Raw genomic sequence first — 144,179 nt, forward strand, 5'->3', positions numbered from 1 at the left:
TCATGATTTGAAAATAGCGGCTATAGTCTTTGCATTAAAGATCTGGAGACACTACCTGTATGGTGAAGTGTGCGAGATATACACCAACCATAAGAGTTTGAAGTATATCTTCCAATAGAGGGATTTAAACTTAAGGCAGAGGAGATGGATAGAGCTTTTGAAGGACTATGATTGTACCATCTAGTATCATCCTGGGAAGGCAATGTAGTAGCTGATGCTCTGGGCAGAAAATCTTCTGGCAGCTTAGCGCACATATCAATGAAGAGGAGACCGTTGATTCAAAAAATACATGAGTTGATGGATCAAAGTCTGATCTTGGATATTTCAGATGAGGGGGTATTATTGGCCCATTTTTCAGTAAAATCAGACCTGCGAGACAGAATCAGAGTTTCCCAGCACAGGGACTCACAATTGATGAAGATTATAAAAAGAGTACAGCAGGGTGAAGGTTGTGAATTTGGATTTACTAATGTTGGCGCTCTTATGCAAGGTTCCAGGATATGTGTGCCTGACTTGGACAACCTTAGGAATGACATCATACAAGAAGCACACTATACACTCTACAATGTCCACCCAGGCTCCACCAAGATGTACCATGATATGAAGGATAGCTACTGGTGGAATAGCATGAAGAAGGACATAGCAGACTTTGTGTCCAAGTGCTTGACTTGTTAGAAAGTGAAGTTTGAACACCAGAGGTCGTCAGGAAAGCTGCAAGAGCTCCCTATCCTGAAATGGAAGTGAGAAATGATCACAATGGATTTTGTAACTGGGTTGCCTCGTGCCACGCAAGGATATGATTCGATATGGATAATTGTAAATCATCTAACTAAATCAGCTCATTTCTTACCTGTGCGAACCACCTATCCTGTTGCACAATACGCCAAGCTCTATGTTCAAGAAATAGTCTGATTGCATGGAGTTCCTGCTTCCATAATATTTGACAGAGGACCCCAGTTCACTTCTTAGTTTTGGAGAAAACTACAGGAGGTACTTGGCACACAGTTAAACTTTAGTACTGCCTTCCACCCTCAGATAGATGGGCAGTCCCAAAGGACAATTCAGATACTGGAAGATATGCTTCATATGTGTGTCCTGGATTTTGGAGGTTAATGGGATGATCAGCTACCCCTGATAGAGTTTGCCTATAATAACAATTATCATTCCAGTATCAGGATGGCACCCTATGAGGTGCTGTATGGCAGAAAGTGTAGGTCTCCTCTGTGTTGGATGGAAATGCGAGAAGCAAAGGTGCATGATGTGGACCTAGTGCAATACACTTCTGACATGGTTCCTTTAATCAGGGAACGATTGAGAACGGCTTTCAGTAGGCAGAAGAGTTATGCTGATCCCAGACGAAGGGATGTAGAGTTTGCAGTAAGCGATTACATATTCCTAAAGGTTTCTCCGATGAAGGGAGTTATGAGATTTGGCACCTTGATATATTAGACCTTTTGAGGTTACTGACAGAGTCGGAGCAGTTGCCTATCGGTTGGAGTTACCACCTAGCTTTTCTCACGTTCACCCAGTGTTTCACATCTCCATTCTCAGGAAATACATACCTAATCCTTCCCATGTGCTGCAACTAGATACAGTAGAGTTGAATGAAGACTTGACATTTGAGGAGCAGCTAGTAGCCATAGTGGACTACCAAGTGAGGCAATTGAGATCAAAACAGATCCCTATGGTTAAGGTTTTATGGAGGAGCCAGTCAGTAGAAGAGTGCACCTGGGAGTCAGAGCGGGACATGCGTAGCAAGTATCCTTATCTGTTTAATATGTAATTCTGTTTCTTTTATTCTGCCTTGTGTAAAATTCGAGGACGAATTTTCTGTAAGGGGGGAAGAATGTAACACCCCTAATTTTTAAAAGACTTATTTTATGTATAAATATTAATATTTTATTTTATTAAAATTTAGAGAATTTATTTGAAATTTTTTGAATTTTACAAATCGGGTTTGATTTTTCAAAGTCAATAAATTTTGTTAATTTTTAAAAATTAATTTAAAGATCACATAGCAAAACTAAAAATATATTTGAATTCTACAAATTTTTTTGAGTTTTCTAAAATTTTTTCTGAATTTTTGAGCCTTGTTTTTTATTCTAAGGCAGAGTAAAAATTCAATTTCAGGTATCCTGAATCGAATTGAACCCAATCGAATCGATCCCTTCTTCTTCCTTTTTCCGTCTCCCTTTCTCTTCCCAATACCATTTTTCCCTTCCCGTTTTCGCGCCGGCCACCGCCTCTCCACCCCTCCCTGCATCGCCAGCGTCCTTCCCCGCGCCTCCCTCGCTGCCAGTTAGCCTCCAGGTCGCCGGAAAATCACGCCAAAAGCCTCCTCTGAGCGGGCACGACTTCCCAATTTCCTGGGCTAATTCCGATCGATCCGGCCGCCGATTGGGCTGGGTCTTGTCCTAAAACTCATATACACCTCGAGATCTTTTCATAGACACTAAGAACATAAAAATCCATAGAGCGGTTTGTCCAATTTTTGCTTAGGAAGTTTTAGCCAATTTTGATTTTTGGGCTAGATTTCTGGCAAACCGTGAACTCCACGAAAAAATCCGAGAGCACTGAAGTGCTCCCCTCAACGAGAGCTTCGCGGCAGTACCCATTTTAAAATTTTCTGATACCATTTTCCAGTGGGTCTCATGGAACTTTACAGTGTTTTTCTGAGCACTAAATAAGTTTAGAAAATTTCATAAAAATTTTGTACTAACCCCCGTGTCATGGGTTTCGCGTAGGTACATTCGATTCATGGAAATTCAACTGTCGATAGGGTCTGCATTTTCAGGCTGGGCAGATAAGCAGCTGAAGCTACTTCAGAATCAGGTCGAGATTATAGGCTACCCTACCATTTTCAGACGTCTCGGATATGTTTTTGGTATCAGAATTGGCGTAGGTAAGCCCGAACCCTGAGTTTCCTTAATTATTTAGTTTCGGGTTTAGATTAAAAATCCATAAAATATTCGTGGGTAGTTAGAAAATTATATTTCCTTTTGTATTAGCTTAGTAGTATTGCTAAGTACTGCGGGGCAAAGTTTTAGAATTTTTAGAGCTCATTTGGGCAGTTTTTGAAGAAGGGTTAATTGTAGGGACTAAATTGTAATTTTTTAAATTGTGGTTGTTGACTATTTGGGTGGGCCCAGGAGGGGCCATGTGATGTGATTGAGATATGGTTCTGTGACTTGTGAATATAGAAGTGTATTTATAGCCCTTTTGCAGGTTGAGTAGGTTCTAGGTATAGGGAGAACTCTGTTGGATTTTTGGTACGACTTAGGATGTTTTTAGTTCTTTTTAAACTTATATTGAGTTAATTATATTAAATAATTGTAATGAAATTATCAGGTGAGCCGGGACAGCCTTCCTCCTCCGCCCAGCCACCACAGTGACCTCGATTCACATCTGTGAGTAAAATATTGATTTTAATTATAATTTCAATATTATTATATATTCAGACATGTCCATGCATCACTTATAAATATATATCTATGTAGCTAAACACTAGGCAAATTTTATATTGCATTCTTAATTGATAAAATACTATGGATGTTGTTTTATGATAATTTAGAGCAGTGTGCGTGCGTGGGCATTCGTGTGTTGTGTGGTATTGGATATGGAAAGGACGGGTAGACACGGCTGGAGCTTAACTCACTGGGACCCAATCCTTTTATGGCTAAGTCGAGGTAGGCACGACTCGAGAGGATTTCGCTGACCCCAAATTTAGTTTATTAAGCGAAAGTGCAGCTTGAAATGTACTCACTGGCAGAGGTTGGATTAAGAGAGCTGTGTAGGGGATCAGCTCTCATATATGTACTGTTTGAATATTATATGGGTACGTGAGTGCTCCAAATTATCCTTTTTACTGTTATGATGTGATTTGTATGAAAATTATGAAGGTGTTGTATTCCACTCTTTATGATGCATTAGTTTAGATAGCTATAGAAATTGTGCTTAAAATAAGTATTTTATTCTCTGAGTCGAACGCTCACTCCTGTTCACCTTATTTTTTAAAGATACAAGAGATTTCTTGTTGAGTCGAACGCTCACTGTTATGATGTGATTTGTATGAAAATTATGAAGGTGTTGTATTCCACTCTTTAGGATGCATTAGTTTAGATAGCTATAGAAATTGTGCTTAAAATTAGTAATTTATTCTCTGAGTCGAACGTTCACTCCTGTTCACCTTATTTTTGAAGGATACAGGAGATTTCTTGTTGAGTTATAACCTGCCTCTCTCCTTCGCAGGTTTTCTATTAATATCTATTATGTTTTGTATAATTTTACTAACTCTTAGAATTTCGCATGTGTTAAAAGTACTTCATTTGATTTGGGTCTATATTATAATTGTCACATTGAATCTGTAAACCTATTAAATGCATGCATGATTGGATTAGATGAGGGAGCTGAGGTCCCATTTGATTTATGACATTATGAGTATGTGGAGGGTGAATTAAGCTCCCAAAATTGTTATATATATTATGCTTACAGGTCGGGTGAGTCAAAAACTCCCCATTGTATGGTCCATATTATGGCCGGACTTTATCCAGTTGAATTCTCGAATTTGGGCTTAAATGGGTCTTATGATTGGGTTAAGAAATAGTTAGGCTTATTACGGATCTCGGGGACTTTAGGCTAGCCCATAACATTATTTTTATTTAGCTTATTTGAGTTATAAAATTATATTTTTTTAAATTCAAGTTGTTAAAATATTTATTAATGAAAAAAATAAAAATATCTTTCACATTCAATTTATAATTTAATTATATATTATTTAAATAATGTGAAAATATTTTCAAAATACTATCTTTTTTATATAAATATTAAATAAAATTAAAAGAAATTAATTTTTTGGTGTTTGATCTTTATTCTTAAAATTGTGAAGTTTTAAATTTAAATTGTAATAAGAGCCAAATAAATTAAAAAAAATAAAATAAAAAATTCAAACAAAATTAAACATATATTTCAAATGATAATAATGATATAGAAACTTCATATATTAGACCACATTAGATAAGTTACTGTTATAATTCAATAACTTAGCATTAAAAAATATAAAAATTAAAGAAAAAATGGTGTAACAACTGTGCCAATTTCATAAAAAATTGAAATGGACAATTATTTTCTCTCTTTGATGCTCACCAGGCTGCACCAACATTCGCTCACACAGCTTTAATCTAATGGTCAATATTGTCCGACAACCACGTGAATCAACCATGAGAAGGGAAGGGAAGCCCTGAGCCATGGAAGTGTAGTGTGCCAACACAACACTCACAACAATCAATTTAGAATCATACATTCTTTTTAAAAGAAGATTAAAAGTTTTTAAAACAATTTTGAATTTAAAATAAAAGGTAAAAAAGCGATTAACTACCAAGTTCATAAAAAAAAAATTGAAATAATTGAATAGCTTCTTTAAAATATGGTTGAATCAATATTCGGTCCAATTAAAATAAAACCTTTTTCTTAAATCGAAATTGATTTAAACGAATTGATTGAGTAATTCATACACTAATTAATCTAGTCAGATTTAAAGCGAGTCGGTCACTTTATTGCAATTATAGAATCTTATTATTATTATTATTATTATTATTATTTTACTTTATAAGTCCAAATAAGATTTTCAACTTTTCAAATAAATTCAAATTGATACTCTGCATTTACGTCTAGATAAGTTCAGACTTTAATAAAATGTTTTTTAATAATAAAATAAAATTTTTCTATAATTTTCAATATTAAAATTATTTATTTATTTATTTTTAATTAAAAAATAAAATTTCCAGAACAGGAAAACATTTTAAACAAAACCCAGAAACATGAAATGCATACACTCAAAATTCAACAAAACCCAACATGAAATCCATAAACTCAAAATTCATCAAAACATGCCCAAGAAAGATTGCTGCCACATAGGAGATGTAGGACGTTGGTTCCGGCGGCCATCGACTGCCTTTCCATAGAAATGACGCATCACATCCTACATCCTCCATCTCCACGCCTCCATCCATGAACCCACCTAAATAAGCTCCATCGCCCCTTTTTCGGCACTAATACCCATATTTGCCTTCTCCCACAATCTCGCCGTCGACCGTTCACCACTCAAAAATTTGGCCTATCTTTTTCGATGAAAAGGCTGGCAACATGGACAGGCGCCCGTTTGAACCGGTTTCGATTCCAATGGGGACCCGAAAGCCAGGTTTAAGCTCTTGAATAGTTTACACTGGAAAATATTTTGCTTAAATGCTTTAATCAAGCAAATGGGAGTTGGGAATATGGGTTGGTTATCAGATTTTAGGGTTTTTTTTATTTTTTAAATAATAATTAATTTTTAATATTTTATAATTATAAAATTAATATTTATTATGGAAAAAAATCATATTTTATATTTTTAGTCAAAAATTAAATTTATTTAAGAATTTGGACAAAAATTCAAAATTGCCTTCTTTGAACCTTGGGCAAAACATATGCTTATAATGGTGGAGATTATAAGCGGGTCAGATTACTATTAATACTTGGGATTTAGTTATAATTACTAATCGTTTAAATATTTTAAAGTAGTATTAAAATAAAATCTTCAAGTAAATTAGAGAATTTTCTGCTAATAAATAGTTATTTATAACATTAAAGACCGAAAAATAATTAAATAATTTTCATTTCAATAATCGTCAATATTTTTGTCCAACTATTTTAATTTTTATGTTTAAATTTTAATTAAATCAAAATGCAATAACAAATAAAAAATTATAAATTAATAAATAATTAACCAATAATAAAAATAAAGCTTATTCATTAAGCTAACAAAAAATCAAATTTCTTCCTTTCAAATATCTTATACAGTTGGACAATAACATTTTAAAGATATTTTAGAAATTAATAAAATATTGATGCCATTTTAATAATATTTTGGAAATTAAGCTATCAAAGAAATTGCTTAAAATAGATGGTAATAGAATAATTGTTTAGATAATTAATGTTTTCATTTTTTTTTAAATGTGATTAGTTAGCTTGATTTATGTGAAATTTGTTTTTTTTAATTTCATTAATTGAAAAAATTTTACTTAATTCAATATAAATTTAAGGTAAATTATATATTTAATAGATGAATCTTATCGTCTTACCGTATATTGTATATTTTAAATTTATAATAAATTAAATTTAAATAAGAAAAATTATTTTACTGTAGGGAAAGAATGGAATTCAAAATTTAAAAATTAGTTATTAGTTCAAAAAAAATAATACAATCGTCCAAAAAATGAGAATATAAGATCACATTTGACCATCTTTTTCAGTGTATTCTATATAAACAAAATGGTTTTCCCATTCCTGTAACTTTAGCAAACTATATGCATTAACACCGTACTTACAATTAATTATTTGTAGTTCTTAATCATTTATTTTATCTATAAAGAAAAGATGCAAATTTATATGTCGCATCTCCTTTAATGGCGATGACTATTGGGAGACTGTACTTGCATCAATAAACATGCATCCTCATGTTAACTAGGTTTAGTGGCCCCCCCAACACAGTTCAGCTGATTCACAGCCTCTTCCATAATTGTTTGCCTGTTGGTCATTGCATGCTGCAGGGTGCAGGGGGCTGCAGCCAGGAGTTGTGTCCCTTTCCACAGCTGCATTGGTGATCCCTGCTGCATTTGCTTCTCTTGCCAGAATGTGCATACCAAGACCGCCAAGCAAATAAATGTCAACTTCTTGGAGATCGCAGCCATTTTTCGACAATGTAATTCTTGTGAAATTTTAGCTCTTCGTTTACTGGATATGTCAATGTTGATATCGGTGAAACTCATTGGATGCAATTTATATCTGAATTTTAATTATTATAATAAGATATTTTTCATATTCGCTTCACGTTTACAAGAAAATAGACTAACGTTAATAGACTTTGAATTTACTATTAATATTTTTCCATTTTGAAATTTTCCACTAAAATTTTATGTGGCTGAAAAATTACATAAAAACAACTCAAATATTTATATAATCAAATTAAAATTATGTCGTAGTAAGACAAGGTAGGATGTATATGTGATCATTGAATGCGTGAACCAGCGTTCAGTGTGCAGTCTCCAAGCTTGGTGCATCTGCAGAATTGCAATAAGGATCAAATTATTCATTGCAGAAGATTACGAGGACAATAAAGAATGTGCTTTGTGGAATTAGCAAGAGTTAAACAGTTAAAAATTAAATTGGTCATTTTTATAGTACGAGTTAAAATTGTAATTGTAAAATTTTGGAAGGTGCAGTTTTTCTTTTTTTTTTTTTAGTCATCCCTACCTTTAATAATATAATATAGACTTGCTGAGAGCTTTGCTAGAGGCTTAACAGCATATTCAAGATGTTAGTTCTTCCTCGTAATTTATAGAGAAGAGTTACCATGCACACAAGTGGTATTCCTATAATTGCTACAGAACCCTGAATTTTAGGTGGTCCATCATTCTGCTGCCGGTTGCCTCCATGAGGAGATGGGAGAACTTAAAAGAAAACGAAATGACGTATGGCAGGAAAAACGAATTTTAAAGAAGTGCCATAATAGATATACCAGCATGAATTCAAATAAAGATCGATCTTGACTCGATGCAGCGTGGACGAATCTTGCAGCAATCAGAAATCCAAATGGGGGATAGAGCCAATGTATCCATCCACCAAATGGGCAAGTTTGATTGCAATAAGCAGAGTAGACAACTACACTCAGTGACAATAGCATGGTTACCGTCACTATAGGAATACAGAAGACAGGGACCATATCTGTTCTGGTCCATCTGGAAACAAAATCAAACAGGCTGCTTCAACCTCAAAGACCACCATCGACCAGTTTTCAGCTTCATTTGAAGGCATCATTCCCATAACAATGCAAGAATATCACTAGTTAGACATGTATGATTTGTTTTCTTGATTGATCCGTCCAATCAACAACAGTCAATCAAGTAAATCCAAAATTGATTCTAATAACAAAAGAAATTGAGATGATATGGCAGGACAGGATAAACGAAAAAGCACTGGCCGTTGTTTTATCCTGATAAAATGCGTCTATGATCCAACCATGTGTTAGTGTATGTCCACCGTCGTGAATGGTTTAGTTGCAAGTATGATCACTTAATATATATATATATATATATATTGTAATTAATAAAGACTGTTTTATTTTTATTGTTCAATTTAATTTTAATAAATAATAATTAATAAAGATAAAGTTCATGAGACTTGTATATATAGTAGTAGAAATTAAAATATTGTTATAATTATAAAATTTCAACTGCATTATAGCATTGTTCAAAAAATGTTCTTAGTTAATGTTATATCGAGAGTGAATATTGATATAACTGTTCACATCAGTACACACTACATTCTTTCCTTTATGAAATGAAGCAACAATTCTCTAAGCTGAGGTATATGAGATATCTAGAACCAATGTGTAGGTGCTTGTAGTGACAAGTTCACTAAATTGACCTGCGCGAGAATTTTATATAGAAGTTTATCTGTGTCTATGGAAAGACTCGCATAATAGTCATGTAAGTAATCTTTAGACTTAAGATATTAAGTTATCTTATATAAAAATTACTATATTTTGATACTGCTCACATGTCATTTTATATAAGAATAATAAATATGACAGCTGTCGGATATAGTAAAAACTATATGGAGATATTTAATTGTCAAGATAGAATTCATCACCCTAGGTAATTAGAGAAAAATATTTCAATTGCTCTTGGCTAGTATGAATTGTTAAATCTTTGCATAAAGTAAAATAAGATTGAAATCTTATTTAATTAATCATTCATACTGAGATAATAAAAATGATTTATACATAACAGATACATTTTATGCATAAATGTATAAATTGGAATATTATGAAGGGATATTAATTAGACTGATAGATTGATCATAAAAAGGTTAATTAAATCACTTTGATAAGTTCTAATAATTGGATGGTCATTACACATTGATAGATGTCAATACTGATCTACAAATATAATTAATCAATTATGAATTGATAATAAAATTAAAGAGTTAATTTTATTTAATTATATTTATTGCCAACATATTAAGAATCTAATGAGTTATACACATAAAGATTATAAGTGAAAAATTAAATTGGATTATCAAGTTGGACTTGATAAAAATAAAATAAAATAATTTTAGAGACTTATGGACTAAAGCATAAATTTTATTTAGACTGCTTAATATCCTAATAATTAAGTGTAGACTTAATTTAAAGTTTTAAGAATTATAGAAATTAGTTATGTGAATTTTAATTCCTATAAGAGTCAATTTATAATTAATAAATTTAAATGATTAAATTTATAATTATGAAAAGTTACTCTCTTTAAGGAAGTTTGTCTTCCACTCTCATTTAAAAGAGCTTCCTTTTAGAGCTAGCACTCATAAATTCAAATTCTCTAAAATAAGTTTTGAAAAATTTTCTCACAACCAGTCTGTGTGGATATCATCAGAGGTTAGACATATGGATGGCTGGTGGTTTGCTGCAACCTAGCTCGGTGATTTGCTGCAAACCGGTCCTATGGTTAGTAAATTCCTAAATTAATTAGAGGTAATTTGCTAAATAATAAAAATTAAAAAATTCCACCATTCCATAACATTAATTAAAGTTGGTTTTGGATTTAATTTTCTGCTCAAATAATTTGTGAATTAATGCTCCAAACACAATGTTGAGACAATTTTCGCAGTGAAGCAGCATAAAAAGAGAGAAATGCAGAAGTGACAGGACAAAAAGGAATGAGACCAGTTGCATCTTGGGTAAGAGGCTGTTAAAAACTAAATTGATACAATTGCTTGCATTTAGCATGCGGTCCTTAATTAATTCCTTAAAATTTTTATCACAACATTCCAACAAAGAGACAAAAGGGTAATGCTAAGCTTTATATTGCGATATCCCAAGTTGAATAAAATTTTCTATTATCATTAACGGAAATCCTATGCAACCCTGGCGGCTGGCCTCGGTGGTGAAGAGCTTAAAAAAAATGATTGGACAGAATATGTATATAGGAATGAACATAATAAAAATGAGTTGAATTTTCAACATGTCCAATTTTCCTCTTTTCCGACTCTTTATGTTCTCTGTTTTACATATTGCTTGATTGGTATGCATTATTAAGAAGAAAAAAAAAAGCCACTTTGGGAATTCATGAAGAATACCCTGGTGTGAAGTTGGGACTCAAGCACCAGCATACTCCTCATTGCTCGCCAAGCGCCAAGAAATATATTCATATTGATCAGATAGTAATTTTTCAACCACGTGAAATTTCAATAGAAGAATTAAAAACATGGGAACATTATTAATCAATATTCATCCGTAATAGTAAATAATTCTTCAAAATAATCAAATTAATTTTAATCAAACAAGAGCGATTTATCAAACATATTAATCATTATGTGAAATTTATCAAAGCCTCATGAGTCCAGTTAAAGTCTAGAAAAATAAAAAGTACACTGACATTTCAACAAACACATTGAAATCACGAGACTATAGAGCACAAGAAGTTTCAAGGAAAAACGTCAAATTAGGAAATATACAAGGGCCAAGAATATCTAGTCACAAATTTTTAAAGATTGGAATTTGTCCATGATTGAGGGAATATTTGACTATGTGTAGATGAGAAAATTGATGAAGCAGCAACCAATTTTTCCATCACAGAAAAGAGTGAAGGGGATGATGATATGGACCACTGGTGAGACTTTGACCCAAAATAGAACTTCTTGGAATATTTAACCAGAGTCTATCGTCCACGCGGGATGACCAATTGGCATAGCCTCCCTAGCGTAGGCTGCAAAAGCATTTGTTTTAGATTCCATCCATTGCATTGATAGTGAAATATTTGATGGTACTTGGAAGGGAGTTGACAAGTAGCTCGTGCTTTGATTGCATGGAAGGCGATGGCCAATGAAGGTTTTATCCGCTAATTTTGTGTGATTTTGTCCAAGGTCGTGGCTCCAAAAGCACGATTAGTGCGTGTTCGAAGAGTTCAAGTTGTTTCGATTTTGATATATTAGCTACTTTCGACGCTACAATTAATGATGGGTGAATATTATATCCATCTTATTTAGTGGCGGTGGTGATGGAATTTCCTCACCGTATTATGTTGATCCTATATTCTACACAATTCTCTCGCACAATTAATCAAGTGAATATTTTTATTTACTATAATTTTAAGTTAAAACATTAAAATCACTTAGATATTATTAAGTCAAAAGTTTAATTAATTATTTAAATTTTATATTTATAAATTAATATTTGATTATCAGTTTTTTTTTAATTAAATACAAGTTAATATAATAATTACCATTCACACCATTACAAATCAAATGAGATTTGTTAATTTTTAGATTGTTGTTTTTCTTCTTCTCAAAATTCAACTCACTTTCAAAATTTCTATAAATATTCCTGGAGTCCTTAATAATATTTTTTTAATATTACAATTTAAATTATTGCATTTCATACACCGACGAAAATTTTATCAATTATCTATCTATAACTCAAGGTAAAAAGAGTAAATTTGTATTCAGGGTTACCTACGCTATTTCTGTAACAACTCAAAAAAAAAAAAAAATCAGAAAATTAGCAGCTTCCCCTTAAAACTCTCCCTCCCGTCACTCTCATTCCCTCTCCCTTTTTCTTCCGGCCGGCAAGCCTCCAGCCACCATGGCCGGCCGGCGAGGCGTCCCCCCACCCTGGGCGACGCCGGCGACCCTCCAGCGACGGCCAGAACCACCAGAAACGGCGGCAAGAGAGGGAGAAGAGAGAGAAAACGCGCGCACAGTGGGCAGCGGCTTTCCGGCTCGATTTCGGCTTCATTTGACGTCCGATCGAGGCAATTTAAGTAGCGTTGGAAAGCTTGTTCCGAGAGCTTTCTTTTGATACCAATTTTGCAGCAAATGGAGGTCGGATGAGTGAGATATGGAGGAGAGAAGTTTCGGGTTTTTCAAGCTTTTTTGTCAGATCTAGGACGATCCGACCGTTGGATCGACGATCCGAGACCACCTATGGACTGAGGAAGAGGGGAGGAACATGATAGTATGATCAGATCCGGCAAATGTCGCCGGTGACCAGTGGCCGGCCACCGTGCGCGGTGGTTCCGGTGGTGGCTCCGGTAGGCTTTGGAGATGATTCAACTTCCAGAGGCTTCCTCATAAATTTTTGGAATTTTTGAGACACAGATAAACTTTGGGTAAGACTATTTTCATTATTTCTCTGTCTGTAGAGCATAAATACAGTGTTTCTTAAATAGGAAAAATTGGAGAAAAATTCTAAGAAAAATATATGATGAAAGTAAAATTATTTGGAGATATTCTATGGTGTTTGTTGAATTTTTGAGTGATTGTAGAATATTTTTGAAAAATATAGATAGATTTTAATTAGATTTTTAGCATATGGGCATATAAGATTATTTGAAATTATGATATTTAAATTCTATATGATTGGTTGAAGCTTGAGGATGGAGGTTTAAATATGTGAATATTGAATTAGGTTGAATTAAGAATATGTTAGCTGTTGGAAACTTATGAAATTGAGTAATATTCTTGAATAAAATATTCATGGGTGATTAGAAAATTTCAATTCATTTTGCAATAGCCTTATAATATTATTAAGGACCGCGGGGCAAAATTTTAGAATTTTTAGAGCTTGTTTGAGTGGATTTTTACAAAATGTCAATTATAGGGACTAAAACGTAATTTTTAAGGTTTTGAGTATTGCTTAGGTTGGAGGGCAAAGGAGGGGCCATATAATGATGATGAGCTATGAGTTGAATTTAGAAGTGTTATTTAAGCCTTTTTGCAGGTTGGGTAGGTCCCAAGTATAGGGAAAACTCTGCCGGATTTCCGGCATAAATTAGGCTGTCTGTTGCCTCTTTAGAATTTTATTTTGACTTAGTACTAATAAATTTATAATTTAATTATTAGGTGATCGATGTCAGCTATTTTCCTGCATCCAGCAGCCACAATAGTCATCAGTGTACTGTGAGTAAAATATTAATTTTAATTGTAATTTCGATATTATTATATGTTCAAGCATGCCCATGCATCACTTATATGTATATATCTATGTAGTTAAACACTAGGCACGTTTTATGTTGCATTCACAATTGTTAAAGTGCTATGAATATTGTTGTGGTAATTTGGAGCAGTGTGCGTGCGTTGGCGTTCGTGTGATGTGGTGTTGACTATGGATAAGACGGGTAGACACGGCTTGAGATCATAGCTGGGACCCGGTCCTTCGGGGTAAACACAGCTTGAGTTCTTCGCTGGGACCCCGATTTGGTTATTTAAGTGGAAGTCCGAGCTGAGTTCTTCGCTGGCACAGGTTGGATTAAGAGAGCTGTATAGGGGATCAGCTCCCATATATGTATTGTTTGATATTATCGGGTGTGTGAGTGCTCCAAATTACCTTTTTTCTGTTATGATGCGAAAATATTGCCGAGATTGCATTTCACTCCACAGGGTGCATTAGCTTTAGATAGTTATAGAGATTATGATTGAAATTAATATTTTACTCTCTAAGTCGAACGCTCACTCCTGTTCACCTATTTTTCCAAAGCTGTGAGGAGTTCTTTTCTGAGCAACCTGTTTTCTTCCTTGCAGGTTTAACGTCAGTTATTTAATTGTTTTAATATTTTTTTCTAAATTTGAAATCTAGAACTCCGCATGTGACAGTAATAGTGTGGACCTTGTTAGAAATCGTGTTAATTTAAAATTTTGAGATTAATAAATGAAGATTTGTATGGTATTTAAACAATTTGTAAGTGATGGTAACAGGGTTGAGCGAGGCTCCTCTGACTTCAGTTTTTTATGGTTATCGGGTTGGGTTGACCCGAATAAAAATATTTTATTTTATTTTATTTTACATGTTGGGCCTAAGTTTTTTTGGGGCCTTGGTTATGGATTTGAGAGCAGTAAGGCTTACTACGAGCTTCGGAGGCTTTATGCCGGCCCAGGTCCTAGTGCCGGTCCGGCCCATAGGTTGGGTCGTGACAAAGTTGGTATCAGAGCCTAGGCTCTAGATTCATGAGAAATAATGTAATTGGGAGTGTAAAAAAGAATCTTGTTAAGATGTTACATGCGGAGTATAGGATTCTGTTTGTCTTTTTCTGTAATTCTTTGTTTACAGATTCTGCATTATATCTCTGGAAATATAAAAGTACCTCAGTTTGTGTCTTGATTTTCGTGGAGTACATAGAAATGTGTAATAGAGTTAGTAGACATGTGAGGTCCATCATGAGGATACGTACTCCAAGAAATGCTATGTTTCTGTCTGTATAGGTTTAAATGGTGTGCCCATTTTGTGACAGGTACGACTACATAAAGGTGAGTCTTGAAAGTACAGTTGCCCTAGATAAGGATGAGGATACCACTGCTGGCAGTCATCAGTGGATGACCTAGTCAGAATAAGTTTATGATAATAGAAAATTCAAGAGATATAGGAAATTGGGAGACCTAGTCTGTCAGGACGTATCGTAGTAACTATACAATATTCTCGATGTCTGCTCAGAAGTCGCAGACACAAAGACCAACATGAGATTATTGTGTAGAGCTGCGTGCATCCCCGTGGTGCTCCATAATGAGGGTGTTTGCGGATGACCTCTATTTTGGTACAGTTATGCTAGAACAAAGTTTTATATCTGCAGAGGAGTTGGGAACTCCTGGTTAGGGATCTAGAGCTAGAATATCGAAAGGTCACAGTTGCAAGGTAGCTAGAGTCAGTGACTTAGTTACCCTAGTAAGAGCTAGAGTTACATCAAGAGTTGCCATCAGACTAAAGGTTTCGGATTAGTTGCAAAGTAAAGGTGACACCTATAGAGTGAGATTATCTAATATTCAGTATGGAATTTTGGATAGTTTTTTTGATCTGACGCTTTGCTTAGAGCTTAGTGAGAATAGTACACCTTGTGTGTATTAGTAAGGTGTAAAGTACAAACCCTACTACCTAGAGAAGGACGGAACGATGAATTGATGATTTACAGACCTATGATATGATAAGAGAGTCATTAATTTGACATGGTTTTGGCAAGGTGCTAAATGTAGTACCATTGTTGCAGTAAGTTAGGGTATAATCCTATCTTTTTAGAAGGGATTGAAGGTTATTACTGATAATGATGACTTATGGAATAGTATCCCAGATGGGACTGTAGAGTGTAGAGAGTAGTTGGCTCGGGTATCCTGGAGAGGATACAAGTTCCATTATAGGAATCATCTATAATTAGATCACAATGGATGTAAATCCTTTGAATTGGATGACGGGTTTGGGTGCCTGGAATCTTAAGTTTTGGCTAATTGAGTAAACATGGAAAATAATAATAATAATAATAATAATAATAATAATAATAATAATAATAATAAATAAATAAATAAAATTACTGCAGAATCAGTTCTCGAGGTATTAAGGGTATTATGTAAGCTAAAGGATAAAAATAGAAATCATACGATAAAGGTATGACTGCAGTTTCCTGAGTTCCTTTCTAACTTCATATTATTCAAAACAATAGTATAATCTAATTATAATAATGTAAAGAGTAATAAATTAGCAAAGATAAATCATAGAAGGCCAATGAATAAAGAAAGTGTAGAATGAAAGTTTGGACAATTGATTGCAGATGCAATATAATCTAAATGCCAGTGGAAGTACTAGCTAGAGTGGTCAAAGGACCAAATCTGAGTAGCACAGATATATGATAACGCGATAGAGACTCTGAAAGATATAGTTAGCAAGTACAGCTATCATGTTAGGAAGAAGAATGGAACCAGGGATAGAATAGTCAAGTTCTATTTTGGGTAAGTTTGAATGTAACACCCCTCACCCGACTACAGTGTAGCCGAGCAAGGCGTGCTACAATCGGTGCCGGAGCACCCTAACTTATCTTACTTTAATTTTTTTTAATAATTTTGAATTCGTCTAATTTAATATCAATTATTTTTTTTACGAAGAAACCAGTGAAATTTTCCCTATTTTATTATCATTTGGTGTATTTCAATATTCACCTATTTGAAATTCAAAAATATTTTAAAATAAAAATCTCATCCATGCTAATCATAATTATCTCATCAATCATTCTCATAATTTTCTCATATTTCAAATCTCATCCATACATTTCAATTTCATAATCATTTCTATACATTTCCATTCATACGCAATTCATATGTAAACATTTTCAAATTACATAAGCAAAATTTTCAAATTTCCTTAATTTACAAAATTTACAAAATAATTACAAAATTTCATAATTTACATGATATATAAATTAATTACATATGAAAAAGCTAATTAATTAATTTACATCGCATTCCTATTAATTACCTGTTCATAATCTACATTATAATACAATATCTAGCATTTTATACAAAATACAAAATATGATCTATATGGGCCCTATTTACATGCATTGCTGAGGAGGTGACAAACTTTGACACTCTGCAGATCAAAACTCCCAAAATTCTCAGTCAAACGTCCATTGGGTTCTAGCTTCAGTACCTGCGCGAATAAAACAATTCCATCGCGCTAAACATTGCTGCTTAGTGGTGCAATAATATAACAAGGAAATAATATACAAATAAAGATAGAAATAAAACATAATTCAAATAATTAAGATTTATTTATACTTCACATGCAGTTTCTAAAATTTAATATGTTTTATCCTAATTTAGTATTATTTGAAAGTGTTTATTTCGCCAATGTACAGTAATAATGTACAAAGAAAAATGATCTGAAAATAATAAATTTATGCTTATATTATCATGTAAGTCACATTTGCAATATTTATGTGTGTTATAATTTTCTTTGCTAATCTTTTAGCATTTCCTCAATACTTTCTAGGTTGTCTCAGATTATTTCATAATAAGTAAATTTTGATATCGGTCCAGTTCATTTCGATTCTTTCTAATAAATAACTATTCTAATTTATTTTAGGATATCTTACTCATTTATTTAATTTCTAATATTTTTTTATTACTAATATTCTTAACTTATTTTAATAAATTTCACTGCCCAAGTAACCTATAACAGGCTGACTAAACTGGATAACGGGTCGTTGGCACTGGACACCGCGGTGCCTCGGGCCGTCATACCATGGGACGCAGAACGTCAACCACGTATGCAGTCAGTATGGCTAAAAAGCCATTATAATACATAATCGGGCATAAAAGCCATGAATACGGGCATAAAAGCCATGAATACGGGCATAAAGCCTTTCGCAGTACTGCTAAAACAATACCCTATTGGCATGCCAAACTATCCAATCTGACACACATGTCTAGGCAATACAAGGGCACATAATATCATTAAATATTAATATATTGTGTTTTATGACTTCATTATTTCATGGTAAATTTCATAATTTGTACATTCATCATAATATTCATACATTCCTTACATCATTCATATTGATCACAATTCACAACAACGGTGTTCATATACCATTGTACTCAAAACATTCTTCCTTTCTCTTATAAAGAGAACTAATTTTTCATTCATATTTTCATGTGATTCATTTATTCATTACAATATTTATATGAATTCATAACTCATACAAGGTGTTATTATCTTATTTGTAATGGAAACATAAATCCTAATGTAAACCTCATCCCATTTATACTCAACAATCCATCTAGGTTAATGTCATTTCATATTCAAGTGGTATTACTTATGTTTTATTAGACTTACTAGTAATGGAAATAAATCTTAACTATATACTCACATAACTTAAATGTTCATTAAGCCATTTAGGTGAATTACTATTTCTATTCCAAGTAATCCATGAATGTTTCATGGATTCCAAATTTCATACTTTAATTTCCTCTACCAATTTAGTTATTATACTTTGTGTCTTTGTATTACTATTCATATTACTATTCACTCAAATTATTGACTTTTTAATACATAATAAATTTATTGAACCTAAGTTCACCAAGATACCACATTTTGCATTTTATTTTTGTTGGTATTGATTTCTAATACCATTTCAAAGCTTACCTTATGTTATTCAAAATTTTCATATTTCATGCCCTAGGTTTACTGTTCCATTTGTCATTTTTGCAGTGGGAATTTGGCAAAATGATCAACATGAAAGTTGTTCCTTATTTTGTCTAGTTGAATTTCCTTTTTTGAATCACTCCATTTGGAGTTTTGTAGCTCAAGTTATGGCCTAAAAACCATAACTGGCCGGATTGGGCAGAACCCAAAATTCTGGGTAAACTTGTTTCTGCCAGATTTGGTAACTCAAGTTTGGTTGGTAATTTGACTAGGTTATGGTCATAATTTGGGTCAGGTTTCTTCATGAAAGTTGTTGGTCTATATCTCAAATTATTGCTGGTAAAATTTCAGGTCAATTGGACCTTGATACATTGAGTTATGGCCAAATGACCAAATACTGTTCATTTGGTCATTTTGCCCAGGCAGATTGCAGGTCACCCAGATTAGGGCAAACTTTGGTCAAGTTGGTTTGGTTTTCTGGGCATGGTTTCTTTACCAAAGTTGTGCCATTATGTGTCTAGTTTCACCTCCAATTGGCCTTATACCAATTGGAGTCACACAACCTCAGTTATAGGTCAAACAATTCCCTGAACTTATAGGTCCAAATTTCCTGCATAAGAGAAGCACTCCCAATTTTCAATTTCACCCAACTTCCAAACTTCAATTCACATTTATAACACTTCTAATAGTCAATAATCAACCTCAACATCATCAAATTCAAGTCACAACACAAAATTCCATATTTGAGCAAACCCTAAATCAACTTGCACTAATTTTAAATTCAAAGAGAATTTCTAGCACTAACCTTATTCCTTAGCTTCACTCAACTTCAATTCAACCTTCTAATCAATCAAAAACTTGAAGCTCCTTCTTGGTCCACCTTGGCTGAAATTCCTCTTGCCCCAAACTCATTTTTTTTTTTTTTTTTCTTGAGTGCTTTCTACTAATTAGGCTTTAGTTTAGGGTGGGCTATAATTTTTCCAAGAAAAAATTTGGTTGAGACTTAGGGTTTCAGGCTTTGGATTTTGGGTTTTTAATAGAGAATTTTAGAGAAGAAGAGAAGAAGGCAAGTGACGGGAAGAAGAAGGGAAAAATGCAGATTTTTGTTCAATAATTAACCTATATAATAATTAAATATTTAATGGCAATATGGTAAATAAGTAGAATGGCAAATTTGAAATTATTTTGAAGTTTATAATCATTATAATTTGACTTTTCAATAATTATTTTTAGTTTTCATAATTTCAATTAATTAAATTAATTTAGCTTCATTAAATTAATAATCATCATTTTGGGTCAATATTGGACCCTTAAATTTAATTGACCAAATTTTGCTCTTACCGAGTTGTCGGTTTATCTTTCTTTCTTTTTTCTTTTACTCATTTTTAATTTAATTTTCATCAATATTTATTCCTATTTTATGTCATAATAATTATTTACTTAATTGGACAAGTTGGTCAAAAATCATCTCTGAAGATGAAATGACTAAAATGCCCTCCGTTTGGCTTAAAAGACTAAAATTGTCTGTACCGATTGAAAAATTTTTCTAAATATTTTCTTGGCATTCTAATGCTATAGAAACCTCAATGACCCTTCTCTGGAGTCCCAAAAATTATTTTATGAATTTTCTCCTGGGGCTAGGGCTCCTAGTTGTGAGAACCGCAACTTCCCACTGGGTTACCGATCGCTGGGGCACCGGCTCATTTAACTTGGTTGTATTTTATTTCTAAAATTTTTCCTAAATTTTTCTTATTAATATTTGAGTTAATTATAGTTCCTTACTTTAGTTTAAACATTTTTCTGGACGTTCTAGCTGTCCGGACCGACACCGGTCACCGGAACAGTAGAATGTACGTAATTGCTACAGTGAGGGTGTTACAACAAAGGAAATAAACGGAAGGACAACCTGAAGAGCGCATAATAAAATGAGCAAAGATAAGATATGGGGTAGGCTAAGTGTTATTCTTGGCAAGGTGAATGACAAGGATGGAAAACCCAAAATGGGACCACATTAGTGAGAATAGTGATGGAAGTATGGAACACAATAATAATGAGTAAATGCTAGAAGGTGTGCGATGGTATTGCGGACTATCTAATTAGGTAGAGAAAGAGAAGTTAGTAACCAGTAAGTTGAATAAAAGTCAATCTAAGGGATCAAATATGTATGATGAGAGGAAAAGAATGATAGATAATGACACAGAGGCTTTAGGTTAGACTTTTGAGATAGTGATAAGGTAGTTAGAGGTTCATTACGAATGTCAGGCAAACATTTTTAGTGCGACCAATAGAATCACTTTGCAGTGAAGAAATAACGACAGAACAACAGTAGGGGTAGAACGAGAAGTGACAAGTATGGGTGGTTATAAATCACTAGAAAGTTCAAGGATCAAATTAATGACCATAGATGAGGGTGGAATTAGTGCTAGAAGAATCTATTAGTGAGAGAAATTTTCAGGATTCAACAAAAGTTAAGGGCATAATATAAATGATGATAGATATGCATCATAGGTCGAGTATAAGTAGAGTCAATAAATTATAAAATATTATGTCAGGAAGGACAATGGTACGGTAAAGGGTTCATGCAGATGATACCTTATAGGTAGAGCATAATTGTGCTAGGAGATGATGAAATTTGGAGAGAAAGACCAAGAAATATAGGTGAAACGTTATAATATGACGATCGGGCGTAGTTGAATATAAGAGGATATTTTTCTTTCTTTTCAAGTTTAGCTTGTGCTTTTGGTTCTAGAAGATTATATAAGGAACAGAGACTGAGTCAAGAAGACCTAGTTATTTAAGAGTTTGGTAGGCACCAATTCATACACAATTTCCTGATATGAGAATGACTGTGAGTACGTACCTAGTGTTAAGTATGAAAGGATGATTAGAATAGTGACAGGAGTCAAATGGAGTTAGCTACCAAGGCTTGCAACCGTTTTAAACTATGAGCTGGAGGAAATACTAATTGTGAATGAGTTTTAATAGATGAAATTATTGCTAATGGGTAATTTGAGGTTGAAGTTTGGAAAGTTATGGGCAGCATATGTGATTATATTAAGGAGAATAAACACATGAAGTATCTTGTTTAGAATTAAGGCATGACATACATTTCCCACAGCTGTGTTAGTTCAGATGGAACTTATAGTTTCTGAAGCTCCTATCCATCCGGGATGAGCAATTTCCTACTAAGACTGGTAGGGAATAATAATGTTCTGATAGGTAAGTTGAGAAAAGGAGATACAAAAAGAAATTTCTATGGGTAATTATAAGTGTTACATAAGGTGAAGGATGTGCTGGTAGGAGTAAATCGTAATGTTAAAATTTTCGAAGTAATGAAACTAGTAATCGAGATAGGACTAAGAAATAAAAAGAAAGTTAAAGTTGATGATGGGATGGACATCCTTGAAGGAAAAAGAATAAGAATGAGAGAAAACTAAGATTAAGGAATAAGTATAGCATGTTGAAAAGATATCAAAGATAGCAGAAATAGGAAAAGAAAGTGGATAAGATCCAAAGGATAAGAAAAGAGCTTAATAGATTTAGTTACGGTGGTGAGAATAAGAAGGAATAAGCCTGCTAGTGACACACCAAGAGATATTTGAAACAAGTTATTATGAGATGATAGATTAAAGGAGTAGTGGAGCCTCGACTTAAGTGCCAATGTGTCAGAAGTAGGCCACTTACTAAGAAGTTTTAGGAAGAAGTCTAGATATTTCCATTCCAGATAAGGAGTGGGAAACGATAAAGTTGGATTAACTGGGTTGTCAGGGAATACAAATACAATTGTCCTATAAGGAGAGAGACCCAGTTTGCTTTCCAAAGTTGATAAAGGGTACACTTAGCCCTTGAAGGGAACTCTACCTAACTAGTTATATAAGATGGATAGAGGTTGGTCTAAGTACCTTAGTAATGACACAAAAGAGATAAAAAAAATTAAAAAAAAAAAATTTTTGAAGTATCATGGGAGTGAGAAGATTTATAGGTATTGACCACTGAGGTCATAAGAAGAGTGAAGATCTCGAACAAAATGCTTAGATTAGGTGCTACAGGAAAGCTACTCATAGGATGCCTTAAGATAAGGAACATAAGTCATGTTTTGGGGAAACAGAGATTATTGAAACATAGGAATGAGGACTGAAGTCACCAAGAGACACGTTAGGGCGTAATAAAAGTGAGGTAAATGACAAAGTTAATTAAAGTTATCAGAGATCAAGTCGAGAGTAATAGAGTTATAATGAATACCTGAGATGTCAGAAGAATGGTCAGTGAATAGCTAAGAGATAAGAGCATCTCTAGAAAGAGATGATGATAAAGAGGATACTATAGTAGAATCAGAGAGCGGTAGAATTTCATACATAATATACGAAGAGTTTGAAGAATAAATGTTTTACCAATCTCTGCATAGCTGGAGGAGTAATGATTGCACTTGTTTTAATAATCTTTTTTTCCTTATCTCTTGTTTATTCGAAAATTCGAGGACGAATTTTTCTTAAGGGGGGAAGAATGTAACAACTCAAAAAAAAAAATTAGAAAATTAGCAACCCCCCCCCCCCCCCTTAAAACTCTCCCTCCCGTCACTCTCATTCCCTCTCCCTTTTTGTTCTAGCCGGCAAGGCATCCCCCCCACTCTGGGCGACGCCGGCGACCCTCCAACGATGGCCAGAACCACCAGAAATGGCGGCAAGAGAGGGAGAAGAGAGAGAAAACGCGTGCATAGTGGGCAGCGGCTTTCCGGCTCGATTCCGGCTTCATCCGACATCCGATCGAGGCGATTCAGGTGGCGTTGGAAAGCTTGTTCCGAGAGCTTTCTTTTGATACCAATTTTGCAGCAAATGGAGGTCAGATGAGTGAGATATGGAGGAGAGAGATTTTGGGTTTTTCAAGCTTTTTCGTCAGATCTAGGACGATCCGACCATTGGATCGACGATCCGAGACCACCTATGGACTGAGGAAGAGGTGAGGAACATGATGGTATGATCAGATCCGGCAAATGTCGCCGGCGACCAGTGGCCGGCCACCGTGCGCGGTGGTTCCGGTGGTGGCTCCAGTAGGCTTTGGAGATGATTCAACTTCCAGAGGCTTCCTCATAAATTTTTGAAATTTTTGAGACATAGATAAACTTCGGGTAAGACTATTTTCATTATTTCTCTGTCTGTAGAGCATAAATACAGTGTTTCTTAAACAGGAAAAATTGGAGAAAAATTCTAAGAAAAATATATGATAAAAGTAAAATTATTTGGAGATATTCTATGATGTTTGTTGAATTTTTGAGTGATTGTAGAATATTTTTGAAAAATATAGATGGATTTTAATTAGATTTTTAGCATGTGGGCATATAAGATTATTTAAAATTATGATATTTAAATTCTATATGATTGGTTGAAGCTTGAGGATGGAGGTTTAAATATGTGAATATTGAATTGGATTGAATTAAGAATATGTTAGCTATTGGAAACTTATGAAATTGAGTAATATTCTTGAATAAAATATTCATGGGTGTTTAGAAAATTTCAATTCATTTTGCAATAGCCTTATAATATTATTAAGGACCGCGGGGCAAAATTTTAGAATTTTTAGAGCTTGTTTGAGTGGATTTTTACAAAATGTCAATTATAGGGACTAAAACGTAATTTTTAAGGTTTTGAGTATTGCTTAGGTTGGAGGGCCTAGGAGGGGCCATATAATGATGATGAGCTATGAGTTGAATTTAGAAGTGTTATTTGAGCCTTTTTGCAGGTTGGGTAGGTCCCAGGTATAGGGGTTTCCTCTGTCAGATTTCCAGCATAAATTAGGCTGTCTGTCGCCTCTTTAAAGTTTTATTTTGACTTAGTACTAATAAATTTATAATTTAATTATTAGGTGATCGATGTCAGCTATTTTCCTGCATCCAGCAGCCACAATAGTCATCGGTGTACTGTGAGTAAAATATTAATTTTAATTGTAATTTCAATATTATTATATGTTCAAGCATGTCCATGCATCACTTATATGTATATATCTATGTAATTAAACACTAGGCACGTTTTATGTTGCATTCACAATTGTTAAAGTGCCATGAATGTTGTTGTGATAATTTAAAGCAGTGTGCATACGTTGGCGTGCGTGTGATATGGTGTTGACTATGGATAGGACGGGTAGACACGGCTTGAGATCTTATTTGGGACCTAGTCCTTCTGGTAGACACGGCTTGAGTTCTTCGCTGGGACCCCGATTTGGTTATTTAAGTCGAAGTCCGAGCTGAGTTCTTCGCTGGGACCCCAATTTGGTTATTTAAGTGGAAGTCCGAGCTGAGTTCTTCGTTGGCACAGGTTGGATTAAGAGAGCTGTATAGGGGATCAGCTCCCATATATGTATTGTTTGACATTATCGGGTGTGTGAGTGCTCTAAGTTACTTTTTTGCTGTTATGATGTGAAAATATTGCCGATGTTGTATTTCACTCCACAGGGTGCATTAGCTTTAGATAGTTATAGAGATTATGATTGAAATTGATATTTTACTCTCTGAGTTGAATGCTCACTCCTGTTCACCTATTTTTTCCAGGCTACAGGAGAAGTTCTTTTACAAAGCAACCTGTTTTCTTCCTTGCAGGTTTAACGTCAGTTATTTAATTGTTTTAATATTTTTTTCTAAATTTGAAATCTAGAACTCCGAATGTGACAGTAACAGCGTAGACCTTGTTAGAAATCGTGTTAATTTAAAATTTTGATATTAATAAATAAAGATTTATATGGTATTTAAATAATTTGTTAGTGATGGTAACAGGGTTGAGCGAGGCTCCTCTGACTTCAGTTTTTTATGGTTATCGGGTTGGGTTGACCCGAATAAAAATATTTTATTTTATTTATTTTTATTTACATGTTGGGCCTAAGTTTTTTGGGGGCCTTGGTTATGGATTTGAGAACAGTAAGGCTTACTACGGGCCTCGGGGGCTTTATACCGGCTCAGGTCCTAGTGCCGGTCCGGCCCATAGGTTGGGTCGTGACAATTTCTGATACTTGGAATGCATCAAGGGTATCTGAAAATAGTAGGAATGACTATAATATTGACATACTTCTGAGGTGAGTCCCAGAACCCGTGCGTTTAGACCAAAATTACAATTATGAGTATTAATAGAATTTCTTAAAACCAAAGTTCTTACACGAAGCCCATAATATAAGGAGTTAAAAAATAGTTTTATTTAACTCAAAAGATGATTTTAAAGACTCAAAATCTCACCAACAAGTTAGTGGGTCTTTAAAATTTTTTAGTGTCAAAAAATTCTCGAATTGGTATCATTTTGAAGCTCTCAAAATGTACAACGTACTGATATACTCAAATTTTTGAGAAAAATTTCAGTTTGGAAAAAATTAGTTTGGAACTAAAAATGAGCTAAAACTTTCGAAACTCGATTTACATAAACCGATAAATGATACTGCGCAAATTTGATATCTATACAATATCCATAAAGAGAAAAGCACTTTGATACAAAGAACATCGGAAATGGTGATCGAAGAAGAAAGTTATGGCCAGAAAAAGAAAAAGAGTGGGGGAGTTCTGCTGTCACTTTTTAAACTTTTGATTTGTTTTTTTTTTTAATTTAAAAGCAAAACTATAAATTGATCTATAAACTTTTTGATCTTCCCAAACAAGTCTAAAAATTCTTTTCAACTAAGTCCAATTTTAATTTAATACATTTAAAATTAAATAATAATAATAATAATAATAATAATAATAATAATAATAAATTTAAAATATCAAAAACATAAAATTATAGAATTTTACAATCAAATAAATTTTAATTAAAAGTTCTAAAATTAAATTTTAAAACTTAAAAAAAATCTCATGAAATATATTTATTTAATAAAATAATATTTAATAGTTTAATTTATAAATTATTTATTTTAAAAAATTTTCCAGGTTATTACAATATTTTTGCTTTTAAGTCTATAAATTTTATGTAATGATTTAGTATAATTCTTTAATGTCACTTGATTTTGATTCTTTTAAATAGCAAAATTTATATTTTAAAATTATATAATAATTACAACCATGTTTATGTAATATTTATATTAATTATAAAAATTATTAACTATAATTTTTAAAAAATGATTAAACCTATAATTATATCAATAAATGTTTTATTAATATATTATTATTGGCCTCCTACTAAAAAATTTTAAACTCTATTGTAAAATAAATATTACTAGATCATAACAATCATAAACATAATGTGAATCATAAACGTAAGATTCAACTATTACTATAATAATGGATCTTGAATAAATAAATTCTCATAGATATAGAAAGTGTATCTGATGTGAAATTTTAATTGAGTCATGGTAATAATTGAGAGAGACCATTTGATTCAATAAATTGATTTCTCACTCTTGACTTTTCTTGATTCTCACACAAAACTCTAGTGATGGAAGACTTTTTTGAGATGATCATAATATCTCTGATTTTATGAAAGAGAATGTGTATGAACTTATGGGTAGAGAGATCAATTATCCTTATACAATTAGAATTAAAATTTACTTTAATTAAAGTAATCCTTGTAAAATTAGAATTTATATTAATTAAAGTAAATATCAATTAATATTAAGCTACATTAAAAAAATTAATTTTGACTCATATGATAATTTTAATTACCGAATAAAATCTTACATCTATCCCTGAATGAAATGATAACCTTAAACTACATATATTAATTAATTAATTTTTTAAATAAAGAAAAAAATTAAATAATAATTCTCCCTAATTAGAAATTATTGCCCATGAAATTCTCATGCTTAATCATTTTCATAAAACTAAAGGTGGCAGGAATTGAAAAAAAAAAAAAGAAAAAGACAAAAGAGGATTATATATATATATATATATATATGATGCTTCCTCATTCATTGAGTTGAGCCGCAAAGGCCATAAATAATTAAATATGAAAATTAATATTCTAGTTTGATTATCACAAAATCATTTTTATAATTATGCCTTAAAAAAATCGTTTTTGTAATTATTTTATCTATTCAAAATCCTCCTCTATCCTTCATATAAAAATAAATAAAATCTATCACTTTTACCTGTAACTATACTAAATAAAATCAGTATTTTTTTTCCTTTTAAAAAACACCAATAGATTGTGTATAAAAATCTGTGCATAAATAACACCATTCCAATTTTGCGAATACATTTAATATCCTTTTAATATCATCATATAAGTAGGTTTTTTAAAAAAAATTTAATTCAAATTTCAAATTCATAAATATTTAAAGTTTGATTTTATATGATCATATATATATAATTTAACTTAATTTTAATTAAATAAAATAATTAAATATATAACAAATATATTTTGGTCATCGATTTACGTGAAACTCACTATAACAATACAATTATTGTACAGAAGTGGAAGGGCACTAATTTCTTGAAACCTGTAATTAATAGTTGTCTAAAAATTTGCAGGCTTATATTTAACATCCATTGCCCTTTTCCACACGCCTTCGTACTTTGATTGACCTTCTCAACGACGTATAATTCATTAGTCATCGCTGGTCCCTTTTCTTCCTATCATTTTGACAATTCTACCCCTCATGGTTTTCCTTCCTCATTAAAAGTACCCCAGAACCCACCGCATTGTTTCCTCTTAAATTACCATTGTCCCCCGTAAAGACCAATTAAAGTGGACAAGATTTGAACTTTTCCATTGAAATGACGCCGTTATCCCTCATCACCTTCCTAATGCTTCGTAATAAAATCTACCTGCTTCCTTCGGACCTTCCTTCACTGTGACCGTTTTACCCCTCGCCTACCTTCCTAGAAGCCCATGTACAGCTCCAAGAAAATGGTCTTGACATTCCTTCCTTACCTGTATCCTAGTTGTCTTCCATGGCCTCTCCATCTCGGAAATACCATCTGCCCACCTATTTATAGACGCACCCATCCATTCATTTCTCATCCTCAGCAAAACCCACATCTCAATTCTCCAATTATATCTCTATTTTTCTCCAACTTCATAGATGGCGTCCTCACAAAACCAAAACCCATCCCCCAACTTCCATGACTACCTGCCTCTTATGGCCCACAAGCTGGGCGGCGATGGCCTAATCGGGGAGCTATGCAATGGGTTCAATCTTCTGATGGATAGTGAAAAGGGTGTGATCACTTTCGACAGTCTGAAAAGAAATTCTGCTCTATTGGGATTGCAAGACTTGAGTGATGATGATTTGAGGTGTATGTTAAAGGAAGGTGATTTTGATTGTGACGGCGCACTCAATCAGATGGAGTTCTGCGTTCTTATGTTTAGATTAAGCCCTGAGTTGATGGAGGAGTCCCGGTTTTTGCTAGAGGAGGCTCTTCTACAGGAGTTGAAGGATTTTTCTTATTGAATCTGTATTATTCTTGGGCTTTGATTTCCCATTTGGATTTTTTTTTGTTTGATATTCTTTTGTTGGATCTAATATTTACTGATGCTATTTAGACTATGAAAAATACAGAAAAAGATGACAAATTTACGCTTCGACTGTGTTTATTCTTTCTTTTTAAATTTCTTGTGGAGTTCTATGATCTGTTCATTTATGAGGAATTAAATCGTGGATTAATCTTATGCTTGTGGCTTGTGCAAGTTCTAATCCAGCAATTCCCCTGGATTAGATGAATGTAAATGTGCTTTCAGTTTAGGTTGTTATAGTCAAAATTCAAAGCAGAAGCAGAGGAAGTAGGTTTGGACTTGTCAAGCCTCCAGCTGAGACAAATGCTTGAGCTTTTTTACTGGTAGTGGCGGTCCATTAAGTACTGAGTTAACTAATATAGTAAGAGAAAGGAAAATTCCATAGCTGCCAGTCACAAACTGAGGTAATATTATTTTCTATTGATCTGCTTGCCAGAAGGATAGGTAGCTGTTGTTGCAGCAGAACTCCGTCAAATGGTTGGCTGTACAACTGTATAATTGAAGAGGAATACTCCTTATTGTTTGGGAATAGGAAATATGTTGTTGTTTCCCTGTCTATTTGTATATGATTGGACAGGAAACTGGAAATGGTGTTGCTCGACACATTCTTGCAAGTTAGGCACTTCGTACTCTGAGAAGCGTTGCTTTTAACTGGAATGTGATGTTTCATTAAATTAACTGAAATAGTTATTGGAACATCTTTATTTAGGGAGGAGCAGGTCTGTCCTATCCATAAATAAGACAGGCCCTGCAAAAATTCAGGGATGGCTACAACAATCAGCAATCACCAATCAGGTGTTGGTATATTGTTTGGCTAAGAAATGAAGATCATCCTGCCAAATTTGGAGGGGTTTGGGGTTTAAACCTTCCCAATATGCATGGTAATTATCCCCGCTGGTGGATTAAAACTGGTACTGTTTCTTTTCCCTGCTTAACATTGATGTATGCGGTGAATGTTAACAACGAAAAAAAAAAAAGAAAAGGAAAGAAAATTTCTTGATTCAGCTGCTTGTATTGTTCAATCCTAACGTTTTTCTCTAGGTAAACAGTATTACTTTTCATTCGATTAATGCTACAACAGTTGAAATGAAATTGGTGATGCTACTTATTTGGGAAGAGAAACATCATTCCTTACGCTAAACACTAAAGATGGTGGATTGTGAGCTGTTCCTTTTGTGCTGATATGGGATACGTGCTTGATCAATAATTTATACATATATTCTGTAATGTCATATTCACAAACAACAGTAACCACTGTGGCAAATTGGTTGACATTACATTTAAAGGGCTTCTAGCAGTGAGATGGTAATTTATTACCGAAGATGATCCAAGCTTGCTCGGAGACAAATCTACCTCGACTAGACCTTTGTCCTTAACGAAGCTAGGTTGTTTAGGTTGAGGAGATGTATTCTCACCATTTGGCATCAAAATTACTGATGCCATGCTTGGCCTATGTATCCTTAAGATGTTGCTCATATGGGAGACTAATATGTCTGATAGGTTGCAAGACAACCTAGGAATGAATCCAGTATGTCTAAAGCTTGCCTTCTTTCCAAAATCTTCATGCCTAAAACATATTAGAACAATTTGTGAAATTTGAAGATGTGAAAAAGGGGTGTAAGAAAGACGAAAATAGAAATAACAGTGAGAGAGAGGTATTCTGCTCTGCCACTATACTTCTCTTTTCATTTATTATTTCTAGCATTAAAATGTAAAGACACCAGATATTACTTAGAACAGGTCATCACTGACATATTCTGGTGCCATATAATCACCGCAAAACAAATGGAAACTTTATTAGTATATGTATTAGTTTAGAGATCCTGACATGAAGTTCTTGCAATTTTTCAACCACTCTGCTCGTGTTTCTTTCAGTTTGATAACCTCCCAAAGTTCTAGCCATGCCGAAAACTGAAATTTTCGGGTTCATGTCATGATCAATTAAAATATTACTTGCTTTGAGATCTCTATGAATCACTCTCACTCTGGAATCCTGAGGAAGATAGAGAAGCCCTCTAGCAATCCTACCGAGAATATTGAAATGCTTTGGCCAACCTAACAGCTCACCTTTTGTTTGATCTGGCAAATTGTGTACTCATATTATTAGTCTGACTTGATACTTTTAACACCCAGAATAATATACAGGATTGTGTTGGGTTGCCATGAATACAATGGATTACATTTTGGCCAACTAAATTTATTAGGTTTTGAAGGATCCAAACCAAAAATGAAAGAATTCAGGCTTTTGTTGGGCATTATTCATAAATCAGCAATCTCTCCAGTCTTTGTGTTGGAGTCCCACAAGAGTGAATCAAATCTAATTGACTTAAATCACTTAATAATCAAATATTGCCTACATTTTTGAAAACTTTACCGAGTCAAATTTCATAAGGTATCAGAGCATCCCATAATCCGAACTCTGAAAATAACTAGACCTTAATCAAAGTCAAAGAATTTCACGCCTTGGATGCAGCAACAAAGTAGCTTAACAAGATTTCGGTGTTGAAATTTGCAAAATAGTATTATTTCATTTTTAAACTCATTGGGTCCTTGTCCAGAGCTCTTTGATAGCCTCTTCACATCAATTTCTTGTCCGTCTACTAAAGGTTCCCTGGAAAATATCAGTTGCAAATTTCTTTTGTTTAGAATTAAATGAGTGGGTATTTGTTGCTATAGTCATTTTATTGTGAACTCGAGAATTTACCTTGTAGAGAGGTCCAAGACCACCTTCTCCTAGTTGGTTCTTCATTGAAAATTCATCAGTGGCTTTAGCTATTGTAACTACATCAAACATTGTAGCTCCTTTTCTTGATTTTGGTTTTCATTTTCGGATCACTTTGCCTGTGATTTTATTTATTTACTGAATTATTTGAGGGAAAAGAAAAAAGGCTTCAATTGAGTTAAAAATCTCCAAGTTGGTTTTCTGTCTTTACTGAATTATTTGAGGGAAAAGAAAAAAGGCTTCAATTGACTTAAAAATCTCCAAGTTCCAATGCATTTAATCCCAGAAGGAGCGTATATATATAATATAAACGGTATAAGCAAATAGAAGGAGATATTCTTAATTCTGAAAACTGCAAGAAAATCAAAATCCATTTACTCATTTAAGGTCAATAAGTCCTTTATTAGACACGGCAAATATAGCAATTTTCATCAATGGTAAAGTCTGGCTTATTAACGTGCATTCCTTAAACGCCCAGTCAAGCTCTTTCCTTGTTTATTAAGGAATCCAGATGCGAAAGATTGGCTTATTTATGAATTAAACTTTGCTGAAAATTCAAGGTTTCAGACCATTTAAACCATTGATTTTGATTGATATAAATCAATTTGACACTAAACTTAACTGCAGTTCAATTTAAAACTAGAATCGTATTAATTTAATTTGAAATAAAAATTGAATATAAATCAATTAAATTTAAATTGATCAAAGTTGATTTTGGATCGAATCAAGAAAAAATCAATTTGATTCAAGCCAAAATATATTTTTAATTTTATTTTTCAAAAATCATTTAATAATATTTTAACCATCTAAATTGAATCGAAATTAAACTGAAATGAAACCTTCAATTCAATCTCGATTAACCGTAATCATTGAACCAAAATTGGCTTAGCCCAAGCCGCCAGCGAAGTCTATTTGGCACAATTTCTTAGATATTTCCAAATTCAAATAATTTCCAAAGTATTAATTAACAAATGGACTCATGAGCCCACACTGATTTAACTATTATAATATTATTAAAAAAATTAATGAAATTTATTTAATTTTTATATATAAAATACTAATATATAGTTTTCACATTTAATGAGTATATTTATGAAGGGGATATTTTTGAGAAATAAAAAGGGACTTATTGAACTGATATATTTGAATTTTTATTATTTGGTGTATTTAATTAATTTTAAATTGATTTTATGACCAGGTAGAGAATCACGAGTTTTAGTATTATATTAGATATTTTCATCTCTCTTATTTTAAATATTTTTTTAAAATTTTTTTATCACACTTTATTTATTATTTTAAAATATATTATTAAATTAAAAAAAAATATTAGTCAAATTATAATTAATTTATTTTAATTTGAATTTATATAAGTAATTAGATTACTTTACACATCAAAATAATTGATCAAATCAATGTTATAATCTAATCATTTATATTCACCCTTTAACTTTTATTTTTTTCGATGTGACTTAATTATTTTTCTAACTTTACCTGTATTTATTATTATTCTTAATGCATTTATATTTTTCTTATCATCTTTTTCACATTTTAAATGTATGATGAGAATATTTTAAAATATTATTAATAAATTTTTTATAAAAAATAAAATTATTTAATTATTTTTTTATTTTTTATGTATAAATTCTAAAAAACAATTAAAATGAGACAAAGTATATATATATAAAATTAGCTACATAATTAGGAAGTTAATTCAGTTTCTCCCTTTCCATCAAGGCATGAACCCTTACACTAAACCAGTTAGGAATTCAACTTAAACAGATGTGCCAAAATTTAGAAACATTTGAAATTAATTGAAACCTAATTACAGCATCATCTCCAATGTTTAATTTAACTTTGAGAATTGGATTAAATTTATTTTTTTATTCATTTAATTTCAATTGACATGTGAAATTTTATTATTTTAAAAATGACAATCACCCCTAAATTAAAATCTATTAATAAATTAAATTCATTTAATTAATAACTATATAGTATGCAATTGAGTTAAATCTCAAAGTAATTTAGTAATTTTCCAGAAGGTTTGTTGACTGTCAATTCGATTGCATACTTGAAACCAAAGATTCCAACCCCATTGACGAGGAGAAATTAATACAGAATCTTTGAATTAGACCCTTAAATTCTAACGTGAAACTCGGTGATTTTTTTCCCTCTCATCACATTATAGACTTTTCGTCATAACTTTTTTTTAGTGAAAATCATTTTAGGATTAAACACCAAAATAATTTTAGGATTCATTATAATTTTTAAAAAAATAAAATGTTAGGTATGGTGGAGACGAATTCTTCAATGAAAATAAAATAAAATTAAAAATATAAAAAAATAAATAAAATCCCAAATTTAATTTCAGCTTTATAAAAAAAAAAAGGAATTTTTTTAGTAAAAAAAATGAGAGATTTGATTACGATTGAGAGATTTTTTTTTTTTTTAATTTTAGGTCCACATTACTAATTAGTATCCACAAAGACTTGGATTCATATTTAGATTCTTGGATTCTGACGTATATCAGAACTTAGTTTTGACTTGCCTTTCTATTGATTAAATATTGTCCAGTGAAGTGAACCCAAGTGAAAGAACTTGATCTTAGCGCGTATAGCCAAGGCTTTAAGTAGCTTCGAAAAAAAAGATACTGTAAAAGTTAACTTGATCATTACAAGGTTCAAATTTCAGTTGAGATGGGTTTAGAATCAAGATATTTTTACATTTTCACTATTCCCAGAGCGATACTCATCGTAGTCATCTTTTCGAATTATACAAGTTCAAATTCTGAAGGTTGCAATCAAAATTGCCCAGCTGGTAGCTGGACAGCTGCACTCATCTACCCATTTGGATTCGCTGGTGGCTGCCATATCCGTCTGAACTGCACCGAGTCAGGAGACATCCTCATCGGAGATTTTAAAGTCCATAGAATAACTAAAGATAGCATCTGGGTCAAAGTTCCTGCCAATTCTAGCTGTCCAATCGAAACAGTAGATAAACTCTATGGCACCAACTTTGCACCAAGTTTGCAAAATCTTCTTTTTCTTGTAAATTGCAGTTATTCTTCTATCTCTAATGCCCGACTTTGAATCCAAAGATGGATCCTTCCACAAAAATAAACATGGGATGCCTGTCAGATGGATACAAAAGGGTGAAAGATCTGTTGAATGACGTCCAGAAAAATAGAACAGATTGTCCGTCCTTTTATTCAAGCATCGTGGTCAAGCAATCACCACCTGTGATTAACATGATTAAATTAGCATGGTGGTTAAATGGAACATGCAAATGTTCCGAAAACGCTAACTGTATTTTCTTGTCTCTCCCCCATGGAAAAACTGGATACCAGTGTCACTGCAACAAAGGGTTCAGAGGAGATGGATTTCGAGAAAGCCTGCCTTGTCAAAGAAGTGATGATGATGATATCAGTCAGTTTAATTTTTCCTTAAATTATCATCTGCAGATTGTATCATCAACACTAATCCTACTTTGATTTTCTTGTTCTTTCATTTTTTTTTTTTTTTGACAAAGAACACTTCACAAAGATACTTGCCATGTCGGTGGTGCTTGCTGGAGTGCTGCTTCTAATCCTGTCCTTGCTGTTGCTGTCATACCTACGGACAAAAATGGGTAATTTTTTTTAACTAGAATCATTTTCTTTCCATATATAACAAAATTAGCTAGTGTAAATTTTCTTTTCCCCCACATGCACTCTTCCCCTTCTTTCTCATGGAGATCAATTTCTTTTGTTGCAGGGATATTTGGAAATAATCATATGAATGTTAAAAATAATGATAGCAGCCATAGCCAAGAGGAAGATTTAGAGCTGCCTCTATTTGACTTGGCTACAATAACTAGTGCGACGAACGGCTTCTCTGCGAACAACAAGATTGGAGAAGGTGGATTTGGACCCGTCTATAAGGTAGAAAAAGAAATTAATCAACAATTGCACAGGCGGATTCCTTTTTTCGGTTCAACAAGCCTCTTGAAAGTTGGAATTGGTTTCCCTTTTATATTGGAACTGTTATGCGAGATACTTTGCAGGGTATATTGGAGGGAGGACAAGAAATAGCTGTGAAGAGACTTTCAAAGAGTTCTAGACGAGGCCTTAAAGAGTTCAAAAATGAAGTCATCTTAATTGCCAAACTTCAACACCGAAACCTGGTGAAGCTTTTAGGATGTTGTATTGAAGGAGATGAAAAGATGTTGATCTATGAATACATGCCCAACAAAAGCTTAGATTCCCTTATTTTTGGTTCCACTCCCTGAACACATACATTACTTTTCTTTTATCTTTTTAAATAATTAATATATATAGTTTCCATTGGTAATTGTGATTCATGGTTGGAAAAAATTGTCAGATCCAAGAAATACCGAGTTACTAGATTGGCCAAACATCATCAATGTAATAGTTTCAGAGCTTATTTATTTACATCAGGGCTCAAGATTAAGAATTATTCGTAGAAATCTTAAAGCTAACAGCATTTTAATAAATTATGAATTGAATCTTAAAATTTCATATTTTGGTATGGCGAGAAGCTTTGGAGGAAATGAAATTGAAAAAAATACAAATAAAGTGGTTGGAACATTGTATGTATGTTTTGTAAAAATTTTACTTTTTGTGGCTTTCTTCTATATACTGCTTCTAATTTTTTCGGTTTTAATTTGTTAATATGGTATTTGATGCAGTGGCTACATATCTCCAGATTATATGTTAGATGGGATTTACTCAATAAAATCTGATGTCTTCAATTTTGATGTTTTTATATTAGAGATAATTAGTGGGAAGCGTAATAGAGGATTCCGCCAAAAACACTACAGCCATGGCCTCAACATTCTTGGTTATGTGTGTGTATATATTTGTATATAATAAATATTCTAAGGATAAAAAAAAAAAAAAAAAAAACGATAGCAATAAATATTATATTGCTCAAATAATGTAAATTAAAGATAATATATAATTAATAGAATGAAGTTTAATTTGTCTCTTATACTTGTTTGAGAGATCTAATTTAGTCCATTTTTAATTTTTTATCTAATTTAATTCATAAATTTTAATTTAAGCTCAAATTAGTCCAAATTTATTATACTCTTCATTTTTTAATATTTAATTATTTTTTATTTTTTAATATTAAAATATTATTTTTATATTATATAATTAATAAAAATATTATTTTTTGTTATTCAATATTATTAATTAAACCGAATTATTTTTATATTTTCATATAATTAATTAAAAATAAAAATTATAATAATTATACTTAATTAAATTGAAAATTAATAAAAATATATTTTTTATTTTCATATAATTAATTAAAATTGAAAGAACTATAATTAATTTTAATTATTTAAATTAGAAAATTTATGTTTATATTTTCATTTTTAATTTAAAATTAGAAAATTATAATTAAATAAAATTAAAAATATAAAAATATTAAATTTTTATTTCCATATTATTAATTAATATTAAAAAATTAAAATTTAAAAAATTAACTAATTATAATTATTCAACAAACATTAAAAATAATTAACAAAAGTAATTACCTTAAAAAATATTAAAAAATAAAAAAATAACTCACGAACCAAAGTGATGAGTAAGTTATACATTCCTTAATTTTGGATGAATTTGGATATAAAATGAAACTTTAAGGTTAAATTGAAGTAAAAATTTAAAATTAATTAAATTGAACGTCTCAAGTAAATTGAAGTTTATTCATATAATTAATATGATATATTTCAATAAATAACACAAGCATAACAATTATTTATCTTATATTGACTTGTCTCACAGCATCTATATATATATATATATTTTAAAATCAAATCCACCCAATTAAAAATACTTTGTCTTCACATTATTTAGGCTTGGATGCTCTATGTGGAAGGAAGATATTGGGAACCAATTGATGGATCAACAGGGGACTCATGCAGTCCATCTGAAGCAGTGCGATTAATTCAAGTTGGCCTGTTGCGCGTTCAACAAAATCCAGAAGACATTCCTAGCATGTCAGACGTGGTTCTGATGCTGGGTGGAGAGGGCACATTGCCTCAGTCTAAGAAGCCTGGCTTTTACATCAAAAGGGTTTTGCTTGATTTTAAATCTTCCTCCAGCAGCAACAAAATGTATTCAGTCAACAAGGGCATCATGACTCCTTTGCAAAACTCCGTAGATGCCACTTCATTTAATGTTCTGTGCTATGAGTACGTAAAATACTTGATAAAAGCCCTTCAAAAACAACATTTTTCTTGATAATGTTCATGGTGTATTTGCTAGCAATTCTCAAGTATCACTTTGTTCAATAGATGAATTAAAATACAATTACTGAGATGAATTAATCCGCAATTACGGGTCCCATCCATCGTTTCATTCGGCAACTAAATTTCAAGCAATGTTAATAAATATTTTTCAATTCAAATTGATTCGATAAGCAAATCCCATTAAATAATGTATTATAAATAAATGTCAAAGTGAAAGAAATCTTCTAATTTTTCTGATAATAGCTCACTGATACGAGGGTTAATTATTAAAATAATGTTAAAAAACGCAAATTGCAAAAAACATTTCTAGAGAAGGCATTTAAACGAGAAAACATCATTTTAAAAGCAATTTCCATGGAATGTTGAGCTTTGTGGCATCATACATGATATTTAATTTTTTTTATTAATACTACTTGAATATTATAAGCGAATCAATAGTAACACTATACTTCATGTAAGGTTTTATTTTTTTTTAACTAATCTCCTATTAAATATCATTAGTTATTACATTATTAATTATTTTTTACTTTCTTAATTCTTACTCTTTTGTTAGAGTTACACTTAATTTTTAATTTTTAACTGTGTATCAAACACTTTCTTAATTTTATACATAATATTTTGAAGGAAGCTCAACATTGCTATGAAAACATCAATCAATCTAGTATTTTCCGAAGTATCTACAATGTTCATTTATTGATTTAACAACTTGAAAAAAATGCTAATTTGATTAGTGTTTTTTAAAATATAAATGTCATTGATAATAGATAACAGTACCACTGAGGTTGCTTTTTAAAATGATATTTTCTTGTTTAAATGCTTATTTTAAAATTTCTTTTAATTAGTTTTTTCTTAACAAACATTACTTCATTAAATAATTTTAAATTCATATTACTTTAATAAATAATTTTTTAATATTATTTTAATAATTAACTAATAATATAAAGTGTGATCTTAAAAGAAAAGAATCGGTTGCTAAAGGGAATTATCCCATATCGCTTTGGAGGAGGCTCCACCTTAGAAAACTGTCACTGTAAAAGACAATTGAAGGCGTTGGCTCAAGCGTGTCTTTCTCGGCCTTTTGGCTAAGATCAATTGTTGTATCTGTTCTTATCAGTTTATATATATATTGTTACGATCCAATATATGAATCAAACCGATACTAGAACCTGGATCAATCTAAATCTCCGAGGCCCGTAGTAAACTTTACTGTTTTCAAACTCATGACAAGACTCACAATTTAGGCCCATCATGCATATAAAAATAATTTAAATTAAAATATTATAATTTTATTTTGGACCAATCTAACCTAACCCAATAATTATCAAAATCTTAAATTAGGGGAGTCCAGCTCAATCCGGTTACATTGTTTACAAATTGTTTAAGTATCATACAAATCTTTATATATTAACCTCGAGAATTTAAATTAACACAATTCCTAACAGGGTCTATACTACAGCTAACACATGCAGAGTTCTAAATTACAAATTTAAGGGATAATAATAAAATTAAGTAATTATTAATAACCTAAGAGAAAAAAAGCAGGTTATTCTGAAAAAGATCTCCTCCTGTAGCCTGGAAAAAATATGGTGAACAGGAGTGAGCGTTCGACTTAAAGAGTAAAATACTAATTTTAACTACAATTTCTATAGCTATCTAAAGCTAATGCATCCTAAGGAGTGGAATGCAACATTATCAAAATTTTCATACAAATCATATGATAACAGTAAAAAGGCAATTTGGAGCACTCACCCATCAAACACTGTTCAAAGAGTACATATATGAGAATTGATCCCCTATACAGCTCTATTAATCCAACTTTTGCCAGCGAGTGTCTCTCAAGCCGGACTTTCGCTTAATAAGCCAAATGTAGGGTCCCAGCGAGTGTCTCTCAAGCCGTGTCTACCTCGACTTATCCATCAAAGACTGGGTACCAGCGAATGTCTCTCAAGCCGTGTCTACCCGTCCTGTCAATATCCAATACCACACCACACGAACGCACACTGCTCCAAATTATCACAAACAATATCCATGACACTTCATCAATTATGAACGCAATATAAAACGTGCCTAGTGTTTAACTACATAGATAAATATTTATAAGTGATGCATAGGCATGCTTGAACATATAATGATATCGAAATTATAATTAAAATTAATATTTTACTCACAGTGCACCAAAGGCTATTGTGGCTGTTGGGTGGACGAAAATAGCTGACCTCAATCACCTAGATAATTATATTATAGATTTATTAGTACTAATTCAAAATAAGACTTTAAAGAAACAACAGACAGCCTAATTCATGCCGGAAATCCAGTAGACTTTTCCCTATACCTAGGACCTACCCACCAGCAAAATGATTCAAATAACACTTCTAAGCTCAACCCATATCTTATTATTATTATATAGCCCCTCCAGGGCCCTCCAAATCAGGCAATAATTACAATATCAGACAACTCAATTATAAGACTTCAAAACTAATATTTTTCAAAAACTATCCAAATTAACTTTAAAAATTCTATGAACTTACCCCGCGGTCCTTAACAATATTATAAGGCTATTGCAAAAGGAATCATAATTTTCTAATCATCCACTAATATTTTATGAATTTTTATTCTAAATCAGTATTAGCCGAAAATGAACAACTTGGAGTTCGGGTTTACCTATGCCAAATCTGATACCTGAAACTCGTCCAGAACATCTGAAAATGCTAAGATTGACTATAATATTGATCACGTTCTGAGACAGGCCGCCGGGCAGTCAGATCTGGCTAAAAATGCAATCCTGACACCAGTGAACTATCTTTGATCCGATTGCATCTAAATTAAGTCCAAAATTTGTTAATAATTATCATAAAATTATTTTAAAATTTTGGAAATCGAAAAAGTTCGAAAATCTCACCAAGCAATCTGGACCATCCGATTATCTCCTTTTTCAAACGGTGTCCGATCAGAGCGGGACCGGTCCTATCTCGAAGATTTCGCCATTCTGAGTCCATCGGTGGCCTCAAATTTCTTATCCGTCGGTCGGATCGGCCGGAAACTGATGAAACCCACATGATTTTTTCTCAACTTTTCCTTGCCGAATCGTCTCTCTCTAGCCACCATTGGAGGTGAGGCTAGTTAGGTCTTGAAGCTTGCTGTGCCAGAAGTTGAACAAGCCCTCCCTTGCTGGAAACAACCATCGGACGACGCCGAAAAGTAGCTGCCTCGCACACGCATCTATCTCCCTCTGTTAGTAGTATGCCCTAGAGCATATCATTTAGTATGTATCTTGTACATGTTTTTATTAATAAAAGGCATTTTCACTTTTCCATTTACATAATATATTTATGCGTAATAGAAAATGTCCATTGATATATTGTTAGAAATTCTATTCTTAAGTTGTTAAGAATATGAGTGACAGTAATTCTAGCACAAAGTATCATAAATAGGTTCACAATCGAGGATACTTCACAATAAGGACATGACTTATCCAGAAAGATTGTAATCATGTTTGTTGGAATGGTGAGTCTCATGCCATATAACAAACATGATAGGTACTTATACATGATAAGTAGGTCAAACCAGTGACATTTATGATAAGCACATGGAGTTTACTCTTGTCAATATATTGTCATAAATCTTATCAATGCATATAATCTTTAGACCTGAGATAGCACAGTTATCTTGTATATAGGTGGTTTGAGTTTGATACTGCTTTCATACTTGTACTGTATATGGGTATATGGGCATGTGTTGGCTCCTACTAGTTATTTATGGAGGTAGGTGTTGATCAAGATGGAATCTGTTCCTCTAAGTAAATAGGGATAAAATCCTATGTTCATTTAATTGTTTTTGATGTTTCAAGTTTCTGGCCAGGACAGATAGATTTATTCAGAAAAGAGTTTCTGATGAGAAAATCTTTTTAATCAAGAACTGAAATTAAAAGAGAACATAATATTCATAGCAAATGGGGTTTGACATAAACCATGACTTCAGCTTGAGTTGGGATTTTGTAACAGAGAGATTCTAGTGCATGGTAACATATAATTATAGGTTCATTTAAGGTAAACCTTATTACTAATTGGGTGGCCATGGCATGCTATGCTAGGTGTTAACCATGGTCTATGAGGTGCATAAAATGATTTAGAGAAATCATTTATGGTAAGAAAGAGTTTTGATGATATTAAGAGTTGATATCATGTCTCATTGCCAATTAGTGATGAGCCTAGTAAGTCACACACATACACAAGTAATCACCAAATTAAATATGATTTAATTAATTAATTAAAGAGTTTAATTGATTAATTAAATAGGTTTGGTTTGCAATTAGATTGTAAAATCCCTAGCATGGCTTGAAACCAAATCTAGGTTAGTGGATGTATAGTATAAGTTAAATTTATATTTAAAGTATTTAAATATGAATTTAATTAATGAGAAATTAATTAATAGAGATTAATTAATTAATTTATATTTGATATAAATTGATTAGAAAAAGAGAAATAATTATTTTGGAATGAGAACTCAAAATTAAGACACAGGGGTATTTTGGTCATTTTACAGGGTAACACGTGGCACCATGAAATGGTGACACATGGCACTACACATAAGCTTGTCATATATCTTTTAATCATGTAAGATGATTAAAGTCAATATTAAATATAGGTTTAACACTTGGCACAATATGATTGGGTCAATTAAACCTAGAGCCAATCAGAATGTGACATGTAACAAGAGTTTTAAGTGGTGACTTAGCTATATAAGAGAAATGATGAAAAGAAAAATACCTAGCTGCTATTTGTTTCATTGGTGCCGCCCCAAAGCACCTCTCCCTTTCATCTTCTTCATCTATCATCAATTCAAAGAGATTTCCGAATAATTTCTTGAATTAAAAATACTAGAAATCGTTTCTAGTGTCCTGTTTACATCTGTAATATCTCAAAAGGCAAAACCTAATTTTCTAATTGATTGGAAAAGCTTTAGAAGCTGTTCACGGGGCTGTCATTGGTGATCTTAGTGTGGACAAGCTAGAGGGATAACATCTGATATCCTAGGCGCATCCTAAAGGTGTCAAACACACTGCAGTGCATCAAACAGGTTAGTGCACTTGTTCTTGATTTAATCTAGGGTTCTAATGAATTAATCTGTTAATTCTAAAATCTTAAATGGCAAATGTAGATTCAAAAATATATTAAAAGAATTTTAATATGCTGTTTATCATTGAAATCAAATAGATAAAAATAAATATTGCATAATGCATGTGACCCTAGAAGAAAAATTTTGAATTTCAATGATTTAAACTTGTATTTTTCATGCTTCTGCTCCTTCACCTTCTCCCTCCTTTTTTGCTGCTATGGTGGTCCTTGCCGGCGTCCATGGTCGCTGGAGGGTGGCCTGTCAGTGCGAGGGGTTGCTGGGGAAGGCAGCTGGAACCTTGGTCGGCGATGATGGTGGTTGGCCAGAGCAAAAAACGGGAGAGAAAATGAAGGAACGGGAAAGAGAAAAGAAATGTAAGGTGGGGGGGCGGGGGTGGGGGGTTCTTTTTGTTTTTTGTGATTAACAAAGGAGGGTGCACTGCAACTGAAATTGCAGTTGTCACATCACCCTCATTTTATATATATATAATACTTTAACATTTAAATTCATTTAAATATAATATTTTATTTAAAATACCTTATCAAATCTCTAATCAAATCAATATTAAGATGTTATTAATGTTTATAATAAACTCTTATTTTATAAATTAATTAAACATAATAATATTATTAATAATAAGAAGAATAATTACATTAAATTTAAAAATATTTAAACATAAAATTATAATAAAAATTCAATATTTCTAAAGATTAAATCCAAAATAATTTTATAATGTATTAAAATGGCTAAAAAAAATTTTAACTGATTAAATACATAAATTATTTATTCTTTAGCTAATAATAACATCAAGCACAACTTAATAAATTGTTTAAATTAATAAAATAATATTAAATTTATAATTTATATTTTTATATAAGAATTCGGATTGTTACATATGTGTGTGTGAGCCATCACCTACGATTAGGACTCTGTTTCGCGAATAATATTTTTTTCAAAAATAATTTTTATATTGTCTAATGTTAATACCATTCAGAAAATTAAGTTAATTAAAAGATATATTCTATAATTACTTGATTTAAAACAAAGTAATTTAAAATAAAATAAAATTATTTTATTATAAAAAATAAGGTGATTTAATAAGATTTTAAATTTTATTTCATATAAGATGATTTAATGAAATTTAAAATTTATTTCATCGAATTTTTATAAAATAATATTTTTTTTAGTCAATTACAAAAAGTTTTATTAACGTGATGAAAAAATAAAAGTTTTTCAATATCTTAAATTACCATATTCTAAATAAGATTTTAAACTTTAATTAAAATAATATATATTAAATATGAAATGATAAATAAATATATCTTATTTAATTTTATTTATAATATTTTTTAACATTATTAAAAAAATATTTTATACATTCTTTTATGTGAAGAAATTTTATTTTTTGTGTTAAGTTAATAAAATTTCCATAACTGACTATTTGACAGAAAAAGTATTATTTTACAAAAATTAAATGAGATGAATTGTAAAATTTCATTAAATCGCCTTATTTTTTGTAACAAAATAATATATACTTTATTTTAAATCAAATAACCATAAAATATATCTAATAAAAAATATTTTTATTGTCAAAAAAAGAAAAATATTTAAGTTATTTTTTGGATTTAATAATTTTATTAAAATGTGAAAATATTTACACATAACATTAATATAATATTACAACTAAATAATGAAAATGTTTAAAAAATATTTTTTATATACAAATTATTTTTTCCAAAATAAATAAAGCCTAAATAATTATATATGCATGATAGAAACAGAAACACATACCATGCAACCAAATAATGAAAAGAAAATATTATTTATATATAACTTATTTCCTACAAAATAAATAGAGCCTAAATTAATTTTTTCATGGGAGGTCCACTACAGTAGCTTGCAAAGCCTAGGTAAAATATTGGGTCCTAACTCGTATAATGATGATAATGGAATTAACAAGTGCTGCTAAATGTTTGATTACGAAACAGCATTCGGTGAGCAAAGAACAAATCAGCGAGGGATAAAATTAGTAAGTCCTTCATCGAGCCTCCAATGAGAAGGTGATTTCATTGGTTGAGTTTGATTCGAGCTTGTCTGATGAAGAATTCGCTTCAGTAGGACCTCTATCCTTAAAGAAACCAGGTTTCTGGGGCTGAGGCAATTCTTTCTCACTACCCAACATCAAAACAACAGATGCCATGCTTGGCCTTTCCTCAGGATGTTGTTGAACGCATAACAGACTAATCTGGATGCATCGTATCACTTCTGACAGATTGCACGACTGTTCTAAGAATGGATCAATCAGTCCTGATGGCTCGCCTTCTTTCCACAATGTCCATGCCTAGAACATATCAGGATTCTTGAGTCAATAATTAGGTACAATTACCAGAAAATGGAAGAAAAAAAAAAAAAAAAGGCAAAAACCCTCGACACTTGCATGTCCAATAAGGTTTAAACCACGGCTTGGATGATAAAATCCTCTGCTTCTTTTTCCACTGATTATCTCTAGCAGCAAGATACCGAAACTAAAGACATCAGATTTTGTAGAGAATAATCCATCACTTGCATATTCTGGTGCCATGTAACCACTATAAAACATGCAAAAAAAAGTGAAAAATTTCAAATTAATGATCAGTCCAATTAATTTAAAAAGTAGAACAAAAAATACTTACTAAGTTCCAACTACTCTGTTTGTGTTTCCTTCAGTCTGGTCTCCTCCAAAAGTTTTAGCCATGCCAAAATCTGAAATTTTGGGGTTCATCTCTTGATCCAGTAAAATATTACTCGCTTTGAGATCTCTATGTACAATTCGCAATCTGGAATCCTGATGAAGATAGAGAAGTCCTCGAGCAATCCCACAAATAATGTTGAAACGCTTGGACCAGTCAAGCAGTTTACCTTTCATTTGATCTGGAAAGTTTCTTGCCTATGTCAGTAATTCTTCAGTTCTTGAAAAAAAAAAAAAAAAAAAACCATTGTGCCACAACCTTCAAATTAAGCACTTATCATTGAGTTACACTAGGCTAACTAATTAAATTGAGGAGGTTTTTAGAGATCCAAACCAAAAATGAAGTTGTCTAGGCTTTTATTGGGCATGTATTCATAAATCAGCATCTTCTCATCCCCTTGAATGCAGCAACCAAGAAGCTTTACGAGATTTCGGTGTTGAAGTTTGGCTATCAGAATTACTTCATTTTTGAACTCTTTCAATCCTTGTCCAGAACTCCTAGATAGCCTCTTCACAGCAATCTCTTGTCCGTCCTCTAGTGTACCCTGAAAACGTATTTATAGGAGAATCGATCGTGATGGAATATTTCAGCAAAATAATGAAAATAAAAGGAAGGGTAAAAATAAATTTAGTAAATTATATTTTATTGGGTTCGATTTATATCTACAAAACTGGCTTTATGAATTTGATAAATTTACCTTGTAAACGGGTCCAAAACCACCTTCTCCTAGCTTGTTATCAATGGAAAATTTGTTGGTCGCATTACTTACTGCAATTAGATCAAACAATGGTAGCTCCAAGTCTTCTGGTTGTTCATCTTGCTCCTGGTCATCATTTTCCTTGTTTTCTGTTTTCTCTGCAATGAAGTATAATCATATAAAAAATTATTAGCACTGAATTGTAAACAGTTTTGCACATCTGTTACAGTAAATATTCCATATCGTAAAAATAAGAGCAAGTTCAGATCACTTGGATGTGCCAAAACAACATCCCAAAACCTCTTAAGTTTGCTCTGCTTCTGCGAATATAGTAGCCGATGATAAGCATCCCAAAACCTATAGCAATGGTAGTTGCAATTATCACTGGTATCTTCACCTTAGCCTCAACCTTCGCCTCTTCAAGAAAAAGCAGAAACTAAAACAGTTACTTAGTGCTAAAACAAACGGAAATGTGCAAAACATAGTTAACTTCTGCGACAAATAGCAAAGAAAATGTAGATTGTGCATCAACCTTTCATCTTGACGCTCAATGCATGAACAGAAACAAAAAAGAAAGCCCATACCTAAATCAGAAGCAGACATACGAATATATAAATCCTGCCCAGACGCAGACAGTCTCATATCAATCAGATCACCAAACCAAATAGCACAGCCGCTGCCGCGTCCTCTAATATCTAAGGTGGTGTATGCCGTACATGAACAGTTTTGTAAACATGTAACTCTGCATTCCTTAAGATTCATACTCCTGTTCACAAATGAATGTGTAGTGTCTGGCAGTTTCAACCCAACAAATTTTACAAATCCCTCTCCATTCTCACATTTTAATAAATTATTTCTTTTACAACCGTCAGACCAGAATGCTGATTTCCAATTTTCTGGCGAAGCTGGAGTGAAACCCTTTAAGCATTGACAAACTGGCGACTCAGTAGGGATGCAATTTCCATAGGGACCACAGAGGCCGTATGCGTCACAGGCATCTCTTGGCACAGATGAATACAGCTTCCAAGTTCGTGTTTCTTCATTCCAAACGTAACGCTGACGCGAATAACCGGTTTGATTCAGAACAATCCTTGAGATTACAGATTTGTTTTTCAGGTTGTACATGTAGTACACCTCGTTTTCATTATCAACAAAACTGAACTCGTAGAGCTGGTTTTCCTTCAAAGATGGCGAACCACTGTTGCCAAGGCCATTCCATGGAGCACTCCGATAATATTTCACGGAGCCCTTCCAGATATATCCCTCAGGATTACCATTTAGCACTATTCCCCAAGTGAAGTCTGCAGGAGAAGGATCATCCGGGTTGTTCCATGCTGATAGGCGGCGATCAAGGCCAGTCTTCAAGTCCCATCCAAGCTTCATCCCTGGAAGTAACGTATCAGATGGATAGTCAAAACTTTGCCACAAATAGTTTCCAGAATTTGTATCTTTTTCATCCCTTAAGACCAGATTCCCAGAATCTAAGAGCCGAACTATTGGATTCTGGGCTACTTTGTTCAAGTTCAACGACCAAACAACACTCTTGTTCCCACTAACAAGTACAAGATTTCCCGTGCTGTTCATCATCAAAATACCAGAAGTATCACTGATTGGATTGCGCCTGTTTGCAACCCAAACAACAGTTGTAGGAATTGCCTTGTACCAAATTCCCAAATATCGGTTGCTGGATTTTCCAGGACTAAAGAAACCAAATTCAAATTTTCCATCTTTCGAAACCAAGGTGCTATTGGTGCCATCAATAATAGAATCAGACAAAGTAATGTTCTCAGTAGCATTTGAGTATTTAGAGAAGAGAAGTAGGAAATTAGCACTGACAAACATAAAACAGAAGGTCTCCATAGGTTTTTGGAAACTGTTGCAGCTAAGAGCGAATGCAGTTAAACGATGGCCATTTAAATAAGCATAAACTTTTAGCTTAAACCATTTGTTATCATGTTTTAATCTTCTATTAAAAAAAAAAATTCTAGGTTAGAATCTTAGGCAGTTCCTTTTACTAATTATTTTAGTTATTCAACCCCATGTTCTTGAAAACTACTGCAAAATAATTGAGCAAAAGTTCTGCCCCATTTATTTTATTTTATTTTTTAAAAAAACATAAATTCATTAATAATATCAAAGCATCACATTTACAAATAATCACATGAACAACAAGACCCACTTTTATATACCAACAGAGTTGATTGATCTTTTAGCAAACAAAAAATAAGAATTGTCTAAAGAAAAATAGTACTAACATAGATAATATTAGATTTTTTTTTTCTTAAAGATAGAATTGACAAAAAATATAGATATTTCAAATAACTAATTGGTAGAAGACTTATATTTACAAATTAAGATTTAAAATCTCAAATCAAATAAATTCTGTAATTCTACTTTTACTTACAAGAAATAATGCCAAATCCTCACAAAAAGAGCAACTTATTTATTATATTTCAACACAAAATAAAATAAAATAATTAAATATAAAATTTAAATATATGAATTAAAATAAAATTTTAGCGACACAATTATTTAAATTGAAAATTAATTTATTAACGAAATTTAAAATTGAGGATCAAATATTACTAAAAAAATCAAGGACTAACTTATAAATTTTGTTATGGCTCATAGAATTCATTGTAATTTACCTAAAAGTATTGTCTTTTCAAGTTTTTGAGTTGAGTGTATCCTCGGGCACGGCAGTGGAATTCTGTGGTCTTATAGCGTAGAAAATGGAGCAAACCTTTACGCGTGTAAATCACAGTCAAGATGTTTTGTGCAGCTGGCAACCCGAGATTGGAAAGGTTGGATGGAGATTGCAATTGTCTTGCTCAACATTAAAACATAGCAAATACTCAATGTAATGACAACACTTCCAACCATCTCAGGCTACAAAAAAAAACTGAATTTCTAGGGTTAATTACTATTGTTAACTTTTTATCATGTGATGATTTCCAATCTAACTATTTCTGAATTCAGAGAAAGTCAATTAATTTTGATAAACGCCAATCTGAACTAAAGTTTTTCCAAGACTTTTTCCAGAAAGCTAAATATCACCTAATCCGCTCATGAGTTTTAATAGAATTTGGAAACATAATTCATTCTATTCTCTCCAGGCAAAGACTCAACCCGTCAACCCCTTACTTGGGTTGTTGATCAAAATTTAAATATTGGGACAAACTGCAAATGACTTAATCCAAACATGAATTGTTAATTGGCCTTTTGGAAATTCTCCTGATTCTAATGTTGATGACAATCTAGCAAAATGGCGTAACGATCGAGCAGCTCGATGGTCTGGGACCGCAAATATGGATTGATTTTGTTGAGATAGATCTGTTTGTTATGGTTACTTCGGCGTAGGCATTTAATAAAAAAGCTTTCGGCCCTTGGTTGCGTCCATGCTTTGTTGGGTTTTCTTCATAAGTGGATAATGCTGTGGGATTTTAGTTTTGTGGGGCTCCGGATGATGAACACATTGATTATTGGGCTTTTTGTTTTTATTAAATGGGCTCTCCGTAAAAATAGTTTAGAGCAATTCGATCATTTCAATTTCTTTTTATTTATGTCATTTTTAATATAATTTAGCCATTTTTATGCCCAATTTGATTTTATTTCAAACAAACTTGAATACAATCAAATTCAATTTTCCCTTGATGATTATAAATACAACTATTTATTCACTTTTATTTATCATTTAATATTTTTTATAATAATTAAGAAAGCAATTGAATTATTTAAATTATAATTAAATATACTTTAATTTAGTTAAATTATTTTTTATCTCACTTAATTAAGAGAGAATAAGGTAATAATAGATTTTAGAAAATTATATAAATAATTATTATATTTAATAGAGACAAAAATAAAATTAAAAAATTAATTAATATTTAATTTTTTAAAATAATAAATAATTTTAAATAAAAATTAAGAACTATAAAAGGTAATATTTATTATTATTATTATTATTATTATTATTATTATTATTATTATTATTATTATTCATTGCAATTAATTAAATTCTATAATTTTTTTTATCTTTAAATAAAATACACACACAAAAAATTTAAAAATTAAATTTAATAAATTAATAAAATCATAATAATTTTATCAGATTATTCGTCTCATATAAACCCCACGATCCGATGTTTAAAACACTGTTATCGAAATTCTAGAAGAATTTTCAAATTGGGTGGTTAATTAGGTATAAAATAATCTCAAGACTCAAATCAACTGCATAGATTTAAAAAAGAAAAATCAAATGTGGAAAGTCAGCACTTCTCTTAGCAAATAATAATAATAGTTGGCTGTCAACCACGTGCGTGGGGCAGGGATTGTCGGTCCCATCACTAATTTATTAGTCATTAATTGAAAAAATTATAGTCCAAATTATTAATATATGCATTGAAAATGGGGCTCACCAATTTCATATAAAATTTATTTATTTTATTGATTTATATAAATTAGATTTAAATAAAAAAGATTGGTTAGTAATAAAATTTTTTAATCAAAGATAATGCAAGAGCTAACAGGTTAATAATTCAAACTCTAACTAACCTTTCTTTTTCTGTTTACAAATTTCTGAAATATCTAAAATGAAATCAATCATGAGTCACTAAATTGGTATGGTAAATTCATCATTGAAATGCTCAACAACATTTTATACATATATTGTTTAAATTTTATTGGGTCAGTTTTGTTATATGATTTTAATTGCATTTACACATTTATATTTTAGATTTAAATTAATTGTATAATTTAATCATATATATATATATATATATATTTCACATTTTTATATTAAAAATGCCATACTTTAAAAAAAAAAAAACTGAGAAAGTCGCGATGAGTTTCATAAAATTTAAGTGGAGACTTTATATTAATTAAAGTTCATTCATGTTCATCTTAATTTGGAAACTTTAAATTCTAATATCATGTTGGAATTATTGGGTTTTGAAGTTTTAAATAATAGGCTATATTCAGAGAATTTTATATATATGCCTTTGAGCTCGCCTAATAAAATTGTGAAAGAATTAATAAATTGACATTATATATATATATATATATATATATATTTGTAAAACTTTAATTTGTCACTATATTGTCTAAAATGTTGTCATTTAAATAATAGTAAAGTTAGTGTGATTGACATTTTAAAACAACTAAGTGATTGTATTTTTTTATAAAATTATATTGTAAAATTTATTAATTTATTCATAAAAAAATAATTAAATTATTTTAACTATTCCAATTTTAAATGTGCCTAATCGTGACACCCACACAAATTTAATGTGTGTATAAATTATAAATATAGGTATAGATATTTTATAGCAATTATTTCTAACAATTTAGAAAATGACTCGTTGATGATATTTTAATAAAAATTATATTGATTATATTTAAGGCATAATATATATATTATATTTTAAATATAATATATAAAATTATTTAAATATAAAATATAGTAATTATTTAAATAAAAAATTTAGATGGGAAAAATTTGTTAATAAAACATAATTTTAAAAACTTAATTGTTTTAATTGAAAGTAAAGTTAACAATACTTCAAATAAAGAGAAAATTTACTCTCAAAATAAAATTTGAGAGGTTAAATTATTTCAAATTAAAGCTAAAAGATTAAGTTATAGGTTATAACAAAAATCCAGAATTAATTTTATAAATTTATTTAATTATAATATATTCTCATAGACATAAAAATAATGTGTTGTATATTCACATACATGTAAGTGATTCTTAAAATGTTAACTATGAACCCTAAATGAATACCAAAGATGACGTGTGTGTTCCAATAGCACTGAATCAACATTTAAATGCGAGGCATTCCTCTTCTTTTTTTTAGATAAAAATATGAGGTTTTTTTTCTTTTTTTTTAGCCTCACTATTTTGAAAATACGTTGATAAATATGAAGTACTTGACATCACGCATATATGGAAACTTTTGGGTGAGGGTTTGTGGACCTCGGCAGATAGCGCATATCTGATTGTTGGGCTTTGTATATTTAGCTAATGAGAAAACAGTCTCCATCAAATTTAATTTACTGGGCTTTAATTTTCCTTGATAGGCTCTGTAGACTTTGTCAAAAATTTTATGCTTTACCAATGTCAGCATTTCAACAGATAACTAAATTTGTTCAATAAAAAAAAAAAAAAGTGCTCCATCCAATATATTTATTACATGGCCCATAAAAATTGAAACATGTCCCATCTCTTTATTTCAGACTGGACAAAAAAGAAAGATGAATTTGACAACTTTGAAAGCTCAGCGGAGGACATCAGGCTCTCGTTATTTATTGCACCTTGTCATAGCATCACATGCAGCCAATAAATTTTCAGTCAGCAATCAACTAGGACTAGGAGAAGAGGCTTCTCAAGTGAAAAAAATAAAAGGGCCGGGGGGGAGTTTTCGGACCTGTTTAGCAAGCAGAATTAAGGAACATAAGACATTATGAATATAAAACTTTAATTTAATTTATTTATTTTTAATTAATTTTCAGATTTAAAATAAAAAATTTTATTCTCTCTAATTTAAAATATTTTATTTTAGAATTTAAAAGTCTAGTTAACAATACGGGCATTTCCACGAGAGGTAAAGCATTAGATTGGTCCAAGCATTTCAAAAAATTTTGTGTGGGATAGCTAAGGGGTTTCTATATTTTCGTGAAGATTTAAGATTCAGAATTATACATGAAGATCTCAAAGTAAGTAATGAATACAAAAATTTCAAATTTTAGTATAGTCAAAACTTTTAGAGTAAACAGAATAATTAAAAATTACTAAGTACTTCAGAAAATCATCGAGAATTTATCATTCACTTTACCATACATTATATTATCCTTTCTATTTGTGATTGTTATGCAGTGCTTGAGATGACAAGTGGAAAAAAAAGCCGTGGATTATATCATCCAAACCATTGCCTTAACCTTGTCGGATATGTAAGTATTGTGAGCTGAACCTTCTTGCTGGTTCTTTGCACGTTGCATTTAACAAAAAGGTTTTGGCATTTGGTTGCGTTCTAGGCTTGGAAATTGCGGAAAGAAGGCAAATTATGGGAATTGGCTGATCCACTTTTAACAGAGGCATGTCGTCTAGCAGAAGTGAAGCGATGCATCGATATTAACCTATTATGTGTGCAGAATCATGCTGAGGACAGGCCAAGCATGACATCTGTGGTTCTAATGTTAGGTAGTGAGACTGGACGGCCGCAGCCCAGAGAACCAGGTTTTTCGAGGACAAAGGTCCACTTGAAGCAGAGTCATTATCTACCAATATTAAATCTCTGAAAAATCAATTTTGAATATGTAATTCTTATCTCTTGACAAAATGGAGATAAGAATAATATGTGAGTATAAACATCAATTTTGTCTTGGTAATTCTTATCTCTGAAAGATCCATTCTCTAAGTTGCTTGGGCAACAAAATATTAATACTTTAAGAGTGTCAGATCCTTTTTTTTTTTTTAGAAAATTATACAGTATGTGCTCAACGAAGATGGATACTCAATCTCAACGTAATCCTAAGAATAACTCAAGATTGAGGGTCTTCGCTCCAACTTACAATTGAGAATATCTCTGATGATCACCTCTTTGAATTTATCTCATTACTAACCTTCATGTTTGTAAAATTTACGAACTTCAAGCAATTTGAGGTAAACTTTTGACAGGGATTTTGCATAAGTAATTTAGGTTCATCAGAGCAAAAAGCAGAGCAATATGGATTTTGTACAAAGAAAATTCTGGACACTGTTATTCTTTGCAATCCCCATTCTGGATATGGTTTTATAATCTTTCTATCTATTGGGAACATATAGTTTTTAGTAAAATTATGTTTTATTATTATCATTCCAATTTTACCATTTGGGTCCATTTGATAAAATTGATTATAATTTTATTCAGTATTGCATTGGTCAAAATTGAAAAGTATATATTTTTATATATTAAGAAAAAAAAAATTAATATACAAACTATATTAATAATAATAATATTATATTTAGTAATGAAAATTATAATTTGTATATTAGTTAGTTAAAAATGATTAATTAAGTACCGAACTTATATTTGTTAATTAATCGAATTCATTACTAGCTAAACCAAACTAATAGTATATATATGAAAAACCAAACAATTTCACCATGTTCAAATAATTAAATTTTATTAATTTAAATTTTTTATTGAATTCTAATTAGGGTTTAATTTCTTATGATTTAAAAAAAAACTCAATATTATTAAGGGTATATTTGGGAAGGGAGGAAAGTGGGAGGGGAAAGAAAATGTGAGGGGAAAATAAATTTATTTTCCATTTCTTTGTTTGGATTGAGTAGAAAATAAAGGGGGAGGGAAAATATTGGAAGGAAAATAACATTATTTTATTTTTTTCTCCTTTCTCTCCAAAATGGAGAGAAAGTAAGAGAAAAATATTTAAAAATACAAAAATATCCCTATACTTAATAGTTTTTTTTTAAATTTAAGGGTAAAATTATAATTTTACTATTCATAAAACAATTTTTCCTCTAATATTTTCCTCTCCCAATCCAAACAAGAGAAAGAAAAATAATTTTTATTTTCATTATATATATATATATATATACAACAATGTCACACCGAACTTAAGAAAATATTGGATTAATATTGACCCGGGGAACCATTGCACGTCAATGAGAAGTCAATCCCTTCTATGCTTGCAAGTTGCAGCCATATTTATATCTTCCTGCTTTGAACATGAAAGCAGAAAAATTAAACTCACTCCCTGATGTACCCTCTTTCTTTCGTGTTTGTGATTGCTAATTTGCTGCTTTTCTTTTCTCAGTTCTCAGATGCAACTGATACACTTGCTTTATCCCAGTCTCTTGCCGATGGCAGTACTTTAGTTTCGAAAGATGGAAGTTTCGAGCTTGGTTTCTTCAGTCTTGGTAGTTCCAGGAACCGTTATTTGGGAATTTGGTACAAAAATATCCCTGTCAAAACCGTTGTTTGGGTTGCGAACCGGAGTAGTCCGATTAACGATACCTTCGGCTTGTTAATGATAAACAACTCCGGCAATCTCACACTACGTAGCAAGAACATGGGTAATGTTGTTTGGTCATCAAACTCGACGAAAGCTGCCCTAAAGAGCCCAGTATTACAGCTACTGGATTCTGGGAATCTGGTGTTAAGAGAAGGAAATGGTGAAAACTCTGGAATCTACATATGGCAGAGTTTTGATTATCCAACTGACACATTGCTACCAGGGATGAAGTTTGGAGTGAACTTAAAGACCGGACTTGATCGGCGTCTTACATCGTGGAAAAGCACGGATGATCCATATCCTGGAGATTTTGTTTGGAAGATGCAACCACATGGTAACCCAGAGTACAACATATTGAAAGGTTCAAAAATCTATTTTCGATCAGCCCCATGGAATGGCATCTCATACAGTGGTAATCCACAGTTAAGGTCTAACAATATTTTTAACTTTTCCTTTGTGAATACCGAGGAGGAGATTTACTACATATACTACCTCGAAAAGAAATCTGTAATTTCAAGGATTGTAATCAACCAAACTAGCTATAGGCGCGAGCGCTACACATGGGATGAAGCCTCTGCGTCTTGGAATCTACATGCATATGTACCAAATGATTATTGCGACTTCTATAACCATTGCGGTCCCTATGGAAATTGCATCGTTGATGCGTCGCCCATTTGTCAATGTTTGAAAGGTTTCGTGCCTAAATCACCAGATCAGTGGAACTCAGGGGCTTTGTCTGATGGCTGCAAGCGCAACAAGTCATTAGGATGCAGCGAGGGCACTGGAGATGGGTTTCTTAAATTCCGTGGATTAAAATTGCCAGACACTACATATTCTTGGGTAAATAAAAGCATGAATCTCGAGGAATGCAGGGCTAAATGCTTACAGAACTGTTCTTGCACGGCGTATACAAGCTTTGATATTCGAGAAGGAGACAGTGGTTGCGCCATTTGGTTTAACGATTTGATTGACATTAGAGAAATTTCCAGTGGTGGACAGGATCTATACGTAAGGATGTCTGCTTCTGAATTAGGTATGTACTCTACTGATCTTGATGTTGCTCCTTAAAGAGTTCGATATTTTTTATTTATTTAATTTTGATTTCACTTTATGAAATTTAGATTTTAAATATTAAATTTAAAATTTACAAATTTAAACTAATAAAATTTTTATTAGGTTAAATTGAAATTTCAAATAAAAGATTAATATTGTTATATCAAATCTTTACTTTTTCTTAGTTTTTATATTTATCTTGTATTTGATTGAAATTCATATTTTTTTTTTTAAAACCACAAGCAAAGCATTAATTTGATCCAAATCTAAATCTATAGATTCAAATCAATAAATCTAAATACAACATAATAATTTAAATTTCACTTGCCTTATGTTTAGAGGGAGAATTTAAAATTTTCTGATAAAAAAAAGGGAGAATTTAAAATTTGACATTTGAATTTGATAAAATTATAAATTTTCTTCAACTTTTTAAAGTCATCAATTTATATTAGACTTATAAAAGTTAAGAACTTCTTGTTTGAGTGTAAATTTAAAATATTTTATAAAATAATATTATTTGAAATCAATAATTTGCATTAAAATCAAATACAAATCCCTTCATTTCAAATTTTAGCATCTAACATAGCATTGAAGAATTTTTATCAAATCTCAATCATATTTGCTTTATTCGGTCAAAATTGATCACTTCAGTGTTACTGCTATTTAACCTGGTTTGCCTTCTTGTATTAAAGCTGACATTCTGGATGTGAAACATGAAGTTGACAAGAAGATACTGGTGATAATCATCCTTGCTATTGCTGTGATTTCTGGGATTGTAGTTGTCATCTACTGCTCCCGCAAGAGCATGTCAAAGTTTATAGGTAAAAGTAAATTATGTATTTTGTTTTCTTACACAAATGATATTGGAATTTATAAAATTATAAAAAATTAAATTACAAGTTAGTCTCTAAAAATTTACAATTTATCCTTCATCTAAATTATCATTAACTCAATCTTCAATTAAAAAAATTAAGTCTCAAAGATTTTTTTTTATTAACAAATCCATCCTTCCATCTAAACTTTATATTTAAATAATTAATATATTTTATACACAACTAATTATGTACATTTATTTATAATATAATATGTTTAAAATATAATAAATATAATTTACCATGAAATATTGTTTACCTGTTGTGTTTTAAATTATTAGAAATGATTGTTCTAAAATACATGTATGATTTACAAACTAAATAAATATATGTGAATATGATAATAGACATTTAAAATTGAAAGGATCGAATAATTATATTATAATTTTCATGATTTGTAGTAAAACTTTACTAGTAAATATTATATTAATTAAATTATAAATAATATAATATTATAAAATTTTTATATGTTTCTTATCACACTAACAGCAATTAATATATTGCTATCAAGAAAAATTATGATAAAATTATTTTAACCATCCTCATTTTATATGTGCCCTCTCACACAGCACTAATTTAATAGGTCTATAATTATAAACATAATTGCAAATATTTAGTCGCAGTTATTTCTAAAAATTTAGGACAAGTCATATAAAAGATATATTTTTTATATATTTATTACATTTAAGACACAATGAATAAATAAATATGTATATATATATTAAATTTTAAATATCATATATATAATTACTTAAACATAATATTTAGTTGGAACAACAAACTTTAAGAATTTAAGTGATTTAATTAAAAATAAAATTAATGGTAATTTGAAAGGAATGACTAATTTTGTTGGTTAAATAAAATCTAAGAGACTAATTAATTTAAATTAAAAATAAATAAATTAAACCGTAAATTTTGACAAATCTTAAGAGTGATTTATAATTTTATTTAATTATAAAATATTCTTATACATATAAAAATAATGCATTATGTATTTTAAATTGTGAACTATCAATTCTAAATAAATGCAAAAGAGGATGAATGTATTACAATAATACGAGGCATTCCTTTTTAGATGAAGATATGAGTTTTTTTTTTTTTTTTTTTTTTTTTTTTTTAAGTTTTAACTATTTTGAAAACAGATTGAGAAATATTAAGTTCTTGACTAGTGACCACACAGATGGAAAATGTTGGGGTAGGTTTATGGACCTGCGGAGAGCACATGCTTGATTGTCGGGCTTTGTATGTTAAGCAGTCTTAGATCAATTTTATTTACTGGGCTTTATTTTTGTATATTAAAGCAAGTCATGTCTCTGTATTTTAGATCAAACAGAAAAGAAAGAAGAAATTGACAACTCTGAAAGCTCAGAGGAAGATATGGAGCTCCCATTATTTGATCTTGTCATCATATCACATGCAACCAATAAATTTTCCGACAGCAATAAACTAGGAGAAGGAGGTTTCGGACCTGTTTACAAGGTAAATTGCCACCTGCAAGCACAATTAATGACCATGAGACCATATATTTCATCTTTAGACACCTGTAATTTTTCCAGGGTACACTAATAGATGGAAAAGAAATTGCTGTGAAGAGGCTGTCAAAGAATTCCGGACAGGGGCTAAAGGAGTTCAAAAATGAAGTTAAATTGATTGTGAAACTTCAGCACCGAAATCTTGTAAAGCTTCTTGGCTGCTGCATTGAAGGAGATGAGAGAATGTTGATTTATGAATACACGCCAAATAAAAGCCTAAACTCCTTCATTTTTGGTAGAGATCCATCAGAACTCGATCATATACATATATTCAGTTTCTTAATTTGTTGTAGAAGTCTACACGTATATTCAGTTTCTTAATTTGTTGTAGAAGTCTACACGTCTAGTTAGAACGTGCATTTGCACTAACATGAAAATGAATCTTGGCAGATCAAACAAGAGGTAAGGCATTAGATTGGTCCAAACGTTTCAAAATTTTGTGTGGAATAGCTAGGGGGCTTCTGTATCTTCATCAAGATTCAAGACTCAGGATTATACATAGAGATCTCAAAGCAAGTAATGTATTACTTGACAAGGACATGAATCCAAAAATTTCAGATTTTGGCATGGCCAAAACTTTTGGGGCAGACCAAACCGAAGGGAACACAAACAGAGTAGTTGGAACTTTGTGAGTACTTCACAAAATCACCGATAATTTATCATTCACTTTACCATGCATTATATTATCCTTTTCACTTATGATTGTTATGCAGTGGTTATATGGCACCAGAATATGCAACTGATGGATTATTCTCAGTGAAATCTGATGTATTTAGCTTTGGAATCCTAATGCTTGAGATAATAAGTGGAAAGAAAAGTCGCGGATTTTATCACCCAAATCATAGTCTAAACCTTGTTGGATATGTAAGTGTTGTGAACTGAAACTTCTTGCTGGCTCTTCCACATCTCATTTAACAATAGGCTTTTGGCATTTGGTTGTGTTCCAGGCTTGGAAATTGTGGAAAGAAGGCAAGTTATTGGAATTGGTTGATCCAGTTTTAAGAGAGGCATGTCATCTATCAGAAGTGAAGCGATGCATCCATATTAGCCTCTTATGTGTGCAACACCATGCAGAGGACAGGCCAAGCATGGCATCTGTGGTTCTAATGTTGGGTAGTGAGATTGCAATGGCGCAGCCCAAAGAACCAGGCTTTTTTAAGGACAAAGGTCCACTTGAAGCAGAGTCATCCTCTACCAATATTGAATCTTCTTCGACCAATGAAATTTCTGTGTCATTGCCGGATGCTCGATAGAGCATGGTGTTCATCAATATACTTTTATACCTTGTATTTCTTTATCGGAGCAGCTGATAAATAAGCGCACATGGGCTTCACAATTTCTGGTTTAACAACACGTAAGTGATTGATCCTAATGTAAGAACTGAATGGAATCTGACCCTTAAAATAATTTCTAATAGTGGAACTTACCATGTAAGACTCCCTTTGGCCTACATCAAGCGTTTAAACATCGATTTTGGCTTGGTAATTCTGATCTTGAAAGATCAATTGTCTTAACTATTGATAAGTTGCTTAGGTAACAAAATATTAATACTTTAGCGTGCCAGATCTTTATTTAAAAAAAAAAAAAGAAAATCAGGATGTGCTTAATGAAGATGGATACTCAATATCTCAACATAATCCTAGAAATAACTCAAGAATGAGGGTCTAAGCTCCATCTTACAAATGAGGATAACTCTAATCACCTATTTGAATTTATCTCATTACTAACTGTTGTCTCAAAATAGTCCAAGAGGGGGTGAATTGAACTTTAACAATTTTTTGGCCCTTGCTTGTAACCTAATGAAAAATTGTGGCTTTGTTCAATTAGATGCTTCTCTATACAAAATGATAGTGATATGTGTTTCAACAATGATTTCCTAAGTTGCTGTTCAAGCCTCAATCAATGTATATGGCAATATCTAACAAAACATGCATCATACAATATACAACTAATTTCTCATGTCACTCAATATATTCTCAAGTTTATCAATTCAATCTATTCAACCAACATTCAATATCATATATAACAGAAAAATTTAAATTGCACAAAAGTAAGGAGGTCCAGGTTAGAGAGATCAAACACAATGATTTTTATAGTGGTTCGGCTTAACTAGCCTACATCCACTCTCTCAAAGAACCCTCTTTGAGTCTTCTCTCCACTATTTGCTCTTTTGAAGGCAAGAGACCAAAAACCCTTTACAACTTTTCAACACCAAGCTTTTACCAAGCTAGCTTGAAACCTTCACAAGTGCTATCATAAGCACTTTCTCTCTCAAGCTTCAATAGGTGCTTGTACAACCTCTCTTAAATGCAAATAAATGTTGTAATGCTCACTCTTACTCAATACGAATCAAACTATAAAGAAGAGATGAGTTGATTTGACAATGGTAGCTCAAAAACTTTAAAGCTCTTGAATGAAAGCAATAAATGAAAAATCAAAGTTGGAGTTCAAATGTAGACTTTCATTAAATGTAAATGAAGTAAAGAAGGTGTATTTATAGTCTCAAATCATTTTAGACCGTTTGAAATCCTTTTGGAACGTTATACACACTGCCCAAGACAAAATGGCCGTTATTTTGTCCTTTTGTGCGAAGTTGAGCAGCTCTGATCAATTAGCAAACTAATGAAATATTGGTAGCAGTCAGTAAACTAACTTTTTTAGCAAACACATTAGCAAACTAAAAATTCTGGCAAACCAGTTAGCAAACTAAGTCAACAGCTGCATGTCTCAACTTGCAATGTAAATGATTTAGACCTTAAAAATGTTCCAATAGTAGTGTCCAAGGTCATGATGAAAAAAAGTAATCAGAAAATAAAATTTCATTTTTGAGCTCTATTTCACTAAATTCTCATCCATTCTTTTCACAAAAGACTTATGACTCAACCTCTAACACTATACCTTTCATACATTTTCTTTGAGTCTTGGCTTCCATAGTCTTGTTCTTTTCTTATTTTGGATTTGTCTTGAAATGCCTTTGAGTATCCTTTCTCATTAGATGCAACTTCAAAGATACTTTAGGAATAAGACAAAGAATCTACACATCACTTGAAAGTTAGGTTAGATAGATTCTCTTTAAGTTTTGTTATCATCAAAATCAATTCTTATTTTGAGCTACACGGGATCAACACTAACCTTCATATTTGTAAAATTTACATACTCCAAGCAATTTGAGGTAAACTTTTGACAGGGATTTTGCATAAGTAATTTAGGTTCATCAAAGCAAAAAGCAGAGCAATATGGATTTTGTGCAAAGACAATTCTGGACACTGTTCTTCTTTGCAATCCCCATTCTGGATATGGTTTTATAATCTTTCTATCTATTGGGAACATATAGTTTTTAGTAAAATTATGTTTTATTATTATCATTCCAATTTTACCATTTAGGTCCATTTGATAAAATTGATTACAACTTTATTCAGTATTGCATTGGTCAAAATTGAAAAGTATATATTTTTATATATTAAGAAAATAAAAAAAAATTAATATATAAACTATATTAATAATAATAATATAATATTTAGCAATGAAAATTATAATTTGTATATTAGTTAGTTAAAAATGATTAATTAAGTACCGAACTTATATTTGTTAATTAGTCGAATTCATTACTAGCTAAACCAAACTAATGGTATATATATGAAAAACCAAACAATTTCTCAATGTTCAAATAATTAAATTTTATTAATTTAATTTTTTTATTGAATTCTAATTAGGGTTTAATTTCTTATGATTTAAAAAAAAAAACTCAATATTATTAAATGATATATTTGTTTTAATATATATATATATATATATATATATATTATTCATCAAGTCTTCGCTGACAGGAACACGACTGTCTTATGACAGAAACATAGTTGTCCGCTTGTCCTCATTCCGAGCACAGGCCTCCGCTGACACCAATGTCTCACCGAACTTAATAAAATATTGTATAAATATTGACCCGGGGAACCATTGCACGTCAATGAGAAGTCAATCCCTCCTGTGCTTGCAAGTTGCAGCCATATTTATATCTTCCCGCTTTGAACATGTAAGCAGAAAAATTAAACTCACTCCCTGATGTACCCTCTTTCTTTCATGTTTGTGATTGCTAATTTACTGCTTTTCTTTTCTCAGTTCTCAGATGCAACTGATACACTTGCTTTATCCCAGTGTCTTGCCGATGGCAGTACTTTAGTCTCGAAAGATGGAAGTTTCGAGCTTGGTTTCTTCAGTCCTGGTAGTTCCAGGAACCGTTATTTGGGAATTTGGTACAAAAATATCCCTGTCAAAACCTTTGTTTGGGTTGCGAACCGGAATAGTCCGATTAACGATACCTTCGGCTTGTTAATGATAAACAACTCCGGCAATCTCACACTACGTAGCAAGAGCATGGGTAATGTTGTTTGGTCATCAAACTCGACGAAAGCTGCCCTAAAGAGCCCAGTATTACAGCTACTGGATTCTGGGAATCTGGTGTTAAGAGAAGGAAATGGTGAAAACTCTGGAATCTACATATGGCAGAGTTTTGATTATCCAACTGACACATTGCTACCAGGGATGAAGTTTGGAGTGAACTTAAAGACCGGACTTGATCGGCGTCTTACATCGTGGAAAAGCACGGATGATCCATCTCCTGGAGATTTTGTTTGGAAGATGCAACCACATGGTAACCCAGAGTACAACATATTGAAAGGTTCAAAAATCTATTTTCGATCAGCCCCATGGAATGGCATCTCATACAGTGGTAATCCACAGTTAAGGTCTAACAATATTTTTAACTTTTCCTTTGTGAATACCGAGGAGGAGATTTACTACATATACTACCTCGAGAAGAAATCTGTAATTTCAAGGATTGTAATCAACCAAACTAGCAATAGGCGCGAGCGCTACACATGGGATGAAGCCTCTGTGTCTTGGAATCTATATGCATATGTGCCAAATGATTATTGCGACTTCTATAACCATTGCGGTCCCTATGGAAATTGCATTGGTGATGCGTCGCCCATTTGTCAATGTTTGAAAGGTTTCGTGCCTAAATCACCAGATCAGTGGAACTCAGGGGCTCTGTCTGATGGCTGCAAGCACAACAAGTCATTAGGATGCAGCAAGGGCACTGGAGATGGGTTTCTTAAATTCCGTGGATTAAAATTGCCAGACACTACATATTCTTGGGTAAATAAAAGCATGAATCTCGAGGAATGCAGAGCTAAATGCTTACAGAACTGTTCTTGCACGGCGTATACAAGCTTTGATATTCGAGAAGGAGACAGTGGTTGCGCCATTTGGTTTTACGATTTGATTGACATTAGAGAAATTCCCGGTGGTGGACAGGATCTATACGTAAGGATGTCTGCTTCTGAATTAGGTATGTACTGTATTGATCTTGATGTTACTCCTTAAAGAGTTCGATATTTTTTATTTATTTAATTTTGATTTCACTTTATGAAATTTAGATTTTAAATATTAAATTTAAAATTTATAAATTTAAACTAATAAAATTTTTATTAGGTTAAATTGAAATTTCAAAATAAAAGATTTGTTATATCAAATCTTTACTTTTTCTTAGTTTTTATATTTATCTTGTATTTGATTGAAATTCATATTTTTTTTTAAACCACAAGCAAAGCATTAATTTGATCCAAATCTAAATCTATAGATTCAAATCAATAAATCTAAATACAACATAATAATTTAAATTTCACTTGCCTTATGTTTGGAGGGAGAATTTAAAATTTAACATTTGAATTTGATAAAATTATAAAGTTTCTTCAACTTTTTCAAGTCATAAATTTATATTAGACTTATAAACGTTAAGAACTTCTTGTTTGAGTGTAAATTTAAAATATTTTATAAAATAGTATTATTTGAAATCAATAATTTGCATTAAAATCAAATACAAATCCATTCATTTCAAATTTTAGCATCTAAACATAGCATTGAAGAATTTTTATCAAATCTCAATCATATTTGCTTTATTTGATCAAAATTGATCACTTCAGTGTTACTGCTATTTAACCTGGTTTGCCTTCTTGTATAAAAGCTGGCATTCATGATGTGAAACATGAAGTTGACAAGAAGATACTGGTGATAATCATCCTTGCTATTGCTGTGATTTCTGGGATTGTAGTTGTCATCTACTGCTCCCGCAAGAGCATGTCAAAGTTTAAAGGTAAAAGTAAATTATGTATTTTGTTTTCTTACACAAATGATATTGGAATTTATAAAATTATAAAAAATTAAATTACAAGTTAGTCTCTAAGATTTATCAAAATTTACAATTTATCCTTCATGTAAATTATCATTAACTCAATCTTCAATTAAAAAAATTAAGTCTCAAAGATTTTTTTTTTTTTATTAACAAAATCCATCCTTCCATCTAAACTTTACATTTAAATAATTAATATATTTTATACACAACTAATTATGTACATTTATTTATAATATAATATGTTTAAAATATAATAAATATAATTTACCATGAAATATTGTTTACCTGTTGTGTTTTAAATTATTAGAAATGATTGTTCTAAAATACATGTATGACTTACAAACTAAATAAATATATGTGAATATGATAATAGACATTTAAAATTAAAAGGATCAAATAATTTTATTATAATTTTCATGATTTGTAGTAAAACTTTACTAGTAAATGTTATATTAATTAAATTATAAATAATATAATATTATAAAATTTTTATATGTTTCTTATCACACTAACAGCAATTAATATATTGCTATCATGAAAAATTATGATAAAATTATTTTAACCATCCTCATTTTATATGTGCCCTCTCACACAGCACTAATTTAATAGGTCTATAATTATAAACATAATTGCAAATATTTAGTCGCAGTTATTTCTAAAAATTTAGGGCAAGTCATATAAAAGATATATTTTTTATATATTTATTACATTTAAGACACAATGAATAAATAAATATGTATATATATATATATATATATATATATATATTAAATTTTAAATATCATATATATAATTACTTAAATATAATATTTAGTTCGAACAACAAACTTTAAGAATTTAAGTGATTTAATTAAAAATAAAATTAATGGTAATTTGAAAGGAATGACTAATTTTGTTGGTTAAATAAAATCTAAGAGACTAATTAATTTAAATTAAAAATAAATAAATTAAACCGTAAATTTTGACAAATCTTAAGAGTGATTTATAATTTTATTTAATTATAAAATATTCTCATACATATAAAAATAATGCATTATGTATTTTAAATTGTGAACTATCAATTCTAAATGAATGCAAAAGAGGATGAATGTATTACAATAATACGAGGCATTCCTTTTTTAGATGAAGATATGAGTGTTTTTTTTTTTTTTTTTTTTAAGTTTTAACTATTTTGAAAACAGATTGAGAAATATTAAATTCATGACTAGTGTTGGGGTAGGTTTATGGACCTGGGGAGAGCACATGCTTGATTGTCGGGCTTTGTATGTTAAGCAGTCTTAGATCAATTTTATTTACTGGGCTTTATTTTTGTTAATAGGCTTCCAGAAAGCCCACATAACGGTTATCGTGTTAATGGGCTTTATTTTTGTATATTAAAGCAAGTCATATCTCTCTCTTTTAGATCAAACAGAAAAGAAAGAAGAAATTGACGAGTCTGAAAGCTCAGAGGAAGATATGGAGCTCCCATTATTTGATCTTGTCATCATATCACATGCAACCAATAAATTTTCAGACAGCAATAAACTAGGAGAAGGAGGTTTCGGACCTGTTTACAAGGTAAATTGCCACCTGCAAGCACAATTAATGACCATGAGACCATATATTTCATCTTTAGACACCTGCAATTTTTCCAGGGTACACTAATAGATGGAAAAGAAATTGCTGTGAAGAGGCTGTCAAAGAATTCCGGACAGGGGGTAAAGGAGTTCAAAAATGAAGTTAAATTGATTGTGAAACTTCAGCACCGAAATCTTGTAAAGCTTCTTGGCTGCTGCATTGAAGGAGATGAGAGAATGTTGATTTATGAATACATGCCAAATAAAAGCCTAAACTCCTTCATTTTTGGTAGAGATCCATCAGAACTCGATCATATACATATATTCAGTTTCTTAGTTTGTTGTAGAAGTCTACACGTCTAGTTAGAACGTGCATTTGCACTAACATGAAAATGAATCTTGGCAGATCAAACAAGAGGCAAGGCATTAGATTGGTCCAAACGTTTCAAAATTTTGTGTGGAATAGCTAGGGGGCTTCTGTATCTTCATCAAGATTCAAGGCTCAGGATTATACACAGAGATCTCAAAGCAAGTAATGTATTACTTGACAAGGATATGAACCCAAAAATTTCAGATTTTGGCATAGCCAAAACTTTTGGAGCAGACCAAACCGAAGGGAACACAAACAGAGTAATTGGAACTTTGTGAGTACTTCACAAAATCACCGATAATTTGTCATTCACTTTACCATGCATTATTCCTTTTCACTTATGATTGTTATGCAGTGGTTATATGGCACCAGAATATGCAACTGATGGATTATTCTCAGTGAAATCTGATGTATTTAGCTTTGGAATCCTAATGCTTGAGATAATAAGTGGAAAGAAAAGTCGTGGATTTTATCACCCAAATCATAGGCTAAACCTCGTCGGACATGTAAGTGTTGTGAACTGAAACTTCTTGCTGGCTCTTCCACATCTCATTTAACAATAGGCTTTTGGCATTTGGTTGTGTTCCAGACTTGGAAATTGTGGAAAGAAGGCAAGTTATTGGAATTGGTTGATCCAGTTTTAAGAGAGGCATGTCATCTATCAGAAGTGAAGCGATGCATCCATATTAGCCTCTTATGTGTGCAACACCATGCAGAGGACAGGCCAAGCATGGCATCTGTGGTTCTAATGTTGGGTAGTGAGATTGCAATGGCGCAGCCCAAAGAACCAGGCTTTTTTAAGGACAAAGGTCCACTTGAAGCAGAGTCATCCTCTACCAATATTGAATCTTCTTCGACCAATGAAATTTCTCTGTCATTGCTGGATGCTCGATAGAGCATCATTTAACTGCGTGCCTCTTAATACTATTGCTGTAATAGAGCATGGTGTTCATCAATATACTTTTATACCTTGTACTTCTTTATCGGAGCAGCTGATAAATAAGCGTACATGGGCTTCACAATTTCTGGTTTAACAACATGTAAGTGATTGCTCCTAATGTAAGAACTGAATGGAATCTGACCCTTAAAAAACTTTCTAATAGTGAAACTTACCATGTCAGACTCCCTTTGGCCTACATCAAGCGTTTAAACATCGATTTTGGCTTGGTAATTCTGATCTTGAAAGATCAATTGTCTAACTATTGATAAGTTGCTTAGGTAACAAAATATTAATGCTTTAGAGTGCTAGATCTTCATTTAAAAAAAAAAAAAGAAAATCAGGATGTGCTTAATGAAGATGGATACTCAATATCTCAACATAATCCTAGAAATAACTCAAGAATGAGGGTCTAAGCTCCATCTTACAAATGAGGATAACTCTAGTCACCTCTTTGAATTTATCTCATTACTAACCTTCATGTTTGTAAAATTTGCAAATTTCAAGAAATTTCAGAGGCAAACTTTTGACAGGGAAGTGATTTAGGTTCTTCACCGTAGGCAGGGCAAAAAGCAGAGCATATGGATTTTGAAAAAAGACAATTCTGGATACTGTTCTTCTATGCAATCTCCGTTCTGGATATGGCTTTATTTTATAATCTAACTTTGGGGGATATACTATAACACCCTGAATTTTTAAATAATTATTTTATATATAAATTATAATATTTGAATGTATTAAATTTTATAGTAATTAATTTGAATTTTTTGGGTTTTCAAAATCGAGTTATTTTTTGAGACAATTAATTTTATTGATTTTTAAAAATTTATTTGAAGACTACGTGGTAAGTTTAAAAATATATTTAAACTCTATAAATTTTTTTGAGTTTTTTTGTAATTTTTTTGAAATTTTTGAGTCTCATTTTGGGTTACAAGACAGAGTAAAAATGAAATTTTGAATCTCTTGAATCGAACCAACCGAATCAAACTGGATCGGATCGAACCGATCGAATCGGACTGGTCTTCTTCCTTTTCCTTTCCCTCCCTCCAGCGTATTGCAGCCCCTCACCCTCTCTCTTCTTTTTCTCTCTCTCCTCCCTCCCCCACCGCCGACTAACCACCTCCCTCGCTCCCCCTCGCGCCAGCGCTCCTCTAGCTGGTTTCCCTAGTCGCTGCCTTTCCATCGTCAGGCCAAAAACGCACGAGGAAGTTTCTTTCTCCTCTGCACGATGCTTCAACTTCTCGGCTCAATTTCGACCTATCCGGCCACCAATTGGACCGGGTCCAGTTTCCTTTGTGTCTTACTCTTGCTTTCCATAGACACCTATTTCATCAATTTTCATTTGGTGGTTTGTGCAAATCAAGCTCAAGAAGTTTTGGCCCATTTCAACTTTTAGATCAAAATTCTCCCAAACCGTGAACCCCATGGGGTTTTCGAGACCACCAGCATGCTCCACTTAGCGAGAGCTTCGCAATAACATCAATTTTGAATTTTTTTGACACCAAAAATTCAGTGGGTTCCATGAACTTCATAGTAATTTTTCAGGTCTTTAATGAGTCTGTTTAATTAAATAAAAATTATATTCTAACTCCTGGTGTTGTAGGCTTCGCGTAAGTGTTCTCATTTTGAGAAAATTTGACTAGCGATCGAGGCTGCATTTTTAGGCCGGACAGGTGGGCTGCCAGATCCACTTCAAAAGTGAGTCAATATTATAGTGCTTTCCACCATTTTCAGATGCCCTAGATGCGTTTCAAGTGTCAAAATTGGCATAGGTAAATCCGAACTCCAAATTGCCTTTTTTGCCTAATGCCGGGTTTAGAATAAAAATTCATAAATTATTCATGAGTAGCCAAAAAATTGTTATTCCTTTTGCAATATATTATAGCATTCTTAAGGACTGTGGGGCATGTTTATAGAATTTTTGAAGTTGGTTTAAATGATTTTTGCAAAATGTTAGTTTTAAGCCTTATAGCTGAATTGTGTAGTTACTTGAGAATTGTATGCAGTTTGGCGGGCCTGAGAAGGGGCCGTATGATGTTATTGTGATATGAACCTACGGCCTTTAGATTTAGAAGTGTTGTTTTAGTTGCTTTGCGAGTTAAATATGTCCGAGGTATAGGAGAAATTTACGATTTCGGCTTAAAATAGAATGTCTTTGACTCTTTAAATCCTTCTTTTGAGTTAATACTGATAAAATTCATGCATATAATTATTTAGGTAATCAGAGTCAACCTTCCTCCTTCGCCTAGCTGCCATAGTGATTTCTGGTTGATATGTGAGTATATATTAATTTTATTTATAATTTCAATATTATTATATATTCAAGGCATACCCATGCATTCACTTATAAATATATGCATATAGTTAATTACTAGGCACGCCTTGTATTGCATATTTATTTGATGAAATTATTGTGGATATCGCCTTAGGGTAATTTGAAGTTTTGTGCATGTCGGCATGCTTGTGGTGTGATTATGGATATGGGTAGGACGGGTAATAGTGGCTGGAGCTTGACTCGCTAGGACCCGATCCTTATATATGGATAAGTCGAGGTGAGTATGGCTTTGAGTTAATCTCGCTCACCCCGCATTTGAATTATTACGAGAAAGTCTGGCTCGAGTTGATCTCGCTGGCAGGTGTTGAAATTAAGAGAGCTGAATAGGGGATCAACTCTCATATATATATGCATTGATGTGATACACGAATGTGTGAGTACTCCAAATTATCTTTTGTGCGAAATATTGTTTGAATTGTTTAGAAACATGTGTGTATCTCGTATTTCATACATAGGAATGTATTAGGCTTAGATAGTTATAGAAATTGTATTTAAAATCAATATCTTACTCTATGAGTCGAATGCTCACCCTTTTTAACTATTTTTCCTCAGGTGACAGGTGGACATTTTGAAAATAACCTGCTTTCTTTCTCGCAAGCTTACCAATAGCAGCTTATTTGTATTTAATTTTTCTTGCTTCATCTTATAGAACTCTGTATGTACTAGTAGTATATTAATCTTATATGGGATTGCAATAACTTAATCTTTTGGGTGTTGTAAACTTGTTATGTGGATGTGCTTGTATGCATGAGATGAGTTTTTCTTTGGATGAGGGAGCCAAGCTTCTATTTGATTATCCATCTGCTTTGAGGATTGTGAGGGTGAGCTGAGCTCCTAGATTTTGATATTTTGTGTTTACTGGTCAAGTGAGCTAATACTTCTCCTTGGATAGTCCAATTTATGGCTGGACTTTATCCATTTATTTTCTTGAAATTGAACTATATTTATAGGCTTTGTGATTAGTCTAGGAATAGTTAAACTTACTACAGTTTCAGAGCCTTATTGGACCCAAGTCCTAGTGTCGATCCGACCTGAATTGAGTCATGACACATACCATTTTCCAAAGATGGTCTGTCTTGTTAATTAGAGAAATGGCCTTTTCTTTCATAAATTTTGCTGTGTTGTTTCTTTTTGTTTTCAAAGAAACTTGCAATAACAAAATTACATGTTGCATTTACAAGTAGATTTACTTGGCTATGGTTCGATACTTACATTGGCGCCCTATCTCGACAATATTGTCCCAAGCATCATCATCAGAATAGTGATTTGATGCATTAATTAGCTGATAATTCTTTATGAAAGTAACGCTCAATGCTAATTTCATGGACTTATAAAACATTATCAGATGGATAATAAAGATGGATAGTGCCATAGCTTGAAAGACATTGTAACACCCCTGTATGCATAGTCCTATACATTCTCATTCTGACCAGTATGTCCGTCCGGACATTAGGATGTCTAGAATTATGTCTGTACCACCTAGAAAAGCACGGAATAAAAATTAATAGTAATTATCTAAAAGTAAAATATAAATAAGAAAAACAAAGCCTAAAAGGTTAAATGAGCCAAGGCCACAACGATGGGTAGCAGACTAAAGTAATCGTGAGGTCAGTCAAAATCCTAATTTATGAGACATTATGACACTACAGGCCTAGGGATAATTGCAAAGTTAGAGAAAATGAGAGAATCATAGAAAAGAATTGAGAATAAGGTCAAATAATTAAATCAAGGTTCATGAAGCAATTTAGTGCTATTGGTAAAATGGATCAGACCAGCAAGGGGCAAATTGGTCAATTCACCCTTAAAGGTAACTTATGGCCTAAATGTCCACTAAAATGTAGAAAATTAAATTTATGAAAATTAGATTTAAAGTGAAGAAGTTATTGAAAGAAAAGAAAAGAAAATGAAAAAATTCAAAAGAAAAGTATTATGACATAATAGGTGACATAAGCATGACACAATAATTATAATTATTAATTATTGAAATTGTGGATAAATACACTCAAATTAAAAGTCAAATAAACAAATTAAAAAGAAAAAAAATTTACTTCTTCTTCTCTTCTTCCTTTTGTCGTGGCTTCCCTATCTCTCCTTTCTCATTTAGTTCCTCCATTAAAGCTTCATTTAAGCTTTCAAAACCCTAAAATTAGCCATAATTGCCCTAACTCTCTTAAGTAAACCTTGTTTTTGAACCTTGGTAAAACTATTGACAACAAAAAGAAGAGGAAAGAAAGGAGATTAGAGGAGGAAATTCAACAAAAAAATGTTAGTGACAAATCTTTCAATTTTCTATATATATTCATGTTTAGGTAATTGAATTAAGTTAGAAATTATTGTAAATGAAACAAAAATGATGTGTTAGGGAATCCTATGAAATTCGACAGCCATGTGGACATGAGGGTAATGTTGTGTTTTAATGCAATTAACCTTATACACAAGTTCAATTAAGTAAGTGAAAATGATTGGTGTACTTTAATTTCATAAATTGAATCACTTGATGTTATTTCTGATTTTAATAATGTTATTTCTGATTTTCTTTTTTTGAAATTTGGGACTATGGTATGTAAATTGAATCAAATGCAATGATGATAAGGCTTATTGAAATGTGTTGACTTGTGTTGAATTGAGTATTATTTGGAGTTGGGTTGGTGAAAAATCTATTGAAAGTGATTTCTTTTTAGGTTTTGAAGAACTATTTTCTTAAAATACAGCCGGCACTCTGCCGAAATTTTTACAAAAATTGCGAAGATTTTATATAAATCAATAATTTAATTTTGATATAAATTCCAATTAAAGGATTTTTAATAATTAAGAAATATGACCCACCATTTTAAATTGAAAGGAAAAGTGTTTAAAATCCCTTGCAGTATGTTTAATGAGTTATCGGTAGGCGAAATACAGTAATTTATTAGATATACTACGGGATCATGTTATACCTTATGGAGGAATAAGGTGTGATAGACATAGTCAAATGGCTCGGTCAAAGAGTCAATCAGCTCAGTTAAATAGCCAATTTGTCAGATGATTCAATTGATTGATTAGATGCTCGACTTAGAAATAATACTACTCATATAGCTTGAATTGATAGGATAACTTGAATTAATTGTTTGGATAAAGGTCCTGCACCTAATTTGAGATATCCTGTTGAGAATCAAGGGATTGCATAATTGAGTGACATTGAGTATCTGGCACCGCAACAGAAGTTCAATAGTTACTCACAATGACTACTAGCGCAACCTATATATCAAATCAATGCTAAACCTCAGGTACACTTTTTTTTTTACTATTGAAATTGTCTATACTCACTCTCAAAACACATATTGCCAACTTGAGTGTCGGCGTGATTGTCCAAGGGCTACTAGCCTGACTCTTCTTTTGGGTAAACATTACATGCGGTCACTCAATCTTATGAGTATTTCATAAATGTCATTAAACTTTAATTTCTTTCATAAAATTCACTGAATTTCAATTTGATTTTATAAAAGTTAGTGTAACTAAAAATTGAAAGTTTCAGTTAACTTTGACTCAACTATTTTCTGAGATAAAATTATTTTATTTTATTAGTTTCTTTAAAAAAAAAATAAGATGCATAAAATGCATCCAGCTATCCCCCGCCATCAAATTTCTATTGTTTTCCTATTTCTTCTCCACTAATAGTCACTAGTTAGGTAATTTTATTTATAAAATAGTTGACAAGTCAGTAAGTTAATCTAAAAACTTTTAATTTTTTGTTATAATAACATTTATGAAATTAAATTGAAAATCAATAAGTTTTATAAAAAAAATTAAAATTTAATAATTTTTATAAAAATACTCATAAAATTGATTGATTACATAAAATAATTACCCCTCTTCTCTTTGTAGGCTTACATTACACACGGATTGATAAGAAGCTCATGGCAGCATCAGATAGCTACCTGGATTGTACCCATCTACACGGCCGCCTCAAAGGATGTGTAAGCGTGATGATTTAGAAGCATCAGCTTGATATATATATAATCTATCTACATGGAAAATTCTTTACTAGAAAAACCCATAAAATAGTTTTGATGGGTAGTTCTCGAGACCTTAAAAAATGCAGTCATTTGGAGAAACTAGCTGACGTGACTTCCTCAACTTGAGGAAGCATGCCAAAGAACGTTGTGGAAGACGTTTTTCATGATATGATCATCCACTTCCATCCAAGAATTTTTCATTAATCAATTCAATGTATATTAATGTCCATCATTTCAGATGGGGATTGGGGACACTAACAAATCCAAAGAGAAAGAAAAGATAAGTCTATTTTCTTGAAATTTCAGTACCAATCTGCTATCGCATGTGTCATTTGTAAATTAACAGAGTGTTTTGACCAGCAGGAGCTTGTTTAAGCATGATGTTTTAGGAGCATCAGCCTGATGTTGCGAGCCTACTTGTGTTTAAAAATTTGGGTTTGAAAATTGAAAATAAATTGCTGGAGGCCAGGCACTGAGAGATTTTTCCTTGGTATGCTACGTGTAGACACAGCAACTATTTTGACTAGCTAAAGCTTATAATATGATATAAGCATGAGATATCAAAAGCATCAGCTTGATGTAGCTCGGATTCTTTAATATGGTTGGTTCATAGATAGTTCTATCCATAACAACCATTAATATCGAATATTTCAATATGCTCACATCTAGTGTGGATAAATAATTGATATCGATCTAAGCTGATTTGCACCTTTCAGCCTTAACATTTCTCAAGTATAACAATTTATCAGACTTTTCAAAGTTTTCTACGTCTTTCTTATATTCATATTCTTGTTGAATGGCTCCAATTAACTTTCTCTTTCATAAATTTTCACCATTATTTTATACTCATCTTAACTATTTCTTTTTTTATACATTATTGGTTTCAACTAAAACTCAAATACGAGAGTTCATAAGTTTAGAGACGACTCCAATATCATCGAATTAAATTCATTATTCATAAAAAAAATTTTAAAGAGATTTGTCAAAATTTAAATTAATTTCACTCTATAACGCAAGTACTTAATTGCTGAGGTAATGAACAATAACGAATGCATTCTATTCATCTTATTTCATGATGAACCAAACTAAATTATTAGTCAAAATTCTCTTACAAAGCCAAATCACAAGATTTTTTTTTTTAATTTATTTTCTAGCTTAGACTATGAAAAATGAGTAATGTGTATTTGATTGAACAAAAAAGTTAATTAATTTAATATGCGAAAATTAATGCATATTATCAACTAATTACAATTAAAAATAAATCCATAAGGGAATGTATTATTTCCATACAAGACTAGCTTAATTTACCTATTGATGTATGCGTTTGTTTAATATTTGCCTTAAAAGGTATAGAAAAGCAGAAGAACAGTAAAATATGAAACGTTTTGAAAAAGAAAATAAGATTGAACATTATGAGAGTGGCAGAGTAGTATAGGATCCGTGAAGCAAAAGCTAATTTAGCAATTTGCCATTGTCAAGGATGTACACTACACATGGGGGCCTCTTGAAAGGGATCGTGTAGTCATGAAGCAAAGATTCATTATAGTAACATGAGGTTTCTGATTGTCCAAGGAAAAACCCATCAATTCCCATCCTTTTTTTTTTTTTTTTTAACTTGCATTGCAAAAAAGTTGCTACTTGTTTTCTGTGACTTAAGAGGCCCAAGAAAATCATGCAAATCTCTAGTACAGCTATTATTATTTGTGCTAGTTTTTAGAAATTTTAGAGCCAACCCAACCCACCAAGTTATCAATCTAATGGTCAAATAAATTAATTATAATATGATTATTTATAAAATGAAAAGAATCTTATTACTTGTCAATTGGATAAACCAATAGGATTAGCGTTAGGTAAGGTATCACCAATTGACTTACCACCACGTCAAGTTTTGTTAATTAGAGATCGATTAAAAGTGATTATGGATGAAGATTAATTATGACATTGGACCATGCAATCCATCGGATGTATGTGTGTTATCAACAAGGAATGATAAGGAGTTGATTTTTTTGACCGAGTTTGCAGCCCCAAATAATTCTAATTTGCTGCATAGAACGCGTCAAAAAGGCAACAACTGCTGGGTTTGTTTGCAAAGGTGATGCATGTGCTGCCAATTTTGCGTTATGCCCACTCTTAGAAGTGCATATTTGGAGTGGCTCACAATAATTTAACCAAATATAAAATTGAAATGTAAATTTTTAACAAGAGAAAGTATAAAAATATATCATCTTATTTGGATTTTTTTAATAATTAAAATCTAATGATTTAATTTATTTTTCTTATAATTAGGTAAAATATGTTTAATTAGCTTAATAATGTTTAAATATATATATATATATATATATATATATATATATATATATATATATATATATATATATTTTATAAGCTAATGTTTAGAAATATTGACATGACACTTATTTGACGTTGCCTAAAATAATGTAATGTCGGCATCTATGGATAGCATTAGGCCAATTGAACATATTTTTACTAAGGAACATTACTATATAAATAGTATTTATTTATTAAAAAAATTATATTATAATACTCAAATTATATGATATATTTTTATATTTTTTCTTTTAATATTTATAGGAGGTATTCAAATTGAAACCATCTTTTTTATTCGTTGATGTGATTATCAGGTTAAATAAGACTGGATTACGTTTTATATTCTATAAATTTCTTTTAAAAAAAAAAAAAGTGACAGTGTCATAAAAAAAAATTTATATCACTTGACAATTTAATTTCTAAGCGAGAAATTAGGTGATAGATCAATATTGAAATTGTTTTTAAAATTATAATACAATTGAATCTATTTATTAAAAAAATTAATTATATATAAAAGAAACAATTTAAATTTATAATTTTACTTAAATTAGGAGTATCTAAGTATAATAATTTAATGGTAAATGCCAATTGTAATATGTTAACAATTTTTTTTTTGGAAAAAATATTTTTTTAAATATTTTTATTATATAAAAAAATTTTAAAAATTGCGATTAGAAAAACTGATAATTTGTCTTGGCTCCGTTTTTGGTTTAGTCAGCATCCAATATGCGATACGTTCCCGTCCCAACCTTGTCACCGCCCAAAAGTTTTTGTGCGATTTCTGCTAATGTCAAAATCGCACCCGCCAATCAATGCTTCCATTTTTATTAAAAAAAACAAAATAAATACTCTAATTTTTTTATAATAAAAAAAAAATCAATGCTCCTATTTCTCACAACCAATCCAGTTCCTTCCTTCGGAAAAAAGGAAAAAAGAATTTCTTCCATCTTCATCCTTTCCTATTATCTATCAATCTATCTACGGCTCGCGTGTCCTAACATCTTTGGAGGTTGTGGGTTAGTACTTTATTTCCTAAAGCTGAATTTCACCGAAGAAGTTTAATTTATTTTATTTTTAATTTTTTATCTAAATTAAATTAAAAGTTTTGATTTATTCTTAATTTAATTTAATAAAAAAAATTAAAAAATTTAACTTCTTATTTTTTAAACTTAAATTATGAAATTTAATTCAAAAATTGAATGATTAAACTTTTTATTTTTTATTTAAATAAAAAAATTTAATGTATAAACCTTAATTTGTTAATTAAATTAAGTTTAAATGGAAGTTTTACAAAAAAAGTACAAGCTGAAACTAAACATTTTAACTATTTCATTTCATAAAAAATATGCAATCACTTAGAATTAAATAATACAGTTATTGTTATAGAAAATTTTAAATTAATAATATTAAAATTATTTTTAAAATTATAAAATTTTTAATATAAAATTCAATTAATATTTAATAAAAAAAAAATAATACAATTGTAGTTATGGTATTTGATTAATATCATACAAAATCTAGAAAAAAAAAAGTTATAATTTTTTTAAGAACAAAAGGTTAAATTTAGGTTAAATAATCTAATAGGTTCTTAGCGTATTTTTTGTAGTCTCTCAATTAAAATCAATTAGGTTTTTTACATTTTAATATTAATTTCATTCAATTAAATTTCACTAATTTTAATTACAAAAAATTCAAATTGCCATTTTAATATTAATCTAATGGCCAGTATTTCCTTCTCTGTAAAATCCAAGTCACTATTTAAAATGGAATTAACAGTTTTTCTTTGATCATTCGGCTCAAAATTTAAAGAAATTTTTTTTAAAAAAATCTAATAATAAAGTATTTATATCGATTAACATTGTGCTTCACTCTATCATCAAAGTAGTGTTTATTGACGAATTATTTTTCTTTTAAAATAAATTAGAAATAACAAAATTAATTATCTATTTCAAATGTATATATTCATCGAAAGTAAAGTTTATAGAGTCTAATTAACTTCAATTAAAATTTAAAAGATTTAATTAGCTACAATTAAAAATTAATGACCTTATCAATAATTAATATCATTAATTTTAAACATTTTTAATCAAAATTAAATTAAAAACAACATAATTAATTGTAAAAAAATATTAAGAGCATATTTATCTATTGAATATAATAAGCGGCTAATGTGGCCCTGCGGCCTTTTTTAGAGCGTACTTTTGTGTTCTGCAATGTTTGATACGTTGAACTAATAATATATATATAAAGCAGAGGAGTTTATCATTGATGTTATCATATAACATTTTAAGAACAAAGTTTGTCATGTAGATATATATTTTTTAAAATTTTATGACGTGATACTTATTATATATAAATTATTATATTTTATAAGTGTAGTAATTATTATTTTTTTATGTTAAGTATTTAATTTTATTTTTTATTTAAATTTTTGAATTTCTTTATATATATATATATATATATATATATATATATATATATATATATATATGAATTATAAAAAAGAAAATAAAATTTTATTTTCATAGTTATGATAATAAGAGTTTACATTAATATTTAATTTTTATTATTTTTTTATATTTTTATAGTATAATTAATAAATAATCAATAGTATTACTTTAGCCAATATTAATCATGTTATATTGTTTTATTATTATTTAGAAAATTTTTAAATTTTATATGCATATATACATATACCAAGAATTTCATTAATTTTTTTATTTTTTATTAATTAATTATATAATTCTTTAAATTATGATTAAGTTATTAATTTTCTAATTATATATATATATAGATTATAAATTATTTAATTATTACACTTTAATACTATAGTAAGTAGCCATAATAAATTATTATTATTATTATTATTATTATTATCCAAAAAGTTTAATTTAATTAGAAATAGAAAAAATTAAGAAGGTTATTTAAATTTTTGTAAAATAAATTCAAAAGGTGATAAGATTTTGAATTTATCACATTTATGCTAAGTGATAATTTTTAATTAAATTTATTGATGACAATTTTTATGTATTTTCTAAATAGTTATAACATATAATTATTATATAATTTAATTTTCTAAATATAATCCTTAATTAATTTGATCTTTCAAATTTTAATAATAAAAAAGTATTAATTAATAAATATAATGATTAATGAGATTTCTTAATTTTTAATTTGAAAATGGTAAAATTAAGACTCACATTTTCTAATTTAATTTTCTTAATTTTTAAAAGAAAATTAAAATCATCTTGTTAAATATTTTTAAATACATTTACTGTTGTGAAATATTTTTAAATATATTGTAATTAAATTTAATATTTAATTATTGATGATTTGCTAATCTAAAACTTTTAATTTTAAAATTCAATGAATATTACTATGAATTTTTAATTATTTTCATAATTAAAAATTTAATTTTCTTTAAAATATTTACTTCAAATTAAAATTGAGTATCAAGAATATTTAAATTTACATAAAAAATTAATAATTAATTTTTTTTAAATATATCTAATTGTTAAAGGTAATATCTATCCATTAATTTTTAATTTTTTTTAAAAAAAAAAGAAAATGTCAACATTATTTTTTTTGTATTTTTTAAATAAATATAATATATAATTAGTAAAAATAATTATTATCAAACCCAAAGAAAAATAATACTTAAAAGTTTTTCTGTCTTCCTTTTATATATTTAATAAATTTTAATTTACTTTAATTTTATTTTATTTTTATTATTTCAAAATGATTTTATTAGTATTATTATTATTATAAGCAAAGAATAACTTATAGCTATTAAAAAAAACTTATAACCGTTAAGGTCATTAATTTGAGAGTATTTGTCAATTTATTTAATTAAAATTTATTATTAATATTTTAAATTATAAAATTATATATATATAATATGAGTATTCCGCTAATTTACTTTAAAAATAAGAATATATACACATTTCTATTATTGATCCATCTAATAGGGAAATTGAAAATTGTTTAAGGGATCAAATATAATTTATTTTTAAAATTTTAAAATAATCAACGTATGGTACACAAGAATTTAAAATTCATATACTAATAGTAATAAATCAATATATAAATCATTTATTTATGTACTTCGGTGTAAGTTGATATTTAAAAAAAAATTACAAAATATATGTATAACAGCTTCAATATTTTCTTGCATCCAATAATAATAATTTGTTTAGTACTAATGAGAAAGACAATCGAGAGGGTTGGCCATCCAACAAAATTAGCATTCGGCGGATATGTTTATTTTTTGCCTCCATGTAGAAATTCTAGAGCCAGTAGGCCCACCCTCCTAACTGCCGGCCACTGCCAGCCAGCCAGCCAGCGACAGCCTATTGGCACTCAGGCCAATCCACCTTGCTTATTGCTGACAACCAATATAATTTACTTTTTTCTAAAAATATATATAATTTTATCTATCACTATATTTTAATTTAAAAAAAAATAATTACAATTTAATTTTTACAAATAAAATGAAGATTTGCTTTTTATCATAATATTTTTAACATGAAATCATATTTTGGAATTAATATTTAATTTTTTTTTATCTCTATTTTAGAGTAGAAGATAAGAAAAGGAATTATAATAATTAGGTTATATCATAATGACATAGTTTTCTTATTTTTTTTTTTAAATTTTATTGTGGGCAGGCAAGGCTATTAACTTTTAATTGAATTAAGATGTAGAATCAATGCACCTTATGTCAGAGAAAAATAAAATCTTGACACTGCTAATATAAAGCAAAGAGATGTATTGAATTATAATAGATATAAATAGTATGAAAATTCTTACTACATTGCTAAATGAGAATACTTAAAATTTACAACTAATTAAAATAGTTATAATTAATTTAAATATATTTTACTAATTTTGTAAAAATTATCCTTACATGGAATTCAATTAGACTAATATGTTATATATGAATATATAAGGTAATTATATGGATTAGAATATCCATAATCCACCTCAAAATAGAAATATCAATATCCTTTAAAAAAAAAACATTAATATGTTACCACCTAAGTAATAATATAATTTATAACCATTGTATTAAAATTCCAATTATTATATACTATTGAAACTATTACCAAATGCAACCAAAATCTCAAATTTTTTGATCTACTAAAACGACAACGGACTATCTCAACGAATCAGAACATAATATTAGTCTGAAACGTCCAATGAGGATGACGATGAACGTGACAACAGCCTATCATCATCATTATCATCCTCCTTAATCGTTTCATTTCCCGTGTAATCTAGTCTCCGAAGGGAAATTGGCTTTCCCTTCAAGAAACGACGTCGTTACCTGCCCTGCTCCAACTTCTTCAATTTTTAATTTTTTTCCCCTAAATTCGTGGGCCTTTCAGAATCTAAAATTAATAAATAATAATAAGAATAATCCTGTCTGCCTCTATAAATACGGGCTTTTGGCTTTCCATTTTCCTTCATCGCCAACGCTCCTTCGCTTACAAATTGAAAAAAAAATAACACACGTTCAGAAAGAGAACTGCTAGATTTTGCATGCTTTAATGGCTACCAAAGTCTATATTGTGTATGTCTCTCTTTTTCTATCCCTCTATACTTGTCAATACGTATATACATGTAATTCTCATTTGTGATCTTTCATTTTTTTTTAATGGTTATGTTTTGATTACTGCGGATTTTTCTTTTCGATCTCCTAAAACGGTGATCTTTTCTACTGATTCTGTGAACTATTTCTTTTATCAGCTGAGTTGTTTTCTTGTTTTTAATGTTCAATACGTGTGTAGATTTGTTCTTTTTTTTTTTAATACAAACTGTTTGATCACTATTTGTTGTTATGCCTGGAAAATGTAGAGTGTTATGGAGCTAAAAAATGAATTCTGGTCGTATTTTCTGGTAATTACTGTAATTGAAGCATCTAGGAGCTTTTTTTCCCCCCCGTTGAGTTTGTTGGGGGGGAAGGTAAGGAAGAGCTGAAGAGAGGAAAGGAAGTGCATCCAGCTCATAGTAGATGCCACCTCATGTATTTACCCCTTATTGTGGACTCTATACATTTTCCTTTAAATCCTTTTCTCCTCTCTACGAAACTTATTTTCTAGGTTTGATCTTAAATTTTTATTTTGAGGCAGAATTTTATGGATCACTGTATTGTGAGCAATGTTAAGGTCTGAGACTTTTATGTATAATTAGATAGATCTCTAAAAAAGCAGAACCCAGCCACAACCACACCTTTGATATTATTCTTTTTAGAAGGCTGGAAATTGGAATGTTTTTATAAATTAAGTTCTTATTGAATTATAATGTTAATAATGCATAGATAATCACGCTTTTGGAAAAGTAAGACCACAAGCATTTGGTCATCGCTCAAAGTGGATATGCTCAGCTTCACTTCATTCTTTTGTTTTGTTAGCATTTCAAGCTTTGTAAATCTATCTCTGGCAAACATGAGACTTTGCTTATAGCATAGGTGGAAATTTTGTTCTAGACACCTACATATGCAAGGAAAATATAATTAGTTTTTTTAGCATATCAGTGGTCACCCTTATGGTGGCTTCCTTGTTGACTTTATCTGGCAAATGGATGCATGATTTTTTGAGTACCAGTGTGGCAACATCTGTTGACACACATTATTGAGGAGGTTTATTAATTATGATTTGCAGTAGCATTATAAAGGCTTAGTTCAGAGCAGAGAGGCTCTGACCTAAAAATTTGCTACATTGACAGTCCAGTTGTCAATTTAAACTGGTCTCAATGTTGTGTGGCTGCCTTCATTTCACATTCATGGTCATATTGAAACATGATCTTTTAAACGACTAATTTGCCTCTGTTATAGTCTAGTGTATCATGCATCCCACTATTTATTGAGCTGGTGTGGACCAGTGTGACCACAATCATTGTGCATTTGTTGTTGGTGTACTGGTCTGGTGATCCATCCCAGATTGTTTCTTCCATGATATTGTTGGCAGTATGTCCACCACAGCTATACCAGAGATTTTTTTTTTCCTAGTTTCTACAGGTTCTCATGTTCATGATTAAATATCCTTATTGCATCCATTATGAGGACAATGATTGGTGAGCTTTGGGGCAGTGGGTTTTATTGCTGATAGAATAACTAATGGAGAAAATTTTTGCATTGTGCATATCTTTTATTAAGCCAGGTTAGACAGCTAGGAAGCAGAGGAATGGATATAAGATGCAACAGATAATGATACTATGCAATTCCTTCAAAAATTAGGATAAATGTGGTGTTGTTATGTCAATGAGATTATAAAAAAAAAAAAAAAAAAAAAAAATTAGAAAGAAAAATTGAACAAAGATGAGTGTATGGAATAGTACCTCATCTATTTGTTTTTGTCTAATGCTCTTTGGCTTACATTATATGTTTCTTTTTCAAAATTTTATATTGCTCTTTCAGGTACTATTCCATGTATGGACATGTAGAGAAACTGGCAGAAGAGATCAAGAAGGGGGCAGCATCTGTTGAAGGTGTCGAAGCCAAATTATGGCAGGTTAGAAAGTGCATCCAACATCACCTTATACACTTCAGATTGTTGTAATGTTGAATTGTTAAGTTTACCTTCATGTTGTGGCTTTCCCAGCATACAATTATGCAATGTAATCACAAGCAGTAAAAATTTTTAAGGTAAAAGAGAAGAAAATATTCCCAGAGAAGGGTTCATCAACCTAAAATTGTTTGACTTAGTAAAATAAGTAGGTTGTTTCAATGGTCTGTCAGACTCCATCTCAAAGTCCATTCCTTGTCCGGACTAACTTGGGAATAATTGCAAAGTTTCTCTTCTGTCAAGTTAGCTTTTTTGGACTCTTGTTTCCATCAGCTTGTTAACTTCAATTCTTTCTTACTTTTATCCTGATGCAGGATTCTCTACCAGGGATTTTAGATCTACTTATTTTAGGAAGAAATTTTGGAAGTGGTATTTTAGTTTATTTAGTATTTCTAATTAGTGTTTGTTTAATATTTTCTTCTTGTTTTGGGATTCCTAATCCTAGTACTAGTATGACTAATTATAATAATATACATATTTGTCGTCTAGGTATTTTGGTAGCTATTATTATGATTATTATTGATGATTGACAATTTAATAAGAGCGAGAATTTTGTTCCTTGTGTCTTTGAGTGCTCTTGGGATTGCAATATATGTTTATGCAAGTTTCTTGACTAGCTAACTTGCTGCAGCACAATCATGCTGTTCAATCTTCTTTGGAATTTCATGTCTAATTGTCTGAGTAATGCTAATGACCACAGTTTTCTGTGCTCATTTGCTTTGAGCACTTCTGGTAGCCATGTCTCTATATGTTGATAAGCAGCCATGGATGTCAGAAAAGCCTGTAATATTTTGGTTCATTTTAAAACAGAAGTTTTTGACTTACCAAAGTTGCATACTTATCATTAAACTGATCTCGTTGGTATGTGCTGCAGGTTCCGGAGACCCTGCCAGAGGAGGTGCTTGGAAAGATGAGTGCACCCCCAAAGAGTGACGTGCCAGTCCTTTCTCCCAATGAACTTGCTGAGGCTGATGGGTTTGTTTTTGGCTTCCCAACAAGATTTGGAATGATGGCTGCCCAATTTAAAGCATTTTTGGATGCAACTGGTGGCTTATGGAGAACACAGCAACTAGCAAGCAAACCTGCTGGAATCTTCTATAGCACTGGTTCTCAAGGTGGTGGACAAGAGACTACAGCGTAAGCCCCTAGGCCACTGTTAGCCAACCAAGTTAAATATGATGAACAGAAAGTAACAATTTTTCTCATTAAGAATTTTAAATTGATACAGGTTGACTGCAATCACTCAGCTTGTTCACCATGGAATGATATTTGTTCCCATTGGTTATACATTCGGTGCTGGCATGTCTGAAATGGAGAAAGTGAAAGGCGGAAGTCCTTATGGTGCTGGAACTTATGCTGGGGATGGTTCAAGACAGCCCTCTGACCTGGAGTTGGAGCAGGCTTTTCACCAGGGCAAGTACATTGCTACCATCACAAAGAAGCTTAAGGGATCTGCTTAATTTCATTTCATACAGAAGTACAGTTCAGTCTATATTTTTCTACCCTATAGATTTTGTGTTTGTGAAGAATAATTATTGCTTTCCTGGTTATATGTTTTTTATGTGTGTTACATAATAATGGTTTCTCTCAAATGATAAAAGGCTGTTTACTTCTTCTGTACCATCTTCTCCACTTTGATGGATCATAAGATACTGCTCTTCATTTTCACTATTTGTGGGTCTGTACCAATTTAACTTCAGCAATGAACAAGAATTATATGAAATATGATTGAATGAAATGAGTATTCATGGGCACATCGTAAAATTAATGTCGATCTGAACCATATTATTTGCACTAATTATTGAAAATGTGAAAAATACGTTTAAATACCCAATTCTATGAAGAAATTCATTTCTTTTTTTTTAATTGGTCTCTGGTTAGAGCCTCGCAATCTTGGAGTTAACACATGTACCATTAAGCCCAAGTTTATCAGTCATATACTATGTCAGTGCTAAAAGAAGCCATGTCTAGTTGCTTGCATGTTTTGTATATCCAAAGTTCCAAACCCTCGTTTGTGGATGAAGATGAAATTTCTGAAACTAAGTCATGCATTTAAGTTTTACATCCATAGACAAATGCTCTCATTCCTCTACTTCCAGCTTTGGCCCGCCTTTACTTTTGTTGCTCGGATAGGATCTATCTTCTTCATACTGCCAAGTTTCAGCCCTGCTACAGGCCCTGGCACACATCTTTTGGCCAGAAAAGCGCTCAACAATATGCATTCCAACCAAAGAAAAAGTTGATTGAAATTATTTTTTTTTAAAATATCCTTTTAAATGTTGTTGATAAAATCATTTCTTATGACTAAAATATATTAAATTAAAATTTAAAAAATTTAATAAACATATTTTAAATTGTACTTCTCTTGATAATAGTTCAAACAATAATGCTAAATGGACACTAAATCTACCAACTTGTTTTAGGAAAAATTCCAACTAAAATTAACCTAACCTGCACGTTAGGAATCATATATGATCCATAGAGTCAGTGATACCTTTATTGAAATTTCTTCTTGGTGACATGGAGATTAGGTAAAAATTAGGTAAAATTTTATTTTATAAAGTTTCACCTTTTATTTACCATGAGCTTCGACTTCACCTTTTGACCACTTACCCATTCACAGAATATGACAAAAACTATCCTCCAAGAGTAAGCCCATCTTCATATAAAGGGTAACAAGAAAGGCCGCCAGTAGCTATAGCATTCAAGTCATGTGCAGCCACCAGACTGTCTCAAGTTAGTGCAAATGATCAATGCCCAATAAGCTTTAGCCAATTTGGATGATAGGGTTAGGTTTTGGACCATGAAGCAGAAATCTGAGAATCATTCCCATTAGGCCAAGCTATTTGGCCAATTTGGAGTACAGGGTTGGCTTTGCCACTATTTTTTCTTTGTAATTTTACTAGGAGTTTTTCTTTCTGATGGGATTGTACACAAAAGAATTAGGCTCCTTTGCAATCAATGAACCTTGAATTGTTGCAATCAGACAGCTGTTACCAAAGTAACTCATCAAAACTTTTTTCCCCCTCTAATCATTTTTGTGAAGAACCCAGTGACATGTGCTTTGATCCACTTTCTTTTTTGCTACCTTCAGACTACACACATTTTTCTTTATTTTAATTATTATTTTTTTTATCTGTCCATATGCTCTGCTTTCTTGATCTGGTTTTTTCAGTAAACAATTCCTGGGTCTTCTCTGAAAATAATAAAGAAACCTGCCTACCAATAAAGCATGTATGGCATATCTTCAACTGGAATATATCCATGATTAGAACCTATGTGCACAAATTCCAGGGTAATGGTACCATGTTATATAATAGACTAATGTAATATATTAGCCTAGAATTTTTTTAATATAGAATATTGAAAGGGTAAAAACTCGAATTTAATACTTATTAAATAAATTTAGATATTAAATCAAATCAGATTTAAACATATTAGTTCAGATGTTATTCTTTACATATGCTTATATAAATGGATACCATTAAATAATATATAATATAATCTGAATGATAGTGTTGCAAGTCTACCATTAATATAATTAAGGTCGCAAAGCAAATAATTAACTTTCTTTTTTCGTCGATTGCGTGCTAAGAACGGGATATATATATCATAATCTTGTATTAAAAATATTATAATTAAATTGTTAATCTCTTGCACTAAGATTAATATTAAATGATAAAAAAATTTAAAAACAACATATGGTAGCATAATTTAAAATTCATGGTAATAATCAATGTATTATCATTTAGCTTTAGAATTTATCATTATTATTATTAGAATTGTTATTAAAAATTTATGTTAACAATATTTATTAAAAACTTTTAAATTTTATTTAAAAATATTTTAATTATAATAAGTTCAAAATATCAAAACTATTTTTCTCTTGGAGACTTAGAATATACTTCAATATATAATATGTACTGCATAATCAAATCCTGTAAAGGCTTTTTCCCTAAAAAAAATCTTGTAAAGGCTTTAAAAAGGGTTATGATATTTTTTTTAACAAGTAATAATAAAATTTATTACTCTTCTAAAGAAAATTATTACAAATTTCAGTAAAAACTTAATTTTTAACATCACAATTAAACTCAAATGCCTCAAAATAGTAGAAATTATTATATTATATAATTGCTATTATACATATAACAGATGAATTTTAACTATTGATTATAATGAAATCCACATGCGATCTATCATAACTAATAATTATTATAAAACAATTGTATAAAATAGATATATTTTATAATTTTTATCAAAACACTCGATTTAAATGCCACATGTTAAGTAAAATTGTCATTGTTTTCTGTATTTTTAAAGACCAGAATTTATATTAATAATCCCATTTAGTTTAATATGATCTATAGAATGATTTGAATGAAAACTAAGAGTCTGTTTAATTTAATTATTAAATACAACTACTAATTATTATTATTACTGATAGATAGTAGTTGATAGCTAATAGCTAATATATTATAAGCATTTGATAAAATTTTATCTAACTTTTATTATAAATATATAAAATGACTAATAAAAATATATATTATCATATATTATTTTATTATTAAAATATACATATAATTATTTTTTATGTATATATGAGAATCAATATATAATTATTATTTAGATTCAATATATATATATATATATATATATATATATATATATATATATAATTTTTATATATTTATTTATTATTTATTATAATTTAAATAATTTATTAATATAAAAATTAATTTAATGACATAAAAATTTTATAATTAATAAATTTTAAAAGGGTAATATAGTTTAAATAAAAAAATAAAAGTAAATCAATTATTAACGGATGAGACATTTCTAAAAATAAAATTGATAAAAATGCATAGTTGTGTTTTATGTATCGATTAAAAAAAATCAGATAACCAAACACGCAGGGGCAGACAATTGTCATTGCTGTCCCCAATTTTTTTTTAATTTAAATATAATGTAATTCTTTCATTAAAAAAATATGACAAAATTCTAATACTTTAATTATAGAATATGGGTATCGTTTCTTTGTTTTTTTTTTTTTTTTTGGAACAAACTAATTAAAGAAACAACCTGACTATGCATTGTATCGAAGAAAACTGAAAAAAAAGAAAAGAAAAACATGGCTGTTAAAATGAAATTAATTAATATATATGATGGATCAGCTTTTGTTTATTCAACAAAAAAAAAAAAAAAAAAAGATTTAATTTGAACATTATTCAATAAGACGCAAACAAGCTTCTTGACTCTTTTGTATCTCTATTCACCGCTATTTCCTTTTGCTGCGGTCTATTTGTTTCGTCAATGTAGAAATTAGAATAGAAAGAATTTTTTTGGTCAATACACAAGGAAATTGACCTTAATTTAGGTAAAATAAATAATAATAAAAGAATGGTTTCTAAAATACGTTTTTATTTTCATTTTGTCAATTTTTATGATGAATTTTATTTTTTTTTTCTCTAAAAAAGGAAGAAAAGAATTTGTTAGAATTTGAGATTAGGAAATGTTACATTGCTCTTTTCTACTGCAATCTGAAGCATTTTACAGAAATAATAAAAAAAAATTAAGTCATATGAAATCAATTAATTTTAACTCAATGATATTAAAGTTATTTTCAGTATTATAAGATTTCGAGTTTAATTATATATTAAAAAAAATGGCATATGAGAATTAATTGATGAAGCAAAAACACATGGCCTTGTTAGTGTTAGAAAGTCAGGTTGGCAGGGCACAGGAAATAGAAAATGCATTCAAGAATTGATGAACTCGTAATAAAAGACAAATATTATGTATATAGGAACTATTAATTAGGAAGGGTAAGCTTTACTATGACATCTCTGACTTGCAGGGAAAACTATATTAGTGTAACAAATTATCAATGCTTAGGCTCTTTCATTTATGTTTCTTAGAAGAAAGTTGCATCAACTTTTGGCTAATTATTTTTATACATAATTTATGAAATTGTAGATTCATTTCTGACATCTCCTTTATCTTTTAAACAATTCCAATATTTTGTAAAGTACTTAATAAATTGTTCACCAGAAAAGCCATCAAAAGTAAGGTAGGAGGGTCAACAAGTACCAATATTACCTTCTTTGTTTTATCTTAATTTCAGTTATCTCTAAACTTTAGGTAGGAGGAGGAGATGTTACAGCTTATCACTTAATTAATAGAATGAAAGTTTTTTTTAACTTTTCATTTAAAAAAACTAAACTAGGCCATCTCCTACATTGAAAAAAATAAATAAATAAAAGGATAAATATAAATAATTGAGTTACAATATTAAAGTGGAGTGGTTAGTCATATTATATGTATAAAGCAATTCAATCACTTATATCCATAACATTATATAATTGAACCTGCATTGAGTTTGTATAAAATGAATTACTATGATTTGTCTCACTAAATTTATAAATGTTTTACTTTATACATATAAATTAATTATTTCTTAGTATTTGTTAAAAAATTATGATTTCTGAGAATAACAAAACAATTATTCGGTAATTGAAACTAATAATTAGGCTTCGTAGCTAGGAACTTATGGAGTGAGGATGATAGATAATTAATTTTGAGGAGCATAAATTAAAGGCAGTAAGTAATGGTACTGTTATAAAATTTTTGAGAGAGAGAGAAGTACGGCTTTCTCTTTACCTTCCAATAGAAGCTCCTTAATGTGACCATTCGATGAAAAGCATAAAAGCAAATACTGATAGCATCTGCACTTATATTACATACCTCCCATTCCAAATTAATAAAAATAATTTTTTTTTAATAACAATAAAAATAAAAATAAATTAACATGAAAGAAAAAAAAAAAAAAAAGAAAGGCAATGGGCCAGCCTCTGACTTCCACTAACAATATTCCAAACACATAAACAAACGAAAAGTGAGATTTCCAATCAAATGACATCCCCACACTCACTCCCCTCTTCTGGAATTCAATTATTCCTTTCATGTCTTTTTCTCTTCTCTTCCTTTCTCTTAAACTAACACAAACTATTAGCTGCCCACACAAATATCAAAAGCCCCTTTAATTCAATCTTCTTCTCCTTCTCCTAGTCAATTCAACTTATATATATATATATATCGTCATGTATCTCTAATAGACAAACACTCATTGCTAAATTAATAGTTAACCAAATGATAATAATACATATTAATTAAAGGAAATTTTTATCATAATTTTATTTTTTATAAAGTAAATTTTATTTAATTAACAATTATTCTTAGATGAATTGATAAAATCTAAAAGCAAAAATTAAACAACATAAATTAATAACAAAATAACTATAAAAAACACCCAAATTAAAAGTTAATCTATTAAATTAATTAAACTAATCTACATCAACATGCTTTAATTCCCTAAAATCAATCAGCACCTATATATATATATATATTCTCATTCCTAATCATATAATTTTTCAATTATTACAACAATTAATATATGTTTCCAAATGGTCCCTATATTGGCCAACCTGCATCATTTTGCCTGTGGCTGGCCAAACACTGGGCATGTATCTCTGAAGGTTCATATCGTTTTCTTTCTCTTTCACAATTTCTCTCTCTATTTTTCCTCCAATTCTGGACTTTGAAAGTTATATATCTCTGTGTGTGTGTGAGTGTGTTTTTCTCTTCTTTTATCATTGATGATGATCTTATCATTCCCAACTTGGCTAGGGTTTTCGATAAGATCAGGTACACCTGCTGCTGCTACTTGTGTAGAATCTGTTCCCCAATTTCACCCATTTCCCTTTCCTTCTATCTGAATGTTCCTCCGAATGTAGGGGTCCAAAAATCAACTGTTGTCTCATGAGTTACCGGAAATGTGCTCGAAACCGGTACCAGACACAGCCCTCGGCTCCTAAGATCTTGTTTTTGTCCTTCTGGATCCTTGCTAGACTTGTCAGAATTCTGCACATTAATTAAGAAAAGAAATGCAATATAATAATTACATATGTCCAAAATAATTAAGCAAAACCCGTCATTAACCTTTAACTCCCTCTACCTATATATATACAAGGAAGAAGAATATTGTACCTGCTGGTGGTGCATGGGAGCTCCAGTACTTTTCATGTATGGGTTGCTAAGTACCTAATAAAAATTTAGCATGAATAAGGCATATATTATAATTGGGACTCATTCGCTATGATAGAGTATATATTGTATAGCAAAGTCCAGATGGAAACTTACAGTGACTTGCTCATGGAGGAATTTGATGTATTCAATAGCTTCAGAGAGCACTGAGGCTGTATCAGTCTGACACACAATATAACATGATTAAAATGGGAAGAGAGCGGGAAAAAAAAAAAAAGAATCATCATAGGCTTTCATCAAGAATGTAAAATGATACTTTGATCACTATGCATAGTCTTTGTGAAAGTAAAGCTTTAGCTGATCAGAGAATTGCAGAGGAAAAAAGAAAGAAAAAAAAAAATGTTACCTTTCCGAAAGGCGAAACCAATTGTTGGAGCGCAGTGATTCTGTCCCCCATCTTCTCTTTCCTCACCTAAGAGATATCAAAGTTGAAAAAGAATTCTCAATTTATTGTTTCTATGTGCACTATAAATGATCATGATGATGTAAACGAAGAAAATTAAATAGCCTCATCTTCTCAAAAAGGTTTTTATGAAATTTTGATTTTACCTTAAAGGCTGGCATGGGCGATGGCGTTTCATTTCGAGGCCTTTTTGTTGCTCCCTCACTCCCACTTTTCTTTACTACTGTACTCGAATCCCGTACTTCAGATATATTCTGCTGGAAAGGAAAGAAAAAATGAGTGAACCGAAAGATTTCAAAATCAACATACCCACCCACTATATTTCTGTATTTTCGATGCATATTTACACAATTACGCAATCTTTTGAATACTATCATATATATATATGGGTATGGATACCTTTGGTTTTTCTTCGAAATTTGAAGTTGGAAATTGTGGTTGTAACGATGGGAAAAAGTTTGGACGAACATCAGTCATGGAACTTGCAGATGCATTCCAGAAGGGGGCGTTATTGGAGAAGTGCAATTGGTGGGGAGGCTGTTTAGGAGGTGAATTTCTCAAGAACTGAGGCACCTTATTAGCCCATGAAGGCACCAATTCATTACTAGTAATCCCATAATTTGCCCCATAAGTATAGCTCATCGATCGGTTCTCGAAAGAAGACTGTTGTGTAGGTTGATTATCAGATCCCAGAAGACCTTGCAACATCGTTGAAGGGCTTCCATAGATAGCAGTTGAATCCATTTGAAACTGCAAGCCTTGACATGTCACAGTACTATCACAAGAGCTCCCATGAGGACTAAACTGCGGTTGATCCAAAGAAAAACCTCGGTTCATTTGCTTAAACTCATTCATGGAAGATTCCCCACTAAACATTCTCTCTCTCCACTGAACTTGAGATGATCCAATCCCAGTTTCTTGCTGATAACTTGTGCTCGAATTCAAGTTCTCTTGCAGCATCGAACGGAGGCTGCTGTCAGTCTTATCACTGCGACTGCCATAACAAGCATCAACAAATTTTGACTTCTAAAAGAATCGAAACAATTAATTATTACAATAGGGTTTCAAATTTTCAATAACAACTAGACTTACAGTAAAGCTTGGTTCCAATCCATGGCCTGGGAAGAGAGGCCTAAACCCATCATATGCAAGTCAGCACCAGAATCTTGGCCTTGTTGCAGCTTCTGGGTATCATGAAAAACTACAGAACTATCTGAGACGGAGGCAGACTCAATAGAAGACCTTCCTTTGACATCCACCATTTCCGATGGCCAAGCAAAGCTGCCCAAGCTATTAAGCCCTGAAGATGAAGAAGAAGAGCCGCTATCAAACCTGTTCCTAGAAGAATCCCACCAGTTTGTGGTTGTGTTGAACTCATCCGCCATGGTTAAAAGGCAAAGGTAAAGCTGCTGCTGATGCTGGTGCTTTATAGTTGCTATGTTGGAGGTTTTGTGCGGTTAATGTCGTAAGAATCTTGGGTTTTTTCTTGGGCAATCAATCCCTTGAATTGTTTAGTTTGCTGGAAGCTTTTCTTCCTTTTTGTGGTTACATAAAATTATAGAAAACGGTTCGCTGCATCTGAAGGGTATTTATAGTGAGGAAAGAAGCCATTTGGGTCTCCGTGGAGTAACCGGAATGCTGGTGTTTGACATTTCTAGGGGTGAATGAGCTGAGCTGAGCTGATGGATGATTAGACAAAGGAAAGGCCATATTGAAATTCAATTTCTTACTTTTTTTTATTATTATTTTCTTTTTTTTTTTTTCTTAATTTGTTGGAGGACTGCCTTTTGCTTTACTCCAATTGCATAATATTAATAAAGAAAATTTTATGCCCAATTAAATCACGCCAGGTTAGTATCCACTTTAATTTCAGCTGTTATTTCTGTGATAATATATTTTTATTAATTTGTTGTTGAGCCTGCATCGCAAAATTTAAAATCTAAATTAATCAGCTTTAAAATTAAAGTTATTTTTTAAATTATAATATATATATATATATAAAAGAAATGGATAGCATATCATAACTATCAACACAATATATAATCTCTTCGAAATTTGCCTCTACAACAAAATCACAGGGTTTCTAATCATAATTTCTCTCCTCTAAAACTTAAAAAAATACCCATACTAATTAGAAAAAATTGAGATAATTTATGCTTTAATTTAATGGTAAATACAAAAAACTTTCCAAAATACGTCTTAAAGTTTGAATCACACTTATAATGAGAAAAAAAAAGCCAAATATAAAAAATTAAAATAAAAATTATAAATTTTAGTCTCATATATATAACAAGTATAAATAATGTGTATAGCATATTAAATAAATAAATAAATAAATATATTTATTTATTTATTTAGTATGTTATACACATTATTTATACACGTTATTAATATTTGTAATTTAATTTTATTTGTATATAATTTTTTAATAATTTTATACAATAAATTAAATTAATATTATTTAATTAAAAAATAAATAGTTCATTAAATATAAAAATTTTTAAAATTATAGTATTTTAAAATATTAAATTTTATAAAATTTAATAATAAAAATTAAAAACAAATTTTAACTAAAAACTTTATCTTGTAATGATAACAATAATAATTTTATCTCTACATATTTTCAATTATTCTCATTATAATTTGCATATAAAAATTAAACGTTAAATTTGTTATTTAAATTAAAATATATTATTAATGTTAATTTAATTAATTTTATAAATAAAAATATTTATTAAATTAAAATTATAAAATATCTATTAAATTAAAATTTATTATATCTTTAATTATATTTTTTTTTTATAGAAAGTAAGCTGTTCTAATTAAATTTAATTAAGAAAGAGTTATTAATAATAGAAAATTACCTTTTTTTCTTATATATTTTGTTTAACTTTTAACGATTATAATAATTTTTTTATCTTTTATTTATTTTTTAAGTTTTAACTTAATTAAATAATTAGATTTTGATGGTATTAAAATTCTATGTTTAGAATTCTTAATATTTAAGTTTTACCTTAAATAATTAGATTTTGATGGTGTTAGAATTTTATGTTGAGATAGACTTATAGTAGAAAATAATAATAATAATTAACTTTTAATAGCGATTTAAATTTAATTTTTCATTGTTATAATATCAAAGTACCACTAATTTTGAATTAGTATAAAAAGTATTAAAAATATAATTTAATTTTTTTAATAAAATTATTAATAAAATAGTGCATTGATAATTAATAATTTTAATTGTATTGAAGTAATGGTAGAAATTGTTCATACTTAAAATTTTGTGAAATAGGCATTAAATAGGCGTAATTGAGTTTGCCATTTAAAAATAGATTCCTTAAGCTGCTACCATAGGATGTCTTATAACGACGCTTGTAAGCTATTTTTGGCAGTCTTATAAATAATAACTTGTAATTTGGAAAGATAATAATCCATCTTCTCTCTTCTTCTTGATTTTTATGGCATTATAACTTTAAAAATTAAATACAACTATATATATATTTTAAATGTTCATTAAAAATTTTAATTAAAATTGAATTAAAATATTTTAAGTTTTAATTCAATTTATTCAATTATTTTAATTTTTGAAATTCATTTACATTGTAATTATGATGTTAATAAAAATGAAAAAAAATAGATAGAGTCGCCAAAAAATTCCCAATTTCAACACATAATTAAAGCATGAATCCCACAAAAGTAACCAATTAGAAGCACTCTTATATATAAACTTGTTATGCAAGTTGTGAACTGATTATTAAGTTCAACAAATTATCAATTATTTATGAATTAAACTATGTACATCAATCCTTTACAAGCAATTATTTGTATTTTTATAATACTGTAAATAATATAAATAATGAAAGGCAATTTTGACAAACCAATCTACCCTTCATACATATATATATATATAATTAGTCATTTATTATCATGATACTAAATTATCTTTAATTTTAATATATTAACATGGATCAATAAAACTATTTAATAAAAAAGAGAAAATTATTTAAATGAATAACTAAGCCCTCGGTAAATTTTGTTTTTTATATATAAATTAATCATATTAGTAAAAAATATATATATAAATAAAACTCTCTAATAGTTTTCCATCTCAATACAAATAGCTTAAATTATAGAAAAATACTCTAATAGAATTCTAAAATAATTCTAAAATATTTTTTAAAACAAATTTATGATATTTTTATTTTGTTTGATGGGTATTTTGAGTAATCTCAATATTCTTCCTCTTCCTCATATATATATATATATATGGGTGTGCGGTTCCGATTCGTTTTTCATATTTCAATTTTGATTTCGATTCGGTACAATTTTCGGTTCTTCAATTTTAGTTTTGTTCGGTACAGTTCCGATTCGATTCTTGTTCTTGAAATATTTTATATAATTATTTTTTAAAAAAATCATATTTAATTAATATTTAAATTTTGAATTGGGTTATTAACATATAAAATATCATATAATATATATTTTAACTATTTCTAAATTATATAATTTTTAACAATAAAGTACATAAATAATTTAGTATTATGTATATTATATAATATAACAGTATAAATATATTATACATTATACATTTTAACTATTTATTAATTATGTAATATTTAATTATAATATATAAATATAATTATAAATTAACATATATATAGCATAATAGTACATTTATAATTAAAAAATATAAGATAATTTAATATATTTATAACTAAAATTATTAGGAAAATATACATAAATAAAATATAATATTAAATTATATTTAGTTTATTATTAAATATACATATATAAATATATATAATTATATTAAAAGTATATAATACATCTAAAAAAAAGAAAAATATATATATAAATTCAATTTTAGTTCGGTTTCGGTATAGTTTCAGTTGATTCTTAGTGAAAAATCAAAACAAATCAAAGTATTAAAATAACTTTTGTTCAGTATAATTTTTTGGTTCGATTCGATTTGGAACCCTAGAACCATGCACAACCCTCTCTCTCTCTCTCTGTGTGTATATATATATATATATATATTCAACTTAACTCAACTCAACTTAACTAAACATTTATCCTAAGAAATTTGGGGTCAGGTATATGTATTATCTTTCTTTATTCTAAACAATTTTGGGTTAAAATCTTGAAAATGTGTAATGCTGTCGGCATATTGTCTCGCTTTCGGTGAACGCCCGACACCCTTGTATATTTCTCGCTATACCCGGACTCCGATGTAGGGCGTCGTAAGTAGAAGACGCCCCAACGTTTATATTATTTGAATCCATTTCATGAGGTGTGATGAAATTTTTACGCTGGTTGTAATCTACCGCAACTCTCCTCCTTTATTCGAGTTTGAAACCGGCTAAGTACAAACTACTTATTTAACCTATCATGTATTTAATATACAAATATATAGCTCATACTTATTTAATATGTAAATTCCACCATATATAGTATGTCTTGAATTCATCATAAATCAGATATAAGAATTTCCCTTTTTCTAACAACGGAAAGGCATCTTATTTTCCCATCAAATCTTATAACTGTGGTTCTTTCTTTCAAAATATAGCATGCCGCGGAGCTTCAATGGTTTATGGAAAATCTTTAAATATTTGGTTAATTTGTTTTTTTATTTAATTTTGATTAAAAATTATATTCGACACCTTATAATTTATAACGACTCTAATACAATTAAACTAATTAAACTCATTTATAAATTTTTTTACACGTTATTTTTTGGAAAATGTAAATTCTTTTCGATTTATACCCAATTACTATATTACTGTCATTAGACTCTTAATCATACAATGTGAATTAAATGATGAATTCAACTTGAAATTAATTTCCAATTTGTAATGTAAAATTAACCAAGATTTTAAACAATTTAATACGATGGATTATTTCTAATGGGTGAATTATAGATATAGAAAATAATTGACAACATCCCATAAATTTATATTTTAAAGATCAGATATGATACCAATCTATCAACTCAACTACAAGCTACCTCAAAAGAAATTCCAGAAGTACATGTTTGTTGTGCGCAGTCATGTTACATGTTAGTCCAAATTTATTCATGCTAAAAAATAAAATTAGATAATTGTAAAATTTTCTGTTTTTAATTGGGTGCAATTATTATAAACTCAATTTTATGTATGCAATTAAAATGAATTCAGTAATCTTTAAATCAAATATTGATATTAATTTGTAAAAAAAAAACTTCTGAAGTAGTAGATATTTTTTCTTCCTCCAGACACGTGTGGTTTGATTAGATCAGCAAGACAAGACAATTGTGCTATTGAGAATCACCAGTTTAATGAAAAACATCACATGAATACGAAGTTGCAAATCAACTCAGCATTTCAAAAACCATAGTGGGAGCGTCAAAATTGTCCTTTTATCACGTAAATGTTGTCTGCTAAGGGTTTTTTTTTTTTTTTTTTTAAAGACCCTATTCATTTTTCTTTCAAATAAATTGAATTTAATTTTATTATTTTTTAATATAAAAATTTAAAAAAAAACTTTACAGAGAATGAGTAATATATTTTCATTTACTAAATTAAATTAACAAATTAAGTAATTTAATATCGTTATTTTAATGAATGAACAACTGAAATTTACAAGATTATTATTTTTTTCTCATTTAATATCAAATTAATAAATATATATAATTAAAATTAAAAAATATACCTATTATTTCATTTAATTAAATTAAAAATAAATAATTTCCATTAAAGTAGGTGAAAATGAACAGTTGATAACATCGTGACGATTGATTTTATGCAAAGTGTTATGGTAAGAGTCATTTTTCAATTATGTTGGAATTGAATGATTTGCGTGTGGTGGAAGTCGATGGCTTGTAGTCAAAGATAAGATCATTTTTGACCTTTGCCAAAAGTCAAGGTGTGTATATATACGTTACAATAGTTTCCAATACTTTAATAGTAATAGCTGATGCATTTTTATTTTTCTTTCTTCTAACTTCTACCACTCATTATATATCTTACCACTTTTCTTTTTTAAATATTTATTGAAAAGTTAAAATTCATTGAATGTATATATATATTTTTTTTTACAAAGAACAAGGACAACGTACATCTTTAATTTTTTTTTTAAGTTTCATTCTATAATTGAATAGACAAAGTTAATTTGAGAATTGAGAGAATTAAAGGTTGAATTCTTCAACAATTAATCTAGGTTAGTTGAAATAAGCCCTTGTTTAGTTAGAGTAATTTAAATAGTAAATTTCGAGCTTTCATTAAGCGTCAAAATTTAACTTTTTGTTTATATTTGATCTCAATTTCTTAAAAAGTTAAAGGAATTATTTCTTTTATTTTTTAAAAAGAGAATTAGTTTTTTTTAAAAAATTTATTTCTCAGAAACTAGAAAAATTGAATTAAATAAGACCTAAATCATGAGAAAACTAATTAAATAATCATAGTCTTTGCATAAACAGCAAACCGAACATTTTCATTAGAGAATTGTGCTAATTAAGCATAAATGGATATTTTTTATACATATCTACATAAAGAAAAAGATAGAAATTGACAGGCATTTACCATATATCTATATTTTAATAATAATAATAATAAGTAATTGAAAAATAATATTGACTTGTGCATATCGAGGGAGGAGAGAGAAGAGGCGGCGGCAGGGGTGGAGAGGTCAGATGTGGACGGTGGAGGACAGGAGGAGAGTGGACTGAGGGCCGCGGGGGACTCTTGCGTCACATGTAAAGGACTAGGAGGAGGATGAGTATGACTTTGAAAGTAGAAGTCAACCGAGTGGGATCCACGCGGCGTGCACGCGTGGGAAGACACTTGGGTCCCACTAAATATAAAGACAAAGCCTCCTAAAAGTCAGAGCCACGAAAGTGAATTATTATTAATGTAATTAATTTATGTTCAAATTCTAATCATTTGGTTCACACGTACTTATCCACTCATTCCCTCTAACCTCAATCCTATGAGAGAAAAAGATTCACTCCTCAACCTTAACCATCCCACTCTCTTTCTTACTTATTATTTCCACTAATCATTTATTATTTTTCCTGTAATTTAACGATAATCACGATGATTAATTCAATAGCACTTAATTAAATTTTAAAGTGCATTTAATATAAGTTTGAAATATGAAAATATATTTAATGATTATCAAATTAAATGTTATATTAAAATATATAAAAAATTAATATATATATATATTATCCAAATTTAAATATAAAAATTTAACTTAATAATTAATAAATTTATCTTTATATGAATTCAAACTCCTTAACTGAGGTACTGTCATGTTGAGTTAAAAAGTACTCTCTTTTTTTTTTTTTCCATGCTTGGCTTGAGCCAATTTGAATATGTATTTATAGTTACTAATCCGAGGAAAATTTGTAATTTAGAATATTTAGATACTACTACTTGTATGTACTTGTGTTCTACATGCTTGACCTTAAAACTGGTATTTTTGATTTAGTTAATTATCTAATTAGTAATTTTAGATTGAAAATTACATGAATTTTTATAAAAGCTTCAATACATTTTTATTTTAAATTATACAACTTCAAATTTTTATATATTCTGAAGAAAACATTTCTATCAATGAGTTATCCTAATTGAACATTTGACAATTAATTAGATTTAAAATATACCAATCAGGAGATAACTTGAATAGTTTGGCATATACATGTTTTGTGGTTTCCACTTGCGAATACACAATCAATTTAAATATCAGTCTAAATATATGTGTAGTGAAATTCCTACCATAACTTTTATACTTCCCATTAATTATTCATATAATTAAAAAGCTAACAATAAATAATGATTATTTTCATATATTTAAAAAAAATTGAAACTTTTAAATTTTTTCAATTATTCAGATGAACTTTTAAATTTATATTAATTGAAAAATTAGAATTAGTTAAGTTTATTTTTAAAATTAGTTATATAAGAAATTCTTTATAAAAATTTTTAGTAATTTTTAACTCATGAATGACAAGCATAGTAAACAAAGGTTACTTATAACACTAGAAATTTCCTCCTCCACGTTGCTGTTGTTGGTGGGCGTATTGGATTTTTTTTATGTTTGAATTTTGAGGAGACTATTGTGTTAGCCAGCTGTGTATATGATGTTCTCTTGGACATTAATGGAGGTAGTTGGCGAGTGGCCAAGTGAAGTGTCTACATTCCCATTTCAAGCATCTAGCTAGCCAGTTATTATCCAATCGATTTTCAGTTGGATCATTAGGCCATTTAGCCTTACAATCTGTGTCTTTAATTTCAATGCATCCTCCCAGTCCTAGGGAAATACATAATTAACTTCAATTGTATTATCACTATTAACCTTGCTTATTGGTAATTCATTAATTACTTTATAATCTTTAATCATATGGAGAGGGTATCATAGTTACTAAATACTGCACCCAAATCTTAATTATTTTAGATATAATTTTGTCAATATTTAAAAAAAAAATGCATAAATTAAATGAAGAGAATGTACATGTTCATGTATTAGCAGCGAGCGACCGCCGACTAGTGAGAAAATAGAAACGATGATTGCCTTTCCAAATTCCAATTTATTATGCAAAACAACAAATTCTGACAGCAACCATCAACCGTAATATGCGCTTATATGTTTCTTCTAGATTATTCTGAACCTCGTCAATGACAATCTCCCACATTTGTCGATCTGCCCTCAAAAGCCAACTGTCTTAACAATAAATTAATGAAGGTAGTCATTGCTTTCTTAATTATTCACCTCAATTGAAAAAAAGAAATTTAATAACATTTGTGAAAGCAGAAAATTAAATGTGAAAAGAAGAAGAAGAAGAAGAAAAAAAAAACTCTAGGAACGAAGGGTGATGATATATCCCTGCAAATGGTAGCGTATTGCGGAGCAAATTTGGTGATTATTAGAATCATATAATGTAATAAAAATGACGTCATAGTGGTCTAAGCTTGAGGTGTGAAAGCTGACAAAAAAAGACAAAGCTTTACTTAGATTGGGACACAAATGGGTGAGTGGTGACCTCCATGTGTAAAGAAAGAGAACAAGAAGAAGCCACACGAACAAGCAAAAGAAGCCACAGCAACAATCAAGTACAAGCAGACAACGAGACTGCCATTGATGCTAATATAATATATATACACATAATATTAAACTTAGCCCTTTTTCTTGGGTATTAGGTCCCTGTGTTTATGTCAAATCTAATGCCTATCTTTCTTTCATTTTCTTCAAGTCAACCACCATTTCTTCTAACAATATAACTCACGCTTTGCATATCATTCTCCTGATAATTATATTAAATAATGTCAATAATGATATATCCTCACTTGGTGTGTGTGTGTATATATACATATATATATATATATATATATATATATATATATATATATATATATATATATATAAAGATTCACAATATAAATGCAAAAAATAAAAAAAAAAGAATTGACTAAGTTAATTTAGGTCTGCTTTGATGTGATGAGTATATCTTGGGGAGATATCAGCCAGTGGGGCATCATAGTCTGTAAGTCAAATGAATTCTAACCATTTAAGCTATAGTCAACTTTTATAATTTTGGAGATTGACTAAGGATGAAGCTTGCGCGGAGCAAATTTAATGGTCCAAATTTTTATAGTTTGAGACTAATCGGGGAATTCAATCATTTTTTTTTTTTAACTTTAATTTGTCAATAGCTGGAGTCCAAATGCATTAAGTCACTTCGATAATCGATACATAATATTTAACAATTAAAATATTCATGCTATAAAAATACAGTTAAATCATAAAAAAATATAAGAATTTAAATTTTTAATTCTTGATTATTTTAAAATTGATAATTTTATTTTAAAAAAATGCATTTATTTTTGATATATTATTTTAATAAATTAAACATGATTATTTAATCAAAATTATAAATAGTTATTCTAATATAATATGTTTTTTTTAAGTTAAATGTTTGCAGTAATATTTTTCTTTATTTACAATGGACTTTTCTTATTTATTTGCTTATACTATAATAGTAAAATATTATATTTAATTAAAAATAACCTTTATGAGTTGTGGAGGACATATAGTACTCGGCCCATTAGTAAAATAAAGAAAAAAAAGGTAAAAAAAAAACCCCTGAGTTACTGTTACCAAGATTGTATTTTGGAAAAAAATATAAATACATTCGAGCATTGAAAATAGTGTTTCCTATAAAAGTAAAAATTAATTTCTTTTTAATTTTAAAATATGAATTTTATGTATTTTATGAAAAAGAGTATATAAATATCGAGTGCATTCAATAACTTTTCATATTTTAATGCATATAATAATGTTTGTGGCTTTACTTTAGTTTGATCTATGAAATTAAGTAACTTTAATATAGTATATAAAATTTGAACCGTAATAGTAAAAATTTAAATTGTTTATTGAAGTCATTACTATTGGTGCTAATATTTACATGGAACATAAGTGTTTTTTTATTCAAATGATTGAAAAAAAATATATAGAGTATTACAAAAATAAATATATAAAATTAAATAAAAGATAAAAATAAATATTAATGAAAAATATTAAAAGTATTCTTAAACTTTTATCTAAAGTTTGGATTTTTAGATTAATTATTTTATTTATGATATCAAAATTTTTTTTTATTAAATTATTATTAGAAGAATTTTACCTAAATACTATTCTAGTCTAAGTGAGAAATCACATATTTTAAATAAAAAAAATTCTGACTAAAATATTTAAAACTTAAATTCCATGTATTTTTATTTTATTAATTAACATATTCATATAAAATAAATGAAACAAGTATTCATCTACACTTATAGCTTTACCAAATTCAAATAAGAAAGCATATTAAAAATATTGTAAATATTTTTAAAGTCGAGTACTTTTCAATAATAATAATAATAATAATAATAATAACTTTAGAAAATTAACAAAAATCAATTATTATAAGAAAAAATTTACGTTTTATAGTTTTATTATAATTATTAATTATGATAAATTTTATATGAATTTTATCATAATTCATAATTAAAATTTATTCATTATATATGCAAAGATTATATGAAATAATATCTCGTGTATATATATATATATATATATATATATATATATATATATATATATATATATATATATATATATATATATATATTAATATTAAGAAAAAATGCAACACAAAACACATCTTCTATCTGAATAAAAATAAGAAGGGCAATACCAACAACTGGCAGATTATGAGGGAACTAAGAAGCAGATAGACGGAGGAGGCTGATCAAGGAGCATGAACTTTCTAGCTGGTTCTCTCTTTTCTCAATGTATATTCTCGGGTATCTCTCTCCTTTTTTTTTTTAATAAATATTAAGAAAATACGTTATTGAGCTAAAAGGACAAAAATATGTAAGAAAATAAATAGGCCTCCAATCCTAGAAAACCAACAAAGAATTCCACTTGGTGATGATGGACTGCCTTAAATTCGTATAATAGCCGAAAGACCACTTGCTAACCTTTTAAAAGTAGGCTACCCAAAGAGACAAATGGATTTCAATTTTCATTTTAAAACTATCAATTATTCAATCATATCATCAATAAAATTAAATAAACAAAAAAATTGCAGATTTTGATCCATAGTTTCTTATTCTAGCAATATCTATAGTGGCTGAGAAAGTGGTATGCTCACAAAAATAATAATCTATATTTATCAAAGTAGTTTATGTATATAAATTCAGAGTCTAAGCATGCTTTCAAGTACGGCAGAATGTCAAAATTCTTCTTTGCTGGCTTGTCTAAGTTCTTGTTTTCTTCACCAACCACACACACACACACATATATTTTTTGATGGCTCGACTTTAGTTGCCTTTTGGAAATTTACTTTTACTTCTAAATTATATTTGAAACTATTAAAGATATTATTAATTACTTTTTCATTATAAGAATTCATTAAAAAAAAAAGAAAAGAAAAAGAAAAATAGTTAGGATTGGAGCTTGCAATATAAGAAATGATTTAAATTTGTAGGTAAAAACAACCAAACAAAGCTCTTTCAAAATATGACAATCACTCTTATCATTGACTTATTTGAATTTATGGGTTTAGAAAATTGAAGCATAAGTTTCCACCATAAAGAAAGACTTTCTTTTTTTTCAACAAGATGATAATAAGTAAAATTAATAAATAAATTGTACATAGTGGGCTTATTATGTACTGTCCACCGAATTGGTCATACCCCCTTTGGTGGGGTTGACATGGATCTTGAGTCTTGACCCTCTTTCATCAAACATTCTCTTGCTCATTATTTCGCCCCCACCTTTCACAACCCATATTTCTTTTATTAATCCCTACAATTTTTTAGGACATGGGTTCTATTTTAATGCTTGTACTCTTATGCTTTTCTCATCAAACAATTCTTTCCTTCTATTTTTGTTTTCTTTTCTTTTGTTCTATGTGCCACCAATTATGTATTTTATTAATTGTATGGACATTAGCAATTGCAATCTCTAAATGATCTTTACCTTTGATTTTGAATTATAATAAAAGAAATGGACTAATTAATTAGTTGTTCTTAGACTTAACTGATGTTACTATTTAATAATTAATGATATGTTATCTAGGGAAACGTTCTAGTGACTCCAAATCCCATTTGAAACTAATAATTTCCCATTGCATATATGGAGATTAATTAATTATCATGAATATATAGAATCCCTATGAACCACTTGAACACTTAATAATTGAAATTCCAACCAAACACTTCTTGATTAGATATCATTAATCATGATCCAATTAACGGGCCCAAAACATTAATTTGATATTTTTTTTCAATTAATAAAAAATTTCTTTCCCTTCTTCAAAAAAAAAAATATAATTGTTATGAACTGAATTTATGTAAAAATGAGTTCAGAAATTCTTAAATTAAATATTTACTATGAAATTTATGTAAAACTATTTAAAATATATGATTTAAAAGTTTTCAGAACTAGAAATTATATACAAATTTCATAATAAATATTTAATTTAAAAATTACATCTATTATTCATTGCTATGCTACACTAATCTAATAACTAATTCGAACTGGGTTTACTTTCAGTCTCCAGTATAGTAATTGTTTTGCTTGAATTGCTTCTAATTAATGTAAATATTTTTTACCTTCTTAATTTTTTTTTTCATCTAATTTGATATCATTAGTATTCTGGCGAAACAAAATCATTGAATTATATATATAATTAATTATTATATATTTGTTTTAATCTGTTTATTTTGATGTTTACAAAAAACGGTGAGACAGAGAGACATTTAATTTTAAAGCTCTCTAACAATGATGAGGAATTGGATGGACTTAGTCCTTATATTGTATCCCCTTTCTTCTCGTCATCATTGATGTTTTAGGCCCAACCTTTACTTTCTATTCATACTAGTCTTTATTAAAGAAAACCCTAAAAAGAGAGCTCACTCTGCCTGCCCCTCAATGGACCACATCTATCTAATTTTAATCTTATATATACTATTTGCAAGATTGAACTATATACTTGTGACACCCCTTATCCACCTACAGTATAACGGAATAAGATATGTCACATTCAGTGCTGAAACATCCTATTTTATCTTGTCATGTACATTATTAACTTGATGTCCATTTACTTATATTATCCCATGTGTGGGAATTTTTTTTTATCACATTTCATTTTTATAGAGATCCAGACGGAGTCTCCTCTGTTTTTATTAGCGTATGACAGGTTCCATTATTTATTTGTTAAAAATAATTTATATCCGTTTCATATTTTCATATATCATCTCGTTGCTCATATCAATTTCCCATACATCATATCATATCATAATGCATATAATTTTCAAGAAAACAAATTTCATTTCATTTATATAAAATTCAGATACAATAATTTACAAATTATTTATAATCACAAAATGATTTACATCATTTACTTATATACAATAACCATAATGTAAAATTTAATATATACATTAGCCCTACCAAAATGGACTGTTGAGGTGATAACCAACACTGTAGCAGATCTGGTCAAAATCCTATCTAGGCACTACTGCTATTGCTGCTGGTGCTGGTGCTGGTCTTCTGTACCTACGCGTGGTAAGAACCAACTCGCTAAGCATATTGCTTAGTGGTGCATAAATTGAAATAAAAATAACTAAATAATTGAAATAATTATTCCACGTATAACTTTATAAAGAAATATAGAATTTCATGAATTTAAAATCTTTTACATATTTATAAAACTTTGGAAGCAATTAAGTTAACCAGGATATTTTCTGTTTATTTATTCCATGTTCAGTCTTACTACTGATACCTGTGATCTATTCGTATACTTATTTAAATTTAAGGCTTATTACTCTTATCTGTGCCCAAGTAACCTATAACAAACTATAAAGACTGGATACACGGGAGTATATCTGTTAAACATCAGTATGTCTAACATGTATATATCTATCATATCAGGCACAAGGCCAGCAGACAGGTATAAAGCCAGAAATAAAATCAGGCGCAATGGCCAACGGGCAGGCATGAAGCTTGAAGAACAACCATATCAGACATATGTTGTCTATCAATGATCATTCATATGGGCAGTACTGCAATCTTAGTCCCTAATTGGTATACCAATCGATCCATGCTATATAAATAAGTCTAGGTATACTTTGGGTAAAATAATATTTTTAAGTATTTATAGTTTCATTATTTTATATTATGTACTAATTGTATTTTATAGCATTTTCATGTCACTTGTAATGGGAAACATAAGTCCCGCATGCATATTCATGTTATTTTATATTTAGCAAATTATTTTAGTTCATTTCATATCATATGCCAAGACATCTTATGAACATTTCTCAAGGTCCAGATTTGGTGTCTTTACTTCACCTAGCAAATTGTTTAAGATGTAGCCACTATTTGGCTACACTTCATGGAAGTTATTTCTCTGTGTCTTGTCTTTGTTTTTCTTTTTGAATCATGTTATTTGGAGTTTTAGAACTCAAGTTATGGTCAAATAACCAAAACTGGTTCATTAACTCACTCTAGTTTCAGAACCAATTAGATTTTGGAGTTAATATTTTCCTAATTATTTGGACATATTACATCCACTATTAGGCCTAATATTCTTCATAGGAGTTGTTACCCTATGTCTTAGGATCACTCAGATTTAAGATTTACAATTTTTCAAGTTATATAGAATAAGTTATAGTCAATTAACTAGTCTGAACTCATGTACCCTGTGCCTTTAGGATTCTAGGTTCAGGTTAGTGTATTTGACTCCCATTTTAGGGTTCTTATACTCAAAATTTAAGGAAATTTTCTAAATCAAAGTTGGAGTCCTATTCCTCAGGTTTCCAGAACAGTTTGACTCATCTCAATCGGAGTTTTTTACTAAAAGTTATGCTATAAATACTATTCTGGGGTCAAGTGGTTATTTGGTTCATGTTCAGGTTTTGGCATGCTGAATTGTCCTAGCAATTTGATCAAGTTCCATTTGGTTATGGGTTTTGATTAAAATACCAAAATTGTAGTTCTATGTCTTATAAAACTTTTGGCTTTAGTTTTACTGCATTTACAGTTTTGTGGACCAAGTTATGACATTTTTGCCAAAACTAATCGGATAGGTTCAAGTCCAGAATTTCTGGGCAGTTTTGGTTCTGTAGTTTTGACAAGTTAAATTTAGTTAGCAATTTGATTTAGTTATGGTCAGAATTTGGGTTTCTATTCTTCATGAAAGTTGTTCTACTGTGTCTAATCTTTCCATGGGTTTAAGAATCAGGTCATTCTAACCTTTCTAGAGTAAGTTATGGCCATTTGAACATTTACTGTTCATTTGGTCATTTTTCTGAGTCCAGATTAGGATTATCCGGATTCAATCAGTTTTTAGGTCAAGTTACAGACAGTTTTTGGGCATGGTCTTTTCATGAAAAATGAGGTATTATGACCCTAGTTTCATATCTAATTAGCCTCACACTAATTAGAGTAGCACAACTATACTTATAGCCTTAAAATCAGACTGGATTCATAGGTCTCAAAACTTGCATGAAAATTTAGCACTCCCAATTTCAATTCCTCCCAACTTCCAAACTTTAATTGACATTCATGGCACTTTTAATAGTAAAAAAATCATCTCAATATCATCAATTTCAAGTCATATACAAAATTTTCCAAAGTTAGGTCAAAACCCTAACTTCAATTTTCATAACTCATGCATAACTCATGAAATTCATAATCTAACTTAAGTACACTCATCACACACCATCAGTAACAAATTTAGAACAATCAAAACCATCAAATTCCCTCTATTCCTGTGACATCCCTTACTTATCTACTGTATAGCCGAGCAAGATATGCCACACAGTATACCAGAACACCATATTTTATCTCAATTATTTTTATCATTTCTTAATTTATTTATTTATGGTTATGAAGTGCAATTTGTGAAATTTTAACTTATTTAAGTTATTTATTGAAATTATGAATTCATTTGAGGTTCTGAAAATTTTATAGAAAATCCAGCAGAGTACCGGCTAAAAATGAAGAAAACAGTTCTTCGAAACCTGTGAAAACACTTCCAATACATTTTCAATTATTCTCAAACTCCATTATATCAACATAATCTCAATATTTCTCAACCATTTCTCAAAATTCTTCTATTTGTCATTCATTCATTTTACATGATTATCATGTACAAATCATAAATAAATACTCAATTTTCATTTATAAACACAATTTACAAATATTTACATTAATACCAAAATATATTACAAGAGTTTCAACTATACATGAGGAAGTAAAAGTTTAATTACAAAATACAAACAATACAAAATACCAAAATGAGACCTAGTGTCCTACTAATGCACTGAAGTCTGTGAGATAATACGGATACTATGCAGAACTGTGAATGGTCTCACCCAGTCTGTAGTCTACTGGGCTCTCTGTCAGTATTTTCAGAACCTACGCGTAGCAAAAAGCAACGTGCTAAGCAATAATGCTTAATGGTGCCAATAATAAAATAAGAAAAAACTAAAAGAAAATAAATATGCAGTGTATATATTGATATCCTATGCAGACAAATTTTTGATAATTATTTGTAGTCTATTTATTTGGCACTTGTTATATCAATTATTTCATTAAATTTATCAACTTCCATTTTTGGTTGCCCAAGTAACCTATACTGGATGACTGGACTGGATAAACGGGTAAACTGGCACTGGGTACCAAGTATCTCGGGGCATCATACCATCGGTCACGTATGTATCTCCCGGTGTGCAATAGAACAGCTAATAGGCTGTAATAAATATCGGGCACAAGGCCAAATATCACACAGATATCAGAATGGCTAAAAGCCATAAAATCACATAATGATATAATGCCATGTGCAATACCCAACCGAACCTATTGGCATGCCAACCTATCCAAACCAATCTTACTAGTTGTACAAGGACACATTACAAAGTTATTGATTGAATTTTCATGTTTTACATATAAGGTTACTATTCATTTTACTATTTAGGTCAAATTATTGATTTTTCAATGCATAATAGTTACACGAGTCCTAATCATATAAATTTACCACATTTTGGATCCGAAAAATGTTGGCATTAATTGCCAATCCATACTTCTAACCAATAGAGAATAAATCAAAATTTTAGTTTTTGGGTGTTAGAGTTCATTGTTCCATTAAGCCATTTTATTGTAAGAATTTGGCTAAGTATTCTCAATCAAAGTTGTTCTTTATTGTGTCTAGTTACATTTCACTTTTTGAATCACTCCATTTGGAGTTTTGTAGCTCAAGTTATGGCCTAAATACTATAACTGGTTGGATTGTAATTTTTCCAGAATTTCTAGGCAGAATCAATTCTGTAGTTTTGATGTCCTGACTTTGATGGACAATTTCATTTAGTTCTGGTCAGAATTTAGAGTTATGGTTTTCATGAAAGTTGTCCTAAATTGTCTAAGCTTTCCATTGATTTCAAATTCAGGTTAAATGGACATTTTTACATTGAGTTATGACCAAATGAATAAATATTATTTATTTGGTCATTTTCCAGGGACAGCATATTGGTCATCCGGATTAGGTCAATTTTTAGGGTCACTTAGGTTCATTTTCTGGGCAGGGTTCCTTCACCAAAGTTGTGAAATTATGTATCTAGTTTCATCTCCAATTGACCTTACACTAATTGGAGCTACACAAGTTCAGTTAAGGCTCTCCAAACACACTGGACTCCAAGAGTCCAAACTGTAGCACACAAGGCAGTCTACTCTTTTCGACATTTAATGACTCAATTCACTTCATATTAAGTTTAAAACTTACCAAATGGTCACTAATTGACCATTAATATATTCATACACTATTATATGAGCAAACCCTAATTTGGTTCAAACCCTAATTTGTTAAAATTACAAATCTCATGCAAGTTCATTAAATTTCAATTTTATTCATATATATGCACTTTAAGTAACATAAATATACAAGTTTAATTTAATCAAATACTTCAAAACCTTAACACTCTCTAAGGGACCGAAATTTCCACTTCCTCCTTAAACCTAGATTCCTTTCCTTTTTGATAAATTTTTAACTTCCATCAACTCATTTGCAAGATTCAAATAACAATTTTAAGGATTCATGGCACATACCTCTCTTATGGAAATTCCTAAGCTTGAAAAACTCTTTTTTTTTTTTTTTCTTCTTCTTCTTTTTGCTGCCTCTAACTTGTCTAAGGTGTAAGATCAATTTTTCATGAAGGGGATATGAGGTTTTATGGTGTAGTTGGCTAGGTTTTGGAGCTTTGATGAGTGCATCAATGGAGGACTCTCTCTCTTTCTCTCTCTCTTTCTTTTGGTTCGGTTGTTATGGAAGAAGAGGCTACTGATTTTTTTGTTTTTAATCCCATTTTTGTTTCATTTTTATCTCTTTAGTTAATTTGTTAAATTGTGATTGGGTGGAGGCTTTAGTTATCTCATGCTTATGTCATAAATATGACTTTTATTTCATTTTTCTTTTCTTTTCTTTTCTACTTATTTTTAATTATTTTCTCACAAATATTAATTCATATTTTATGTCATAATAATTATTTACTTAACTGGACATATAGGTGGCCACGGTCTGGTTTCGAACCGAATCAACCGAACTGTTCGTCAAAATCAATCGAACCGCCAAACCGGTCAAAACCGAATCGCTTTGAAACAGACCAAATCGTTATTCTACGGTTTGGTTCAGGTTCATAATTTTTAGAAACCGTGAACCGTGTTCAACCGGATTGAACCGACGATTCAACGGAAAAAATCAGATTTAAATACAAAAAAATTCAATAAATACTTCACTCTACTCCTAATTCATTTATATATATATCATTAATTCTCCACACAATTATTCTCTACAGTCTCTTTAATTCTTAATACTATTTCAATTTCTCTCAAATTTTCTAAATAATTATTTTCTACATTCCTTTAAATTCTCAATACTTTCACAATTTCCCTACTTTATTATTTTTATGCTATCTCAATTACTCTGTTATTATTTTATATCTTCAATAAAATTTTCAATACCCTCTATTTTAATTTTTTTTCTTTTATATTTTTTAATTATCAATTATCATATAATTTTTTTAAAAAGGGTAAGTAATATTCAATTCAACTAAGCTTTTATCTCAAAAATTTATTGGGGTCGGCTATATATATTCTCTTTCTCCACTCTAAACGATTTTAGATTAAATCCTCGGAAATGTATAATATTTCTAAGTCATGTTGTACTATTCTCCTCCAAGTCAGTTTAAGTCTACTCTTTCTATCCTCAACCAAATATGCTCTACTTGTCTAATTGGAGTTTTCCTATGTCTATGCTTCACATGACCAAATCATCTTAATCCCCCTTCTCTCAACTTATAAATGAAAGTTTTGATTCCTCTAAATTCTAAAGAGATACATAGGCAAAATTAAGTTCATGCAACTTTTTTTAATTTTTTTTTTAAATTAATTTTATCTCTAATTTTTTAATAAGTTCAAGTTTTTGCTTATTAAATTTTTCTTAAAAATAAGTTATTTTTATTCTTATTTTTCTTATTTTATTTTGATTGAAAGATTTCTAAGAAAAATTAAAATATTTTTACAAATATAACTTAAATTCTAACTCAATAAAATTTTCCTCTAATTTTTTCCTTTAAGTCGCTCTTAAACCGCCCCTAAACCGCTTTCAAACCGTCTTAAACTGTTATTTTTCGAACCGTCCTTTAAACCATTTTAAACCAGGACTCGAACCGGAACCGGCGGTTCAAGAACCGTCTTCCAAACCGTCCCATGACGGTTTGGTTCAGGTTCATGATTCAGAATCGGTTCAGAATCAGAATCATGGTTCTGAACCGTGGCCACCCCTAACTGGACAAGTAGGCCAAAAATTATCTCTGAAGACGAAATGACCAAAATGCCCTTCTTTTGGCTTAAAGAGCCAAAATCGTCTGTACCTATCTAAAAATTTTTCTAAACCATTTTTTGGCATTCTAATACTATAGAAACCTCAATGACTCTTTTCTGGAGTCCCAAAAATTATTTCATGAATTTTTCCCTGGGTTTAGGGCTCCTAGTTGTGAGGACCGCAACTTCCCACTGGGTTGCCCATCGTTGGATTTTATTTCTAAAATTTTTCCTTAATTTTTCTTATCATTATTTGAGTTAATTATGGCTTTTCACTTTAGTCTAAATATTTTTTCAGACGTTCTAGTTGTCCAGACCGACACCGGTCACCAGAATAGTAGAATGTACAGAATTGCTACAGTGAGGGTGTTACAATTTCCATGGCTGCTAAAAATTAGAGTTCCATATACTCAAGGTATTCTTTTGATTTCATGAAATTTTGACTTAGTTTTACTTGTTAACAACTACAAAAGGAAAAAGAAAACTCATAGAGTGCACTAATCTTGCTTGTGTCCAACTTGGACTTGCTAGAGTTCAATTCTTTCTCTTCTTGTTGCTACAACTAGCTTCCTCAAGGTGTGGAGACAATTTTTAATGAAGACACTTAGGAGTTTTATGGTGAGAAAGGGGAGGAAATCAAGCTTGGAGAGCTTGAAAATGGAGGAAGCTATATAGGAGAGAGGTTCGGCCATGGTAAGAAGAAGAAGAAGAAGATAAGTCTTTTAATTAATTAAGTAAATTTTCTCTCTATTTATGAGTGTTTGTCTAATATCCATTAGTTATAATTTTTAATGATGTCATTATGACATCATGCTCATGTAATAATTCATTTATATTTTGATTTTCTTTCTTTTCTTTTCTTTTCCCTTTTTTCATTCCATAATTTATAATTTTAATTTATTTTTAATATTTTATTCTCTTTCATTTTGAGTGACATTTGGGTTAAAATTCAACACTGAGGGTGAAATGACTAAAATGCCCTTCATTGGACTTATCGAGTTATAGCTATCCTTATCGATTGGCTAAATTTTCTTAGATTTTCTTTGGCATTTTTATTTTCATTTAAACTTCATAATTCCTTCAATTAAGTTTCATTATTTATCTTACAGGGTTTCCCCATGGGTCTGGGATTGACAACTGTCTTCACAGTCACTTTCCATCAGGGTCACCCATCGCCGTGACTCTGGCTCCCTTAACCTATCTGCATTTTTTTTTCTTAATTTTTCTTAGTCTTAATTCAGTCAATTTATGTTTCCTTACCCTAGTTTAAGTGTAGTTCTAGACATTCTAGCTGTCCAAACAGACATTAGTCGTCGGAACAGTAGAATATATGGACTACCTAAAGTGAGGGCATTACAATTCTCCCCCTCTAAATAAAAATTTCGTCCTCGAAATTTACCCGAGGTAAATAGTCAAGGAACTGCTATCTCCTTGTCTCTCCACTTTTTTTTGTGTTATGATTCTTCACCTTCTCCTTAGTCTGTTTTACTAGATCTGGCTTTATAATCTTATTTTCAACTAGTTCTGCACCTTTCTTGTTTCATCTCATATCAGAGTGCATTAATACATATTCAAAAGTATTATAAATAAAAATTGTACCTCTGCTAACATCTGCTGGATTTGGCTCCTTCCGAGCCATGGCTAATGCAAGGTGCTACTTTGGCCTTGGGCCGCTCTATAGTCTCAGTAGGTCTGTGGTGTACGCCAATTTTGGTCTCATAGATCGCCTACCCCTCTGGGCCACGGGGGCAGATCTCTTGGTCTGTGATAGAGTAGTGGGAGCACCACTCTGTGGGCAATCTCTCAAAAAGTGATATGTAGATCCACATCTAAAGCATCCTCCAGTTAATAATTGGCACTCTCCTCGGTGCCTACTCCTGATGGGTACACTGCACCGAGTGATCCCTTTATTACTATACAGAGGCGGCTATAGATACTCGGTGGCCTTTTTGGCCCTGTATCTGAGCCCGAGATCCCCTAGGCCTCTTACTATTAGAAACTGGTGTCTTTGGGTGGCCTGTCGTAACCCTCTTCTATTGTCTATCCCTCAGGCGCTCATCACTACATACTCTCTCCATATTAAGAGCTGTAACCACTAACAGGGAGAACTCAGTAAGCCCATGTGCCGTCACCAGAAGTCTGATATTATCATTCAGTCCATCCTCGAACCTAAGACACCGATCTGCCTCTGTAGGCATCATCTCCCATGCATATCTACTTAACCTCATAAACTCCCTTTTATACTCAGAGACCGTAAGTTGTCTTTGTCTTAATGTTAGAAACTCTCTCCTTCTAGCCTTTGGGTACACATGACTAATATACTTCTTTCTGAACTCAGTGAGAAAGAAATCCCAAGTAATCTGTGTAGGTTGCACTACTCTAGACACTGTCACCCACCAATGGTAGGCATCCTCCTGTAGTAACGATAAAGCGCATTCCAACTGCTACTCTGGGGTGAAGTGTAGTTGCTGCAATACCCTCTCAGTCTGCTCTAGCCAATGCTCAGCAGCGGCTGGGTCATCTTCCTTCGTACCCTTAAAGTCGATGGCCCCATACTTTCTTAACTTTTCTAGTGGGGACCGTTGTATAGACTGTGGCTGTGGTTGCGGCTGTGGCTGTGGAATGGCTCCGGTAACTTGGCGGAGCATCTGAGTCATCTGCTCCAAGAACGCCTGCTATGCTCTACCCACTACACCATGTGATGACTCCTCTCTCCTGTCTCTCTTCTGACTAGGAGTAAGTATATGACTACCAACCTCCTCCTCCTCAGGTCTGAAAGATCCTTGCTCTAAAGGATCAGATTCTATCAATCCTATAAAACAGACAAAGAATAAATCTGCATTAGTGTCACCTCGACTCCTATATAAAGGCCTATGCATATTATGCACACTATATCTTTCTATCTATCTATTCCTAGGCACGCTTAAACCTTTACTCTAATACTACTAAATGAGATAGAGAGAATTTAATTTTAAAGCTCTCTAACAATGATGAGGAATTGGATGGACTTAGTCCTTATATTGTATCCCCTTTCTTCTCTTGTCATCATTGATGTTTTAGGCCCAACCTTTACTTTCTATTCATACTAGTCTTTATTAAAGAAAACCCTAAAAAGAGAGCTCACTCTGCCTGCCTCTCAATGGACCACATCTATCTAATTTTAATCTTACATACTATATTGAACTATATACTAATTAATAATTATTAATTAAATTGATTTATTCAATTGTGGAAGATGCTTGCATAATGTGATTATATATGTTAAAAATTCTTAATTACTTTTTTTCCCTTGAAAAATTACAGTTATATTATTGTCTTACTTCATTCAGTTTAAATTATAATTTTATTAATAATTCAAGAAAAAACTTAATGGATCAGGTTTATTAATATAATGTTAATGGGTTTCTAAATGCTACTTTAATGAATTTATTAAAGTACACTAATTATATGTGATTCAAAAGCTAATAAGGTAATTAGTTCCATTTGTTTAACCCAGCCATAAGATGCCTTTTCAAGCTGAAGTTGAGACATTAATTAAGCCAATTCAATTTATAATATTTAATTTAAACTTGATTGTAACCAAAACAAAATTTACACTATTCAATTTAAATTCATTACTTTAACTAAAAATTAATTTTAAATTTACTCAAAAATTTACTATAGAGAAAGATCCAAATTGGTTGTAGCAGTTTGATTTGTGTGTAGCAGATTTTGGGCTTTTTTTTAGTTGGGATTACATAATTCAATGTTGGGCCAAAATTTATATATTATCATGTTATGCCTTCTTTTAGAATTAGATTAATTATAAAAAGAAATTGTCTGAAAATTTACTTTAAAATAGTTTTTATTATTTTAAAACCAATATTTTTATTAATTATACCACTTTTTAAAAAAATTTAAAGGAATTAAAAGTGACTTCTGATTTTAAATGTAAAAAATTAAATTAAAATAAAAAATTTATAATTACAAAATTAAAATTTTAAATAAAAATATTTATATATTTTTATTATATAAAATATCATTAATAATTTGAAATTCAATCGTTATGTGTAAGCCCTAGCATGGGGTTGAAAAACAAATATGGAAATTTGGGCCTAAATCAAATAGCCTTTGTGATTTTCCGGGCTTTGGTAGCCCATATATATATATATATATATATATATATATATATATCCTCTCTTCCGCGCTTTCCTCTGCGAAAAAACGCCCTCATGGATCTTCTCTGCAACGCCTACTCTAATTCCTCTGATGAAGAACCCGAACCCGGACCTCAACCCAATACAGTACTTCGACCCCAGTTCAGAACGGAGTATAGAGCCTTCGCTCCCCCTCCTTCGAAGAGACCCAAACCCGACAATCCTCAAAGTGAAGCTCCGATTCCCGGTAGATACATATCCAAGCGAGAGAGAGCTCTCCTCGCTCTAGCGCAAGCCGCTCGTGCCCCCGATCGCCTAGACCAGAATCCTAATCTACCTCTTCCCACTTCACCTGGTGAATCTATTTTCTTATCTTATATATAAATAAGTTTAGTTCACATTTGCTTTTTTTTTTTTTCCCCTTAGTTGAAGTTACTGATTAGTTCTCGTAATTCAAGCAAAAACTGAATTGAATTATGAAATAATAACCCTTCAGAGCTACGAAGTTAAGATAATGATGCTAAAAGATTTGTCAAAGATAGTGTACTAGTTGATAATGTAGGGATAATAATGGACCAGCAAGATAATGACGCTTATTTTATAGGGGAAACAAGAAAGAAAAAGAAACTGGGTTTGTTTGGTGTTGCTTCAATAGCAACCATTCTGCTAGCCCTTTCTTGTGAATTCTGGACATGATTTTAAATGGAATTGCTCCTTGTGCTCAGATTCTGCCATATGCATTGTAGTTGAAGCTGTAGCACACTATACATGACAATGACTTGTGGAATATCGTAGTTGGGGAAAATTTTATTCTTGAATTTCCTTATAAAAATAATTCCTTGAGAAGTTTCCAAAATAAATGACAAGGCTGATTGATGGTTTATGCTGTAGTTGTGCCAGAATAATTCACAAGATGAAGTAATAGACCCTAGCACAACACTAAGGCATTTCCAAATTCAGTTTCATTCATCTCCCTCTCAACTGATGCGAAATATGTTTTATATGTAACTAACTTTCACAGTGTACGTTAAAATATTTCAATATATTATAGAGTTTATTCAGGTTTTTATGCATTGTTATATTTTTAAACACTTTGTGAAATTTCCAGCTTTAGTAGCTGAAGTTATTTCTATCCTTCTCAGTTTTGGGAAGTATTACAGATTCAGATTTACCCTGTGATATTTTGTTATCTTTGAAACAAGCAACGGGCCGTGCACAGCAAAGCCAAATATCTGAAAGGCTGTTTACAGCTCTGCATAGCCACACAAAGCCTGTCAATGCTCTCAGTTGGTCACAAAGTCATGGTATGCACATTTTATTGACAATATATATTCCCCCAGTTCCCTTTTGAGTGTTGTTTCTCTCTTTAGCTGCCCTGTGAAATGTTGCATTATAACCTTGGGTGATGGGATGTGTTAGATAATGCTTCTGTAATTTCAAGATTCAAATTATGTTTAGGTAATCTCAGTTTCATGGAATATTTGCCTTCATGCTTTTTTTATACATTTAGTTGGCCTTATTAATCTGGCCATTATAGTTAGTCTGCAGCTCATCTTCTTGCCACTGCTGGGATGGATCACACCATATGCATATGGAATGTGTGGAGCCGAGACCAGAAAATATACGAACATTTAGATTTCATAATGCTGCTGTGAAAGATGTGAAATGGTCACAGCGAGGATTATCAGTGCTTTCTTGTGGATATGACTGCTCATCAAGGTTGATTGACGTTGAAAAGGAATAGAAACTCAGATTTTCAAGGAAGATCAGGTTATTGGAGTTATCAAGTTCCATCCAGACAACTCCAATCTCTTCCTTTCTGGGGGATCAAAGGGCTGCATCAGATTATGGGACATTAGAACTGGAAAGGTGGTCCATGAATACGTCCGAGATCTAGGTCCAATACTTGACGTTGAGTTTACCATTAATGGCAAGCATTTTATCTCATCTAGTGATGTCAGTGGAGGCAATGTTAGTGAAAATTCAATTATTGTTTGGGATGTATCACGACAGGTTCCACTGTCCAACCAGGTATGAGACTCCCCCATTTCCTCAATCCCATATCTTAAGAGTTTCTTAGTATAGCTATTCCCATGTCTTCCTTTTGGCCTATTGAAGTTTGTGTTTGCCTATGTTTCCTTAGAAAGTAACCAACAAAACCCAAACATTCTATATATTGACACTTCTCATAATCTTCTTTTAGCTAACAAAGAGTATATGTATATATATGCAGTGATCAGTCAATCTTATGCAAATCTTTAGTCATATAGTTACTCTTTTTTTTTTTTTATGTGCATCTTACACCAGTTGTCTTTACCTGGAAATAGATATATCTGTTCCCTCCCTGCTCTCATGAATTGGACATTATATTTAACATCTGAACACAACTCTGGTGGCAGGGTTTGTGAAGTAATATTATTAATCGTTTTATATTGTGATAATTAGTATGATGAAAATCTGTTATAATTGCATTGATGAAATAATGATTTGTTTAATGAATCACATACTCAACAATGTTTATTATTTATTGGATAAATGCATAAGTTCAGACTTATATATTATCTAGAAGTGAATGAACACATTTGTTTTGTAATAGGGGCATCACTGAAATAAGGATGAATTTCTTGGTGATTGATGAAGGAGTAATTTAAAGGAAGAAATTGAGTTATGTTCTCTGTAGAACTGCATTTGTCAGATTTGGGATTGGGGTGTTGGATACAGGCCTATGTCTAACAAGCAACGGTCATTTTTATGTAATTATATATGAAGGACATACCTAATTATTTGCCTCCATTTTAGGAGTCTTCTGTGTTTAGCTAGAGCATGTTAATGTGGAGAGTTGGAATAATGAGTGAGAGAACGATAAGACAAAAGGAAATGAGCTAAAAATGCCATTATATAAAAGAAAATATGTGATATAGATAAGGCACATGTTTGTAAGAAAATATAGGATGGCCTTAGTTGTAGGAACCTCCAATGGTAGATGGTACTTTTGCCTTGCAGTCACAAAGTCATGGGGACGTCCATTGATTCCATCAGCAGCTTGAAATGTCTTTAAAGTTTTTAGTTGTTGAGAACAAAATTTGTACCCATCAAGCATGATAATTTTAGAGATTGAACAGAAGGCACTCTCAGCACTGCACTACTGATACCTGTTTATGGGTGGGGAACCTGCCTGCCCCACCCAGCAAAAAACAGGGGTTTGGGTTAGTGGCAGATTTAGAAAATTTTTTTCAGGTTCAACATATGAAAATAATAATAATATACTATAAAAAATATCAAAAATATAATATTAATATCTTATAATTAAACTCGACAAAATCTAATACCTTGAAAACTATAAAAATAATTACTTAATGTTATCAAACATGCATCTCTCTGCAAAACTAACTAAACAATCATTCATTAATTTATCACATATATACAATTTTGTCTGGTTAAAGTTCATTACAGAAAATAGTTACAATAGAGTTTTAAGATCAAGGTCAATATATATATATATATATATATATATATATATATATATATATATAAGATCAAGGTCTTATGTATGGATACACATAACCAGGGGCTAATACACATAAGAATCTTGCAGTACATCCGCTGCTTATTTATTTAATTTTTTGGGGGGGGGCGGAGTGTGTGCTGTGTTAGGGTTTATATTCTAGACATGCACCTCTATGTATTGATCTCATATGTTAGCACGGTTCTTAAATAATTGGTTTACCTAATTAATATAGGTTTATGGATTGTTTTGGCTGCTTCATATAAAAAGGATTTGGAAATATGTATTTTGATGGTGAAGAATAAATCGGTCATCTCATATTAGTATCAAGTTTTGAAAGAGTGCAACATTATCCCTAAGCCTTTTTAAAACTCATAAATCGGTCCTTCCATTGGCATTGAGAAAACTAGTGCACAAAACATCATTGTCTAGAAATGTGGTAGAATGGGGGTAGGCTTCTTTTGGATCACTTAATGGAAGCAAAATATAATTATTCATATTATATATGTAACGAAATAGCATATGCACTAGATTGAAATAAGAAAAACCATAATTTTTTTTTCTAATAACCTATGAGTATACTAAATTAGTTTCAATTAAAGGTGTATTATATGGTTATTTGATTTTAAACAAAGTAAAATTACTTTGTCATGAAAAATAAGTTGATTTAATGAAATTTTATAATTCATCGCATTAACTTTTGTAAAATGATTTTTTTTATGGAAAATTTATTAACTTAATGAAAAAAATAAATTTTCTTCAACATGTTAAATTATTATATTTTTCGAGACATCTTAAATTTTTAATTAAAATAATAAATATTAATTGTGAAATGCTAAATAAGTATATCTTATTTAATTTTATGTATATTATTTTTGAACATTATTAAAAAAAATCATATATGTTCTTTTATGTGAAAAAAATTTATTTTTTCATTAAATTAATAAATTTTTTATAATTGACTACTTTACGGAAAAAAGTATCATTTTACAAAAATTTAATAAGATGACTTGTAAAATTTGGTTAAATTACCTTACTTTCTGTAACAAAGTAATTTTACTTTATTTTAAATCAAGTAATCATAGAATATATCTCAATTAAATAATGCTATAACAACTACTTCAATGCATAGTTACCATAGATTCAAGGCTCACAAGGCTTCAACCCTAACGCCTCTAAAGGAGAAAGGCAGGCAATATTCACTAGCTCCTCGCCTTATGCGCCTAGGCATGTGCCTTGTTCTAGGTGCAAGGCTCTTGAAAGGCACACCTCTATTTTCGCCTTTGGCGAGCATTTTCATTTACAAAAAGCACTACCATTCAATTCGAAATTTGTCAATCTACTAGAATCCAATATTGACACATTAGGAAGCTTTTGAAATTATTATTGGTGATAATTGGTCGCCAAAATCTTATCAAACCACCACACCTAGAATTACAAACCTCCTATATTTCCATTTTCAATGCTATCACTTTCTTATTATCTTTTTCAAAAAAAAAAAAAAAATGTTGTATCTATATCTATTTCAAGATCTATGCCAAAAGAGAAAGGGAAAACATTATCCACTAACTTGAGAACTAAATAATACTCCTTTAGTTCTTAAAGATGATGAAACCGATTTTGAAGATAAGTATGAAGAGGATGAAGTTGTAGAATAAAAAGAAAATTATGATGCTACTCTTGATGAAAATTGAAGAGTAGTTATTTTGTAATTGGTTGACTTTAGTTTTAAGACATTAAAAGACTATTTAAGTTTTAATATATTAGTACTATTACTCATTATTTTTAGTTTTATTTTATTTGAAATTTGATGGAATATTCACATTTATTTGACTTTCATGATTTTGTTTTTGCACGTCACCTTACTCGAGTGACCTTTTGGCGCCTTAGTGCAGTTTGAGCCTTTAATAACAATGCTTCAATGCTATAAAAATTCAAATCCAAAAATTTGCAGCATGTAGTAAAAATAACGACATTATTTGAGGGTTTTTTTTTTGGGTGTATTGAGATTATTTGTTTTGCTGCCCATGGTTATTGATTTTTGGAATGCTAGTTTTAATTTTACAAATTGCTAATGAACCATAATTTGGACCATACAATTACAAATACAAAACGCTTGGGGTACATTTATTTCTGGTAATGCTGATTCTGTAAGTGTGAGAACTGTTTTGGAAACAAGATGTTGTTTTCAGACTGATTTGTACTTTACCCAATTTTTAAATTTAAACAAGTTTAACTATCGGTCTACTATTCAGAAGCGTTTTGCCAGATACACCTTGCACAGGCTGAAATTGTTGATTTGTCTCTAAAGCTTGATACATGCACTTGAGTAATTCATCTTAGGGGATGAGGACCTCCCTTTTCTTTTCCAGTTGGCAATCAACTAAAATTGTCCCTTGATTGTCACCTTTTGACATTTCATCTTTTCCTAAAATATATGTCCACTAGAGCTAACTTCTATCAATGGCACCACTAAAGGTCGATTGGGTTCATACTGTTATGAATTCTTTACATCTGTTATTTTTGCACAGACAATGAGTTGTGAGTTTTTTTATTTTTTAAAAGAAAATGTACTTTTTTAATGAAGGAAATGACTAGCATTCAGTGACTCTTCTACATTGAACTGTCTTTTGCCCTTACTTGTCTCATATAATTATCTGTCTCATCATGTGAAATAGAATGTCTGAAGTCATTTTATCTTTGTGGGCCGTTTAACATCGTGACTAGAAATAAATGTGAAATTACATGAGCATTATTGAGACATTGCATTTACTGCTTCCAGGTCATGTTGACAGTAGCTGTGATGACTTTAAGCATTTTGAGTGATAGATTTAGTTTACGAGGTATGAGTGGACCATTCAGACAACCAATTGAGTGAAGCATGGACGCCTTTATGTTTGTACAGAGAAATTATTTATTTATTTGTTGGTTGGGGGTTTGTTTTGTGGGGGCGGCCGGGCTTGTTGGTGGAGGAGTGACTAGCACATGAGTGAATTTCCTATGCATGGGGCTTTCTGGTAGTTTTGCTGAATATTAAGATAAATTTTATGATTCTGTTAATGACCTACTTAGTGACTGACCTACTCTTATCCTGTATAATTAGTGTAGCTAACCTAGCTCCTGATAGTAGCCTAATCCACTCAAAAGCTTGTTTGGATGCTGAGACTGCACGTAACCCAGCAGCAGATTTTACATCTCTTTTTCATCCTTTAATGAGCACTTCAGTGGCTAATGATCAAATATGAAACATTTGCTAACATTGCCTTGTAATCTGTTCTAATTTCTATGATGCTTTAACTATATCAGGTTTATGTGGAAGCCTATACCTGTCCCTGTATAAGATGCCACCCATTTGATCCTTGTTTTGTTGCCCAGTCAAATGGAAATTATATAGCAATCTTCTCTTCAAGTCCCCCATTCAAGCTAAACAAGTATAAAAGATATGAAAGCCATGGGGTATCTGGGTTCCCTATTAAGTGCAATTTCAGCTTGGATGGTGAGAAGCTTGTTTCTGGCTCCTCAGATGGTTCCATATACTTGTACAACTATAGATCATCAGATATTATCAAGAAAATCAAGGCGTATGAGCAGGCCTGCATTGATGTTGCTTTCCATCCAATAATGCCCAATGTAATTGCTTCATGTGGTTGGAATGGAGAGGTTTCTGTATTTGAGTGAGACGAGAGCTTACTTTCCACTTCATTCATGGGCAGTGTTGACTGCTGGAAAGCTGTGCCAAACAAACAAAATTGTAAGGAAAACTTTTGAAAGCAGGTGTTGTACATTTATGCTTTTGAGAGTGAAAAGGAATGGTTGAAAATGTGCTACGCCACGTTTGCTCTCTTGATCATTGACAATGCAAACTATTTTGCTTCAGCTGGTTTAATTTGTTCTCTCTCTCTCTCTCTCTCTCTCTCTCTCTCTCTCTCTCTCTCTCCTTGTATTTTTTTTTTCTGGCTGTCGAAAAGCTTTGCGTAAACTAAATATGCTCTTACTGAACATTTTACTTATTCCGAAAAACCGGGTGTTGCAAACGACGGTCGGAGACCTCATGGCTCATGCATTATATTAGTTGATCAAATCAGATGTAGATTTTTTTATTTTTTGGAGGTTCAAAGTTGAAATTCCAACCTCCTGATAGCTATGAGTTGCCATTAGGCCATATCAATCGAATGGTTTAAACTTTATGTTAAACAAATTGATTCTTTAATCGGAATAAGTTTAAAATCCATCGTTAAAAATAAATTTAGCAGGGAATAAAAATTCATCTATGCTCTGGTATTTAGGCCTCATTTAATTTAAAATGTTCTACTTCTTAGGAAGTGTATTTTTTGAAAAATATGTTTTCAGAGTTCTTCTTAATGGGTATGATATAAATATGCTTAATATATAAATTAACTTTCTAGAAAATAAATTTACTCAAAAACATAATAATGTCTATAATATAATTTAATATAATAAATTAAAAAATAAATTAATAAATTATAAACTTATCCTTCTTAGGTAAATTACATCTGTTACACAAGGAAAATCAAATAGCGTATTTCCTAATAAGTTAGTGTAATAATATCCCTACTCCCTAACTAATAACTTTTTATTTTCTTCGAACAAACCCACTACTATAGATCCCATTTGTGTAATTGGACAAATGAAAGGCATCAATCAAATGGTTAATTTACTAGAAACAGGGTTGTGAATGTTCATTAATTTGATAATTTGCTTTCTGAAAGGGCATGGAAATTGAGGATAATGACACACCCTCATTACATCAAGTTGCACTTGAAAGAGATAGGAGCAATGCTGTCACCGTGGAAGATGATCTTTGTCCACTTCTATGAAGCTAAAAACCAATGAGATAATAGTGTCAGTGCGACTCTTGGCTCGTGGAGATTTCCACAAGCCTAGCTAGGACTCAACCCTAAACTCAATTTTTGCTCTTTTAATTTCCAATAATTAATGAGAGTGGTATTATCAGTGAATATATTTGGTTTGGTTTATCTTCTGAATACAATGAAAATTGAATAAAATTTTAACCTCAATAAGAAAGTTGCAAAAGTAAATTATTATTATTATTATATGGGGAAAAAAGAAACTAGGTGTTGAAGGTGTTAAATATTGCTGCTGCTTATAAGGTGTAATTCAGTCTAGATACCCCTAACCCATACCTACCATTATAAAACAATTATAATTTTATTGAATAGGCGGTGGTGTGGGGGCGTACTTAAAGCTGTGTTTGTATTCATCCACCTCTGTTAATTTCATAAGAAAGAGGAGGATCGGAAAGGAGAAAAGGAAGGGGGGCCAAAAATATGCTTAAACAAGACTTAATTGTGCACTTCCCTTTCCATTCTTCATGGGGGTCAATCGTAGAGGGGACAAGACACTCCACCTCCCTTTTTAGATGCATTTGCTCATAGGACCAACCATCTTCAAGCCCCTATCTTCCAACACCCAGCTCATAAACTATAACATTTATAGGTCAAGAAAACAAAAATGGCAAGAAGAAAACATAAAATTTTTAAAAAGAATTGGCTGATATATATATATATATATATATATATATATATATATATATATATATATATATATATATATATATATATATATATATATATATATATATATATTAGCACTATCTAGACAAACCAGAATTCTTCAAAACATGAATGGTCCACACCACCTCCTCAGAACTGTGTGCATTGGCAAATATGCTAATAATCCCTAATGGGTTTAATCCCATTTGAAGTGACGAAAACATTTTTGAAACCTATATTTGTGCCCATGTATGATGTATCCAAATATTATATACATATTATATGTACATAGATTTCAAATTCCATATGAATATGTTCCCCATCTTGCTAGGTCTGAATTAAGCACCCCCACACTCTCCTTAGCTTCTCTTTTTCTCCATATCCTCCACATTCCAACACATTATCTCTCTTTTGTTCCAAAACAAAATGAGAAGAAAAGGGCAAAAATGTACCGAGAAGCTCAATGTGCAGTTCAAGTGCCATAATCAAACACAAGGAAAAGAAAAGGTAAGGTTCAAGAATATCTGCATATGGCTGCAATCATAATCTTAGAGGGAGATAGTGTGCTATCATATGCAAACTTTTCTTTCTTTCTTCGTGTAGTCGTGGTTAAGCGGATGTTCGCGGTTGCGGGACCCACCAGCCAGCCTAACCGGCGACAAGAAACGATGGGCTGAATGGTTAAAACCTTAGCAAAATATATTCATCACTAGATAGGATTGGACATGAACTCAATATGGTCTATAATGCTATGATGGATATTAATTTTGTTTCCCACTTTTCTTTTTCCGATTAGGGAACAGAAAACTACAATAGAAGAGGCATCTAAGACTATACTTAAGGATAATGGAGAATTGTTCTATTGGAATCATCATTTGAATACAATAATAATAAAAAAAAATCTTTTCAAAAAGACGTCAAATGTGCTGTAACACAATGTAAAGTACTTAATCATGAATAATATTTTGTTATTCATTAACATGTAATAGTGAGAATTCTCATTAATATATGAATAAATTCGTGAATCAGAAACACTATTTCATTTTGCTTCACACATTTTTAAAAGAAATAATTAAAAATATCAATTAAATAAAGCTTTATTAGCATAACATACAATAATATTATTTATTTTAATTAAGAGAAAGAAAGAAAGAAAGAAAGCCATGGTAAATATGATTTGTTAATTTGCAGTTGTCTAGTTCTTTATGATCCATAATGTATCAAGGTTTACAACTTTAGATTAATGTCTATCCTCCTGCATGCTAGACCATAATCAAAACGTTTGTGCATCAACACAAAGTGTAACATATCAACCACCAAATGTACGCTCTTGATCAAATCGTAGCCCTAAAAGGTGAGCCGACAAACTCATTTTATTGGCATCACCATGTAATTTGTGGCCATTACCAAGTCGTCCATTTGGTTGGTTCTTCTTTTTTTTTTTAGCATCAAAAAATAAAACTTAGCAAAAGCAATTATGATCATGATTTTTATATTTTATTTGGGTGTTAAAGCTTCTTTTATATACCCATTTAGGAAATATTCCTTAATTGTTAGGCCATGTAGCCATTCAACGTGTTGCTGGCACTTTATATCTAAGAAAATGTATTATATTTTTATCTTGTTTCACAATCGTAGACAAATTTGCATGATTACAATCTAAGCTTCAATTTAACAACAATTTTTTATGGTAATCATGTCTTAGAAAAGCTACAAATAAATATCAAACGTTTTCACTTTCAACTGTGACCAGTTCATGCCATCATCTAGACCCTCAGTCCAGCTAGAATCCAGTCCCTTTAATTTAGATTCTAAATATATATTTCCATCGTAGTACTTTTTTCTTAATTAATTATTTTAAAGCAAGACTTCATTTCAGCTTTCCACTGTCTTTTGCTTTCTTCAAATACTATTTTCAATAGTAATCTTTGTTACACCTTGCATGGACATATAGTCAACTAAGTTCCAATCTACACAGTATGCATTTTACCTTTAATTATCTCGCGTCAATTAAATATTACTTTTTTTATAGGCAAAATAATTTTATTAAAGAGAAGGAAATCAATTAAATATTACTTAACACCAATTAACAAAGTCACTGTTAAAATAGGTACGTAAATCTAAAGTACACATATAAATTGTACAATCACATAGTATAGAAAAAAAGAAAAAGAATAACATAAGATTTAACGTAGTTTGACCATAAGATCTACGTCAATGGACAAGACAAGAGAAAAAGTTCCACTATGATGAAAAGAGCAAGATACAATGACTTAGAACTCTCAAATCTTAACCCCAGTATGTTTCCCGAATATCTTACAACTCTACTGTAAAGGGCAGAATATTATAATATTTATATTAGTCCATATCTCGGGGGCATTGCCTTCTGCTACCACTATAGATCTCACTTTTTATCCCAATCGGGTCGCATTGTGAAACTTTTGAGTCAGGTTATAATTCGGATCTATGGAGACGTATCAAAATTCAAGCAATATCAAAATAACAATTCTTCCCCTTGGCTTGAATTTCCTCCATCATAAACAAAATAACCACAAACACTCTGTCTTACCATATGCTCTCGCAAGGGCACTGCTGAGTACTGCAAATACCATCCAAGTCTGGGCAATGCCTAAACTTGCTGACTGGGACTCCTTTGGTCATCATATCTGCTGGATTATCATGTGTAGAGACTTTCTGCCCAACTACAATCTCTTGAGATACAATGTCCCAAATGAAGTGATATCTGACATCAATGTGCTTAGTTCGTTCATGGTACATCGGATTCTTTATGAGATGTATTGCACTCTAGTTACCACAAAACATTGTTGGCTTGTTTTGTATCAACCCAAGATTACCCATCAAATCTTGTAACAATAAAGTTTCATTTACTGCCTCTACTAAAGCTATATATTCAACCTCTATGGTAGACAAAGCAACTGTAGCTTATAATATTGCCTTCCAACTGATAACACTTCTAGAAGGAGTAAACAAATAACCTATCAGAGATCTCCTCTTGTCTAAGTCCCTGCAAAATCTGAATCCACATAGCCAATAACTAAATCACTCATCTTAGCCCTATCGAATGTTAGACCAACATCTGTAGTACCCTTCAAATACCTCAGAATCCATTTCATTGCCTGCCAATGCTCTTTCCCAGGACACACCATGTATCTACTTACAACACTAACTGCATGTGTTCAGATCGAGTGCAAACCATAGCATACATGATGCTTCCAACAATACTCGAATAGGGAACACTGGACATGTGCTGCACCTACTCATCTGTTTTGGTGACATATTTGCAGATAACTTGAAATGTGCTACAAACAGAATAGTCACAGGCTTAGCATTATTCATATTGAAACGCTTATGCACTTTCTCAACATAGGCTTACTGAGACAAGAAAAGCTTCCCAACACTTCTATCCCTAGTAATTTCCATTCCTAAAATCTTCTTTGTAGCACCCAAATTTTTCATCTCAAACTCATCACTCAACTACTTTTTCAAAATGTTAATTTGTGACATGGTTTTAGCAGCAATAAGCATGTCATTCACATACAATAGCAAATAGACAAAGGAATCATCTGAAAGCTTCCTATGATACACACAACTATTTTATGAACTACGAATAAAGTCATTACGAATCATGAATGTATCAAATCTTTTGTACCACTGCATAGGGGACTGTTTTAGACCATATAAAGACTTCTTAAGTAAGCAAACATAGTTTTCCATACCTGGAATGATAAATTCCTCAGGTTAACTCATATAAATTTTCTCCTCCAAGTCACTATACAAAAATGTTGTCTTCACATCTAATTACTCAAGCTTTAGATTATGAAGAGCAACCATAGCAAGTAAGACCCTGATAGAACTGTGCTTCACAACTAGAGAAAGTACCTCATTAAAGTCAATTCCCTCCCTCTGAGTAAAGCCTTTTGCTACCAACCTTGCCTTATATTGAAGTGCTTCAACCCCTGAAGTGCCTTCCTTTTTCTTGAACACCCATTTGTAGCCTACTACTTTCTGTCCCTTAGACAATGGTATGAGCTCCTAAGTCTGATTATTGTGAAGAGATTCAACTTTTTCACCCATAGCACTGACCCACTGATCTGCATTTAAACAAGAAATAGCTTCTTTATAATTGCTGGGTTCAAGCACATCAACTGTCTTAGCAACTTTTAAAGCAAAAGCAACTAGATCTGTATATGCATATCTCTATAGGAGTTTAATTTGTCTTCTCTCTCTTTCTACCAGTTGCAATGCTATATGGTTCCTGTTGCTATTGCACAGGGGCATCCTCTTGTTGATCAGGATTGTAACACCCCAAATTTTTAAATAATTATTTTATGTATAGTTATATGATTTTTGGCTGGTTTGGCGGGCCTAGGAGAGACAATATAATGTTGTTTTAATATAGACCTGAGGCAATTGGATTTAGAAGTGTTGTTTGAGTTGCCTTGCAAGTTGGATAGATCCTAGATATAAGGAAAACTCTATCGAATTTTCAACATAAATTTATGATGTTTCTGACTCTTTAACTTTCTTGTTTTATTTTAATATTAATAAATTCATGGATATAATTGTTTACGTGATCCGGGTCAACCCTCCTACTCCTCTGCCCAGCTACCTCAGTAATCTCCAGCTAATCTGTGAGTTTATATTAATTTTATTTATAATTTCAATATTATTATTATATATTTATAAGTGAATGTCCATGCATTCACTTATAAATATATGTATATAGCTAACTATTAGGTACGATTTGTATTGCATTTTTATTTGATGAAACTGTTGTGGGTGTCGCCTTAAGATAATTCGAAGTTGTGTGCGTGTGTCGTCGTGTTTGTGGTGTGATATTGGATATGAGTATGACGAGTAGAGTGGCTGGAGCTTGACTCTCTGGGACCCAATTCTTTTTGTGGATAAGTCGGTGTGAGTACAGCTTTGAGTTGATCTCACTAACTCTCGTATTTGGATTATTAAGAGAAAGTCTAGCTCGAGTTGATCTCACTGACAGATGTTGGAATTAAGAGAGCTGTATAAGGGATCAGCTCCCATATATATATATATATGATTGATGTGACACACGGGTGTGTGAGTGCTTTAAATTATCTTTTATACGAGTATTGTTTGAATTTGGTTGAATATATTTGTATATGTTACATTTCATACTTAGGGATGCATTAGCCTTAGATAGTCATAGAAATTGTATTTAAAATCAATATCATACTCTATGAGTTAAACCCTTACTCCCATTTAACTATTTTTCCCAGGTGACAGGAGGGCTCTTTGAGATTAACCTGCTTTCTTTCTCATAGGTTTACTAGCAGAAGTTTTATTGTTATTTTATCTCCTTGTTTTATAATTTAGAACTCCGCATGTATTAATAGTGTTCTAATTTTGATTTGGAACTGTAATAGTTTATTTCCTTGGAGATGTAAACATATTATATGGTTATTTTGGTATGTATGGAATGAATAATTGCTTGGATTAGGGAGCTGAGCTGCCACTGGATTATATATGTTTGTTTGAGGATTGTGAGGGTGAGCTACGCTCCCCAGATATTGATATTATATGATTACAGGTACGGTGAGCCAAAAACTCCCCATTAGATAGGCCAGTTTATAGCTAGACTCCATTCGGTTATTTTCTTAAAATTGGACTACAGTGATGGGCCTTATGGTTGGGCTATAAATAGTTAGGCTTACATGGACTTTGGGGTCTTATGCCGACCCAAGTCTAGTGCCGATCCAACCTGTGGGATCTTGTCATGATAAGGATCTTGCACCTTATCCTTTGAATCATTGGATTGAACTGCTAAAGTATCAATCTTAAACTCGACTTGTTCTCTGATACCGTAATCTGATTCTGCTATTGACTTCTCTTTCTGACTATCCAATGAAGCAGACTCATTAAATGTCACATCCCTGTCGATAATTAATCCTAAAGACTTTGGATTATTGCACCACAACCTGTAGCCTTTCACTCCAGATGCATACCCTAGAAATATATATTTTCTTACCCTTGGCTCAAGCTTACCATCCCTCACACAAGCATAAGTAAGGCAACTAAACACTCTTAGCTGAGAGTAATTAGTAGGTAAACCAGATCAGATCTCAAAAGGAGTTTTGTACTCAATAGCTGTAGATGGAGATCTATTAACCAAGAAATATGCTGTATTAATTGCTTTAACCTAAAAATCCTTTCCCAATTCTGAATGTGAGAGCATGCTTCGTGCTTTGTCAGAAAGCATTCTATTCAAGCTTTCTGCAATACCATTCTTTTGTGGTGTCCTTACTAAAGTGTGGTGTCTCACTATACCTTTATTGCTGCATAATGCATCGAACTCACAATTGCAAAATTCCAATCCGTTATTAGTTCTAAGATGCTTGACCTTTTTTCCTATCTGTTTCTTAATCATCATCTTCCATTTTATAAAGGTTGAAAATACCTCATTTTTTATTTTAAAAAAATGTACCTACACCATCTGAGAGTAATCATCAATCAAAGTCATGAAGTACCTAGCACCGCTCTTGGAAGGGATTCTGTTAGGACCCCATAGATCTGAGTAGATATAATCCACCGTTGCATTAGTCTTGCGCACTTCCTTTTTATCGAACTTCACCCTGGTCTGTTTACCAAACACACAGTATTCACAAAAGTCCACAGATTCTGTTTTTTTTCTATCTAATAAATTCCGCTTGCTCAACACAGATAATCCTCTTTCACTCATATGACCAAGACGTAGATGCCACAATTGAGTCTGATTCTAATTATTGCTTCCAGCTGCTATTGTAGCTTCTCCTGAAACTATACTGCCCTGAAGAAAATACAATCTTGAAACCAAATTGCTCTTCATGAGTACCATAGAGCCCTTACACACTTTGAGATCTCCATTCTTTGCATGGTATTTGAATCTATGAGAGTCAAGTGTCCCAGGAGAAATCAGGTGGCTCTTCAGTCCTGGAATATGCCAACTCTCTATAGTTCTGACAATGCCATCAAACATCCTCAATCTGAGGTTACCAGTTCCTTCCATAGGTAATGCACGATCATTGCCCAGAAACACCTTACCACTCATCTATTTGTAAGTGAGAAACCAGTTTCTGTATGGACACATGTTATAAGTAGCACTAGTATCAATAATATAAGAATTTTGTCCATGATCTAAACTCACAGATAAAATTTTCCCAGCACTGTCATCACCATCAAAATTGATAAAATGTTAACCACATTTGTAGAACTTTCTGGCTGCTTTTTCTTTTTATTTTTTAACTTGGGATGGTCTCTCCTGTAGTGACTTTGCTCCTCGCACTCAAAATAGTTAGCCTTTTTCATTCTTGACTTAGATCTGGCCTTAGATTTCTTTCTGCTGGAAGAACCCTCCCTTCCGTGTGTTCTTCCTCTGTTCAACAAACCTTCCCCCTTAAATCTTTCTCTATTCTTTGGAAAATTCTTTTTCAACTCCTTCGATTTTAGAGAATTACTAAAATCGTCTAGTGAAATACTGTCTTTCTCATACAACAGAGTACAACAAAAGTCTCATAGAAGGGTGGCAAAGAACATAACACAATAAGGGCCTGATCCTCACTATCAATATCAATATCAATATTATTCAGGTCCATAATAATTGAATTAAATTTATCCAGATGTTCTTTAATGGGCGTACCTTTGCTCATTCTCAGATTGTAAAACTTTTCTTCAGATGCAGGCGGTTGGTCAGCGACTTGGCAAAGTATGATTCCTTTAATTTCTTCCATGCTGTAGACCCTGAGCTTTCACTAGCAATCTCACATAGGACATTATCAGTTATGCTCATAAAAATCGCACTCTAGGCTTTCTTCTTCAGATCAGCCTTCTCAGCCTCTTTCATATCTTCTGGAAAGTTATCCTCTATTGCTTTCCATAGAACTTGTAAGATCAAGGAATATTTGATTTTAATCTTCCACAGATTGAAACTCGATCCACCATTAAACTTATCCATCTCATACTTTGTTGAAGATGACGCTATATGTAAACCTTAGATTTTACATACAAAGCTCTGATACTAGTTGGTTAAAATAGGCACGTAAATCTAATGTACACACAGAAATCGCACAATCACACAGTATAAAAAAGAGAAGAAGAATAACACAGGATTTAACGTGGTTTGATTGTAAGGTTTATATCCACGAGCAAGATAAGAGAAAAAGTTCCACTATGATGAAAAGAGCAAGATACAATCACTCATAACTCTTAAACCCTAACCCCAGTGTGTTTCTCGAATATCTTGTAACTCTACTGCAAAGGACATGATATTACAATATTTATACTGGACCATACCACAGGAGCGTTGCCCTCCACTATTACCATAGATCTCACTTTTTATCCCAATCCGGTCGCATTGCAAAACTTTTGGATCAGATCACAATTCTGATCCATAAAGACATATCCAAAATTCAAGCCACATAAAAACAACAATCACTAAAATAACAAAATTAATCTTACAACTTGCATTGATTAATAATTACTTGCAAATGCATATAAATCAATAAGTTTCTTTATTATAATATAGAGAATCAAGAATACAAAATCTAATCACAGACATTTCTTTAAATAAATAAAACCCTTGTGGCTAACATGATAGATAGATATAAAACACTTTGTTGCTAGTTGGTAGCAAGTGGAGGATAGGGCAAAAAATTAATAATTAGATATCATCCCGATCAAATTGTGAAATGAGAGTTTATACTATAGCACAATAATTGGAGATATGTTATAGTCACTGCTGCATACACTACTCAATAATTCTAGATTCTTCCACTGGTTGGGAATGACTTAATAAAAGCCACATTAAGAGTGTTCCCTAAATTTTAGCACACCTAATCGACCATAGTGGATAAACAGTTACTGGATAATCTGCACCATACACACGTTTTTATCAGAAACAAAGAGCAGAAGCCCATGAAGATTAACAACCAGAAGCACTTATATCCTCAAAAGAGTAAAATTATCACTATCCATGAAAGTGAAAGGGCAAACAGGCACGTTCAAAAGGCCAAAGTTAACGGAAACATTTCCCTCTTTTTTTTGTTTTCCTTTTAATTGTTGCTAAGGATAGTCATCCATCGATAAGGACTTGACTTGCCCCCATGATTAACATCCATGTTCCAATAAAGAAGTTCATATTTGTTTGCCCTAGTGTTCAATCTTAAGGGTGCACAAAAACTTTTGGCCTTGTAGATTTTCCATCAATTGATGTTATGTGATTACCATGCTTCATTTATAGAATTGTGATACTAAATTTTAATTTAGTGACACTAAAATCATTTATAGAACAGTAAAATTTCAAGTTGGAAACTCAATTATTCAAAATTAGTTAAATTAAAAAAGAAATTAATATTAATCTCTAATTTATATTTATGATATTTTCCTGTAAAAATATTTGATCCACTGACTATTTCTACTTGTATTCCAACCAAATTGCAGGGAAAAAAAAGCATGTGGGAAAAAGGAAGTAATATATTTGAGACTTGCAATAATGGTATAGTAGACAGAGTTATGAAGTGGAGAAACGTATAGCATTTATTTCTTTGGAATCCATAAACATAAAGAGTCGTTTTCCTCTATGTAGTTTTAATTTTTAGTCCATTTAAGTAATGTTAAAGGACATTCCTGGATTATGGTTCGAAGCAAGTACCTGCAGCTCTTTGTGTATCCATACATTTCACGTCTTTACAATTTCATTTCAATTTTTATCTTTGTTTTGTACGCTTATAATCATCATCATTATCTTCTTCTTGGCGTCGGTAAAATCCACTCAATTTTCAGTGTCGTTAACCAAGGTAGTTGGTTTCTGTTGTAATTCTAATTCACAATTAAATATTATTTCTAGTTTTTTCCAGAAATATTTATGTAAAAGGATTAATTAGAAAATTAAAGTTAATTCCCAATCTTATCATTGTAACGAATAATATTATTCGCATTAGAATCACAATGAAATATTTTTAAGGGTTTTAATACCATATATTATAACTTAATTACAGTTGCTAGCATATTTACCTCTTTTAATTCAACTATCTTCATAGAACTATAGAAGTATTTTTTTTTTTGTAATTTTTATTTTCATATGAATATAATGAAAATTTTTTTTATAAAGTATGGACATGATGATAAATGATGTGAGATATTCTGTCAGTATTTTATTTCAATAGATACGGGAAAGGAGAAAAGTATTAGAGAGTGAAATAGAAAAGAAAATAATATTGAGATAATTAAATTAATTTGTGTATCTTGATTGGTCTTCTTTTACTTTAAAATCTAGTAAGGGGAGAAATTTTGAGTTTTAATCTCCCTATCTATTTATTCTAATATTATAGTTACCCTCCCGTTTAAGAGATGTAGAAAGGATCATGGGATTTTTTTTGTGGTTAAAAGTAATTTTTACAATTTTTATACATTAGAATTAAAATTTTTAAAGATAATTTTAAAATTGTATTATTCATATCAATTTAATATATTAAAAATAAATAATTGTAAAATACTTCCAACAGATGAGAGAACGAGTGCTTTCATTTCTAATAATTGCATGGATCCGCCAATTTTTGTTTTGGGACATAAGATCATTGCCCTGGAATATCTAAGAATAAGCCACAGTTTTCCCGCTTTCAATATGCTTCTTTGCTTATGATTAGTTACTTTTTCACCTGAAGAAGATAAAAAGATTGCAGCACAATAATGAAGCAAGCAACCAAGTTAGTAGACTAGGGTTTCCAAACTCATAGAGGGTCTTTGGATCCATCATGACACTAAATGGAAGCTGAGCTTCACCTTCACTATATATGGCCAGTGATTAAAATTAAAATCAAAACTAACTTATATAATTTATTTAAAAAAAATAAATAAATATGAGATGAAAACATTATCTCCAAACCGGCCTTTCCTTTTCAAGTGTCAAAAACAAGAAGCCATCTTTATGCTTTTTACCTTGACTACTGTAAGCCTAAAAACGAATAAATAAAGTTGATTGTCCACCAATTTTAAGAGCTTATTACTTACATTTAATTAACTTAGTTCTTATTTAGTTAGAGTAATTTAATTCAGAAACTCTAATTTTAGAAAGTTTTAAAATTTAATTTGTTTAGTTGATTGTAACATTTAACTTCTTAAAAAGTTAAAGCTCTCAATTCCTTCACTTTCTAAAAATAATTTACTTAATTCAACCCAATAAAATTATTTTATGAGAAGTTCACTTTTCAAAAAGTGAGCCAAATAAAGTCTTATATAATATTTTAGTATAAGAAAATAATGTTGTGATATTTTATTATAAGAAAGCAATATTGTGATTTAGCATTGCATATCTTTCACGTACAAAATAAAAAGTTCACAGTAAATATTTAGTTTATAATTAATTTTGAATTTTTAATTAAAATGAAAATAAAAACATCCACCAACTAAATTTATATATAATGGACAAATTTTAATTTAATATAAAAAGTGTAAAATAAATGGGAAAAAAAAAAAAGATTAGGGCAAGATCCTGGCTTAACGATCCCGCGATGAATAATGTATGGATTTGATAAAAATGTCTCCCAAATACAAGTGTGAGTAACATTATCTCTGGCAACATGATTTTAGGGACCACATTATTGGTCTCTTAAGTCTAGTAATTGCGTGTGTTTTGTATCATATGGGGATTGAGGCCTTCTTCATTCCCAGACATACCATTCTCCTACTATGATTCATCAAATGTGAACACACGTGCCTGCTTTTCTCTAATCATCTTTATTACCTTCATAATTCATTTTTGTTATTCATTCAAAATGAAATCCTTAAAATTTCTTATGGTACAAAATCAAATTTTCATTACTCAACATATATTTCTTATCCAAAAATACACATTCCTATATGATTCATAATCAATTAATCCTATAGGCAAATAGTAATTTTTTATTAAAATTTTATAAGAATTTAATTTAATTTAATTGATTTATTTATTTTTATTAATTCTTATGTTTAGAATGAAAGATTTTTTTAAAAAACTTTAAAAATTCATTTTAAAAGAAACATAAATCATATTTGATTACATGAAAATTAACTATTTTATTGTAAATAATTTATTCCAAATGAAATATTAGAGTAGAAAGATTAGATAGTTAATAAAAGATAGGGTATTCGAGCAAGAATTTTTTTTTCTATTTTTTTAACCACGTTCACATTTTTTAATTGTATTCATAGTGTTTAATATTCTTATAAATCTCATTTCTATTTTTTTTTTTTTTTTTACATTCAATCTTTAGTTGCCCATTTTCTTCGAGATGTTAAAAGCAGAAAATAATAAATAAAAATGCCTTGCAATGGGAAAGTCAACCGTCAAAGATTTGCATTACTGTGTGTCCAAAAGCCCCTTGCTCACCAAGCACCATGCACCCCAATTGGGTTCGGCCCTTCCTGCCTCGGCGCACCCACTATGCATACCTGCTCCTGCTCCTGCTACTGCTCCACTATATATTTTTTAATAAATATTAGATTTAATCCTTTTATATATATATATATATATATATACTTCTTTTTATTTAGTTTCATAAATTGCTCTCTTTTAATTTTGTTGGGTTTCTAGCCATCCGATTGTGTGATTGGCATTGACTTAATGATAAATTCAAGGGGTTGATATAGACCATCGTCCTCTTAAAATTTTAAATTTTAATTGAGAATGTGTTGAATATGAATATATCTTAATTATTATTTTTAATAAGTTCTACTAAAAAAACTCTAATATAAATTAAAAATGTTTATGCTTATTTATTAATTCAATTAAATATAAAAATTTAATCAATTCATATTCTAAAAATTAAAAAAAAAATTTACTTAATTAAAATAAAAATTAATGATTTATATTTTTAAATTTTCATTTACTGAATAAAAAATAAATTTTAAAAATATTTAAATTGTGAAAAAATATATTAAAAAATATTTAAATTTAAATGTTTTATGTATTATAATTTTCTTATATTTAAATGCAGTTCAACTTCCATCTGTCATTGAGGCTTAAATCTAGATATTGCGTCCTTTGTTGCGTTGACTTTAGCCAAACAAATATTTCAGATGATTTCAGTTGCATTCGTTAATTCATACACGTGGCGAAAGTGGAGATATCCTTGGTGGAGAGCCAGGTGATGACGTGGCAATGACTTGAGCTTGAGAGTTCTTTTACCCAACAAAATTTCTCTAGAGTTCTGGGGAAAAATATATATATTTTTCCAAGTGGACACAAATGACATGGGCAATAGGCGTGAACTTTCGGTGATTGCTCTCTGACTTGGCGATTTCTTTCTTAAAAACTCCACGATCGCCAATCAATAATTTCTCCTTTTAAATTCAAACTTTCATTTTCTGAAAGATTTTTCCATTTCAATTTTTCTGCAAGTATCTTTTATTTTTTTTATATTTTTAATGCATGTTCATTATAGAGATCGATTTACTCGGTTTAACTTCTTCATCATTTAGGCACTGTGTGTGTTTTTTTTTAACGATGTGTTTGACTCTGAAACATCAAATTTTGACGATAGAAATGTTAGGTAACAATTATCTCCCAAGTTCAATGTAGATTTTCCAAGCATAATATATGCTGTTGGGGCATCCTTATCAAAGTGATTTGTTGAAAAAATAAGCCAAAGAAACATACTTTTCATGAAAAAGTCAAAATTTGATATAAAAATTAATTTAATTATATTGTCCAAATATCAAACTTCCAACGCATTATGAATCACAAAATTCCTTTTCAGCATTAACCTTTGCAAGTTATTGACAATTTGGGCGAAAGCGTAATAAGACAATACAATAATAATATATGTCAACATTAAACTTTACAACATTAACAAGTAGAGCTAGCTAAAAGCCTAAAACTGTTGACAATAGCTTTCCAAATGCTCACCGAACTTACTACTTACAAAGCAATATTAATTCCACATTCCCTCTTGGGTGAGTTTCTTTGTTTCTGTCCAAATGCACTTTCTTGCTACCCTAAAAAGTCCCAACAATGATAAGTGCAAATTTCAGTTATGGGTCTATTCCATCATCTTCTAGTGCCATGTTAGGTTAACCATTTCTCCATTTTTCAACTACATGCACTATATATGCCTAACCATGTTCACATACTTGTATATTATTTTCAATTCAACGATTTATTAATCTTTAAAATTTTTATTTTTATATAATTATAAAAATAATTATTTTTGTACTTCATATGAAATTATCCTTATATATTTTTTTATATTTCTCTTTTTATTCACATGTGAAAATAATTATTATACAAAAAAAACATATAATTGATTAAAAAAAAAAACTACGTAAGGGTACAAAACTCCTATTTGTACATGTGTTGGTCTATTAAGTTAGACAGCTAGCTAGCAAGTTTTTTTTTTTTAATTTTTTTTTGGAAAGATAGTTCATTAAATGGCAGGAATAACCAGAGCAGAGATTACAGCTCGAGTTTGGAGTAGGGGATTATACACAAAGTCCCCATCATGAAAGGTTTTTGCAGCAATGGTATGAGCTACCGAGTTACAGGTCCTAGTAATAAAGCAAAAGCTTTTGGATTGGAATTGACCAAGGACCGTAATATCATGCACTATTCCTTGCATTGATAGTGGGGTAGGAGAACCCAGAAAGCTTTTAATGACTAGCCGAGCATCTCTTTCGAAGATCATATGGATATTTTAAGGTATAATTATATTGTATTTCCTAGCATATAGGTAGCTAATTTTATGCATTTTGATTAGTTTCATTAGTTTTTATTAAAGTAGCTAATCTCTACTAAATTTCGTATTTTCTGTATCTTTTCAGGTTCTAAAGGAAGACCAATGCATAGAAGTCAAATAGACAAACTTTGGGAAAAGGAAAAATAGGGCAAGCTACTGCACCAAAGTATACAGGTAGTGTACAAAGCAAGCCAGACCCGTGTAACCTTTTGACAATGGAAAAATTGAAGGAGGCATGAAGAAAGGACCTTGTGTACCTCACAAAGACCCGTGAAACCCTCTGGACATCTGAACCTGAAAAGCCAAAGGAGAAAGGCAGTACATGGGCTATGTACTTAACCCTGTGTAAACCTAAAGACCCCATGTAATCTTCTGTCTCCCATTTGAGAGAAGCTAAGTGTAGTCCAGAAACTTACACGCCCTTGGGCCATGTAGCGCCACACGAGCCATACACTATGCAATAGCCAGGATTTTGATACGATTCTAACTCTACTTTTCGCATGCCGAAAAGACTTCTAATACTCTTGGGACTCTAAAACATAACTCTAAGGTACCTAATATAAATACCAGAAGATCAAAAGCAAGACAGACACACACCTTCAAGAGAATTGAGTTTATTTAGTGGAATTGAGTCTTTTGCTTTGATTCAATATTTTGCATTCTTAATGTACGCTATGTATTGGTACCCACTTAGTCATGATATAGGATACTAATTGAAGAATTGAAAGGTGAAAATTAATATTGAAAGTCAGGATTTTGAACTTAGAAAATCTGATCTAGTGATAGGCTGACATACTTTGTGGAATTTCATAATTAATCAAAGATCTTAAAGGGTTTTAATTAAGATTGATCACCACGTAAGTAGGGTTCAGATTAATTAAAATATACCTTAAGTGCTTTGAGAGAGGACCTAGGATACTCTAAGATTAATTTTCATCAAAGTAACAATCCTCAATCCATTGAATAAGCAAGATTAAATCTATAATAGGGTTAAAGTGTGAACTCTTAATTCTTGAATTATTTCTCTCATAGATTCTTTTGAATTAAAATCTTAGCTTTATTTTCTCTTGTTTCCCAATATTCTTGGCAGTAGTTTAGATTCAATCTCTTCATAACTTTGGTAGTTTAAATAGTTAAAATTGATGTCTAGCTTAGTACTTACACCTATAAATTCCTCATATGAATGATACTCTACTCATCACCAGATACTGCTTATGATCCGTGCACTTATGGATTGTAAACCAAAGAAACAATTACTTTGGAGAACCCTTTCATCTTTGCGAGAAGAACAACCTCCTTGCATGCCATACTCTTTAAAATCAAAGGGTCTATAATTCAATGTATCTTCTTACAACTCCATCCCATCGCTTGCCCTTGACTATCCCTTACTATTACTACAATTGAGCCAAAGTTGTTACACTTGTTGACCCCTGTATCAAAGTTTACCTTAAAAATTATTGTTGGAGGAGGAACCCAGGTTTGTGGTCTCGCTGCAAGGGGATTGTTAGAAACTGCAGATTCTTGAGCTAGTAGGACTCATCATGATGCTTAAGTGCTGCATCAATGACATGAGAAAAATTAGTTACAACTCCTTTAAACATGTACTCATTCCTGTTTTTCCACATATGCTAGAGCAGGAAGGGAATTATCAATAATTGGTCTTGTTCACATGGCATTGTTTAA

The 144,179-nt window shown here is 30.7% G+C and overlaps 7 protein-coding genes and 1 pseudogene across 10 annotated transcripts; 6 read left to right on the top strand and 2 right to left on the bottom strand.

Annotated features, from left to right (window-relative positions):
- Positions 1-28,775: 28,775 nt before the first annotated feature.
- On the top strand, positions 28,776-29,481 carry LOC110653370 (calcium-binding protein KRP1). Its single transcript, XM_021808966.2, has one exon. The coding sequence runs from the start codon at positions 28,982-28,984 to the stop codon at positions 29,348-29,350; it is 369 nt and encodes a 122-aa protein (XP_021664658.2). The 5' UTR covers positions 28,776-28,981; the 3' UTR covers positions 29,351-29,481.
- A 5,747-nt stretch (positions 29,482-35,228) lies between these two features.
- On the top strand, positions 35,229-38,378 carry LOC110653295 (G-type lectin S-receptor-like serine/threonine-protein kinase At4g27290). Its single transcript, XM_058137156.1, has 7 exons — positions 35,229-35,556; positions 35,660-35,758; positions 35,884-36,050; positions 36,173-36,383; positions 36,490-36,718; positions 36,818-36,974; positions 37,992-38,378. Exons 1-7 carry the CDS (start codon positions 35,229-35,231, stop codon positions 38,376-38,378), a joined length of 1,578 nt encoding a protein of 525 aa, XP_057993139.1.
- A 1,069-nt stretch (positions 38,379-39,447) lies between these two features.
- On the top strand, positions 39,448-39,566 carry LOC131174178 (U2 spliceosomal RNA; annotated as a pseudogene).
- A 5,821-nt stretch (positions 39,567-45,387) lies between these two features.
- On the bottom strand, positions 45,388-48,878 carry LOC131174172 (G-type lectin S-receptor-like serine/threonine-protein kinase At4g27290). 2 transcript variants are annotated; one of them, XM_058137345.1, is made up of 6 exons: positions 47,512-48,878; positions 47,228-47,344; positions 46,928-47,085; positions 46,564-46,774; positions 46,174-46,411; positions 45,388-46,089 (listed from the first exon to the last, which is right to left on the bottom strand). In XM_058137345.1, exons 1-6 carry the CDS (start codon positions 48,785-48,787, stop codon positions 45,867-45,869), a joined length of 2,223 nt encoding a protein of 740 aa, XP_057993328.1. In that variant the 5' UTR covers positions 48,788-48,878; the 3' UTR covers positions 45,388-45,866. The 2 variants fall into 2 exon arrangements, with proteins under 2 accessions (XP_057993328.1, XP_057993329.1); XM_058137346.1 differs by lacking the exon at positions 45,388-46,089 and having other exon boundaries at positions 46,325-46,449.
- A 6,803-nt stretch (positions 48,879-55,681) lies between these two features.
- Positions 55,682-68,494, top strand: LOC110653369 (uncharacterized). The gene is made up of 14 exons (XM_058137157.1): positions 55,682-56,975; positions 57,688-57,882; positions 59,192-59,346; positions 59,424-59,634; positions 59,790-60,027; positions 60,113-60,263; positions 60,347-60,649; positions 63,453-64,746; positions 65,422-65,550; positions 66,992-67,146; positions 67,224-67,434; positions 67,552-67,789; positions 67,871-68,021; positions 68,105-68,494. Exons 1-14 carry the CDS (start codon positions 55,688-55,690, stop codon positions 68,408-68,410), a joined length of 5,025 nt encoding a protein of 1,674 aa, XP_057993140.1. The 5' UTR covers positions 55,682-55,687; the 3' UTR covers positions 68,411-68,494.
- Positions 68,495-82,534: 14,040 nt separating this feature from the next.
- Positions 82,535-86,429, top strand: LOC131173935 (NAD(P)H dehydrogenase (quinone) FQR1-like). 2 transcript variants are annotated; one of them, XM_058136757.1, is made up of 4 exons: positions 82,535-82,682; positions 84,528-84,621; positions 85,550-85,812; positions 85,904-86,429. In XM_058136757.1, the coding sequence occupies exons 1-4, from the start codon at positions 82,660-82,662 to the stop codon at positions 86,133-86,135; spliced, it is 612 nt and encodes a 203-aa protein (XP_057992740.1). In that variant the 5' UTR covers positions 82,535-82,659; the 3' UTR covers positions 86,136-86,429. The 2 variants fall into 2 exon arrangements, with proteins under 2 accessions (XP_057992740.1, XP_057992741.1); XM_058136758.1 differs by lacking the exon at positions 82,535-82,682 and adding an exon at positions 84,990-85,458 and having other exon boundaries at positions 84,540-84,621.
- A 5,536-nt stretch (positions 86,430-91,965) lies between these two features.
- On the bottom strand, positions 91,966-94,847 carry LOC110643122 (transcription factor bHLH123). 2 transcript variants are annotated; one of them, XM_021795371.2, is made up of 7 exons: positions 94,271-94,847; positions 93,578-94,172; positions 93,325-93,435; positions 93,122-93,187; positions 92,872-92,937; positions 92,719-92,772; positions 91,966-92,592 (listed from the first exon to the last, which is right to left on the bottom strand). In XM_021795371.2, exons 1-7 carry the CDS (start codon positions 94,561-94,563, stop codon positions 92,440-92,442), a joined length of 1,338 nt encoding a protein of 445 aa, XP_021651063.1. In that variant the 5' UTR covers positions 94,564-94,847; the 3' UTR covers positions 91,966-92,439. The 2 variants fall into 2 exon arrangements, with proteins under 2 accessions (XP_021651063.1, XP_021651064.1); XM_021795372.2 differs by having other exon boundaries at positions 93,325-93,432; positions 94,271-94,845.
- Positions 94,848-118,723: 23,876 nt separating this feature from the next.
- On the top strand, positions 118,724-126,116 carry LOC110643132 (uncharacterized). Its single transcript, XM_021795384.2, is given in 6 exon segments — positions 118,724-119,071; positions 119,859-120,020; positions 120,265-120,333; positions 120,336-120,449; positions 120,452-120,747; positions 125,528-126,116. Coding segments are annotated over 6 exon segments (1,293 nt in total). The 5' UTR covers positions 118,724-118,791; the 3' UTR covers positions 125,900-126,116.
- The last annotated feature ends 18,063 nt before the right edge of the window (positions 126,117-144,179 follow it).

Source organism: Hevea brasiliensis, chromosome 15 (genome assembly GCF_030052815.1).
Source record: "Hevea brasiliensis isolate MT/VB/25A 57/8 chromosome 15, ASM3005281v1, whole genome shotgun sequence".
In the NCBI taxonomy this organism is placed as follows: Eukaryota; Viridiplantae; Streptophyta; class Magnoliopsida; order Malpighiales; family Euphorbiaceae; genus Hevea; species Hevea brasiliensis.

Bases quoted from the DNA above. Each gene is read 5' to 3' on its own strand.
- LOC110653369 (XM_058137157.1), top strand. From the start codon at position 55,688: ATGTACCCTCTTTCTTTCGTGTTTGTGATTGCTAATTTGCTGCTTTTC. The intron at 57,883-59,191 runs ATTAAATTACAA...TCTGTATTTTAG, and splicing joins AATTTATAAAATTATAAAAA to ATCAAACAGAAAAGAAAGAA. The intron at 60,028-60,112 runs GTGAGTACTTCA...ATTGTTATGCAG, and splicing joins AACAGAGTAGTTGGAACTTT to TGGTTATATGGCACCAGAAT.
- LOC110653370 (XM_021808966.2), top strand. From the start codon at position 28,982: ATGGCGTCCTCACAAAACCAAAACCCATCCCCCAACTTCCATGACTAC.
- LOC131173935 (XM_058136757.1), top strand. From the start codon at position 82,660: ATGGCTACCAAAGTCTATATTGT. The intron at 82,683-84,527 runs GTATGTCTCTCT...TTGCTCTTTCAG, and splicing joins GCTACCAAAGTCTATATTGT to GTACTATTCCATGTATGGAC. The intron at 84,622-85,549 runs GTTAGAAAGTGC...TATGTGCTGCAG, and splicing joins TCGAAGCCAAATTATGGCAG to GTTCCGGAGACCCTGCCAGA.
- LOC110643122 (XM_021795371.2), bottom strand. From the start codon at position 94,563: ATGGCGGATGAGTTCAACACAACCACAAACTGGTGGGATTCTTCTAGG. The intron at 93,188-93,324 runs GTAAAATCAAAA...GATATCTCTTAG, and splicing joins CGCCCATGCCAGCCTTTAAG to GTGAGGAAAGAGAAGATGGG. The intron at 92,773-92,871 runs GTAAGTTTCCAT...AATTTTTATTAG, and splicing joins TCCTCCATGAGCAAGTCACT to GTACTTAGCAACCCATACAT.
- LOC110653295 (XM_058137156.1), top strand. From the start codon at position 35,229: ATGGATCCTTCCACAAAAATAAACATGGGATGCCTGTCAGATGGATAC. The intron at 36,051-36,172 runs GTAGAAAAAGAA...GATACTTTGCAG, and splicing joins GATTTGGACCCGTCTATAAG to GGTATATTGGAGGGAGGACA. The intron at 36,384-36,489 runs GTTCCACTCCCT...AAAAATTGTCAG, and splicing joins CTTAGATTCCCTTATTTTTG to ATCCAAGAAATACCGAGTTA.
- LOC131174172 (XM_058137345.1), bottom strand. From the start codon at position 48,787: ATGGAGACCTTCTGTTTTATGTTTGTCAGTGCTAATTTCCTACTTCTC. The intron at 47,086-47,227 runs GTTTTGGGATGT...ACTTCATTGCAG, and splicing joins AAGCAGAGCAAACTTAAGAG to AGAAAACAGAAAACAAGGAA. The intron at 46,090-46,173 runs GTAAGTATTTTT...CATGTTTTATAG, and splicing joins AACAGAGTAGTTGGAACTTA to TGGTTACATGGCACCAGAAT.